This window comes from Mercenaria mercenaria, chromosome 12, assembly GCF_021730395.1.
Source record: "Mercenaria mercenaria strain notata chromosome 12, MADL_Memer_1, whole genome shotgun sequence".
NCBI lineage: Eukaryota > Metazoa > Mollusca > Bivalvia > Venerida > Veneridae > Mercenaria > Mercenaria mercenaria.
The window spans coordinates 4,124,114-4,268,292 of record NC_069372.1 but is presented as its reverse complement, the minus strand read 5'-3'; the positions used below and the strand labels follow the sequence as shown (position 1 = coordinate 4,268,292).

The window sequence follows — 144,179 nt, the reverse complement described above, 5'->3', positions numbered from 1 at the left end:
CGGGCGCGTTGCTCTTGTGTCAGTTTCACCATGATATGTGTTTTTCTAGTAGGACTTTCGTCAGTAATGCCAAAAGTGTTCATGAGCACTCGCATACTGCAGCCAAAACCAAAATTTTGACCCACTTACAATTAGAAAAATCTTAAAAATGTGAATGTTAAATAACAGTTCTTAACTTCATTATTTAAAAGTCCAACATCTCCTGGTTGTCTCTGAAAAATTTCTACCACAACATTGATAGCGTTTAAACAATATCGAATGTTGATACATATGTGCATTTATTCATGTTATGGAGGGTAGATTTTAGTGACAATCTATATTTTCGACATTAAAAAAATAAACTTTAACGCAGTTATTTATTCAAAAGAAACTCTTAATGCAACTTAATTGAAAAACACGTCGATACACAATCCAATCAATATGACATTTTATACCGTCAATACCGAGAGAAAATAAAGGATTATGACTGACAATTTAAAGCTGTATTTTCAAAACAAAAATTTTAATATTTACACTTGTTATTATTATTAAATTGAACATCGTATAGAAGAAAAATGGCACCCCTCTGTCAATTTAGAATGTCTTAAGCACCACACAAAAAGTTGCGGATGAAACGAAATGAAAACATAAGCCTAAAGAAATGTATTGTTTTTGAATTTATGTTAGGTGACAGGTTTCTAATACTTTAGCACTGCCAGTACTGTAATATGTCAACTTATTGTGTTGTTTTTTAATCAATGTTTTAAAACATTTGATAAAGTTCCAAAACCATGTTCCCATGGTAGAAAAAAACAACAACAATATATATACAATATCAGATCTTGTCGGGACCAATGCCCCATCATCTTATTAGATTGAAGATATCATTTCATGGCCTCTGTCCTATGCTGATGGGCTGACTGACCATTTGCGGGATGAAAGGACCATTTACACTTTCATTTGAGATACCAGCACTACCAAAGAACTGATGTACAAAAGGCATTTCAGAAGGCTGCTATGTTTGAAAAACAGACGTCAATTTACCATTAAGATATTGCGGATTAAGTAGACCTGTGGGCTAATGATCGGAGAGGGACAATTATAAATATTAAGTAACAAAACAGTGAACGTTTCCTCACAAAGTTTTAATCAATAGTTCTAAAAAAAACACGTGATTTATTTCACTCTAGGTTCTGTTAAATCAACATAATACAGGGTAATTATAAAAAGCAAAAAGACAGCTTTTATTCGAAGAACGCAACCACTCACAGCAAATGGAAATAAGTGTACTTGTATACAGGTGTCACCAATCTAATGGTATTAAATGAGTGGTGTAGCCACGAATAATGTACATCTTCATATCATTGTTTACATTTATAACTTGTAACATCAACAACAATTATTATAATACATTTTCAATATTCACAGTATAATTTTCGAAGAATAAACGGAAAATGTCATGATTTCCAAAATCAGTTGCTGTACGAGTCGTGCAAAATTCACAGCCCAATAATTTCAACCGGCTTTTTGCGTCTGATATCGTGAGTACCTTTCCTTTCTGTGCTTAATGCCGTATGTTGGTAAGCACACCGGGCAAAATGTACCTTTTACTGTTGTAGTTATGTAATTTATTATGCTAATTTTACATGGTAGAGAGGCAATTTTATTTTTCTATTCAGATGCAGATTTTCTTATCCAGTTACATGTATACCTAAGTCATTGCCCATGACACTAAACTGTTCCTGAAAAACAGTAAAACACACACCAGAAAATACACCGCAGTGAAAATTAAAGAAATATGTTTCACAATTAACATACACGTTACATTTCAGTGCCTCAAAATGTATATAACACCAGCTATTGCCTTTCTGTAGCAGAACTGTGATCAAATTTAAAAGATGTCACATTTCCCCATTCAGATATCGCTGTCAAAATATTTGTTTTATGGTCAATACAAACACTAACTATTTTGTCCTTAATGTCAAATGACACAAGCTCTTGATAATGTGTACCACCAGTTTTTATCTGAAGTATTTTCTTCCCACATGCAACGTAAACATTACTGTACATGTCTGCTGCAACACCCAACGGAGAGACAATGGCGATTCCGTGATTCCGAAACATCAAATTTCCACTTGCGTCAAAAGCCATAACCGAGTTGTTCCCGTGGTCGGAAACAACAAGAATGTTTTTATCTTTATTTGAGGTCAAGTATAAAGGCTCTTTGAACAAAGCCTTGCGCTCTGAGTCATATTGTAATCGGTGGGAAACATTTCCTTTAAAATCAACAAATTGTATTTGCCACTTTGAATTCCAGAACACATCTGAAGTTTGGACTGACAATGCCAAGCCATCGTTAAATTCCGTGATTCCAAAGCAACCACCTAAATCTGTTTTAAAAGCTTCGTGGAAATGTTCTTCGTATGAAGACAGTTTGTATACCATCTGTTTACATGGTAACGTAAGGTAGAGCTTCCGTTTGGTTTCGACAAAACATACATCTCCAGGAAAGACAGAAGATTCCTGATCACTATGTTGTCTATATCTAGTGATATATAATGACTTACCATGTAGATAACATAGTTTCCATTTAAATGTATTCTTGCAACATTTGCAGTATTTGTCTTGATAAAATAACTGAGACAGAAGCACGAGTTGTCCGTGATGCGCAACAGTACCGCATCGAATCTTTTGGTTAAATGCTTTGCTTGAATTTATATGCACTTTATCAGTTAGTACAGGCACAACAAAAGAATGGTAGAAAGGGTTTTCTTCTACCGCGAAATGTTTACAACAACCTAGGCATAATATCCTTTGACAAGTTTGACAGAATAACACTTTTCCAGTATCAGTTTTACATGTTTCGCATACTCGCACTTCGTCGGAAGAAACGTCTGGTGAGACTTGTGAGATAGGTCTATTTCTGGATACAGAAGCTGTAGATCCCATAGTATTTCTGCATGTCAGTTTGTGTAATACAAATTATTCACCATAGAACAGTTATATTTTCACTTTGATTCCATTTCGTACTTTTCGGGTTGCTTTTTACTCCGAAATGATCGAATTGTAAGCTTTTCCTTTCCTTGAATACAGAATACTTCGTTTTTTCCGTGTTTCATATGATAACTATCTATTTCTACTGAAGAAGCTGATTAAATCGAATCACGCTTTGACAAGACTGTACTGGATTTTGAATTTATAATAGTCGCAACTTGACCTTAGGCTGATAATTCATATCGATTGTTTCATTGTAGAAATATGGGGTGCTTAGGGTAGCCGTCAATCTTAAATTTATGAATGCAAAGAGCCGAAGCGTTTTACGTACACCCCTATTCAATAATAGGTTGTAACTAATTATGTATTATAATACAAAGGTCAACCATCGGGGTCAACTTGCGTCCTCTATACATGATCAAGAAATCTTTATTGACATTCAATACGTAAAGCTGACATAAATTTTGAAGAGAAAATCGATTTCGAATCTAATTCAAACCAATTAAACTCAAGTAGTATTGCAATGTTGAATTAACAATGGGAAATCCTCGCCATTACTCTGTATTTTTGCATTGATCTCCTTTGAAAAGTATTTCATTTCTTTTTTTTTTATATACATACATTCTAAAGTGTCGGGTGGTGCATGTTGAACGGGTTGTGTCTTTCTGAATACATCTTTTACAGCTCTGACAATAAAATACGCATTTATCAATGTTATACGACGTGTATTATTAAGAGGTACTGTTATGTCTGTCGTACATTTTCAAAAGAAAGAAACGAAGGCTTGACATAAGATATGTCTTCCATGATTCACTTCCTTGATATGTGCCTTATTTTTCGTTCTTTCGTTCGATTTTATGTCCTATATGGTAGTAAAAAGTCAGAGAGCTGACCTAAATGACAACTTTATCAGAAAATGTTTGTGCTTGTTTGTTTCCTTAAATTAGATTTAACAATATCAAAGTCTCTTTCTATCCATATAAAGGTGTAATAGTGAATTTTACTTACTTATATTACACGATTCAATATATGAATGAACGGTCTATATGGAACATCAGTTTTTGCTTGTCCTTCGAACGTCGGCAATAGTTTTGATTACTGACTGGAAAACCATGCAGAAAATGCATGATATAACTCCAGAGCTGTTTCAGGCTACATTTGTTTTTAACTGGAACAAATGGAATAAAGATATAAGTTATGTGTGTTTACATCAAATATTTTAGAAGACAAAATAAGGAAGATAAATATTTTTTATTCTGTTATTTACTCTCCAATGGAAAATGTGTAGAAAGAAGATTTTAACTGTCATTTTAAGGTAAAGCTCATACAGTAAAGTCAAATGTAAAAAAGAAAACGTTACTTTATGCCTGCTTCATATTCTATTGTCATGCGTCGAACATTACTGATCCATGATACCCTGATAAGTATGAGGTGTTACGAATAACTAGGAAAAAGAACCCTTCTATTTTCCGCAAAATCCAGTGGCAGTGACTTAAATTAAATAGCTCCGATGTCGCTAAAAACCGTTGGGTGACAAGATCTAAAGATCCGAACAGATTTGTCAATACCAACAATATCACATGCAAAGCAAATAACTCTCTCCGTTTCATGATGAGAAATGTTAAGACTAACAACAAGAAAATTAAAATGTGATTCCCACATGATGAGTACCATATACTGGCAATCCCTAGAGCAACAAGGTCACTAGACTTCTCTGAATCAAATATAACCTACTCCATCCTGATCACTATCACCTCACCTACCAGGAACATAAACTACTTCTTTCAACACTCGCCCACACACTACTACTCAAATTCTTTCTTTCCAAGAACAATTTGTCTGTGGAATACCCTCCCAAGCAATGTACAGAGCAGCCCCTGACAAATTGTCAATCTGCTAGGCGGCTGGCTACTGTTCAGCTTTATGTATTTCATTTGTTTTTAACCATATCATTGTAGTCATTTTACTCTTCAAACCATGTACTCCGTAAGAGATTTCTCACTATATCAAGTTTCAAATTTATTGAAATCAGAGGGACATATATACAAACAAACATTTATGGCAAAGACAGTAATAATTGTTCACCTAACTTGTACCCCTGCTATATAATCAGCCATTGTTTGTGCAGAATATTTCTGTAGAAGAAGAAATACTTTGTTAACTGCATTTTTAATTTCCTAATACTTTAGATTATAGCTTTTACTAGAACCAAAAGGCACCAGAACCTTAAAATCTCAAGCGAAAGTGGTAGTTTTTCTAGCTATTTATAGACGTTCGAATGGGATGTAAAAATACCTTTAGTTGTCAAAAACTAGGCTTGGTGCATTCAGTGAAAACTGTCAGTATGATATTCTTGCAAGCTCCAAAATAGGTAGTTATAGGTCTCAACCGGTTCACAGTGTTTCAATCTGAAACTAGGCTTAGGTGCCAAAGGTCAGTTAAAGCAGGAATAAACAGCCATCCATGTAGATTCAGCTCAGATTTGCAAAGGCGGTTGTGAGAGACATTTCCCACTTCCATTTCTTACATCTATCAATATATATATCGGTTTTATTATCATTATGTCAGAGGACCATATGTTAGACTGGTTGTAGCAAAATATATTATCCTCTTAATAAACATGTTATTATTATTATTGCCACATTATAGATCAAGCGCTTTGCCTTACCCTGGCATTTCTCAAATTTATATTTTTATGACATTTCTCGCACGGGTATCCACATTTTTTTTATTGAAATTGTGAGTTTAGCTTTGTCCTATCATACAATGTCATTAAATGTTTCGTATACGCATCCATATTGATTCTCCATTTTTCCACAACATTTGATATAAAGCTGGTCTTAATGTGTGTATATGTTTGACTGACAATTTAAGAGATAACAAAATTTATAGCAAGATTGAATAAAACACCGTACAAGAAACAAATATTTTTCATTATGTAAATTGTCACCTTAAATATCTTAGATCTAAAATTTCAGTGTCAGATTAAGTTCATTTACCTTCGGTTTCAATATTAAAACTTCCCGATAGTTTATTCTTCGAGTAGGTAGAAAGACATAACTTAGTGTATTTGTAATGATCTTCTGTGTACGTTTTCCTTATGTTTTTATACACTCAATGCCCTCTCAATATCTTTGTCATTATCTTTCATATTTGTAGACATTTATTTTGAAATTGCCTGCGTATTTGGAATATTATGGCGCATACGACATACAGATATTTAAAAAAAAAATCAAATGATGTTTTGATATAAATGTTTTATTTTACTAACTCATCCCAATTTAAAACAATTACAAAAACACACACATGTCTACAATTTACACACGAGGGAATTTTATTAAAAGGCAAGACAATTTTAAGAAAAACGAAATCTCCTCTATCCTGTCATATTATTTGGAATAAATCAAAGGCTGGTTTGATATTTGACCAGATATCAGTAAAAAGTCAATATCTATACCTCTGTTTCCTTATAAATGATATTTGCTAGTTTTTTAAAGTGTACAAACACTACTTTATGTGTATTTTATAACTATGTAAAATCGGTAGAGGCCGTAAAACAAGGTGAAAATGTGCATTGTGGACTATTTCAGGGACAATAACTCTAGAAATAAGGGATGGAGCTAGACGAAAAACAGGAGGTGCGCAAGTTCATATCATAATTAAGACTCGTGCAAGGTTTCATCAATTTACATAAAACACTTTTTGAGCTAGGCGCGTCAAAAGGAGAAAATGTGCATTTTTGACTATTTCAGGGGCCTTAACTCTGGAAATAGGGGCAGAGCCAGACGAAAAGTAGGAAGTGTGCATATTCATATCATGATAAAGACTCATGCAAGATTTTATCAATCTATATGAAATACTTTTTGACAAACTTCGGACGGACGGACGCTCGGATGGACGCACGGACAAGACCAAATATATATGCCCCCTCCACTCAGTTGTGGGGGCACAATAACGTCACACAAATGTTCTTTGGGAGACCCTTTATAAAATTCCTTCAAGCTCATCAAAAGCACACATGTACATACGTTTATTTAACTTTCTTGTGATTCTTGACATTGTCTCTAAGTATCATGTCGTCATTGATCCACAATACACCTCCCCATCCTCACACAATATCCACTCCTTTTTTAGAAACTTTTAAAATCCTCTTAATACAAGAAAACACTGACACTATGTTAAAATATCTTCACAGATACAAGCATTGCTTGACCATTCATTAAAACTGTGAAAGCAAGATCGGAAGCTCATGATATCCATCTAGGGCCATCAAATCCCTCCAGAAGCGAGATCCAATGATGAGCCTTAAGCGCCAGATAAGTTGTCTCTAGATATATGCAGACACGACTTAAATAGCTTGAGGCTCTACAATCGGTCTCTCTTCAGTACAAGACCCGTCTCTGAGAGTACTCGTGCATACGACTTCCGTTTGCGGAGCAGACGCGATATTTGGTAGGCCACCGCAGCCCGGTTCGTATATAAGGGTTTGTGATAGGAAATATTTTGATGGTATTACTACTAAGAGTTTGTAAAACTTGAATAAACGACCCAATATCATCGGAATAATGTCCAATGATTTCTTGCTTATCTCTATCGACTTCCGATGATGTAAGCATTACAAAGGATTATAATTCCAATATTTCTCAAGTGTATTTTTGAACTGAGATAAGGTATTATTACATCGATACCGTTAACAGTCTTAAAGGTGGCAAATCTGAGTTTGGAAAAGTATTAGATTTGTTGATGTTAAACATGTGATCGTTTACACTTTCTTTTGTTCCCTGAACACATGTTATACTTTCACTTGAGAATTTTTAAAATTCAGTCTTCCGATCCTGGCCGCAATTTTACGGTGACCGTAAAGTGACATGTGAAACTTTTTTTATTTCGTTTTTGCGAAGTAATATTTCGTAAAAACGAAATAAGATTTCGTGAAAACAAAATGTTATTCTTAAAAACGAATCTATTTCGAAATGTTATTTTTAAGAAACAAAATGTATTTCGTAAAAACGAAATGTTACGAAATCTTGTTTCCGTTTTACGAAATAACATTTAGGTTTTACGAAATAATATTTCGTTCTTACGAAATAACACTTTTTCTTTCGAAATATGTTTTCGTTTCTTCGAAAAAAAAAAAAACAATTCGATTTTATGATTTTTACGAAATACATTTCCTCTTTACTAAATAATAATTCGTTTTTACAGGCGCCGTACAATTTAGCATTAGTCATATTTGCCCAACAACTGTATTGTATTTATCAAATATTTGCATTTATAGTAAAATATATCTAGCCGGAATTCGTAAGACAGGCACGTTTTATAAATTATTTTTACCCTCATTTAACTATCTTGGTTGAGCAATAGGAATATACAAATTCTAGAGTTGCTTTAAAAATAACGGTTTGGTCGAAATTCATGACATATCCCGGTATTTATCAAACGGAAATATAGAAGTAGAATTTATATTGAGATACGATATAGAAATAATCAGCTTTTGAAATACTTCCATATTAATGGGAGGTACTTTATTAAATTTTCATATGAAATTAGATGCTACCAAAAAGGCCGAGTTCCCTTGAAAAATCACAAGTTCCCCATGATAAAAAATTAAAGAAGTGGTTTTACCACAATGGCAATAATTTTTATTACGGATTCGTTTCAGGACGTTTATGTTCTATTGACACAATTATTTCATTATGATATTCCTGAATGCAATATGTTTGCCATGAACCCTATACTTGTACTAATTAAATCTCGACATGTAAAATTTGACATTTTTCTAAACAAGAGGGCCAAGATGGCCCTAGGTAGCTCACCTAAAAAACACGCCACAACAGTGTAAACATGTTTGACCTAGTGATTTCATGACATGACACATTTCATGAAGATCAATTGAAAAATACAGCATACACAAGGTTTTTCTTTGATTTGATCTAGTGACCTACAATTTAAACCTAGATAACTCATATTCAAACTCAAGCTAGATTTTATCAAGGCAATCATTTTGACCAAATTTTATGAAGATCAATTGAACAGTACAGCTTCTATCGCATACACAATGTTTTTCTATGATTTCACCTAGTGACCTACTTTGTGACCCCATATAACCCAAATTCAAACTCGACCTAGATTTCACAAAGACAATCATTCTGACCAAATTTCATGTAGATCAATTGAAAAATACAGCCTTCATCGCATACACAAAGTTTTTATTTGATATGACCTAGTGACCTACTTTTTGACTCTAGATGACCCATATTCAAACTCGACCTAGAATTCACCAAGGCAAATACTATGACCAAAATTCATGAAGATCAATTGAAAAATACAGCTTCTATCGTATACACAAGCTAAATGTTGACAGACGTGAGACAGACAGACGACAGACGCCGGACATCGAGCGATCACAATAACTCACCTGAGCATGGTGAGCTAATAAAAAAGTACGGTATACTATACCAAGATGGGGAGAAAAACGTAAATGAATAACATACTGTACTGTACGGTGTTCCGTTTGGACAATCGTGACATTTTATTTAATACTAAACCGCGATGCACGATGGTACGATGACGAAAACGCGATGGCGCGACTGCACGATGATGAAACAAAGATGGTACGCTGGTGAAAACGCGATGTAATATCGCGTTTTCATCATCGTACCATCGCGTTTTCACCATCGTACCATCGTGCCATCGCGTTTTCATCATTGTAACATAGCGTTTTCAGCATGGTGCCATCGCGTTATCACTGTCGTAACATCGCGTTTTCACCATCGTACCATCGCGTTTTCACCATCGTACCATCGCGTTTACACCATCGTACCATCACCTTCCGGTTAGAAATACGTAGTTCCGTGCACTTGATTTTTTGTCAACAATAGATGAATGTATCTCAATGTATTTTTTTGAGAAGAAATTTACCATTTAGATTCTGCTGTTTTGCAAAATGTTTTACAACATGTTCAGTGCTCAGCTCATTAAAACTGTGTAAAATCTTCAAGGCCTCGTACTTTGTATTTCATGTATGCATGAAAGTAAATAAAAAGCTGGGTGTAATAGTCTCATGATATTATTCAAACTCAGCTTATTCTTGTTAGGATGTAGGAGGTACATAGTGCAATGTGAAAATGAGATTGTATAAAGGCTGTATTTACTGACACATATACTGTACCACTGATCATGACCACCGGAAGGCGATGGTACGATGGTGAAAACGCGATGACACGATGGTGAAAACGCGATGGTACGATAGTGATAATGCGATGGTGCGATGATGAAAACGCGATGGCGCGATGTCGAAAACACGATGGTACGATGATGAAAACGCGATGGTACGATGATACTATGGTGAAAACGCGATGGTACGATGGTGAAAATGCGATATTACATCGACATTTCACCATCGTACCATCGCATCATCGCGATTTCATCATCGTGCCATCTCGAATAAGTTTATTTGAAGAAATCTAAACTGGCAGCATAAACTGTTGCTTAAATTAGATGGACCACCTTTAAGTAAACAATTTAAATCTAAAAACTGACGTCTAAGTTGTGACCATTATCTATCCATAAATTGTCGTAGACGAAATATATGAAGTCAGCTGTCGATACCACCCAGGACGTTTTTTCTGTTTTGGAGCTTTTCTGTTCAGAAGTATTGTGTACGAGGCGAATTCAACTTGTGTACGCTTTTCCTGTTCAGCAACAAAATCCATTTTATTCAATATTAACATACAAGTGAATAGCAATTACAAGATAAAGGAAATAAATCGGATAGGCCACTGTAACTGTTATGATCTAAGTGATAGCTAGCATCACATTTACACAGATCTATATTTAAAAATATCTAAACAACATGGTGGGAAATTCAACGTCTTTAGTAGTCGATTCTGAAGAGGCATGCTCACAGCGCAACAAAGATATTCGTGGCGCGTCAATATGTAACGAGTTCGACGATATCGTCTGCTCTGATGGCTGCCCTCATCGGCCAAGGATCCGAAATCCTGTGTATGGATACAGCTCGAAACTGTTTCCGTTGAAAAAGTACAAGATGAACCGAAACAAGAATATAAGAGTGTTAGAGGCGGGTGCTTTACACATAATGGTAAGCTGATTTTGATGTGCTGTTATTACAAAAGAGATAAGAAATGTAAATGCTGTACCATCGCATCACATTGGAAACTTTGTTTCACTGATGGCAAAGAGAGTGTGATAAGTGAACGTTTACATGAGAAAAACACTGACAAACATCCAGGGCAAATGACGTCATCAACATTAAAACAAATGACATACATGACGTCGCCGTCGAAAAAGATGGTTTATAAATTCTCGTCTTTCGAAGTAATATCTGAAGCATTTGGAACACCTGGTAAATGTTATGGAATAGCTTGTTTTGACAACGGTCTTGCTATTTCAGCTGAGATTGACACATACTTTAAGATACCGAATTGGCAGATCCAGTTTTTGGAGTTTAATGGAAAACTGAAAAAGCGCGTGACATCAGAACAATTGTTTTCCAGTCCAAGATATTTATCTTCGAACTTATCAAGGGACACACTTTTTGTGTCGGACAGCGACAAGCATGCAATCATCGCTTTAGATGTGAAGGGAGAGGTATTATTTCAGTACACTGACAGCAAACTCAAAACACCTCGTGGAATCGCTGTTGATCCTGAAAACAATATTTACGTTGCAGATGGACACACTGTTGTTCAAATAGAAGCTGGCGGGAAGGATTCACATGTCATCTTGGATAAGGAAAAGAAATCGAACCCATTGGACGAGGTTGTAGACGTCGTTTTTGAACCAAAAAAGCAAGACACTGGTGGTAATTCAAAGAGGTGGCTTAGTTACAACGTTTTCTTTTCAGAAGTAACATTTCAATATATATTTCAGAAAACATTATAACTGTATGGTGGGGTATAGAATTGGCCGATGTACTGTTACAGTTATAGCAGTATACTGAATAACAGAACACATATCTTTGAAGACAGCTATCTCTGTGAACATTCGATATTCCGCCAATTGTGTTATTATGAGGATTTTGTTAAATATCTTATTTCACTTTTTATAAGAAATAACAAATTGTTTGATTTTAGGTGTTACACATCAACATTAGCTCCATTACTTTATTTCAGTATAGCATTTAAGAATGCAGAAATGAAATGTAGTCTATCGTTTCCAGGTAAGCCTATGCACTGGACAATAAAGAAATAAACTATAATGGCCGGCTACGGTTTCAAGGAGGCCTATGGAAACAGTATATTATAGTCAATTATACAGAATACAGTATAGTCAATTTCAATATTACTTTGATAAATGTTTTTTTAAGTGTCAATATTTAAACCTTCCCGATAAAGTCTTCATTTATAACATTCAATTTTTTTATCACCAGGTAGATAGAAAGACACCATTTAAAATATACTCTTATTGATCTTCCTTTTACTTTTGTATAGCGATATCATGCTTTTCTCATAATGATCTATGCATGAAAGAAATTGAAAATTGCCACACATGATCTTTGTTCACTGACAATTATGCTTTAATTAATCAAGTATTGTATTTGCAGTTGTAAACATCATTATTGTCAGATTAAAAATTCACAAAAAGTCAACTTCTTTGAATGATTAAAACTCGCAATTTTAGAAGTTGGAATTGTTCACTATAAATAATGATTTTATCGAAAAATTAACATTATAGAATCTATATATTACATTATGGAAACGAACGGAAACAAAAATACAACATCATTAAAGAAATAATATCGGTCAAAGTTAAGACACACAATGTCAAAAAGGCAATTGCAGTAAAATGTTAGTTTTCGCCATATTTTACTCTTTCTACGTTTTTTTTCACTGGTTTTACAAAGATGTGGTATATCTTATTAAATGTGTTGTTAACTTATTACCAGAATTCTGCTAGTTATACCAGTTATTTGTTCGGATATCATTAAGCTTTCATTGAACACATGAAAATGATAAAAAAAATCATCTGGTTCCAATGAACTGACGAAAAGTTGACTTTCTGTGAACTTTTGACATTGATGATAATCAAAGCTACAAAGTCATCATATCATTTGATTGAAATAATACTTTACCTGAATATTCTCATATAAATGGCGATTAAACAGAGTCATTTTAAATCATTTGATGCATATTAGTAAAAATAATCATGAAGATTTTAGAGATCTAATTAGAACTTTTGTTTTGTATATATATCTCGAAAATTAATAGAATTAAGGATGCAGTATACCTTGTCGCCATTATAGATTTAAACGCATTAACAGTAACAATTCACTGTAGGTTGTGTAATTAAATATTTCAGCCGCTTTTAGTTCATGTTTGTTTGTCTCTGTCCCTTCCAGTAATTTTTATACAGGTTTGAAGTACATGACACTCTAAGGTATCTTATATTGAAAGAAGAAACAAAAGAATGATATTTAACACTTTTCAGTTTATTTCGGTTTTACTCTTATTCATATAAGTCTACGTAGTTGATAGTTTTATTAGTATATGCATTAGATTTCTAATATAAGCTTAAACACATATGTCTCGGGACTTGTGTTTCCATGGTAACGCATTGTCTCTCATTTTAAGCAACTATAGATTATAGGCTTTTCGACGGCTTTAGTGCCATTTTTTTTGTGACCTACATGGAATATCAAGGTTCATTTACGAACAGGACATCAAACACTTAACAGGAAATATAACAAAACTGAATCCAAGTACGGGGAGACTTTTTATAGCCGCCACACGGCACTTAAAGATTGCTGTAAAGTCAGAAACAATGTGATAGCATTGCATAGGTGGTAGTTTTTTGTGTGTTACTAGCCGTATAGTGACCCCATTCCAAAATAGATTTTTAGCAAATTTACAGTAGGCGTAAAAATTGTTTATTTTCCGCAACATGCTAAAATAGAATAGGTAGGTCGGTATATTTTTTTAATTTTATTTTGTTAAGTGGGACTTTCCGGAAATTGTTTTTGTGTAAAACAAATATGAAAACAAAGTGGTATGATTTATTACACTGGCTATAGGTATACATTCTGTTCTATAAAGTACCGCCAATGACACATTTTCATTGAAGCAAATGATCATGTCTAAAGTTAAGGTAAATTTAAATGTGAAAAATGTGACTGATACAACATGCTGTCAGTTTGAGTAAGAATATCGTATCGAATACTTGGCAAATGCGGACACGAAACAAATAAGAACTCGTAACGTTATTGTCACTTCCATTTCATTGGAGAGGTCTATCAAGACCTCTCCATAGTGTTGGCTTTCAAACTAGGAGACCTCAGACTAATCTACTAATTTTACGGCGTTAGATTTCACTTTCTAGCGCCAATTACGGTGAGCCAGTCTAAAATCGTACAATGCGCTTGCGCACAAGTAAGTTTTAAAATCCTCTAGGACGAAATTTACTGTTCGTTTAAAATAAAGAAGTATGGTTTAATACTATTGTTATAAATGTTGGAAACGGTTCAGTTATTAACAAAACAAATAAAGAGATGTATATTAACTATTCTTTGTTCGCAGTATTCAAAGATATGCATATGAATTAAATCACGTTAAAATGTATTTCATTCAATTAAATGAACTTATTGTTTAACTGGCGGGTTCGTTTGCCCCATTCGGAAGATCTGCCGGAATAAGAAGAGTTCTTCTGAGCTTGTGTCTTCCACCCGATAGTCGGAGATGTTAATCACGTGATCAAAACAAGGTGGCAATTCGACATATATACCCTAAAAAACTGAGTTATAAACCAGAACAAATAAAATATTTGGAATTTCTTTTTCAAATAGATCATTAACAATAAAAATCTCTGAAAAAAAATACATTAAAAAAAAAGAACGATATATTTTTTCACTTCCGACAGACATCTGTTCGATTGGGATTTTCTTCTAAGCTTTTCTAAAGCTTCTCGGAAGCTATTCTCTTGGGCCCAAACGAACGGGGCAGTTGACAAACAAGCCTGTCAGGTGAGGTTCTCGCATAAATCGTAAGATGCAAATTTGGCAGCTTTCATCAGGGCCAAGTTCAGTGTACAATTATTGCAATGGTAGCTTTTGAACATTTTTAAATGAAATTCAGTATTAACTAGGAAGTGTTTGGGCCCCTAATAGGTCACATGCAGTGACCTGCAGCAGGGAAACTCGTCTATAGCACAACCTATCATATAACCAGAGACAATAATTAGATAACAATTGTTATATATATGTGTCTGATATAATTTAAAAGGAGCAACAGTGGACCTCTCCTACGTTTCTCTTTTAAAAGAAGCCAACTTGTTTCAGTCTGATATTACGTCTAACTCACTTACTTTGCTTTAGGGTAGGTAATATATTTATTTCGTGAACAAAATTCGTAATAAGGCAGTGGGGCTTTGAATGATTTTTCAGTAATTATAACAGTCAATCTAGTGGATGTTGGTATTCTAGTGAACAATAACTTTGATTACAAATTTGTGTCATTTGAAAAAGACAACTTGGAAACTTTATAGCGCTACATTGTAAATGATTTAGATTTTTCAATATTCTGTATTTATGGTCCTAATAGGGATGACTCAGACTTTTATACTCAGATAAAACAGAAAGTAACTCAAATTCAACATAGCTGCATAATGAGGGAAGATAAGATTTTAATCTTGTTTTAAATCCAGAAAAGATTGTTTTAATTATTTACATGTTAATATTCCCCAGACAAGACTTAAAATTTTTGAGATGTTATTTAAGTGTGATTTAATTGACTGTTGGTGAGATCAACATGTAGAATTACAGCAGTTCACGTGGTTTAAAAAATCCTGTTAAAAAGGCAAGGTTAGATTTCTTTCTAGTAAGCAATAACCTTTTAGTTGATATAGTAGATACAAATATTTATCCAGGATACAGGACAGATCACTCTTTGATTAGTATGTCAGTAGAACTGAACAAATTCGTAAAAGGTAAATCTTATTGGAAATTAAACAATTCTTTACTCAAGACTTTGGAATATATGACAGAAATTAAACATTGTATCAAACAAGTAAGGGTACAATATGCTAGAGAACATCAATTAAATAATGAACCATTGGAGACTGTTTCAGACTATGACATTCAATTAACAATAAACGATAATTTAATTTTTGAAACACTTCTTATGGAAATTCGAGGCAAGACCATAGCTTATAGCAGTCATAAAAAACAAGCGGATACTCGGGGAAAAAAGTTAATTACATAAATTGAAAATATGCAGATTTTGTCAGATTTAGATGAAGCTTTATTGGAGGGAAAAAAAAAGAAAATTACAAGAATTAAGAAAACGAAAACTAGAAGGGTCACTCATTCGTTCAAGAGCAAAGTGGAATTTAGAGGGTGAATAGCCTTCAAATTACTTTTGCAATCTTGAATATAGAAATTTTGTAAAAATTTTCAAAACATATGAGTTTCCTGTATTCTAGTTCAAGCGCACTCTAACAGGATCAAAATAATATCTTATTAGAGACTTGGAACAATTATGAAAACTTATATAGTTTAAAAAACACAAGAGATATATACTTAAATGAAGTGTTAAGTATTTCACAAGTAAAAACAGTTGTCTGAAATAGAAAACAAATCTTGAGGGTCACTTAACACAAGAGGAAAATTAATGCTTTAAAGCAATATTCATCTCCTGGTCTTTCTGGTTTTACAGCTGCATTCTATAAAGTCTTTTGGATTGATATAAGTATATGTTTAGTAAGGTCAATGATCTTCTCTTTTGAAAATGGAGAATTATCAATAACACAAAGCAAGGAGTAATTAGATGCATTCCAAAAGGTAATAAAGTTAACTTACTGCTGCAAAACTGGAGACCTATTTCATTGTTAAATGTCGGAAACAAAATTGCTTCAGCTGGTATAGCCAGTAGAATGAAAAAGGTTCTTGATACAGTGATAAGTGAAAACCAAAGTTGTTTTTGAAAGGGAGATTTATCGGTGATAATATAACACTAATCTATGATGTAATGGGGTTCACACAAGAACAAAATATCCCAGGGATGCTACTTTGTTTGATTTCGCAACAGTGTTTGATTCTGTATCATGGAAATTTATGTTTAATGTACTAAGACTTTTCAATTTTGGTGGTGATTTTCTAAAATGGATTCAAGATTTTTACAAAATATTCAGTCCTGTGTAATTGTAAATGGTCATCTATCTGAATGGTTCTGTATACATTGTAGCTGTCGCCAAGGCGATCCATTGTCTCCGTATCTTTCCATTCTCTGTGCTGAAATACTTTCTCTTTTGATAAAACAAAACAAAACAAAAAAGAACATAAAAGTTATTAAAATATTTAATCAGGTCTTTACTGTCACAATATGCTGATACACTACAGTTTTGCTAGATGGTTCAGCAAAGTCACCGAGAAATACTATAAACATGCTAAAGTTCTATGCAGAAAGTTCATGCCTCCATGTAAGTGTGGATAAAACTAAAGCAGTTTGGATTGGTACTTTAAGGAACATTAATCACTCTATTTGTCCAGATTTGTCTCTTCAGTGGAAAAGCGCCTTTAAGTTGTTTGGAGTAAATTTTACAATCGACTTAAAGGATATTGTACAACTGAATGTTGGCCCCAAAATTGAAGAAATTAAAACTCTCTTGACAATTTGGTGTAAAAGGATTTTAACTCCTATTGGAAAAAATGTTGTTTTAAAAAACACTAAAACACTACTAAAAATTAATCATCTTTTTGCTAGTCTCCCTACCCCTCACCTGATATAATCAAGGAAATACAGAATCTGTCTTTAAGTTTTTGTGGAATAATAGCCCAAATAAGGTTAAACGAGATACAGTAAAGCAAGACTTAAAGGGTGGAGGATTAAGAGTATTTGATGTTAAAAAATTTATATTGGCCATGAAATGTTCATGGTTAAGAAGGTATTTGACCAGTAACTCCTTTACTATGATCTAGTAAGTAGTATGTACTCATGGATTCACTCTATTGAAAAATATGGCGCACATGTTTTTACAAAAAAAAAGTTTCAAAAGTTAAAAGTCCATTTTAGAAAGATCAGGAATACACCAATTACTTTTTGTAAATACTCCAGTACATCGGGAAGATTTTCTTTCAGAACCATTTTTTATAGTTTTAAATTTCATATAGGCAGAAAGCCATTTTGTTTTAGAAATTTCATGTGTTAATGTGTTTTCTTAGTAAATGACTTTATGGGCAAAGACGGAAATCTGCTATCCTTTGATGTGTTTCTAGAAATATATGAAATAGAAGGAAATAATTTTTTGCTGTATAATAATCTTGTAGCTGCAATCCGAGCTTATTTACAAACATTACATGTTTCACATAAAGCAAAGAAGGAAAAGATCCCGTTACAACCTCTTTTGTCTAAAATTATTCTTAAACAAAAACAGGGATGTAGGTTTATGTACGATACACTTGTAACGAAACACAAACCAACATCTCAGCAAAATGGATAAATGAGATAAATCTTTGATTGGCAAAAGATGTACAGTTTTCGTTTTAAAGTTGCATCAGATCCAAAACTACTGTGGTTACAGTACAGAATCAATCTCAGAATCTTAGGAACTAACCATATTTGTTTCAAAATGGGTATTGTACATGATAACCAACGCTCGTTTTGTCATAGAGCTACAGAATTTTTTTTAAATCTTTCTTTTTTTTTGAGTGTCCATTTATAACCACATTCTGGTTAAATGTTAGACATTTGATTCAAAGTAAGTGTTCATGAATTACATTAGGTGCAAACTGGACAAATACCAATATTTTATTTAGAATTTAAGAATATTAAATATTTATTTAAAGTAAATAAATACAATGCAGTTAAAACCTTAAAGTTAAAAAAATTCGAAAAAAAGATAGATTTCTTCCCCTTGATAATTAGATTTTTTTGAAACAGAAACTATTGTTTTCCCTATTATACTAGATTTATATAAATGCTCTTTTTATGCTACCTTTTATACTTTATATATCATAATATTGAAGGTCAAAGCGCTTCTATATTATTTGCATCAAGTTTAAATAGGTTGAAGCCCACTTCCTCCAATAACAAAACAAAAAAAAAACAACCCCCCCCCCAAAAAAAAAAACCCCAAAAACAACAGCAACAAAAAACACAAAAAACAACAACAACAAAAACAACAACAACAACGAAACACCCGGTCACACACACGCGCTGAACCCCCTTGCCTTTCTATTTTCTTTCTCCGTTTATTTTATTTACATATATCCTATGTTTGATTTTTCTTGGAGTACATCTAAAATATTGTGTTCAATGTATTACACAGTAGCAACTGGCAACCTTGTCTTACAAACCAGATTCCGTTATTTTTTTTTCTCTAACTCGATATTAAGTTCTTTTGTCCCGATCAAGCTGTAGAAAATAAAAATCGGTGTACTTTATAATCTAATCACTGGCAAAATATATTTCTCAATACATAGTCTTAGAATGGATTTGTTAAATCAGACAAGGCACGACCAAACGGTTATTAAGAATAAGAAATATTACTATAAAGGATAATCAAAATTTAAAAGAATGAAAGTAACAAAATGTATTTTATATCAATTTTTTAGCATTTTATCTGCTTTTTTTTCAAAGAGAAACAACTCAGTCAGAAAGTAGGTATCATTAATAACAGTTTTTATCACCCTTCAATTATCTTGTTTTGTCTACAAGCAAGGAAGACCATAATATTTATAGGTTATTAGCTTTGTATCGGGAAATATGCACTCGTTCTTCAGCGGAAATATTGCGCGACTTTAGGAGCGCAATATTCTTCCGCTGAAGAACGAGTGCATATTTCCCGATGCAAAGATAATAACCTTTTTATTACATACGCATCTACACGTATGAATATTATGTAATATCATAAATATGTTCAATAGCCTGAATAGGATTGACAATACTGAACTAAATAAAAAAATAGAGCAACAACACTCACTGATTTACGTCACGCACCCGATATGAAATTCAGGCGTCAGTGTATGGAAAAATATTGACATTTCCGGTACCAGTGTAACTTAACGGGGAATAGAAACGAGTATGTAATAATAGATAGTACAGCTTTTGTTTACCTTTCAAATTTTTGCTGGCAATAGAATACACGATTATTGTCATTGTTATTTACTGACTTTGTCACCATGAATTATGTACAAATATCTGTATAGCACTTTACTGAACTATTCATGATATATTGTGTGAACCTGTAAAGTGAGGTCTCTTGAAATGAAATATAAATTACAAAATAAAATCGTAATTAAGCATGTTCTGTTTAAAATATTATACGCAAACAGCTATAAGATATATGCATGAACATATGGCATTTAGCACAGGGTAAAGTCGTGCTCGATTTGTCTACCCAAACTTATCCCGAATGTTAATGAAAGAACAAGCACCTGAAAATAAATATCTGTAGATCTATTGCCAACTTATTTTGTATTTAAATGTTGTCAGATAATCGCGCAATTCGATCGCTACTCTGATTTTCCTTGAACGATTTGCGCACATAAAATTGACAAATTTACAGTCGATAACTCACTTTTTATTTTAAAATTCTGGTTTTGAAATAGGATATCACAATTTGGGCTTCGTAGTCCAACCTGTTTATAACCAAATACCTATTCTGGAGACTATGTGTTTGATTAGAGCAGCGAGAACAAGTGAAGTACGATAAAAATTCTGCAGACCTACTGATACAACTATCGTTCAATGAAAAAAGTTTATTTCGTGCTATTCTTTCCATTCCAAAGGAAAATATAGCAAATAAGACGCAATTTTGTACATAATCTAACTTAAAATCATGTTTTCCTAACATAGAGTGCTGAAGACATGACTGGAATATGTACCCGGCGCATCTATTGCGGTACCTGAAATAGAAATGCGCATATACTTTTTTATGAAATAATCTTCGTTTACATGTTATATGCTACACGACTTTTGACTTACTTTGTCAGATTACGAAAGCGGCATGCATTCATACAAACCAAAGTGAAGGATGCAGAACGACAAAGTTTTTTACACGTCACAATGTGCGTTACTGGAGCTTGCCCATATAAATGTTATAATAGGGTTTTGTGGTATACATGTTATTGACATATTCAAAAATATGTTCTACACTGCAGAGAATGATGACATAAAAACGAGCGAGGTGAGTAATTTTGAGAGGACTGGAGGTGACATACATTCTGCCTGCAATTTTAAATATATTAAACCTTGCTGATCTTGACTTGAGTCTAGATGACTTTATGGTATGTTTTTATGCTCGTGTTAAGCAGCAAGTGTCTGATACACGGGTATGCATCAGGTTTTGATAGTCTCACATTGACACAACTAAATTGTTGACCGGTGGAACTCTTTCGGAAATTTACCCGTGGGTGCTGAGATAAAGGATAGAACCACAATTTACAAAGAAATATAATATAGAAACAAATAAACAATTAAATAAATATTTAAAAATTATCACCGTAGATAATACCAAAATCGTTTGAAAATAATATTCTGTTAGCTTGCCTTGATATCTCAAAACCAAATGTTAATCCCTTCAAATTTGTTTCCTCAAATGGATGCCAGATATTTGTAAATTTTCATTTCAGAAGACTCCTATGCTACTATGATTTGTGTTGGTTTTCAACTCTAACGACAATCATGGTTTAATTAAAGGCCATTCTCCAACTCCATTGCAGATGATAACCTCGGGACTAGGAAGCTACTTTTAGGTCCTTGTAAAGACAAACTTCGTGACATTTCCCCAGTCTGAAATTGTTATCAAAGTATTTGTATTGTAGTCGATGCAAACGCTCACAATTGTTTCTTCACTGGTAATAAATAATAATTCTTTAGAATCTTTGCCACCATTCTCGATTTGGATAACCTTTTTGCCACACGCGACATATACATTGTTGTAAATGTCCACTACGATACCTAACGGAAATTTCAGATTTACATCTGCGTATTCAAATATGAAGTCACCGTTTGCTTTGAATGCCAAAACAGAATTCTTTTCATGATCAGAGACAAATAGAACATCTTCTTGCTTGTTTGAAGTCAGAAAAAGTGGTTCCAAGAACAATGCATTTCCTTTTGAGTCATGATGCAAGCGGTATTTAATGTTTCCTTTAAAATCGGTCAGTTGTACTTGCCACTTCGACACAGCAAAATTTGTAGAAATTCTGATCGAAACTGCCAATCCTTTATTGAAGGACGTTATCCCAAAGCAGCTACCTAGTGGGGTAGAAAAAGCGTCACGAAAGGTTTCACCAGACGACATTTTGAAAACCTTCTGCTTACAGGGAAGTGTCAAATACAGCTTTCGTTTTATTTCGGCATAACATATGTCACCAGGATGTATAAAATCTTCATCCTTATGAGTTCTTTTAGTGAGATAAACCGGTTTTGCTTTGTCCAAATAACACAATATCCATTTGGATGTTTTTTCACAGCATGCGCAATATTTATCCTCATACATTAATTGACAGACAAGAGCTTGCCTTCTATTCCAAGCAAGTACACCGCACCTAACATTCTTGTAAACAGCTTTTGACGATATATTTGACATACCGAGAAAATCTGTTGCAACTAGTGACGGTATTTGTCCAAAGAATGGATTCTGTCTTCTTTTCTCGGCTTCAGCTAAATGCTTACAACATGTAGAGCATAAATATTTTTTACACTCGTTACAAAATGATACATCATTTGAGTCATTGTCACAATTTTCACACTTTTCAACGGCTTCTGATGCCAGTTGGTAATTCACGTCAGCATTATTGGACAAGGAAGCCGACGTCCCCATTATCTCTACCTTACTGTGCAGTTTCTTCTTTCTTTTAATTTATTTAGTTCCTTCAACATTAATTTCTAAGTATGAAGTAATGTCCATTCCTTTTTAGCTTTAATAAAAACTTCTTTTATCGTTTTTTATGTTTATTCTGTTTCAGTCATATAAATCACTCAAAGAAAGTTTTAGCCAAGGACGTTTTGATTTGACAATAAAATCTACCTGGTCATGCGAGTGAATATGTCAACTATGCTCTGTTAGTATTCAATCAAATGTTATGCTTTTTTAATACACACATTGTTTTAGTAGGTGTTTAACGATCAATACATTCAGTTAAACAAAGTAGAATACAAATGTTTACATTTTTAAATCGACAGTACAAACCGTTTCATTGGTTATGTGCTCATAAGAATTAAGTTAAGACTTAAAACTTATGGCAGTTTTACTTTTGAGGATTTTAAACTGTAAAATTGCTTTTCTTTCAAGGCTATAGATTATCTATAGCAGATATATTGTAAGATTTCCTCCCACAAAATGCCCGTTTTCAAGGGCAGATAACTCTTGAATACCGGTGACCTATGATTTTTATTGCATATTATTGTTTCTTAGATGATTCTTCTGCAATGTCCAAAGTTTGAAGAAATTTTGTTTTTCGGGGAATTTTCGCACATCTCATATACAGGGAATTCTAGCGTACGTATATTATGTTGTAGTTATAAATAATGAGAACACGCAAAAGATGCGGGCTATTCAAACTGAATTGTTCTTAATATTAAATGTTCACGTGTTACATACTTCGATGTATTAAAACTGATTTTTTTTTTGTAAAACAACGTAAAACAAACTTTTAATTTTGTAGATGAAAAATATTAACCGGTAACAAGATCGTTAAGGTTTCGAAGTAGACCTTGAGAAACAAAAATCAGACAACACCAAATCATAGAAAGAAAGAGTTGTTTGACACGAAAATTGAACAGCATGTAAAACATGTATATTACTAACGAACCAAGTGTTAGTATACTGATATAAACTTTGTTATTCGAGAAAATGACTGCCTATAGGGGCTCCAGACAGTCAAACGCCTTTAAAAACTCACCATTTTCAAAAAACTGTTACACATGTTCGTTGTGATGCATATGCAATAGGTGCGAGTGGTGAAATTTCACATACCAAGGTGGAAAATAGTTTTCAGCAATTGTGTATCTTTATTTCTTTACAAATGACATTCTTTTTCAAAGGTAGACAACTTTTTATCGACGATTACTTAAAATAATCGGAATATATCAAAGGCACGTATTACACTTTTCACTGCCCTAGAAAAGTCAGTGCATATTATTTCAAATGCGTATAGCTTTTTCATTTCTTCCCCGATTTTCACTAGCTTTTCGAGCTTGTATCAAAAACAAGTTTTACATGCATGAAGACATTAAACTTAAACTTAAATTGAAAATTATGTATCTATACATGGAAGCGTATCAGTAACTAAACTTTTTGGACCTTCCTCGTAACATTTGTTAAAGTTAACTGGAATACTTAGGTTAGTGAATTGATCCCTGCTGCTAATTTCAGCTTATTGTTAAAGCAAAAAATGAACAATGACCAAGATTAATTAGCCGATTCAGTCCTTGAGTGTAATTATCAGGTAGTTTCATTGCAAATTTACCAGCATTTTGATGGCGTTGATGGACCTGGCATCGTCGGCAGAACTATTAACGAGCAACAGGCCTCCGGACATATTGTTTCGAAGCGTCAACAGTTAGATTGTCAGGAGTGTTGTTCTTCTCACAACTGCAATACAGATTTATGCAAACATCTTAAACGTAAGACTCTAAAAACATGAGCTCATAGTTGCAAAGGAGAAGGTTCACATTTTTCTAAACTTGACAGAGAATCTAAAATTCTCTAAATGGAGTAAATTCTAAGATTTCTCTTATCCAGAAGTACTGTTATCAAAATGCATGCCATTTATTACAAATTATAATTTATCACTAATTTGAAAAAAAAATCCTAATTTGAATATTGCAGCTTTGGAATACTTATCCAATACTTACTCTTTTGCTATGACATTGATATGAATGGTATAGACAAGGTTGTCATTTCATCACTCTATGTACAATGATGTACATTACCCGCGCCAGACAGTAATCGAAGTAACATATATACATGAAAACAATAAAAGCTGACTTACAGTTACAGTTATAGGACAAGGGTAGAGAGGGAATTTCTCCTAGATTGCTAAGATGATGCATGTAATTAATATTAAGCCCCAAGTCAATAAAATGAACATTAACACTCAGCAGTGGGGCTATAAATTACAATAGTGGTCAATTCTGGACAATGTGTGAAATGATAGGAAGGAATGTGTAAAACAAAAAAATACACATGTATATGGCAACAGCACCACTCATTAAGTTCACAGTTTTGATGGCTTAGCTGTCTATTTCTAGTCTCAATGTTTCAATGTTGCATAATTTTATTAATGTATAAAATGCAGTGAGATACATTTTTCTATCAAAAATGTGTGTCTCATCTCAACTATGTTCACAATGTAACTATATATTACAAAAGCACTGATTTGTTTTTATTATTAATGAAAATCACACGGCTCTTTTTCAACAAGTTCAATGTCTGATTTCCAGAATTATTCCTTAAGTTAAAAATTACATGTTTGTGGAGGTAAATATTATTTACTACACTTAGCTGAGAGTTATTCCTTGCACTGAAAGCAGTCTTCTCATCTTTAGACGGACAACTGCTACACACTTGGTCATTGTATGGTCAACAGATTTTTATTTACCAAACTTCACATAAGAGCTATTTTTTGCACTGAAAAGTAGTCAAATTTTATCAGTCATCCATGAAAGTCATTGTGAGTTAAGGTATGTTTTTCTGCATTACTGGCATAGTCATTCTGGATTAATTCTGAATTAATGTCACTATCATTGTAGTTACTTGATTTAAAGGCATTCTGAATAAAGGTCACAGTTATTCTGACTTGTGATCGCAGTCATTTGACCTAAGGGCATAGGTATTCTGAACTTGATTCAAAGTCATTCTGAATAAAGGTCACAGTTATTCTGACTTGTGATTGCAGTCATTTTGACTTGAGGGCTTAGGCATTCTGAACTTGATTCAAAGACATTCTGAATAAAGGTCACAGTTATTCTGACTTGTCGTCGCAGTCATTTTGACCTAAGGGCATAGGCATTTTGAACTTAATTCAAAGACATTCTGAATAAAGGTCACAGTCATTCTGACTTGTCGTCGCAGTCATTTTGACCTAAGGGCATAGGCATTCTGAACTTGATTCAAAGACATTTTGAATAAAGGTCACAGTTATTCTGACTTGTCGTCGTAGTCATTTTGACCTTAGGGCATAGGCATTCTCAACTTGATTCAAAAACATTTTGAATAAAGGTCACAGTTACTCTGACTGTCGTCGCAGTCATTTTGACCTAAGGGCATAGGCATTCTGAACTTGATTCAAAGACATTCTGAATAAAGGTCACAGTCATTCTGACTTGTCGTCGCAGTCATTTTTACCTAAGGGCATAGGCATTCTGAACTTGATTCAAAAACATTCTGAATAAAGGTCACAGTTATTCTGACTTGTCGTCGCAGTCATTTTTACCTAAGGGCATAGGCATTCTGAACTTGATTCAAAGACATTCTGAATAAAGGTCACAGTCATTCTGACTTGTGGTCGCAGTCATTTTGACCTAAGGGCATAGGCATTCTGAACTTGATTCAAAGACATTCTGAATAAAGGTCACAGTCATTCTGACCTGTGGTCGCAGTCATTTTGACTTAAGGGCATAGGCATTCTGAACTTGATTCAAAGACATTCTGAATAAAGGTCACAGTTATTCTGACTTGTGGTCGCAGTCATTTTGACTTAAGGGCATAGGCATTCTGAACTTGATTCAAAGACATTCTGAATAAAGGTCACAGTCATTCTGACTTGTGGTCGCAGTCATTTTGACTTAAGGGCATAGGCATTCTGAACTTGATTCAAAGACATTCTGGATAAAGGTCACAGTGATTATGACTTTCGGTCGCTGTCATTTTGACTTAAGGGCATAGGCATTCTGAACTTGATTCAGAGATATTCTGAATAAAGGTCACAGTAATTCTGAATTGTGGTCGCTGTCATTTTGACTTAAGGGCATAGGCATTCTGAACTTGATTCAAAGACATTCTGAATAAAGGTCACAGTCATTCTGACTTGTGATCGCAGTCATTTTGACTTAAGGGCATAGACATTCTGAAATTATTAGTCCCAGTTATTCTGATTAAACGTCAGACAATCTGACTGAAGGTCTTTCAGGCATTCTGACTTAAGATCGTAATCATTGACTTAAGAGCATAGGTATTATGAATTATTGTCAGGCAGAGTCAATAAAAAGTAATATTCTATAAGTAAATTTGAAAGACCTTTAAATATTTACTTATTGTACATAATGTTAAAATATAAATTGAATATTAAAGTACTTATGGTATTTCTTCATTAAATGTACACACAGTTTTATAGAAAAAAACTGGAAATATATGTGTGCACTAAATAAACATTGGCATATTTAATTTTGGAAAGAGGCAGTGCAAAAATATATCAATATTATACACTGGCCATGCATTCCCTTTCCAGTGTTTTAGTCTGCAGCTTCGACGATTTAAACACCGGAAAGGTTACAAAATGCGCCAAAACGCATCATTTTGCATTTAGAAATTAACTAAGAATGCAAACATTTTTCAGGGGAGCATGCCTCCTAACCCATAGAACAATTGCTTACACTTTTATTTTGGCCCAGCTACACTGACACGGGTGTATTTTCTTTGAGCTACAGTAGTTGCCCCCCGACCTACACTTCATTAGGAAAAATGTTGAAGTCCTGATATACACCAAACCTCCACCACTTTGTAAGTATAATGTAAGAATTCTACAGGGAGCATGCTTCCAAACACTCCTAGTACAGTAGCTTACACTTCCATTTTGGCCTAGCTATGCCCCTGAATTATGAATTTCGCCAGAAAGCACCATATTTTGCATTTAGAATGTAAAAATCTTCCGGGGGAGCATGACTGCCCCTCCCCCACTTAACACCCTAAAACAGTGGCTTACACTTCCATTTTGGCCCTGCTACCCACTTGAAACTTGTGTACTTTCTATATAGTACAGTAGTTCACCCGGGCCTTCACGTCATGAAAAAGTTTAAAGGTCCATATATACACGAAAAACGCACCAATTTGTATCTTTAATGTGCAATTCTTCCTCATCCGGTCACCCCCCTAGGACGGTGGCCTACACTTCCATTTTGGCCTTGCTAAAATCCGGAATTATGAATTTTGCTAAAATACACCAATTTGCAGCTAATTTGTGCAATTCGTATGGGGGAGCATGCCCAAAAACCCCCAGGACAGTGGCATATTCTTCCACTTTAGCCTAGCAAAGCCCTTGAATTATAAATTTCGCTAAAACGCATCATGTTTTATCTGGAATGTATTTTTTTCTGGGGAAACATCCCCTCTATCACCTTTAGAACAGTGACTTTTACTTCCATAACGGTCCAGCTACGCCTTTGACACTGGTGTACATTCTAAATTGTACAATAGCTATCCCGGGTCAACACTTCATTTTGAAAAATGAAAAACATAAAAGTCCAGATATAAACCAAAAAGCACCATTTTGCGTCTATAATGTGAACATTTTCTGTGGAAGCATGCCATACCCTCCTTTGGCAGTGGCCTACAATTCCATTTTAGCCGAACTACACCCCTGAATTATAAATTTCAAGCTTTAGGTCTTGTGATTCAAAGTTGCATTCATATAATAGTATTATAAAACATTGCCATTTACAATGTAAATTATATTTTATCACACGCTACAATATAAAACGATTATAAATGTACATTGTTTATTCTTAATTTCGTTAAAAACAGTTTCAATACAAAATTTTTATAAAACACATCTCAAAATAAAACAACTGTTGAGTTATCACATTCATTCTTGTTTGTGAGACACAAAATTTAACATTGACTAAAGTTTTACAATCATTAAACATGTTCTAAAATTCTCAAACAACCATTAGAACAGATTCCAAGCTTATCAAATTGGTCATTGCCATTAATTCACATTATCTGATTCTTAATGGGACATCATGCTGACAAGACAACAAGCCTGAAAGTTCCAAATCAAAATTGATTCTACAGCTACCCCTTGTCCTATGTAAACACTTGACCATTTTCATTTGCAACGAAATAAAAATGCTAAAATTACAATATATTCAATACAAAGCAATCTTCTGAAAGCTGTCAACCACAGCAAGACCCATTTAAAAAAGAGATTTAAGTTTGACAGACCAACACTATGGAACATCTTCCAAACTTACAGCTAAAATGTGCGTATGGAAACATGTGTAAGAAGGTTGTTTACATTTCAGAAATTAAAAACATTCTTTTATCAAAATGCTACCAAAATGTATAGGTTCAGAATATCAATAAAATAAAAACAGGAACTTACTTACATAACACATGGAAAAGCCACAATAACTGGGAAAAATAACTGGTTTTTTTTTTTCGCCATTATCTGATTACCTATATGTTATTTTTATTCCTTAAAATGTTATCACGGTAATGTGTAAAGCGACAATGTAAACTTGAAATATATTCTTTTAACTTGTGCCGGCGCAATAAATATAGACAATGATTGGACAAAATGTACGAGCGGTGTTCCAAAAGTAATGTCATTTGTAACAATTCTTCTATACTGCAAATGTTCTAATCATTTTAACAAATCCACTTTTGGAAGAATTGTTCATACTCTTCTACGGGGAACACCTATCATCTACTGATTAACAGCAGATTCAAGCGCATTTCTCAATTTGTATCTCTTTCCAGACAAATGATATTTAAGTTTGGGAAACAGAAAAAAGCCGCAAGTGACGAGGTTCGGCGGAAACAGAGGGTGTGAAAAGACGGTAACCTTCTCTCACTCCAAAATTTTGGACAGAATGTGTGTCTTGTGAGTGGGTGTATAATCATGCAAAAGTCGAAGGTACTTAATTATGGCCTGTTTTGGGACAGTGACTTTTGTAGTAGTTCTTCAATTTTCTTAGAGCAACGTTTTTATAGAATTTTCCTGTGAACGTACTGCCGTTTGGCTTCGGATTTTGAATAATTAGACCCATATGAGTGAAAAAAATACATATAAATCCCTTTTCACCGTTCGTATTCGTTTGTTAGTACTTGAACGTCTCGCAATTTTGGTGGCCCAAATCCGGTTGGAACACTTCCGCTTTGGTTCAAAATAATAAACCTAGGTCTCATCACCAGTAACTTTATTGTCAAAAACCTTTCGGCTGTATTTTGGGTACATGTTCAAAAGTTGTTTTTGCCACTGTTACACAGGTCCTCTTTTGTTCATCTGTTAAAAAATGCGGTATCCATCTTGCAGTTATTTTTCTAAATTTTAGGTGTTTCTTCAAAATTCAACGAACTTGTGATAACGACAAGTTTGTCAAGGTCAATCGGACATACTGTGTTTTAGCAAATTACGTCTTTTTATTTTCGATGTTACCTTTCGACGTAGTTATTGCAGGACCTTTCAGTTGCTACTGTCCGTTTCTAAATTTAGCTCCTCACCTACAAATAGTCCCTCCCCATAAATGTCGCACATCAGACGTTGAATATCTACAGGCCTCAAGCCAAGTAGCGACCTACTTTTTATGTAGGCCCTAATTTCAAACACATTTTCAGCTCTTTTCCTAGTCATTTTGTGTAAAGTGCAATACAGTGTACCAAGGTCAGTGAACTTGAGAGCGAATTATTTTCCTATGTTACGATTCAGTGATCATTATATCGGCACAAATAACATTATTTTTGGAACACCTCTCGTATGGATTAGACATAAAATGCCAAAATGCAGGATTGAGAAAATTCCTTATATAGTGATATTCTACTAATTTATCACTCAATTTGGAAAATAAATTAGGCTAACTGAGTGTAATATGCTATATATTGCGTTTTTTTTTTAAATTGTTCTACACAAAAGGGAAATCACACTGCTTTTTGTCGCTCGAAAAAACATTCAAACAAGTTTCTGAAAACAATATTTATTTTACGTAAGATAGAAAAGTAATTCATCTGTGAGTGAAAATGTATCAGCGACTAATCATATCATGAGAAGTAAGATCAAGATAGAGTTGTAGAAGAAACAAAATATTTTATCCCGCCCAGAAATATACTCCATAGATCTAACAAGATTTGACTGAGCTGTCGATACCTGTAATTCAACTTGCGACCCTTATAACAATTGTAAGATAAAATTTCTTCCTTGCTTTTCTCCCAGGGCTATGAAAAGTAGTGTCCTTTTTAAAAAGTTTGAAGACGAATGCGAATAAAGACTCTGTCGTGACAATTTGTTTCTTGATCAGCTAAGTAGTATACGAAACTGGCAGCAAACCTGCATCCAAATCATTAAATACTTTTATTTTCATTTACAGGATTAAATAACTCACATTTGACACATTACCAAATGTTTGTTTCTTTAGTGAAGTATGATTTATATTTTTTTTGAATTTGATTTCAGGCATAATACTATTTTATCCTATATTTGTCTGATAATGCAAGAATACTTATAAGATTAGTCAACTTATTTCTAGCGACCCAGTGTATTGATGATGAAACTGTGGACTGTGCGAAACTGAACAGTTTGTTCCATATACGCACATCTGATAAACAACAAGCTGGCCTTGTTTGTCCCAAGTTCTGCAGCCTTTGCACTATGGGTGAGTTAATTTTTCAAATAGTTGTTATACTTTATGACAGAGCAATAAAACCTCAATTTGAGCATGAAACCTGACCCAAAATGTTATAAAACATGGCGTGGGTGGATGTAAAGTTTTTTTGTTTTTTTTTAGATTACCGGCGTTCATTGAAGAACCAGAAACCGCACATTGCGTCCAAGATGACAGCTCTTAACTAGACAAAGTAGATTTAACTAAAAGTGTTTGATATATTTATGAGGAAAGAAAACGTAATTGTACATGTATGAAATAATATCATGTCATAAGCTAACAGATTATTTTTCATCCTCTATCTTTCATTCAGGTACCGATCTTAATTAATGAAACAATTACTTGCAATATATGTATCTGTATAGCTAAGGGAAATAAATCAAATCGCCTTCAAGATAGGTTGATAGATAGATTGTCGATAGGTGGGAATTTGAAAATTAGGCTGCGTAACACAAATGAATATTGTAACGAAATCATATTAGTTAATGAACAAAAGACTTTAGTATCTGTACAGAAATTGAAAAAGAAGTATTAATAAATGTTAATTATGTGATTCAGTCAAGATAATGTTGATCAAATGGATCTTAAAATCATTGAATATATAATAAATGGGTGCTGAGTTTGTTTCCTCCAATATTGTCTATGGATGTTTGTTATCATATGTTACATCGGCCGATTTCGTTTTGTTTTGTCATCCCTGTCGGGGACTATTTCGATCGATTCTGTCTGTATCTTTCCATACCTCATGTTTTTATTTCGATGAAAATGAGATATGAAACCAAAATTTGTAGTCCTGTTTGGCGCCATATAACCTACACTGTGTTGGTGCGCCGTAAAACCCAAATAAATAAATAAATAAACTCTCTGTATCTGTTTTATTATTTTCAGTTGTGTATCAGTTTATTTAATAAGAAAAAATTTCAATTTCAATTTATGTTCGTTTCATAGTTGATGGTGACTGGACACAGTGGTCCTCCTTGTCAAGTTGTGATGTCACTTGCGGAAATGGTACCGAAACAAGGTCCCGATCCTGCTCAAATCCCGCACCTGCACATGGCGGCCGTGACTGCGTCGGCAGTAAAATGGAATCTAAAAGATGTCAAAAGGAGTTATGTCCAGGTTTGTAAGCAAAACATACTTTTGCTTATCTATTAGATGGTGTTATTGCAATCAGAAGAAACATATTATTATGGTATGAAACAATTTGAAAGTTCTGTGATCCTTCTGTAATCAACATTAATATTGAGACACGCAGAATTGGTACAATCATAATGAGAAACAGAGAAGGAAACATATATGTTTATGTGTAAATTTAATTAATTTTTGCTAATCTACAAGATTTTTTAAAAGTTCCATATTGGCTAAAAACTTTATTTAAAAACTCAGGTTGAAAAACTGTCCAAATAGATGTTATGCATAATCATATGGCTAGAAAAGCGCTAATTTTAATACTGTATGTGAACTGTTACAGTTGATAAAACATTTTACTATTTTTCTTCAGTATTGAAACCTTTGACAAATTTTACAACGTCAGGATACAAGAAATTAATATATTTTATGTTCATACTTGTAACAGAAAATGTGGCAGTCACATTTTAAACAATGGGGTTGGTAAATATCTTGAAACAACATCTCGCTCGATCCATACTTATCCCATTTGGCGTTTAATCTACATAGATACTAACAACTTTGATAATTTTGCTCATGCATATCCATATTAAACTTAAATGGTTCTGATTTCAGCGAATAGAAAAAGTGTGGAAACTCCACAGGGCGCTCAACACGACACAAACAAAATGCTGCAGGCTTGGTTTGATTGAGCCTGTTCAGGGACGGCAGTGGAAATGGATGCTACCGTCCACGCCTTCTAGCCCCGGTTTGAGAAGATATTCATGCAGACAAATGCATATACAGTGAAACATGAGTTAAAGACAACCTGCGAAAAGAGAACACCTGGCTGTTAAAGCCACTGCATCTTTCTGTTTTCAGCATTTTCAATATAGTCAAACCTGTTATTACAGACAAAACGCATGAAAAGATCACAGTTTGGCTCTCCCAGTGGTGGTCGTTCTAGACAGGTTTGCCTACATATTAACAAAAATGATATTTTCAGTTCACGGTGGTTGGAGTACTTGGTCAGAATGGGGTTCGTGCTCCGTTACATGCGATATTGGGTTGCAACGGCGGGACAGGTCATGCTCAAATCCATATCCTAGCCGGTCAGGTGACAATTGTTATGGTGAATCAAGAGATGACAGAATGTGTACGCTTAGTGCCTGTTTTGGTATGATCTCTAGCATGCTTAGAAATAGTACTTTCAATCAAATCTAGAATCAACGATTTAATCAAATCTTATTTATATGTACTCATAATTGTATTTTCTGTATTGAATTTATTAAACTATAGTTGAGTAACATTATATGATTCGAATTTTTGATCATACATGCATTTATCATTTTATTCATGACAATGTTACATCATAGATTAATTAAATTATCATTAAGAAGCAGCACATCGAATATGCAAGCACATGCTGAAATATGTCGAAGCATTTTGTTTTCTTGAAAACGTTTTAGAAAATGGCTAAATCCCTCATTTTACAGCATAGATGGAACTTATAAATGATAATAGGTAAGGGTAGATTTCTCCGGACACCAGACACCAGAGCTAAATATAAAACAAATTACCCTTGGATATGGCATGGCAAAAGTTGCAAAATTATATATGTATGTTATTATATATATATGGATAACAATAACAGGCGTACAATAATAATAAAATAAAGCATATAATTTAGCAACGTTTGACATGCTATACTTGGGTGACTGTCTACTAAATTGTGAAAGCCGTTTTGATTTGTAAAGAATCATTGGTGCTCGGTGGCTAGTTTTACTTATGGGGCTCAATGGGAAACTTTGAATGACTTCCCTGAATCTGCAAGTATGTTTTCAAAGTGTTGCAGGGATGGCTCTTCCAAATTAATTACATGTTGATACTGTGATATTCAGATGAGCGATCTAGGGCCATCATTGTTCTTTTTTGCAGATGGTGGTTGGGGCAGTTGGAGTAATTGGAGTTCTTGTAGCGAAACTTGCGGTGGAGGAACGCGTCTGAAAACCCGAACTTGCACAAACCCGAAACCTTCGTTGGAAGCAAAACAGTGCGAGGGACTTAACTTTCAAGTCAGTTTGTGTAACAAGCAAACATGTCCTGGTAAGTGTATTCTTTTTATCATTAATTCCTTTATAGTAGCTGTATCGAAACAAGATCACACTCATATTTCAAATAGTGATAAAGGAATAGGGTTAAGGCTGTATCAGTTGAAAACAACAATTTGACGTCGGCTTACCAAAATGTAATCTTGTTAAAGCTAATGCTTGTTCTTTCGTCAAGTCCGGGTCGAATTAAAGCAACCCGAGCTGGTGTTGCACTCTTTGCTACCAAGGGATCCTCTGTGTTGGATATCTATCATTGTTATTAGTAATACTTCACTTACCTTTCAGTAACTTTTTCGTGAAATATTTCATTGAATTGTTAAAGATGGTTAATATAAATCTATTCATCTTTAGTGAAAATGGTAATTTATTTCAGAAAACAAGATTTCTTTTACGGCATATGGGATATCTGGAACTGGATCTCCGACATTCAGATTCCCTCACACGTACCAGTACATCGACTGGAAAGTTTACATGTGCGGTGCCTGGAATTTATTACTTTTCGTAGAAATTTCAAAGAAACATTATGACAATTCTCCTGTAGATTATGTTTTGTGCTATATGTATTTTAAATTCAGTTCGTAAATTAGGCGTCATTACAGATCCTCACAGAGAACATGATGACTCTGGGGAAGACAAAAGCGGCTATTCAATAAGCTTGTCTGGAACATTTCGTTTGAGTACAGGGGACACTGTTTATATTGGGGGATGCGAAGGCTTAAATAGCGATAATATTTATACTGATAACCGATCTTCGTTTACAGGATTTATGGTGACTCCTGATAACTAGTAGAATATCAGACCCTGGCTCGTGCGTTATAGGGGTTTGCGCGGAAAACTGAAACTGTAAAATGTTTCTTTCTCCTAGATATCTTTCATTTAAATTATTGAACTGATAAATTTTGTGCAGTGCTGCTGATTTTTTAAAATTATTTCTATAGGCGAATAATTTTATCGTTAAGTTAACACAAAGTGTTGAAACTACAGATTTACATTTTACCACAAACGAATATAAGATTTATCGAAAAATACTTGCATTTTGTAACATAGTCACGTTTTATAGCCACTTCATTTGAAAAATATAAAATAGTACTAACTAATACATTCACAGACGCACAAATATTAAGTAAGGTTATGCAACTCTAAAAGACAAAATCTGAAAGTCAACATAGATTCCGTAAGTCCATTCAAGCCAAATATTCGACTGAAAAAAGAGACTTTACGTGCAAGGGACTGTAGTTTCCTGCACATGTGCAGTGCATTTGTAGTGTGAATCTGTATGTGTGCATGTGTGCATGTGTGCATGTGTCATTGTCTGAGATTTTGACTGTCGAATGTATCCCTAATAATGTTCATTGCTTTATGGTTTTATACATAACACACTTAAAGTACAAAAATGAATATTGCATATAAGACAGGGTAAAATGTCCTTATATGTTTTCCTAACAAGATGATGTATTAAATGCCTATAATCTCCTTTTCCTTTAAATTTCAAATAGAAAGTTAACAATTTTACCATTCTATATACCTATATCGGTATGGTATATCATATAATGTTATGAATTAGGTTGTTTCATAATGACTTTGTCTAATTTCCGAGGGACTGTTGTATACGTAAGTAAAATGCAAAATAATATAGCCAGTATAAAATCACCTAATTAATGACTTTTTTTAACAGTCGATATGCATATATTTCAATTAACAAAACTCTGTTATCTTTATTCGTCAGTGTGAACCAAAAAAGAGAACAGAAACAATTGTACACTTTTATAATTCATGAATTGTTTATAAGCATGAGAAGACAAACATGTTTGTTAATTTGTTTCTACCATTGCTGTAAGGGTAAAATACAATGCATTCGGGTACTCATTAATCTTTCCTATATCCATATATTCAATTTCTGCGAAGGCAAATGTCAGATCAGTCTGCCGTTAATTTTAAAGTATTGTGACAATCAAAAGTTAAACTATATGTTTTATCATGTATTGTAAAACACGGTGAATGATTTAATTCATACCTGTATCATCAAAAGGGTTATGCAAGTGCTAACAAATCTTAAAAACAAAATAATTGTGATGTGCTCTGTTTTCTGACAAGAACGGACTCTTATATTGACCGAGCGAAAGGTAGGTTTATATTTTGTTTACACTAGTATATGTAGCGAACACTACACAACACATTTCCTCTGGCATGGGACTCCGTGGCAGAGTGGTTAAGGTCATCAACTTCTGATCATTTGACCATCACCACCTCGCTTGGGATATAGAGTTCATTCATGCAAGGAAGCCATCTAGCCGACTTATGGAACGTCGGTGTTTCTACTAAGGTGTCTAATACAATGCCCGGGTGGCACCTAGGTTAGATTATGAAATGCTTAAACTGGAGGTCCTCAACAAAAACAGGTCGACCCTAGCTTTCTAAAATCCTTTGCCCCTGACCCCATCCGCGCTTGGTAGAAAATGGTACAAAACTTATGTAACCCGCACTCGTTAACGCCATCCCACGGCCTGTCATCCCAACCCCAGCTTCAGATGACCCCCTTCTTTTTTATTTGGTTGTGGTGAAAGGGTTTTTATGTTATGATTGTATTTGTAAATAAAACGTATACGTATTAAGATAAACTATCAGTATGAATGTTTTTATCTCTGTTACCTAATGTAGGAAAACAATTAAGGTCTATTATGGCTCCTTTGTTTTATGCACGTTTTATGTGACGTATGTGTGCGTATGTATGCAAGTTTTTTTTTTGTATAACCGTGTTCATGTTCAAAATGATGATTGCATATAGCCTGATTTTCAGATTACTAGTGTACATTGTGTAATGTATTCAAAGTCAATAAACCTCTTATCAATGCATTTAAATGTTTTTTTGTGTGTGTGTGTAATTTTGTTTCCGCCTGAGTAACTACAGCTTGTTTAAATGAGTCAACCGTGTTGTTGCACTTATAAAATAGACTGTCCCGGTTTATAGGTTGGTCAGGGCTACGGATATGTATTGTATTTTTCTATAAAATGCTTCTTCCTCCTTCGTTTGGATCCGTCCATGTTTACAAACACGTTGTTTATTTTATGGACTGTAGTAGCATTTATATGTCTAACTATACATGCAAATATACACTGTTACATTTTTGATTTAATGTTACCCTTGACAGAAAACTTGAAAAAATGACATGACCATTATATTACAAAATGCTCTCAAACACAAAGACTAGAAAGCAAAATGTAAATAACTGTATTCATAAATTTTGCTTAAAATAATTCCTTTGAATATAACCGTTTCAGGCAAAAACGGTACAAAATACTTGAGAAACATCGGTTTATGAAAGAGATTTATTTCTCTAAAAACTCATAATTTAGCATTTAAAAACCTAAATTTGTCAGGGGAGGACCCCCATTCTCCCATCTACAGGATGGGCTTTACTCTCCCATATTCCCCTACTCTGGTCTCTGAAAACCGGCGCTCCTACACCTACGTGTACCTACGTGTACATGTATAATACTGTGTATACATTACCGTATTAGGGGCGCAACCCCGCCTCCCACCCCACCCCCCCACCCCCACGACACACACAACGAATATAGACTTGACGTTTGAGAAGAAATTGTCTGCTCGCTTCGTTTTCACTAACTATTTATAATAATCTGAGGTTCTGTGTCAACTCAATGGTGTGATGACCTTTTAATGGAAATATATAAAAGAAGCCTGATTGTGATTACTTTAGTGTTTATTTGTATGGCATAATGATACATTTTCATAACTTAACGATGAAAATAAATACTGAGACAATTGACTGAATGTGACCATAATCACATATCCAGTACCCCGGTATCGTTAAATATGAAACATTAACCTGCAGTTTTCTACTTTAACAATTGGAGTTAAAACATAACTGCATATATTTACATTTGTCACATATATTTACAAATAGTTGGAAAAATTACGGTCAGTATCTAAATATTCTTGTCAAAGCTATTTTGACACCTGCCAAAGATATTTGCCACTTTTTACATTTTTGGAATTGACCACGGACAAAAAAGTACATGTAAAAGATACCAAAGTATACATTTAAATACACAATAATCTCTGTCACAAGTATTCCCTACTTCATCCAAACAATCCGGTACAAAATTCATGAAGACCGATGGTCTATGGATACGAAAATTCACTTGAGGGTAGCCATACACCTTTCATGAACCATGTTTGTTCTGTTTTAAAATCCTTACGACCTCGTGTTGTTTTTAAACAAGCCAACATTAATCAGCGTTTTATGACTAACATTTAGATCTAGACTAAAAGGCAAAGAAAGCAATTCGTTATCTAGTTATTGTTCTTTCTATCTTCAGAAATTTCTGTGCATGGGTTTAGTCATAAGTCCTATCATACTATGTAATTTTCTTCGGTAAATATAGACGCATTATAAAAAATAAATAAAGAAAACAAAACTTTATACATTTAACTTTCAGATCAAAATTTCAGACTAGGAGCGTTGATGAACATAAGCCCTCTTTTGTAAGGATTGCAATACAACGTAAAAATACATGTATCAACTGACATATTTGTTAGTTTCATTTAGTTAAACGCATTTGTTTTTGTTTCATTTAGCACTTAGCATGAAATAATGACGTGTTTAGAAAACCACAAATTCTTTTACTTTCAGGCTCGTTTTTCAGAAACTTTTCAAATGTTTTTGAACCTAAGTCGCAACACATGTAAAACACTTAAATAATTAAAAGATGTTTTGTTATAACGTTCAATCATGAACAGTAATGTTAAAGCACAAACAGTCACAAATACCTCATAAGGTTACTGTTAGTACTGAATAAATAAATATGACTGGCTTATGTTTATTCTTTCATTCCTAATTTACAACTGTCAGCACTTTTTTCTCGATTCTTTTTGCAACTTCTGCTTTCTTTATCGTTTTTAAAGTCCGCACGAGCGCATTGACTGACGTCACTTTGCTGAGTGATGTCCATTTGTCTAGAGAACGCAGCGCCATCTGTTCTGTAGGTGGATGAACGCCCTTAAAGTCCATATCCATCACTACAATATAAATAAAAAAAACAAGAATGATTAAAACTTGCACTTTGCTTATGACTTGATGTAATATACGCATCTTCTTTTGCCATTAAATGTAGTAGATCCTCATCTAGTGTATTAGATTTGGTTTAATATAAAAGCTGTATTTGTAGAAACAGCACTTTTAGTTATACAAATTCGTTTAAACATCCACTGTTTTAATCTAATAGGTGACATTGTTAATACACACTGATTGTTTCTTGTTTACACAGGCTCTCTATAGGAATTCAAATTTGGAAACACTTTGAAAAGCAATGCTTTTTTTATTCTAAATGATAATAAAAGCCTTTCCCCCTATTTCTTCAGGTCTTTTCCTGTTATTTAAAGTTAAGTGTTAACTGTAGTCAAATAAACATGGTCCATTACTGAACTGATCTATAGTTGAAAAGCGGCTGAAGTACACTACAGTTGTGAACACGTATTGATATGCTGTGTTCGCATCCGGTACTTTTTTTCGAAAATGCGTATAGAATGAATTAAAAAGTTAAAATATCTATCTTACGTTCTAGATCCTGGGAGCGTAGAAGCGGGTTTCTTGGTGGGTTGAATGGAAGTTTCTGGTACATTTTGTCCCAATCTTTGCCGACACCTTGAGCAGCGACATCTATCGCCTCTCGTAACGTGTCTGTTTGTAGAAAGTTCAACATGTAATGTAACTTGATTATTTCTTTTTTTAAACGCAGATCTAAGATATACTACGCTTAATTCTTTCACTAAAATATTTTGTCATTAGATATTAACTTTAAATGTAGAAAATATTGATCAAATGTATTTAATTTTGGTGAGTATAAACACTAACTTTGTATGTAGAATGCATTCACAACGGAAGTTCATTTATAGTTATTAATCTATTTTGTTCAAGCAACTGCAACATATTTTTACATTTGTTTATACATTTGCTATGTGTGTTCTTTTTTTCCAGTCTAACTACATGCACTAAATGTTTATTTTTGTTTACATAGATACTGTGTACTTAATGTTCATATTCTTTATTTGTGAAATTTGGACATACTATTACTTTAAAAGGCGGGTATTACAAATACTGTTAGGTATATAAATAAAATGTATGGACTGGTATAGACAGACTACCACAATGAAATATTTTACAAATATCAATTAAGAAAAATACAATGAATAGTGTTGAATCGTAGTCATGTTTTGGCTTTTAAGTCTTCTACCCATAAATCAACAATAAACTTGCTTCGAAGGAAATGACATATTTACAACACGGTTGCCAATTTAGGATGTTTGTTTTATACTTGTTGTATTGTGAACAGAATAGCAAAGTGGCGCTGATTGTATACTGATTTCATCAAATACTCGACTTTACTCTATGTAAGTCAATGTGGAATATGAAGAAAAGGCACGTTTTATTTTCTATGTGTTGTATCGCGTCAATTTTCTCGAGCAAAAAGCACATGCGTCTATTGTAAATGTATAAATTAAATGAAAATATATAGTTATAAGTAGATATAATTTTCATTTAAGATATATAGTAAACAAGCTATAAGATTTAACTGTATCAAACCAAATACAGAAAAGAAAAGAAATGTAAGGAATTTGGAAGTATTTAAATGTATAAAGGAAGATAAATAATATATGTTGATCAAAAGTGAATAGTAATTATGAAGGCGTGTGCAGGAATTGCCAATAGGGCCATATGGCAATATTTGCCACGTGCATTTTTAACGTATCTGTCAGGAAGTCTTTAAGATATGCTTAATAAATGATATAGCAAATATTTGTTCACATGCAACTTGAATTAAGACTGTGAATACGTTGCGTTTGGGTTTACCCGATGATAAAGAAAAAATATATGTACTTTACCGGCAGATAAAGACAGTGCAAAACCTTGCAAATATTTATTTAGTTCAAATAAAATGTTTTATTTTCTACATTCGTTTGTTACAGTTGAAGTGTCTCGAAAAATCAATCTCGAAATCTATTTATTACCCACTTAAGATAAAATTATTCTTTCTCAAATGTTTGTTGTCCAACGTTTTAAAACTAAGGTTTCTTATGACTAAATGCTTCGACTATTTTTATTAGTCTTCTTCAGGAAGTAAACAAATAATTTTCATACGCGAATGTTTTTTGTTGGTGACACTTCAACTGTAACAAACGAATGTAGAAAATAAAACATTTTATTTGAACTAAATAAATATTTGCAAGGTTTTGCATATCATATCATATTTGTTTACTTCCTGAAGAAGACTAATAAAAATAGTCGAAACGTTGAATGAAAATGGAGTTAGCTTTGTAATTCTCCTGTTCTCTGAATATATATTACATACAAGGCTTCAGCATCAACTAGATCCTCCAGTATGGAAAAACAAATTAAAGAAATAAGAAAGATGGCGGACTTCCAGACGAGAAAATCAACTCATATCCAATTCCTGGAAAACTGCATTACAGATAACACTATACCAAAGGGTTTAAGATTAAACCTTAAAGTGCATGTTGGTGACAACAGACTTCAACAAGGAGTTAATAGAATTATGACTAAATGCAGTTTACATAAATTAACAAAAAGCACATTCGTGCATGTACTCGAGTCTTATGGCTAAAACAGTCGACACGAAAAAAACCAAAAAACATTCGCGTATGAAAATTAGTGTTTTTTTTCCAGCTTCATGACTGAATACAGTTTACATGAAATAATAAAAACGCACATCATCCAAGTATGAAAAATGTTCTCCGGGTTAAATCCCTGTAAGATAAGAACGGGTTGTAGATAATTGTCTCCACATTCCCATTCTAAAGTAGATGTATTGGGTAAGAAGTCACAGCGTAGTCTCATTAATGGATATAACTTGTAAGACGTGTGTACAAAAAACAGGAGAAAGATAAATTGCAAAATGTTGTTCAATGCGATACAGACTATCATGTTAGGTCGGTCATGTAGACTTTACAACCTATCAGATGAGTCGGAATAAACAATCTGACAATTTCATAAGAATCATTTTACTGCAACAACTCTGCAAATGATTCTTGGATTCTTAGAGGTCAAAGTCAAAGAAGTGATAGGAATGAAAGATTTACTACATAGTAACACGCAAGGTTTGTTAAAAACATAGGTCTAAAATGACTACACAAAGACTACAAACACTACAAAAAGTAGATGAGCATGCATATATACAGGTGAAGAAAAATATGCAAATTGTGTATACTTGAAGAATTATTTCAAAACTACCTCCTGCTTCCCTTTAGAAATACTGACATTGTATTATCCAGTACGATTATATTATAGAGAAAACAATTATATATTTTCTCGATGCATGTTAAAGATAAATATACTCGACCCTTATAGTCATTAATGCATTCTGGCAAATGCATACTACGAGACAGTAAATGTATAAATTAACTGAAACCTTTTAGCTTCATTAGAAAAAAATATTCATATATGAAATATATTTTAAGAATTGTTCTGTATTCGTACTCTACTCTTGAATCGTTTACCCGCTAAGTTATATGTATACAGTGCCCCCTCTCTACAACAACTCCCTTTGGGAGACGGAAAACTTGGTTGTTGTTCGGAGGGAGTTGTTGTAGTGAGGTAAAATAAAGAACAATTAGCATATTTTGGGGTCAGTAGCAATTGTTGTTGCAAGGAGGGAATTGTTGTTCAGAGGGCCGCTGTAGAGAGGGAGCACTGTAGTTGAGGTACAAATATAAAGAAGGCATATACCAAGGATCCATAGTGCACCAGTTTCTATATTCAACAACATCAAATATTAAAATACTGAGGAATATAAGGAATTCGAAAGTAATAAAATGTATAAGGAAAGAGAATTTGTAAAAATGGTATTTTTCTTGCATGCCAGACAGTATTTTCCCGTGTTTTTTTGCCAGAAAAACTCATTTTAAACCTCTGGGTGTAAGATGACTCACGACTCACGTTCTGAAATTTATGAATTAATTCATACGCTACTACAATAAAACATTGCCTTAAAGAAAAAAATTTTTTATTATATTTCTTCTATTAATTGAACAATACGGTATGCAAGAAAAAGAATCTATCACTAGTTGAAGGTACGGATGGAAATATCTGGCTCTCTGGTAACTCTTTCGTAGTCACTCGACAGAGCCTCGTTACCGCCTAAATTCCGCACCTCCAACTTTTAATACGGGCGTTGTAGGCGTTTACAACAATGACTGTCGTATGCACCTTTATTGTATATGTGGGGAAGCCTAAAATATTCTCATGAAATGATAGAGCAAATCTTTGTTCCCTTGCAAGGTGGATTAAATCTGTGAATATATTGCGTTTGGTTTTATCTGATGACAAATTTATGTATACTTTACCGACAGATAAAGACAAAGTGTAAAACCTTTGCAAATATTTATTTAGTTCAAACAATACATTTTATTTCTACATTCCTTTGTAACAGTTAGGGTGTCACGAAAAAATCAATCCCAGGGTGTATTTGTAATCTACTTAGTCCCTTATTATATTTTCTCAAAACTTTGTTTTGTGTTGTTTCAAAACATGAATAACTTTTGACTGACTGACTGTATGTATAAAATCATTTACACGAAAGAACAAGATGTAAGAAATAAACAATAAACGGGGTAACTGAAAGGTGTCTCGAAATAAATTATTGAGAGGTCTATCAAGACCTCTCCATAGTGTTGGCTTTCAAACTAGGAGGATTGAGACTAATCTACTAGTTTTACGACGTTAGATTTCACTTTCTAGCACAAGTTACAGTGATCCAGTCTCAAATGGCCCAATGCGCTTCTGCACAAGTAAGTTTTGAAATCCTCTAAGACGAAAATAATTGTTCGTTTAAAATAAAGAAATATAGTGTAATACTATTGTTACAAATATTGGAAACGGTTCAGTTATTAATAAAAGAAATATATAGATATATATTTACTATTCTTTGTTCGCTGTATTCAAAGATATGCATATGAATTTAATCACGTTAAACCATGTTTTGTTCAATTAAATGAATTTAATTTTTGCCGAGGAACGGAAGATCTGCTGGAATAAGAACAGCTCTTCCGAGACGTTCGATTGTGTGACTCTGTTTTTAGAAGATCTGTGGCTTCCACCCGATAGTCGGAATAAAAAAAATACATTTAAAAAAAAGAATGATATATCTTTTCACTTCCGGCAGACGTCCGTTCGATTGGGATTTTCTTCCAAGCTTTTCTAAAGCTTCTCGGAAGCTATTCTCTTCGGCCTGAATGAACGGGGCAGTTGTCAGGTGAGGTTCTCGCAAAATGGTCGCATTGATTCTGAGGTCATTAGGTCATGGTCACAGTGATCTGGACCAGGAAAACAGTTTCCAGACTATAACCCAAGAAAGCTTGGGCCTAGGATCTCTAAACTTGATACAAAGGTTGGCCATCACCGACAGAATGATGATCCCTAATAGGTCACAGTGACCTGCAACATGGAAACTGTTTTTCGTCTATAACAAAACCTATCATATAACCAGTATCTGATATAACTTTAAAAGGAGCAACACTTGACCTCTCCTCTGTTTCTTTTTTAAAAGAAGCCTACTTGTAGTGTTCTTCAGCTTAATTATGCAGAGCGGTCTACTCCAAAGCAGCGCATGCGCATGACTAGCCATAATGCCAGTCGGTAATTTCCGTGCGATTACGCATTCTACGTATCCTTCTTTGGCATTTTCTGCGGTCCCAAGTACATGGAATTCCCTATTTGTCGGAAAATACTGAAATAACATACAAAGGATACGTAATCAGACGGAATTAACCGACTGTCATCAGGGGTCCATTATATCGAAATCCCAGTAAGATAAGAATGTGATTACTAATATACTCCCCACATTCCCAATATTGTAAAACGAACATATTGGCCTGAAATTCAGCCTACAAGCAATTCACCATAATGGAATAACTTGTAGAACAAACCTCTACTCAAAAAAGTAAAATAAATATGATAAAAGCTAAATTGCTAAAATGTATAAAACCATTAAGACCTGCAGCAAAATTAATCTTATGTTAGGACTTTCAAGTAGGCATTACAATTTCACTGTTAAGTTAAATACGGAGCATTATTCAAAATAATCTGACATTTTAACTGGACTATCTCTACAAATTGTTTCCGTTCATATCAACTTTTGTAGGTCAAAGTAAAAGAATTGATAGGAATGAAGGAAAATAAGCTGTACTAGAAGTAACATGCATGGTATGTTAAATATATAGAAGGTCTAAAACTGAAAACCCAGATAGTACATAAACTACGAAATTAATGAGCATGCATATGTACAGGTGAAGAAGGTTATGAATAGGTGATTACTTGAAAAACTACCTGTATATCAGAATAAGTTCATGCTTCCCTATAGGAATACTGCCATTACATATTTCTATAACATTGCATTCCATTACCTAATTCTGCTGTAGATTAGGTTATATTCTCTTTAGTTATATTTCGCGGTTTGATAGATAATTTACATATTCGCGTTGTCAGGAATTCGCGTGTCGTGGTTGGTTAAAGTACTTTTTTATCGCAATAGATGTAACTGCTATGCTCGCGAAATAAGTGAAAAATATAATTTTCGCGAATATTATCAAATCCACGCGTCATTAAATGAAGACAAGTTCTAACCCTCTTATGTCGCTAAATACATAAGAGCAATCATTGATACTACAAATATAACGAATTATGTAATGACAGTTGGCCACTTCAGAATAAATGTTTATCTACCTGGTGGCTCATGTAAACTCGTAACAAGGTCAATCCCTCCTGTTGACATAGAAATGCATAGACACATAGATTTCACAAATGCTATAAGTTTGGACAAGATTTTGAATTACTCTCTCTTCGTCAAAGCAATCTGTTTTTTTTTACTATTTTAATTTCATTTTATTACTAACAATGATATAACCATGACCATAAGGTTGTTTCATCAATGATATTAGCTGAAAACTCACAAAGAACATAAGACATGTGTCAGTAGCATCGTCAATGATGCACTGAAATGGATAAACTGATTAAGTATGAATTATAATGAAAGGTGTAAGTGTTATAAGACATCTTGTGTAAACCCATAATGACTATGAAAAATGTCAATGTTATAAGCGTATACACAATTGAAATGATTTAAAACATGTTCTGTCTACAGGTTAAACAATATAAAACATCCAGAGAAGAGAAAATTTACACTTCTGCTTTATCCGCCTTTTCCTTAGCACGGGTTTTCCTTGATTTCGTTTCAAATATAGTCCAAAACGATTCATACTATACACTAACCTTAGGCAATAAGAAAATTAAAACATTTAAAAATTTCTAGATTAGTTTTGATATTATTGAAAATATTTTTGTAGGTCTTTTCACTGTAATAAGCCGTTTTACACAACAAAATATTTAAAAAGTTCATTTCAGTTTCATTTGTGGACGGATTGTTATAAAGCTTCAGGGTACCAAAGCAATATTTCTATATTAAAAGTGTCTAAACTTCTGAAAAAGCACTTCCATTTTCAAGAAATTTACGAAGGGAATATGCACTTCTGGTCGTAACAATTGATATTTTGTTGAGTTTAGAGTCACACTCACACAATTTAGGTCTCTCCACATTTCCCAGCTTTTGATGGTAGAGGAACGCACCATGTGCCCACTCAGGTATTCTTTTGGATATGGGTGGGCACCTGGGCAGGTGGATGATTTTCTCACACAAGAAGAATTCTATACACCAAGCGAAGTTTAGAACCCACAACAACGAAGGCAAGGTGAATAAAAGAGATCTTTTAATGATGAATAACAAATACATCATAGGCAAAATTAATGTTATGGATCTGGTGGATCAAACAGAAAGCCTGTCCTTACCTCTATAGTCTATCTTTTCTCCAGGAGAATAGCCGTCAAAGAATATTTTCTTCACTGTCGCTGGATGATTCTTCACGTATATGATTCGTTTAAGCGCCTTTATCTTTCTGTCAACTGTCTTCAGTTCATCGTTTGTATCTCGAACGTGTTGCTTCTGATCGTGGAATTCCTCAATCTGTCGACGAGCTTTCTTTATGTTTGACTCGTACACACCCTTATAAAAATAAGAATACTGAGAAAAATGACGCGTTAAGGTTTTTTTTTTACTTTCCCCAACATCTCCCCCTTATGGATTCTCTTTGCTACGTATATCATTACCTGAGATACAACAAAGTATTTAAACATGCTTGCAAAACATCAGAACTTCAGCAAAGTTCCTTTACGTTTTGGTAATATACGGAAAAGTCAACAGGCTATTGTAAAGAATGGTAATATTTTACTTTCACGCAGTTAAACTGTTGATTTTATTTTAACCCTTACGATAATGGACACGTTTGAGTCTGCCTTTGCGACCAGTGTAGGTCATGATCAGCCTGCACATTCATGAAGACTGATCATGATATTCCGTCAATATCTTTTTGGTAAGCATCCCTTTTTTTACAGTAAATGGTACTGTCCAAATCGGAAGATGGACAAATTCATTATTGAAATTTAGCAGGATAAGGGTTAAACTGATTACGACACAAGGTCCCTACATTACTGTAACGCTGTCGTAATAGTTTACACTTTAACCCAAACACTGTTTAATAGTTTTTTTTTTTTTTTTTTTTTTTTTTTTTTTTTTACAACAAATGAGCCGTGCCATGGGAAAACCAACATAGTGGCTTTGCGACCAGCATGGATCCAGACCAGCCTGCGCATCCGCGCAGTCTGGTCAGGATCCATGCTGTTCGCTAACAGTTTCTCCAATTCCAATAGGCTTTAAAAGCGAACAGCATGGAGCCTGACCAGACTGCGCGGATGCGCAGACTGGTCTGGATCCATGCTGGTCGCAAACCCACTATGTTGGTTTTCTCATGGCACGACTCAAATTTACTTTTACGTTCTCTGGTTCATCTCTGGTTTATAACCTTAAGCTAGGTCATCAGCATAAATCAAGTTTTTATACTTATTTTATTGCAAAAGGACAATCATTTAATCATATATCATTATGTAGACGTACTCGGTATTCTTTTCACCCATTAAACGTTCACCTTTTGTCCGTTATCTTTAAAAGGCTTTTTGAGACTACCGTGTATAAGATATGAATCACTCTTTAGATGTTACATTATATCGTCTAGTTTAAAATCAGCAATATACATTTCACAAATAAGCGGAGCATTCTCTTGAATTTTCGTACCTATCCGATTTAAAGGCTCATAATGCCTTTGTTTAAAATGTTGCTGCCACATTTTTCATGATGAACATGAAATATATAGATTTCTTGTTTAATCCTATTTCCGATAATTGTTTTCTCTAACATTTGTTAAAGGTTTGAATATAGATGAACTCAGTAGAAACTTTTACTGAATCTGTTGTTTTTTATTACATCCCTATGTTGCTCATTAGTTCATGTGCAATATTAAAAGTAGCACCTTTCTAACCATGTAATTATGCATAATATGAGCCGCGACATGAGAAAACCAACATAGTGGCTTAGCGACCAGCATGGATCCAGACCAGCCTGCGCATCCACACAGTCTGGTCAGGATCCATGCTGTTCGCTTTCAAAGCCTATTGCAATATGAGAAACCGTTCGCGAACAGCATGGATCCTGACCAGACTGCGCGGATCCATGCTGGTCGCAAACCCATTATGTTGGTTTTGTCATGGCACGGCTCATTTGGATAGCTGTTTTATCAGTTTTTAACATAAAATTACTTTAAAGCCTTACGGAACTTTAAATATCATAGCACGCTACATGAATAGATACAAATGAACATGAACAGTTCTTCAGGGAGAGCACACATTTTACACCTTTACACATATGCCAAGCTTTACATACTTTTTTTATTACACTCATTTCTTTTTTATTTGACATAATTTGGATGCAAAATTCTACAACACTCTATGTATTGCATAATGTTATTGCCTGCGCTTTTTATGTATGTTAATGCACGCAAAAAATTGGTTTGAATATGCACACAATTTTTAAACAATTTCAGCATAATATTTTTTTATTAACTACCTTTATAACATACTGTGAATTTAATCATGTCATAATTTGATAAACCCCATGTTTGATATATAACCTCCGCTATCGTCATTCATCAATATCAAGTCAATAAAATGATATTCAATACGAATATTATTAATTTGAATTGATAACAAATCGGCAAGCGTTGTCAAACACGCAAAAGGTATATCATATTCAGTGTGGAAGAATGATTTAATCTATCATTTAAATGCATGTGAGCTCAGCATGGCCTGGTGCATAGACCGCTATTTGGATTCACACGGCTTTTGATATTTCTTTGATGTTGATACATTTAAAAGTTAGACACCGAAATATTGAGGTTTTAATGTTGGAAATTGTTCAATATACATAATGCAGCTTAATGCCTCTGATACGTTTTAAGTTGAAAATGCATTTGTTTTTCTAGAAGTACAGCTTATTGGTATATCATATGACAAAATTTAATGTTTTAGTGAAAACCTAGAAGTTATATTCACATACATTGATCCTACTTATAAATCTGAAAATTTATAAACATTATGAGATAACAATTTGCGGACATTTAACTTTGCTTGTAAACAATAAAATCAAATTGGACTGGAGGGTTTGTGATAAAATATGTATTTGTTCTCTTAATATTCATCAGCGCTACATACATTTGATAAAATATGCTCACCTTTAGTTTATGATATTCTTTCTGTAGGTTATATCTCGTTTCCCTCATGTCGCGTTTTCCCCGCTTCATCTGATTCAACGTTTTCTCTATCATATTCACCTCGTGTTGCAATCTTGCTGTCTTGTCTTTCATACCGTCCGATGGTTCCCTGACCAAAGTATGCAGAGGACGTGAATGTAGTTTTGCCATTGCCTCTTCAAGCTCTAGGTTCTTCTCGTGCAGAATATTTCCGGTCATTTCAATCTTATCAACAAAGGAGAACTCTCTCTTGCGACAGAACTGTCGGTTGAAGACGGTTCCTCTTACCTTTTCGTCAAGTTTCTTGTTTCTGAAGCTTGTTTGTAGTTCCTTTGCTTTGGTCTCTTGAATTTTAAAACTGTTCTTTCTATACGCTTCAGTGATCACGCCTTTCTGCCGTTGCAAATATCCAATTTCAATTCTTATTTTTGTAACATAGCCTTCGTCAGCTGTAACCCAGCTTCTGAATGGATCACTCACGCAGAGAAAGGAATCAAGAATAATATGCATTGACCGTAGCACATGCGCATAGGAGGATACATATTCTGAGAATGAAATATCAAGGAGTTCAGTTATATTACTCATGGCCTTTTCGGCATCACTTAAACAACTACGAATTTCTTCTTGCCATTCATTGATACTGTTTTCGTATTCCCGTACACATTCAACATCGAGGTATTCTAACTCAGCGAAGAAACTATGGCAATATTTGGCCATGTAATGTTTCCAGGCGTCCTCTGTCCTTTTGTAGTTCAGATCGTAAAGGTCTTCAAAGGCTCTGCCTCTGTCACAAACTTTTTGAAGTTGAGAAATAGTTGCAACTCTACTTCCTAGATATCCACGATCGTCTTTCAGCTTAACGAGCTCTTTTTCAAACTCTTTGTAATCTCTGAATTGTTTGTTGGTTTTGTTCTTTACCAGATTGACATATTCCACCCAATCTTCTGTATTTTCATCGGTGACATCTAGCAACCATTTTTCTCGAAAAAATTCCGAATCTTTTTCCATACGAAATATAAGTTTCATGGCTTTTCGCCTCTCCCCCTCCAAGGATATGGGGACCCTCGGTGCCTCCCCGGCTCTTGGACTGCTTTTTTCACTTAACATAACTGCTGATGCTAGGGTCAGTTCAGATACATGTCGTTAATTCCTTTAGTACTTCACTTTAGCTCTCTAACATGCCATATGTATCATTTTAAAATTCTCTGAAATAGAATTGTTTCCTGTTATTGAATAAAAATCGTAGCTATTTACCCAGACTGAATATTGAATTGAAATGACACTTACTGTTGTTCCTTTAATGAGTTTCAAATAATCTTAGATAATCAAACAGAAAATATTATTCCCTAATACTTACACACATTTCGATAGTTTGAACATTTCTAATTCCATAAACAAATACTAGCAGATTTAAACCGCTTTTTAAAATCTTTAACAAACGCAACCTACGTTGCTATTTATGTTAAATCTAAAATGGAGCATAATTGGTTGAAAATGTTTTAAAGCAGTGTAAATCATACAAGTTTAACAAATATTCAGAAGTTGTTAAGTAGCTACCTATAGATATCACATTTTATTATCAAACTTTGTTAACGCTCAATAGTTGATAAACAAAGAATTCTTTGGACAGGTACCTAAAATGGTATCAAATAAATATTTGTGAACAAGTAGATATAACTGTTGACAAAGATAAAGCGGAATATCCTAATATTGTCTGTGGTAGTTTCGTAAATTAACAAAAAATCTCTGAGATCTTTCAGCGATCATTAGGTGAACATTATTAAAGGAAGAAATACTAGTGTTGTATATATTATTTTTATAAAAAGTCGCAAGCAATATACCTGCATTTTAGTTATGGCATACTAAAATAGATATTTTTACAAGAGCAAAATAAAGAAAGTCTTATTTGTAATCAAAAAACAACAACAACAAAATTCACAACAAAAATATGTTGCGTTAAAATATTGTACCATTATATTCCCTGATCTTGTATAATATTTTCCTGTACTTAGATCCCGACTGCACATTATCGCATTACACCATTTGTGGTTTTTTTTTCCGGAAAGCGAAAACGAGTGTGATTCTACTATAACAAGCGTAGAGTTTTTGTCAACTAAACACTCATATAGTTATATTTTATCTGACCAAAAAAGTAGTAACTCGGAAGTATGTCCTTAAACTTTTTATAAAAAAATAAATAAAATAAACGGTAGACATCTAAATTATTGTTTAGCAAATCAGTGGAAACTGTCTTCGTATTATTCTCAAACAACACTATGATCTTTCATATTTTGTAATGCCTGTTTGTAAAGTCAATGTTAACATTATTTGCACAGGTCATCGATTGGTAAATCATGGGACATTTAACCCATTACATCAAAAATTAAACCGTTAATCATTAGCAATTATAACATTTTCCACTTACTGCGTTACTGTATCCGATATCCAAACACGCATAAATAAACGATTTGTAAATCTACGTAGATTTTTGAATACCGCGGCTGTTTGCTTGTACAACTATTTGCGGAAGGATTTGTGAACAATAGGGGTCTGTTATGAAAGTCCTCAATTGAACTGTACGACAAAAGTTGGGCATTAGAGAAGAGATACATAGATATTAATAAAGATTTGCGTTATTATAAAACTGAATGTTGCAATTTTCAAAACAATATAGGCATTGTCTTGTTTTCTGTCTGTTTTAGAGGCTTTTATATTGTAAAGAGAACCTATGCTACTTTCAGCAGAATCATTGAGTCTTCTAGGGACTGTGAGCAATTCATCACTTTTCCTCATACGCCGAGAGTGGACTTGTTAACTAGGTATCGGGGTTATTGCTATTATTATTTGTAAAGCATTTCATATTTGGTTTTAGCTTCTCAATGTTCAATGTCTGCAGAATGGGTTGCATTTCGATAATTGAAGAGAACATTAAGAAAAAATGTAATCTTCACGATCGCTGTTGTCGGTTTATATCTCACAAATGGTACATAGCTGTGAGAAAAGAAGACACTTTGTCACCATGAATTGATGTAAATAATAGGTATGGCTCGTGTAGCAATAAAATGTGTACAGGGGTATATCGTCTTTAAGTTTGCATTATATTTTTACATGAGTAATTTTTGTTTTACGTTCATGCCTTCCTTTGTTACCCTTGTGCATATCAGGGATTCACTTTTATTTCTTTTATTTACTACTATCCTGTGACTTTGAAATATAGCGCGGGGGCGGGTGGGGGATGCGACTGTCAGTTTCAAGGCGGTGCCTTACTATTTTCCTCTATTTGAGCCGCACCATGAGAAAACCAAAATAGTGCATTTGCGACCAGCATGGATCTAGACCAGGCTGCGCATCCGCACAGTCTGGTAAGGATCCATACTGTTGCTAACGGTTTCTCTAACTGCAATAGGGTTTGAAAGCGAACAGTATGGATCCTGACCAGACTGTGCGGATGCGCAGGCTGGTTTGGATCCATGCTGGTCGCAAATGCACTATGTTGGTGGCTCATAAATAATAATTTTATGTTTTGTTTTGTTTTGTCCTGTCTAATTTTGTTACTTTGTACAATGTGTTCTTGTGTTAACGTATCGTACATACCAATTACACATCAATTTCACATCCATTCACATATTGCTATATTGTTGGGGGTTTCTGTTCCGGAGAGGGCGAGTTCCTGCAACATGGCTGTTTCTATTAGATCTCTGTCCAAATTATTACGATTTTCATGTGATGCTTTAACATCTATCAATGGATTTACAATGCAGAGATAACGCACGTTTTTTTCGTATTACAACATCTGCATTCTGATTTTGTTATAACACGAAATGAGCATGCGCTAACGCTATTCTAGCATAAAACACGTTAAAACTGATAAACGAATATATTATCACCCTACGTCATTCAATTTCCATGAATTACGCGTGAATGTCTGCGTTGTTTTTTCACTTTGACTTCATTTCCTTTGATCTTTCCCTTTTGGGTCGTAATACATTGACGCTTACCACGGAACGCGCATTATAAAGGTGTTTAAACAGCAAATGAGTGCGAGAATCGTTCTGTTAACACAAATTTCTTTCCTCTGTTGAAACACCCCGAAAAGTGACAAGAACAGTGCTCAGTTTTATGCTAGAATGTTCACATTAAATGCATTCATAACCTAGAATATTTAAAAAATATTTTATCATTTAATAAGATATGGGCAGGAGTTCGGATGCGTAATTATCAAATGACAATTTTGAAAATCTGCTGTGGATTTTAAATCGAATGTGGTTTGGTGAAAAAGAATCGAATGTTACTACTATAGAATGACGTCAGTGATATGGTGAACACAATTGCAGATATCTTTAAACTGTGTTTTGTGCAAATGTTCTGCTCAATAAGGCTAGAGGGCGTTGAAGGCAGCATACATTTCCACTACCGTCCATAAAGGAGCAATCAAACCGAGCCTGCAATACTTTCACTTTTATCATGTTCGGTAACGTGTGGAGTTTCCACTTCTCTAGTTTAATATTCATGTTTTATCAAGTGAAAACTATTTTCATTTCGATTTTTTCCCTCTTCATAATGCTTAACAACACATTCAATTCCATTTTAATTGTTTTGATATCAATAAAATTAATCTAATGGGACTAAATATATGTTTCATGGAAAATCAAATTAAAGCAAATAAAGTTTTCCAATAGGAATAGTTACAAAATACGTTTTACTTATTTCACAATAACTACCATGAATCTTTTTCCAATGATCAGCAACAATTAATGAGATAAACCTCTAAGGACCCTTCCTGATCACCATATTTATATTTATCTCGCCTCCTACAAGATTCTTGCATTTCTATTGGTCAACAGACGTCACGTGGAGACAGGATATATTCCATATCCTGCCATAGTACATTACAGATATGAAATTTGATTAAAAACAAAATGGCTGCCGCACCGCTATCGTAATTAAAACAAGTCAGATTATAAGCCCAGGCTATAGATATCATTTCCGAGATAAAAAAAAAATTAGTGTTGTCTTGCCGCTCTTATTTTTCCTATCTAACTTAGGTTCGTGAAGTGAGTAGAAATTATATATAGAAGAACAGTAACTATGTATGGCACGGCCGCGATTGACCTTGACCGTTGACAAGTTGATGTTGTTTTAGTAAAATCATCGGAAAGCAAAGGAATTAACGCATTTGTAAGACAGCAGTTTGTTGTAGGATTATTTAATCTATCTGCAAGATAAAGGAATTAACAGGAAACGGACTAAAGCGGAAGTTTTAAAAGACATTTCTGCCATCGTCTAATCTGATGATTTTTCGAAAGGATGGAACGTAAAAGTTTTTCAAAACCAGTTCATAACCTGTATAAATGAGCTTCTGTGTTTTGTGATTCTGTCAAAATATAGCTCATTTTTCATTTTATGGCTGGTATTAATCAACTATAATCAAAGCATGAAAACCAGGGAAGATTTCAGGATTCCAGTCTGCACTGTAACTGTAAGTAGCTTTATTATAATATAAAATCTGTGTCAATCAGTACAGTGAGGTTGTAAAAGGTAGTCGGCAAGATAAAATCTTTACACTGCTTGTTGATGACAGGATACGGGATATACGCTGTCTCGAAAATCCATATCAGGCTCGAGCTACGCTCTCGCCTGATATGGATTTCCTCAACAGCGTATATCCCGTATCCTGTCACCAACAAGCAGTGTAACTAATAATATCTGTAATAGAAAACTGTGACAAAGATAAAAGAAGGATGCTTGGTGTTACGATCAGTCAAAGAAATGTAGGAATATCGAGAATGTTGCAATTATTTATGCTGATTATAATTCCGGATCACATATCTAGTTCCATAGAAGGTATGAACTTAAGTTATACATATGTTAAATTACTACGATGATCCGCATAACAATTAGTACCTTTTATATATGTTTTGTACTTATACAACAACAAACGTGTAGGGCAGCCACGACTATAACTGCAAGACCTGGTGTTTACGAGTGTAACATATTTTTACAAACATAATGTCTTTCCAATGGTGTTATCCAAATTTTACCGATTTTGTAGTTCCGCGTACCAGTGAAAAGTGTATTTGATATTCTCCACCGTGAAATTGTTAGCGATAGTCTAAAACATGTAAATAATTTTCTCAAATATTCATTACGGATGTAGAGCTGAAAGAAAATGTTACCATAAATATACAGGAGACACTAACGCATTTTATAGCACAAATCATGTTTCCAATAGGCTATATTTAATAAAAATATATCAACAATGAAATATAATCTTTTTCCCCCATCATTAACCGTTATAATCCGCAGGATGGGAGATAAAAACATTATTACACTGGCCAATCCTGCATTTTTTTCTTTTAAATTTCTCATTTGTCATTGCAATGTGACGACTTGCTTTGAAGGTTATTGCTCATTAAATGCTTCCATCTGAATAAAATGGTACACTAAAGAAATATTTTACTTGTAAGCCAGGGAATCATTTTACGAAAATTCAAAAGTCTTGTCATAAGTTCACCCCTAATTCTGATCTTAAGGCACACTTAGGAATGTCATAACCTAATTGTACAAGGCTTACTTACGTATGTTCTAAATAGTAGACAGAAGTTAGGACTTGGTCCTTTCAATCGCAATATAATGCCCTATATACTGACCTATTTATTTTGAATGTTCAATGATTAAATATGTCTTCCGAACACGAAATCTTCCTCATGATATTAACTTATTTATTTTCAAACAAATTATGATGTAATCTTTCAACATAACACTGGAATAGCCATTAAGAGCACGACCGAAATGCAGCTTTTTATGTTTTATAGTGAATCTGTGTCATTTACAAAAGGAAAAACCGTATTTACTAATGGAATCCGTAATATTGTTTTTTCGTGAATTAATTCATACTGATCTTAATTTGATATTTAACGTTTTTCTATAGGTCTAGGAACTTTTTGAAATTTGAAGGTATTTTTATATCATCATTAATATGTAATTATTTTCATGGGAAAAACCCGAAATATATATTTGTTTTTCAAAAAGTTTACAAATTTTCACAGGAAAGTGTTGCTTTTATGCACGCTAAGATAACCTGAATGCATTTAAGAATCTGGGAACAGTTGGATTCATTTACATTTACTTTTAAGTTGTAGCACAGAAAGACTGGATGTTTTCTATACGAAGTTCTACAAAAAATAGTTCTTTAAAACATCCGAATATCATCAGAATTAAACTAGTTCCTATTATCAACATTTATGTTTCAGAAAAAAAAAAGGAACCAACACAACCCTTTTGTGGTGAAATAAAACATATAAAACTTGGACTACGAAATTAAAAAAAAAAAAATCTTACGTACTTGAAGGGATTCAAATCTTTTTCGCAGTTCATAGGTAACCTTCATTTATTGATAAGATGTTCACTGGAGTTTCAAATCTCTGTTAAGACAGGGGTGGTCGTCATATTTAGTTTCATTTTAAGACATAGTCGGACTATATCTAAAGACAGCACCTGTCTTAAGTTTGGACCTAGTTGAAACAGGTTTCGTGAAGGTACCAAAAAATTCAACAAAATGTTTTACGTTTTGTAGAAATTCTGAAATAAGATACAACCTCCTCTCCATCCTAGCAACGACATTATGTGGTTTACCAAAATAGTGTAACTAATGTTAATTCTAGCATAAAACTTATGTTCTTGTCAATTTTCAGGGGTTTTTTAACAAGAGAGAAAACGTGTGTTAACAGAGATTCTCGCGCTCACGTACTGTTAAAACACCTTTTTATATATGCGCTTTCCGTTGCAAAGCGTAAATGCATCACGGCCCCAAAACGGATAATTCAAAAGGAAATGACTTCAACGTGAAAAAACAACGCAGACGTTCCCGCGCGTTTCATGGAAATTCAATGACGTTGCGGGATAATTTATTCGTTTATTAGTTTTTACGCGTTTTATGCTAGAATAGCGTTAACGCATGTTCATTTTGTGTTGTATTATCTCCGGAATCCCTCGGAAAACGTTTGTTGTTTCGGAATCGGCTAGGGCTTTCACATATATGCCAAATTTTGACCGGAATTTCTAGGTAAAATGTTTCGTAGCATAAAATTATATAGAACTGCATGTGAAAATGCTTTAATATTGGTGATGAGAATACGCAATTGCACGGATATCAGACAAAAGGCTCCAACGTCTCCGTCGGAAAAATAAATGGTCTCTGTATTATAAACAGAGAAGAACACAATAAACTTGTTTAGAAATTGCATGCTGACTTTCGATATTTTATGATTTATTTTTGCATTTCTACATAAAATATGGAAGAATTTGTAGACTAACATTACCTAACATCACTTCCTTCGGACAGAATTCGGTAACGCAGCTACCAGTTCAATTTGTGCATGTTTTTATTTTGGTTTTGTTTCGTTTCAACGTCGATTTCGTTTTCGGCGTGTATGTGAAAACTCCCTTTTGCTGTAAGGTGTTCTAATCATTTCAGTTTGGTTTCCTGTCAGTTTCGGTGTATAATTATGTGAAATGTCCTTAATAAATAAATCCCGAAAACATAGAGAAAATTGAATCTGATGAGGGATTATTTCCCCAAAAATATGAACTCGCCCCTTCGCTGATTACAAACTGTTAAAAGGCACGGGCCCATCAATCTCATTTTGAAATGTCTTTACAACTTTTTTTTCTTCTCTTAGTTCTTCAGAAAAGTCAGTTTCCAAATGGACCATATGCTTTGCCCATGTCTAAAGATGGATGCCCAGAAGGTCCTTCTAGAGGTTGGAAAACAGGTTATATCAACATTACAACCGTTTTACCATTTGACAAACCACAATCGTTTATGGAAAAGTGTCGTCAACCGGTCGATGAACGTCGATACTCCCATAGCAACACAGCAATTATCGGTCCATTTGATCGCTATACGCTTCAGATGAACTTCTGCTCACCCATTAAACGATAATAAAAGTTTATGGACTCCAGGGTCCTACGGGCTGTTTGGATGAGACAAAGGATGTCCTAAGGGTAAAGCAATTATTTTAATTCTTTGCGCTCATTCTGAAAATTTTACCTCGATTTATTCAGATCATATGAAAGGTATAATTCAAAACAATATATATTCAAAACTATAGACTATAAGGAATTTCATCAAAATAGATACATTTGCTAACGGGCGTTATAGAAAGTAAGTGACTACAATGAAACAGAATTTTACTCTGTACAGGCGGAATTCAAGTCAAATCATTTTATGGTAAATGTGCTTAATAGAAAACAGTACTGGCTACCTTTTATCGTTAAAGGGTGAAGCCTTTTATCTGCTTTTTTTCTAACAGAGGAGAAAAATAATGTCAAGCTTAGACGATGGTATTAAAGGTTCGAAGCCCTAGACGATGCTTTACACATTTAAGGGTTTATTGATCTCAAGCTCAAGCGTCAAGCGTTTAATAGCTTCAAGCTTAGATCGTCATGTCAATGCAATAACTCAATAAGTGTATATATATTATATAAGCACTTATTGAGTTATTGCGCTGACATGACGAGATGATGCTTTATATACTTTAAATTGTTGAATGATTTAAAGATTAGGCAATGCTTTACACATTTCAGGGTTTAATTGTTTTAAACATAGATTATGCATTATACATTTTATGGTTTAATGGTTTTAAACTTAGATTATGCATTATACATTTTATGGTTTAATGGTTTTAAACTTAGATTATGCATTATACATTTTATGGTTTAATGGTTTTAAACTTAAACAATGCGTTAAACATTTTAGGGTTAATGGTTTTAAACTTAGATTATGCATTATACATTTTATGGTTTAATGGTTTTAAACTTAAACAATGCGTTAAACATTTTAGGGTTAATGGTTTCGAGCTAAGATGGTACTTTATACATTTTAGGGTTTACTTTGCATGAGATGTTAGTTTGCCTGCCACCATTACTACATTATAATATAGATGGTTATATTCCATATACTAAAGTGGTTGAAAGTCATGGATATGCAGGTATGAGTAGTTATTTGAAAGACTATATTTCATTAAATAAAAATCACAAAAAGAACACTACTATACAACTAAATATAAATATTTACTGTCGCTCTTGGATGATATCAAAGATTTCCTGTTAAAAGTATAACTTCCTTAGTCCTTTCTTACACCGATTTTATTTGTAATCAGGTTTTACATTGTCTATGTATGGTTATCTTCTATGGACTTTGGGACAGATTTTAAATTGCACGCATACATATGGTCCTGCTGGTGATTGGACGGTGTATGTTTTATACAATGTACTGAAAATATTTATACTAACAGCACATTGGTCGCTTTTCTGGCATCGCATGCTACAACTAAACGAATGTGGTTTGTCCTTCCTTTTATACGCTGAATAACTAGGGTGGGTTATAATGCATATGCGGAAAATACAATAAATCTTCTAGCTCGGGTAACAGGATCTGTTAGGGTTATACACTATCCTTTAGGGCGTGTAGCAGGGTCATCGCGGGTTATAAATCGAATTCTCTAGCGTGGCGTACAGGGCCATTGTGGATTATAAACAGACAGTGCGGGATATACGATGGTGTTGATTATACAGGGGCGCGGATTGTACGACGTATGGGTTATACGACTGTACTGATTAAACGACGGTGTAGATCATAAGACGGTGCAGATTATAGGCGGTAAGGACTACACGACGTAACAGGTTATACGACGGTATGGGTTATACAACGGTACGGATTAAACGACGATGCGGGTTATACAGCGATGCAGGTTATACGACGGTGCGGGTTATACGACAGTGTGGATTGTACAACGATGCAGGATATACGACGGTGTGGGCTATACAACGGTGCGGATTATACGTCGATGCAGATTGTACGACGATGCGGATTATAAGACATTGCGGGCTAGGGATATCATAGCACTACAAATTAAGATAGTTTCCACATATAGAACTATTGAAATTAATTTTATGCTCGTTGTGTTTTTTTCCTGCAATTTCAAACTGAATGAAAGCAACATTCCTTTGTTTCAGAACTTCATTTTATTTACTGTAGATGTATCCAGTCACTGAGCAATGTGACTACTCATCCATTTAACAGTTTTAATCCATTCTTAGCGATCAAGGTAAGTCAGACAAAACATCATTCTGTTATTTTGAGAAATGCAAGTTCCCAAAGTGCATTGTTAAACTGAGACACATTGAAATTATATCAGTTAAGTTGGTCTGCAGTTCGCAGTTCGCAGTTCGCGTTTCGAATTGCGAACTGCAAACTGGTCTGCAGTTCGCGATTCGAATTGCAAACTGTAAACTAGTCTGCACTTTACGATTCAAATGTCAACGTGCAGTCTGATCTACACTGTCCTGCGCATTGCAGACAAGAATGCATTTCACGGTTGGTCTGCAGTTCGCGTTTCGAATTGCGAACTGCAAACTGGTCTGCAGTTCGCGATTCGTGTTGCGAACTGCAAACTAGTCTGCAGTTTACGATTCAAATTTCAACGTGCATCTAAAACTGTCAGCGCATTGCAGACAAGATATGCACAATGGTCTGCAGTCGCGTTTTCGAACTCAACTGCAAACTGGCCAGCATGTTCGCGATTCGTGTTGCGATACTTCACACTAATCTTGCAATTTAACGATATAACCAATTTCAAAGTCAGTCAGATCAGCACTATCAGCGCATTGTGGACGAGATGCATTTTATAAAATCTTGCAGTTCTCATTTCGCGTTTCCAACCAACTGTCCGCGGTTCGCGTTCCAAATTGCAAACTGTTCTTGTCTGCTAAATACATAAAAATTCAAGTGCAGTCAACAGCACTTACCTTGCGCATTGCCAACAATCATGCATTTCCAGAATTCTATCATTCTAGTTTGTTTCCAATTTGTGAACTGCATACCTCTCTGTATTCGCAGTTCGCGTTTTTCCCGAATTGGAACCTGGTCTTACATTCACAGTCGCAAGTTCGCGATTTGAATAACTGCAAACAATGGTCTGCAGTTCGGATTCGTACTTCGAACTGTAAACTGACACAATTAACGACTCAAATTGAAAGTGCAGTCTGATCAGTCAATGCGACAAGAATGCTTTTCATAATAATCTGTAGTTCGCATTTCGGTTTCCAGCTGCGAACTGCAACATGTTCCACATTGCGTTCAAAATTGCAAACTGCAATCTAAGTGATATCAAAAATTTCAATATGAAATCATCGAACTAATTGCGCAATTGGCAGACAAAATACTTTGAAACATTTGCATAGTTACTGCCAGTTTGGTATTCAATTAAGAACCAAACTGGTCTGGAGTTCGCACTTCGCGTTTCAGAATTTGATCTGAAACGCAACAGTTGCCTACGCTGAATTCGAATCGTACTGACTGAAACTGCCGCATTCGGATTCGATAATGTAAACTGTAAACCAATGGCTAATTTATGAAATCAAATTTCATAAGAGCATCCTGATCAGCACTGTCCACGCATTGCGGCAAGAAATGCATTTCATAATTAGTCCTGCATTACGCATTTCGCGTTTCCAATAACGAACTGCAAACTGTCCGATTTTTCGTTCCGAATTGCAAACTGCAATCTTGTCGCTGATTACAATAAAAATTTCAAAGTGAGCGTTTGATCACACTTATTTGCGCATTTCACAGTTGGTCTATATTCGCATTTGTGTTTCGAATTGCAAACTTCAAACTGGTCTGCAGTTCGCAATTGTTTTTGACGTTAAATTGCGAACTGCAAACTGTCTGATTCGCAGTTCGCAGTTCGCGATTCGAATGCGAACTTGCAAATCTGGTCTGCGCTTTCAAGATTCAAATAAAATGTATTTGAACGTATTTATCTTATTAATAATGTCATATTTGCTAAATAAAATTTTAAGTCGTGCCATGAAAAAATCAACATATGGTTTCGACCAGCATGGATCCAACCAGCTAAAAAAATACCGCTCGTTTGTCAATCAAATGCTGTCCGTAAATTTTCTTAATTGCAGTAGCTTAAAAGTGAACAGCATGGTCTGCATTCAGCAGGTCGCAGTGCGATCGAATTGCACTAGACAAACTCACATATTTGGTACATCAGTTCGCGATTCCGAATTGGAACATACTTGTCGCAGTTCCAGACAAGTTGCTCACTGCCTACTTCTCGAATTAGCTGGACACTGCCCTCAAAACTTGAGGTCACCCTTTGCGAGTTCGCCGAATTCGAGAATTTTACCTGAACCAAGAAATTACTGGTTTCAGTTCAAAGATTCCCTTCAAATGAACAAAGAAATTTTGTCGGTTACCATTTTCATTATATTAAATTAAAAGTAAATATATTCGTGTTTCTAGTTTAAATTTTGAGCCGTGCCATGAATAATATCACCATATGGAAGATTTTCGATCTCAATAATCCAGACCACTTGCGCATCCGCGCAATCAGGCTGACCTGCTGGTCGCTAATGGATTCTCTAATGCAGTAGGCTTTATAGCGAACTGCATGGATCCTGCCAGAATGTTGCGGATGATGCAGCCTGGTCTGGATTGCCAATTCTGGTTCGCACCACCCACTAGGTTGGTCTTTCTCATGCCTCTAATAATGTTTTCTGCGCTTCGTCCCTCTCATAGAACTGCAATTGTGCCTGCAAGTCTGCGCTCCTATTTTTCGATTCAAACTACAACTGCAAACTGGCTGCAAGTTCTAGTTCCAGTTGCAATTACGTATTCATAATCGAATGACGAATGCAACTAGTCTGCAGTTCAGTTTCGCAGTTCGCATTCTTAGTTCATAATTCGAATTGGAAACTGCAAACTGTCTGCAGTTCAATATTTTATAAATGAAAGTATTTGGACATTACTCTTAGGCCTAGAATTTCGTACTTATAAGTTTTTGCTTAAAAGGGGTTATGTCCCTCAGCTGCAGTACTTTATCCAATCGAAATTGTAAACTGTAGCTGTCTGGACTAATGCGACTGTACCGTGTCTTCTCTAAAAGAAGGCTCTAAAGTGTCATTGCTATGCACAAGGATATCAAAGCACCACCTGTCTTTCCACAAAGAAGTAACACCACCACTGGTTCTTATTTGAGAAAGTCAGCAGTTTTTTCACACTCGGTTTTATTTACAAAATGAGTTTTAAACAGACTCAACGTATCAAACAATTAGTATAAATAATCACTTTTTAAATAAATTTTCCGTTCAAACTTAATTAATTTTTATTCTTAAGTCCAAAAGTTCTATAACAAATAGTCAATTTAAAACCCACAGTTATTTTTAACCCGCTTTAAACCGAGCCCAAAAAAATCGAATTAACCGAGCTGATCTGAACCGATCCACTGCCAATATACCATTTTCGTAAAACATTTCTAACTTCCTGATTCTTAACTCAGTCCTCTCTTTTCTTGACTCAGTCCTCCTCTCCCTATTCTCCTCTCTTCTCTTAATTCTCTGAGTATTTACCTGATTTTTACGAACTACAACGCAATAACATGTTACAAGTATTTCAAAATATTCAAAAGCAATTTCAAACATGTCAAATCAAAACGTCCATTATGTACTCATATAATAGTAAACAACAGATGTGGAATCAATCACCAATGTGTATTTTCGTAAAAAATGACTGTTACTGAAACAAACAAAATAATTAGGGTCAAATCTAATAGATAAAACATTCAACGGTGATTCATTTTGTATAAATTGTAAACAACAACAATATGCTGAACAGGTAAACAAAGTAATTAACATTTCTGGCCAATTAATGAAAATTCCATCGAAAACAAAAATAAAGTAATTAAGGCTGACCAAATCAATTTCTTTGAGAATTTCGCAATATCTGATTGGTAATAATAGTAAACAAAGTCATTTAGGCCAAAACGTAATGGATAAAACACTCCGATGTTACGAAATTTTGCTTGAGTAGTAAATACCAACAATGACCTACGCATGTAAACAGAATGCGTATCATTTGTAAGAATTATCAGGATTATCTACCAAAATCAATAACAGATAAAATAAACACAATGATTAATTAACTGAAAACTGACCTGCGAGCTATCATTGTGTTACATCACTATCCTAATCAAGATAGCACGTCAATAAGAATAAAAACACACGTCTATAAGGGAACACTTCTAGAAGATAAAAAAACACATCTACAAAAAGAAACACGTCTCTAGAATATTTCTTTCAAGATATGAACACAATCCAGCATATTCTTCCCAAGAATTAATCATAGAATATTTCATATTAGTTTCGGATGACGTTTGTACTTCCTGTGATGATTTGCTATTATTGTTTACGCTGGTACAATGTTATCTATCCGTGTTGTATTCATATAAGCTTTCATATGATTTACTTCAACTTTTTTTTTTGACGGCTTTAAACATGTTTTACCATACATCATCTGCTGCTAAAAGTTGCATCGCCTTTTATTTGTTAGGACTGTCCAGAATTTCTGCAAACCACTGGTAACTGTTCGGAATATTATCGTTAACTAAATTCAAATTTCTTATATGCCCTGCCTTGAAAAATTTAGCTCAAGAAATCATCTTCAGAATCTAAACATAGTTACTCATCTTTTTATTTTTCCCTAAAAAAATAAGGTTTTGTCAACTTAAAACCGTCCCGTTTTAAAATTGCCTCATATCTTAAATGTACATCATATTTATTATTCTTGTACATCCATCCCTAATAATTCAGGCAAAGTAGCAACTAAATCCCTCTGACTCAAGAACAAAATCCTCTACATTTATTTTTTTTACAACAATCGCATTACTGGCGACTAATTCCCAATAGTTGAGCATTGCACTTGCTCCGAAGACGTTACACACGTCATATTCCCTATAAATTCTATACTGCACGTTATCCACGCTTTAAGACTTCTTACATCTTAAATATGATATATATGCGTTACTCACGCTCTAAGACATTATTTCCGTCTCATATATATCTACAGTATATTAATGCCCTATGCCATGTATGATCCACGTTTTAAGACTCACCCACATCTTAACTATGAATTATACAACATTCTTTGAGCTAAGAGTATACATCTACATTCCTGCCTGAATTAGAAAATAGGCTGCACAATGATAATTTCACAATGATAATTTCATCTATCAACATTTCTTTATTTAATCGGTTATTCGAATTTGTATAAAAAGGATGAGCTGATTTTCAATTTCTAGTATTTCCGAAATAAAAAACAACACAAAAAACAAACAAAAAAACTTTGTGATCTGTTTCCATGTAAATAAGAGTTTATCGTCAATAATCTCTGCTTCCTTCTATAACTTTTAAAAACAAAACGAAATCTTTAACATTCCGAGCCATCCTATTTGATTCAACTTGCATATGTCAAAGACACTAGATATATTTTATTAATTATACTTTCGTGTCTTTACTTTATTTTGAAGAGAAAATTAATTCTACCTTATTTCACAAGAAAAGAATTTTAATTACTTTTACGTAAACTTAACTTACAACAATTACGAGAATTTCTGCGATTCCGAACAGCTACCGTTATGGTTAAGAGGATAAATTGGAACAGTCACTAACCTCATTTTATTTCTGGATTTCTGCAACTTCTTTCCTTCCTTAGATATTAATTTACATGAATTCCTGGAATCTATATATCTCCCGTCCTCCTTAGAAACATTTACTCGAGTTCCTGCAGTCGCTATTTTCTGTAGCACGGCCCTGTTGCACGTCTTTAAAACGACTTGTTTTCTCTGCGCGATTCGGTGTCCAGCTCCGACAGTAGTTCCGTATTTGTCATAATAGTTCTTTTCCATTTTTCTTATCAGTTTTTTTTTTATTATTAGCATGCTGCGCTTCCGAACGTTTAATTCATTGTTGATGTTACAATATTTCGCCATGTAATGAATACCAGATTCGTTTTCCTCAGGTCTTTCGTTGTTTTATCCGTCATTGATGTACTAATAATTTTTCAAGTAAAACAGTTAAATTTTCATTCTATATTTTTTGTATGAATTTCTGTTCTGTAGTTGATGCTTCAATATTTCCAAATGTAGTTTTCAAGCTGTATTCTTTTAAGTACTTCCGTTGTGATATCCGCGACAAATTTTTTGTTCGTTCAAAAATGTTCTGTTGAAATCCTGGTCACATGTGCACCAGAAACGATCCATGTAACACCACCACTGGTTGCATAGATTGAGAAAGTCAGCAGTTTTTTCACACTCGGTTTTATTTACAAGGTTATACAGACGTCAACTATACTAACAGTCAATTCAGGTATAAATACATCAGCTTTTTAAATAGTATTTTCCCGTGTCAAACTTTTAATTAATTTTTTATTCTTAAGTCCAAAAGTTCTATAACATAATAGTCAATTCTAAAACTTCCACAGTTATTTTTAACCCGCTCTTAAAACCGAGCCCAAAAAAATCGAACTTAACCGAGCTGATCTGAACCGATCCGAACTGCCAATTATCCGATCCCATTTTTGTAAAACATTTCTAACTTCCTGATTCTTAACTCAGTCCTCTCTTTTCTTGACTCAGTCCTCCTCTCCCTATTCTCCTCTCTTCTCTTAATTCTCTGAGTATTTATACCTGTTTTTACGAACTACAACGCAATAACATGTTTACAAGTATTTCAAAATATTCAAAGCAATTTCAAAACATGTCAATCAAAACGTCCATTATGTACTCATATAATAGTAAACAACAGATGTGGAATCAATCACCAATGTGTATTTTCGTAAATAAATGACTGTTACTGAAACAAACAAAATAATTAGGGTCAAATCTAATAGATAAAACATTCAACGGTGATTCATTTTGTATAAATTGTAAACAACAACAATATGCTGAACAGGTAAACAAAGTAATTAACATTTCTGGCCAATTAATGAAAATTCCATCGAAAACAAAAATAAAGTAGTTAAGGCTGACCAAATCAATTTCTTTGAGAATTTCGCAATATCTGATTGGTAATAATAGTAAACAAAGTCATTTAGGCCAAAACGTAATGGATAAAACACTCCGATGTTACGAAATTTTGCTTGAGTAGTAAATACCAACAATGACCTACGCATGTAAACAGAATGCGTATCATTTGTAAGAATTATCAGGATTATCTACCAAAATCAATAACAGATAAAATAAACACAATGATTAATTAACTGAAAACTGACCTGCGAGCTATCATTGTGTTACAAAGAGTCTGTATCTATTTACACGATTTCTCTCCATCTGCTCTGAGGGATCTCGCTCTTCATCTGGTGAGATCGATCGGTGTCAGATTACTTTCGCGACCAGAGTGGCTGCGTTTGTGCTATGTAAAACGCCTTTAAACGGGCTTATCATGAAAAGGACTATATATAAACATGGTATAATAATAATGATTTCAAATTACTCTAATCAGAGTCATATACATTATATGTTTTGTCCTTTCGGAATAGGGTCAGTAAATTGGTAAAAAAAATGTTCGTGGTATATTCGAAATCAGTCCATAATAAATGGTACCTAATTTACCCATTTTATTTGGGCACATTCGTGTAGAACGAGTGCTTTAATAAATTACACTTTTGCACTACAGGAATACATTCTACATGGAATGAGACAGTTTACATTTTCATACACCCCACATGGCAAGTTTTGCAGATCGAAACTGGAAGTTAATGTTTATTGTGCGGACTAGAGCAAATATGCGCTATTTTAAGGGTAGCAGACCACAACTGGCAGGCATTTTAATAGGAATATCCAACCCCCATTTTCTTGTTATTATCATTTGTAGCAGAGCTTTTCTGAAAAGTAGTTGTAGGAAAAATTGATGTTCTCTAAAGATACGTATGGACGGCCTGAAGTTAGCGGTTTTTAATACAACACAAAAAAGGATTAATCACTGGACTTTAAACATTCTCTGTCATAATGTACTAGTATATGCGGTTTACAATTAAAATTGTGAATAATGCATTGAACTTTGATTAGCGATCATTTGAAACTGGTAAAAAATGACATTAAAACAAATAAAGGAGACAACTAAATTATTTGACATTTATTGTTTAATGTCCATATATTTTTTAAGAAAATTGCGAGACATATATTCAATCACTTTAGCCCCATTGGATCATTTAAACACTTTGATTGGTTACATTTTGCACAGACAAACAACACAACTCTCTTCTTACGCCCATTTTGTGTGTGGACTACTTTCGTTAATATTCGTTACTATTTATCAAATTGTTCTGTTTCAGAAAGTTAGAAATAGGTAAAGTTCATGGCAAAATAAGCCCGTCTCAGGTGCAGTTCATCGCAAAATTAGCCTCTCTCTCTGACTGGACAATCAATACAGGCTTCGACGCAGATATGTCAAGCTTGCATTGACCTGTAGGTTACAATCTGAATATTTTATATGTCAGAAATAATCCAAAGTCAGGTGAGCTATAGTCAGACGTGAGATGAGCATTCTTGAGTGGGCTGACAGTGACTTGAACATTCCGGCTAGTTACTTCAATATCCGGGCAAATTCCGTCAAATGAAACAGTTCTTTGATTAATCTTACAATTAATCTTTCGTTGATTTTATTTACAAAGGGCAATATAATTTTTGTTTAAAATTGAAATGATATACACACATGTACTGTAATAGAAATCACACAATGTAAAGCTGAATTATTTTACAGGAACAACGCACTACTGCAAAAGCTGCACAAGATTTTTTTATTTTATTTGTTATATGTCAGTTCATGTGTTTTATGACCTTTTAATAAGTCCTAAATACAATAGAAATGTATTTGAGTTAAAAACATTCCATAAGAAAAAAATGTTATAACATCATGACAGTAAACGAGTTGGGCTTTAAGCCATTCAAGAGTTACATTAGGCCATACTTGGCTGTAGACGATCCTTATAATGGGTGTAAATGTCTTAACATTGAAACATGTCACAATATACATCAACTGATAAAATAAAGATAAAATAATACAAAGTTTTCACACACAAAAAAAAATCACGCGCTCTGTAAAGAAATAAAAACTACAATATTAAAGATATTACAAAATATTCCTTGCCACACCGACTGGTGAATTAATTGAAGTAATCATAAGAATTCTAAATGATTTTAATTCAGTTTTCTATGAATTTTACTGTATTGCTCGTAAGAGTACATTAACTACTCTGAGCGTAGAAGGAATTTGGCAGTAAAAGGTACTAAGAGAACACCAGTGAATTTCTTTCTCTCATTCTAGCTCTCCTTTATACTCATAAAACAAACCAAGAAGATTGGTGAAGTAGTCCAAAATGTAGTTCCATGCTATGGATGAAGTCTGGTATAATGAGTGGCATGAGGAGGTGACAGTTAAAGTTTTGGCTTATGTTTATTGCTTATTGTATGAGAATAGATCTAGATCATTTCCATTGTAAATTTCCTGGAATAAGTTTTATTCTTTGCGAAAAATGTCTACCTACGCGTAATTGCTAAACGGCTGTTTTCATGGGGGCATTTTTAGAGGGTGATGTTTCTCAGAACAGATTATTTTTCTTATATACAACATAAAACATGTCAATATTTTTCTATTTTTGATAAGAAGACATGTTATACTAAATGACCATATATGGTTTTCATATCATTGAAATGCTCTAAAGTGCTGAAAATGAGGTCTGAATGTTTTGTTATTAATATGAAATAAATAAGGAATTGAATTGGTAGAATGTAACCTACATAACACTGTATGGGCAAGGATGAAGTGCCTCGGACACCTCCGTTAATATTCGTAATAACACGTTAATTGCCGAGGATATCCAATTCAATTAAACAGCAGACGATACCGCCAGGGAAAAGTATTAGTTTCCCCGCTATGCGCGGCGCAAGTCACTATTAAGTTTAAAGAACATGAAATGTTACATTCCGTGACAAACATGCTATAACTTCTACATGTTTTCATTGTTTATATTTAAGCTTATCTATATTCGTCACCGGTAATTGATATGGGCGGCTCCTCCATAAAAATGTTACTAAATTCATTGGAAAAAATCCTGCAAGATAGAGAAGCTCCATTTCAAGATTTTTCATTTCTTCTTTACTTTTCCAGTTTGCAGATCGCATTTGAAAACGTGAACTGAGAACTGCAAACTGCAGACCAACTGTGAAATGCATTCTTGTCTACATTTTGCTGGACAGTGCTGATCAGACTGCACTTTGAAATTTGAATCGTAAACTGCAGCACAGTGTACAGTTCTCAATACGAATCTCGAACTGCAGCCCAGTTTTCAGTTCGAATTTGAATAGCGAACTGCAGACCATTTTGCAGTTCGCAATTCGAATCGCGAACTGCGAACGGCGAACTGCAGGCCAGTTTGCAGTTTGCAATTCGAAAGGCGAACTGCGAACTGCGGACCAGTTTGCAGTTCACAATTCGAAACGCAAACTGCGAACTGTAGACCAACTGTGAAATGCATTCTTGTCTGCAGTTCTAATGGAGAGGGAGGAAGTGCAGTCTTTTCACATTTATGTTTAGCAAACACTTGCCTATTACTTTAAAGTATAAGAGTAACCTTCAAACTTCATTTTCATTTTGAATCTTGAACTGCAGACCAGTTTGCAGTTCGCAATTCGAATCGTGAACTGCGAACTGCAGACCAGTTTGCAGTTCGCAATTCGAATTATGAACTACGAATTACTGCGAACTGCGAACTGAGAATTGCAGACCAGTTTGCAGTTCGTAGTTCGAATCGAAAACTAGGAGCCGCAGACTTGCCGGCACTTTGCAGTTCTACTGAAGAGGGAGGAAGTGCAGACCATTAACATTAATGAGCCGTGCCATGAGAAAATCAACATAGTGGGTTTGCGACCAGCATGGATCCAGACCAGCGTGCGCATCCGCACAGTCTGGTCAGGATCCATGCTGTTCACTTTTAAAGCCTACTGCAATTAGAGAAACCATTAGCGAACAGCATGGATCCTGACCAGACTGAGCGGATGCGCAAGCTGGTCTGGATCCATGCTGGTCGCAAACCCACTATGTTGATTTTCTCATGGCACGGCTCAAAATTTTATATTTAGCAAATACTGACCTATTACTTAAAAGTATAAGAGAAACGTTCAAATATATTTTAATTTTGAATCTTGAACCGCAGACCAGTTTGCAGTTCGCAATTCGAATCACGAACTGCGAACTGCGAACTGCAGACCAGTTTGCAGTTCGCAATTCGAAACGCGGACTGCAGACCAGTTTGCAGTTCGCAATTTGAAACACAAACTGAGAACTATAGACCAACTGTGAAATGCATTCTTGTCTGCAATGCGCAAGAAAGTGCTGATCAGACTGCACTTTGAAATTTTTATTGTAATCAAGACAAGATTGCAGTTTGCAATTTGGAACGCGAACTGCGGACCAGTTTGCAGTTCGCAGTTGGAAACGCGAAATGCGAACTGTAGACTAATTATGAAAAGCATTCTTGTCCGCAATGCGCTGGACAGTGCTGATCAGAATGCACTTTGAAATTTGAATCGTAAATTGTAGCCCAGTTTACAGTTTGCAATACGAATCCCGAACTGCAGACCAGTTTGCAGTTCGAATTCGAATCGCGAACTGCAGACCAGTTTGCAGTTCGCAATTCGAATCGCGAACTGCGAACTGCGAACTGCAGACCAGTTTGCAGTTCGCAATTCGAAAAACCAAAGAGCTATAAAATAAACAGATCGGCAACTTGAAAGGCATATAGAGCAAATCTCGCCAACATCCCGTGACAACTGAATGAGATCTCGTTGTAAGCGTCTGTTGATCATGATTGATCAAGTCAGCAAACGCTTTGAAATAAGGTTACTTTCGGATCATTTATTTATCATGATAATGGTGCATTTCTAATGTTATTAGTATTTTCTACACGGGGAAGGAATAAATTTATGATTGAAAGTCTGAGAAATCAACAGTTTTCGTTTGAAAAAGGACTCAAATTGGTTTATTACGTGCCGGGCGTACCACCAGTTTTATACTTCAGTAAGCGTCTGTTGATTTGATCATGACTGATCAAGTCGGCAAACGCTTTGAAATAAGACAACACGCTAACAGGCATACAGACACTAAATAGCCTGAGCACCTATGAAAAAATGGTAGTCGCATAATGGCGGATTCAAATAGTTCTCAGTTTTTTTTGCTGTAAGAAGGATTTTCCTTGAAATCATTGCTATATATTGGTTGAAATCATATTGCATGCCTATACTTGACATACTGGTAGCATTTGCATGTTGAAAAAAGACTCCAAACTGATTTAACATGTGAAATTTATTCATACACCCCTACCCTAAATTGTGATTGTCATTTCAGTGTAAAAATTACGGTGTGTCCGTTTGACCAGAAATATTTTTCTTGCATCAAACATGACCCCTACTTTTCTTTGGATATTTTTACAGTATTAATGTTGATCTACAAGAAAATGTAAGCTAAAGAAATTTAAAATGGGTCTAGGTGTGTATTGCAGCATTGTGAAAACTTGTCATTTTATATAGAATATATAGTGGTGGCTATTTAGTGTGTTATAACCTAACACGAGATGACGCGGGATTATCCCAAGTTGCCATACTGTGTATTTTATAGTTCTTTGGAAAAACAAACGGCGAACTATAGACCAACTGTGAAATGCGCAAGAAAGTGCTGCTCAGACTGCACTTTGAAATTTTTATTGTAATCAGCCGACAAGATTGCAGTTTGCAATTCGGAACGCGAAATGCGGACCAGTTTGCAGTTCGCAGTTGGAAACGCAAAATGCGAAGTGCAGACTAATCAGAAATGCATTCTTGTCCGCAATGCGCTGGACAGTCAAGTCAAGTCAAGTCAAGTCAAGTCAAGTCAAGTCAAAAGTTTATGAAATGTAACAAAGGCCTCCGGCCCAAAATACACTACATAATATATAGTAAGTAAATATATAAACAATTGTGATCCCACAAAATGTATACATATACAATCGGATAAGTTAAAATACATATTCATAGGTTCAGCACACAGTCGACTAGTAAACATAGGCTGCTGAATATCATATTTAACAGGTCAAACATTATTTAAGAGTTTCTCAAGATACAATGCTGTTAGATATAATACCTTTTCATTATCAGAGCTAAGTATGTTATAAAAACTTTGTATACTGATTACGGATCTCACTAAATTTCTCACATTGAAAAAAAGTATGATATTCACATTCAACAATACTAGTGTTGCTTCTATTATAACAAAATTGGCAGATACGAAGATACGAGATTCAAAAGGTGTATTGTTGTGCCTACCAGTTTCAATATGCAGCTTATGGCTTGAACAACGAAATTTTGACATTGCTAGTCTGTATTTAAATGGCAAATTTATTGTAAGTTAACGTTCTGTATTTAATAAAGTTTTAAAATGTTTATAATGGTGACATCTACTTGATTCTTCGACAGACTCTTTCCAGTTTTGTTTATAACTATCTATGAGTCTTTGACGAAAAATACTATCGAAGTAGTCAATATTTCCAACATCATGTGAAACCCAAACATAACCAAACCATACAAAAATAACAAGTGTTTGACCTGAGTAGCCCAGGTGATTCTACCTACGTTATCTAATGATTTTAGCATAATATAACACCGTTTAGGGTAACTTAGGGTAAGCATTCTTGTCCGCAATGCGCTGGACAGTGCCGATCAGACTGCACTTTGAAATTTGAATCGTAAATTGTAGCCCAGTTTACAGTTTGCAATACGAATCCCGAATTGCAGACCAGTTTGCAGTTCGAATTCAAATCGCGAACTGCAGACCAGTTTGCAGTTCGCAATTCGAATCGCGAACTGCGAACTGCAGACCAGTTTGCAGTTCGCAATTCGAAACGCGAACTGCGAACTGCAGACCAGTTTGCAGTTCACAATTGGAAACACAACCTGCGAACTATAGACCAACTGTGAAATGCATTCTTGTCTGCAATGCGCAAGAAAGTGCTGATCAGACTGCACTTTGAAATTTTTATTGTAATCAGCAGACAAGATTGCAGTTTGCAATTCGGAACGCGAACTGCGGACCAGTTTGCAGTTCGCAGTTGGAAACGCGAAATGCAAACTGCAGACTAATTATGAAATGCATTCTTGTCCGCAATGCGCTGGACAGTGCTGATCAGACTGCACTTTGAAATTTGAATTGTAAATTGCAGCCCAGTTTACAGTTCGCAATATGAATCTCAAACTGCAGACCAGTTTGCAGTTCGAATTCGAATCGCGAATTGCAGACCAGTTTGCAGTTCGCAGTTCGAAACGCGAACTGCAGACCAACTGTGAAATGCATTCTTGTCTGCAATGCGCAGGACAGTGTTGATCAGACTGCACGTTGGCATTTGAATCGTAAAGCGCAGACCAGTTTGCAATTCGAATCGCGAACTGCAGACCAGTTTGCAGTTCGAATTTAAATCGCGAACTGCAGACAAGTTTGCAGTTCGCAATTCGAAACGCGAACTGCAGACCAACTGTGAAATGCATTCTTGTCTGCAATGCGCAGGACAGTGTTGATCAGACTGCACGTTGACATTTGAATCGTAAAGCGCAGACCAGTATTCAGTTTGCAATTCGAATCGCGAACTGCAGACCATTTTGCAGTTCGCAATTCTAAACGCGAACTGCTAACTTAAGACCAAATGTGAAACGATTCTTGTCTACAATTTGCCGGGCAGTGCTGATCAGACTGCACATTTTGAAATTTGAATCGTAAACTGCAGACTAGTTTGCAGTTCGCAACACGAATCGCGAATTGCAGACCAGTTTGCAGTTCGCAGTTCGAAACGCGAACTGCAGACCAACTGTGAAATGCATTCTTGTCTGCAATGCGCAGGACAGTGTTGATCAGACTGCACGTTGGCATTTGAATCGTAAAGCGCAGACCAGTTTGCAATTCGAATCGCGAACTGCAGACCAGTTTGCAGTTCGAATTTAAATCGCGAACTGCAGACAAGTTTGCAGTTCGCAATTCGAAACGCGAACTGCAGACCAACTGTGAAATGCATTCTTGTCTGCAATGCGCAGGACAGTGTTGATCAGACTGCACGTTGACATTTGAATCGTAAAGCGCAGACCAGTATTCAGTTTGCAATTCGAATCGCGAACTGCAGACCATTTTGCAGTTCGCAATTCTAAACGCGAACTGCTAACTTAAGACCAAATGTGAAACGATTCTTGTCTACAATTTGCCGGGCAGTGCTGATCAGACTGCACATTTTGAAATTTGAATCGTAAACTGCAGACTAGTTTGCAGTTCGCAACACGAATCGCGAATTGCAGACCAGTTTGCAGTTCGCAGTTCGAAACGCGAACTGCAGACCAACTGTGAAATGCATTCTTGTCTGCAATGCGCAGGACAGTGTTGATCAGACTGCACGTTGGCATTTGAATCGTAAAGCGCAGACCAGTTTGCAATTCGAATCGCGAACTGCAGACCAGTTTGCAGTTCGAATTTAAATCGCGAACTGCAGACAAGTTTGCAGTTCGCAATTCGAAACGCGAACTGCAGACCAACTGTGAAATGCATTCTTGTCTGCAATGCGCAGGACAGTGTTGATCAGGCTGCACGTTGACATTTGAATCGTAAAGCGCAGACCAGTATTCAGTTTGCAATTCGAATCGCGAACTGCAGGCCATTTTGCAGTTCGCAATTCTAAACGCGAACTGCTAACTTAAGACCAAATGTGAAACGATTCTTGTCTACAATTTGCCGGGCAGTGCTGATCAGACTGCACATTTTGAAATTTGAATCGTAAACTGCAGACTAGTTTGCAGTTCGCAACACGAATCGCAAACTGCAGACCAGTTTGCAGTTTGCAGTTCGAAACGAGAACTGCAGACCAACTGTGAAATGCATTCTTGTCTGCAATGTGCAGGACATTGTTGATCAGACTGCACGTTGACCTTTGAATCGTAAAGTGCAGACCAGTTTACAGATCGCAATTCGAATCGCGAACTGCAGACCAGTTTGCAGTTCGCAATTCGAATCGCGAACTGCGAACTGCGAACTGCAGACCAGTTTGCAGTTCGCAATTCGAAACGCGAACTGCGAACTGCGAACTGCAGACCAACTTAACTAAAATATTGAAATTACGTTACATATTAATATCATAATTTGTAGAAACATGTATAAAACACATCTAAATTTTAAGCATTTAATAAGGTGCATAAACTTCTATTTAGGGTAGTAATAATATTTGCAAAACATTATCAATACAACTGTAACGCAGACATAATAAACCCGAAAACTGATATCATCATTAACATTTTACCTCAATAAAAAGTTAATTGAAAGTAAAATGTTTAGAGGCATTGAGCACTGTATGTGCAACAGGTGCTTCACATGGCAAATCCAGCAAACTACACGTTATCACAATACTGGAATGTAAGTGTAAGTAATGATGGTGCCCGCCCGCTAAGCTCAATAGGGAGAAGGTAGATCTCTTGATCGAAGGGCCAAGAGTTCGATCCCCAGGCGCGTGTTCTCCATGACGATCTGATAAAAGACTTTGTGTTTGATATCATTCATCCTCCGACTCTGACTCATACGAATTTACGAATTTCATCTTCATCATTTGTTTTATTAATTATCGTTTCAATATTTGATATCAAACAATACAAAGACACTAAGATACAAATAATATTCTAAAACAGCCCGATCGATTTGTAAGCCACTGAGTTAAACAAAGAAGACTGAAGCTTTGACGTTATTATGTAACATAATCACATCATGTAATTTACAGTTATATATTACATAATAGCCTCAAACGACATTGCGGCGCCACACAAGACAGGCAAATATCGGTTAATGTCGTCAAACATGTACATAATAATTCTCTATATCGTTTTAGAATCAAATAATATATCTCAAACAGTTATGTTCTCTTGAATAACTTCATTGTCGTTCAGATGCATGTTATTATATCTCTCGGGCAGCACCTTCGTGATATAAAATCTCCTTTGAACTCCAATGATCTAATTTAACAACAAATGACTTGTCTGAGATATATATTTTGTAAGCAACATATATATGGAAGAGATAATTTTTCTGTCATGCTTCTCACGTGTTCTTCAAGGTCTGTTTGATTTTTTTTTCACGTCCATTGACGATTTCATGTGTATGATTATGGCTAATACAGAATACAAGTTCAGTGAAAGACGCATTTAACAGAAATTATGTCGGTATTGCATCGTGGCAATGTACACATACAATTCTAAAAAGAGGATGAATTAGATAATACAGAAATATTATCGAGAGCGCTAAAATAACTTGTCAGATATGTTTACCTAGGTCGATTTGATATTTGTCAAACCCATTGATGGTGTTGTGATTACAAACTGGTTTGAAGTTACCGATAGTGTTGAGAACAACACATTTGAAAAGGTTGTCAAAAAGATGGGCTGCTACTCGTTTGGTGTAGAGTATGCTAGTGATCTAGATTATTTTGGACGTTATAGTAAAAAGATAACTATGAAAATTAAAATAACTATTACAGAGTAAATGCCTCTTCAACAAATATAATAAATAGTGTCTTAATAGATCAAAATAGCTTTAAGATACTGAATTTCTTTGAATTATGTCTTGTTTTTTATTTGCATTTACTAACACGTGAAAGTTAAAATCAGTTTAACATTAATATGGAGGTGCTTCCTAAATATATACCAGTCTCTTGTTTTAAAGTTCATGTTGGTACATGTGTTCAAAAAGCCTTATGAAATGTTTTGAAAATATATTTCAGACATAAATGTGTCTTCTAGTAAACTGTTAAAGGAACTTTAAAAACTAAATAGTATTTGTGCAAGGCTATTATTCCTTTTCAGCATTTCGTGTATGATGAATCCAGGCAATTTGGAGAACCACAATCATTTCATTTTAGTGATCAAATTTTAGCACGATATCTTCGTATTTACCCCTCAGCGTTTCTAAGCACGGAAATGCTGTGCTTGAAATTTGAAATACTTGGCTGCAGACATACAGGTGAGGAATAATGTGGTCACTGTAATTGAGTACTGTCAAACCTGTATATGATGACCTTACATTGGCTGTTTGAAATAAATAGAATTGTTCTTGTACAGAATGAAGCTTTGGGACCATATGTTAAATCTACCATACGTATGTGTTAACTGACAATAGATTCGAAACGTTTTCGTGTTTCACTAGTTTAAGTATTCTATATTGTGTATAAATACAGTTTGATAGATATCTTACACTTCGTACAAACTACCACAGGCTAGGAAAACGTACCTTATATACTCCCAACTTTCGATATTGTATTTTAGATATGTAAATTAAATACAGTATTTTGAACGTGTTGCGTTTCTGTATGTCTGCTTTTTTGAATTGGCTAATTCAAAAGATTTTGGGAGTGTCATAAAAAGTTAGCACAACAGTTTGTATTAGGGGTTAATTTGTATAAACGTAACCACTATTAATCACTATGTTAATTGAGAAATTCTATATCCTAACAGCGATTTGTAGTTGAACAAATTCATTGTAGTTCTGGTATACTGGATTATATCATAAGGGCGCAGCTGGAGTGATATAATAATACGCATCTAAACGACGTTTTGATAATGACATGTAACGATCAGGCTGTAACCTACATAAACTGAATTTTGTTTCAGAAAATGACGATGTTGACGTTGCACCAACACTTCGATTAGCAGCGAACTGGCGTATGGTGTTCAATGCGTCAATTACGAATATGGTTGTACCTGGTGAACTTACAAGTTTCAATTACCCGACGTCATATACTTATAATTCAATACATCAATGGAAGATTCAGCTTCCTGGAAATTATACAGTATGACAATTCGTAGACATTTCACTTCGCGAGTTTGAGGTCAGTAGCATAAACATAGTCGACCCGTAATGACACTCGACAGTTTAAGCGTGATTTCTTGATGTAGTTCGGCATTTTTCGGCCGAAAATGTAGCTCAACTCGCACATGGCTTTAAAACACACACACACAAAAATAAAATACGGATACTGCCGAAATCTAATAGGAAAACACGTAATTTGTCGATTGACAATACGGGACAATAACTATAGATATTTGCATTAAAAGATCAGATAAAAATGCGAAATTGGATTTTCTACTTGTTTGTTTTATCATCTTTGGTTTTAGCAGTTCTACTCAAAATATTAAAGTCATGTATTATACTAAAATGATTGTTTTATATATTGGCACCATCTCATTAACGTGTTTGTTTGTGTTTAGTGTTACTTTTTCACCTGTACTGGAAAGGTCGACAACCCGTCCTTCATACCTTGATAGAAAGGGTTCAAGGGGTATTCCTCCTACATTAAAATGCTTAGCCACATCATAGGATATCTTTTGTTTCTTTTAATTACAAGGATAGAGAGCAGAAAATATTCCAGAACGATTATGCGTGCAAAGATGTTATCATGGTGTCACTGTTTGCCGATGATATAATGGAAGTTCTTCTTCGTGCACTCACTGACGACTGGTTTAGTAGTTATCGTCTAGAGAGCAGGCACAATGGTGGAATGCCTTACTTTTATGTGACAGATCAAGTGGCATATTTGGCATTCATGGCATGTCCAAGGGGAAACTTACTAAAGCCCGGTCGAGGTTTCAGAGTCCATATTTCAGAAACAGGTAAAATGTTTTTATCTGTCTAGTAGACCTTTGTTAATTACATATATATTGTAATTTCTTGTTTACACACAAACGTGCGTTTCAAAAGAGATTTACTATTCAAAGACTAAGTTATTGAGACTGCCGAAATCGATAATGTATGGTGCCAAAACATTATGAATACTATTCATATGCAATTCATATTTCAGTTTGTTTTTGTTTGATATAGTCTGATTAAAACCGTCTTGACTTGATAATTTGTTTCGGGTATAATTTTCCCAAATGCCATGACCCATATCCTACAATTACACTACCGAAGTAGTGCCTGAGTAATGATAGCAACACTAAGTGAAATAGTTCAATAGCGTATGACAAGATCATCTGTATATGCCTGTAAAACTCATGAAAACGACGTCTACACAATTGAGGGACGATTTTATTATCAAATTCAATAATAAATGTATATTTGTGCGAAAGGCAATAAAAATTATCGTTTATCAAATAACAGCCACCAGGATATATTTGTAAAACCAGGATTTTGGCAAGCTTAATTACCTTTTCTAAATGACTTAGAATCATCTATCTTAGTTTGGATGGTAGTTCAGGGGTCAAGGACAAATAAATGGTACAATTTACTGTTTATTATTTATATTTTAAAAATATTTATGTACGAAAAAGAATCAATTAAAAGTTGTCCAATCAGATGTTCTCAAACTCGGACTGGATATACGCCGTCAAATTGAACATTTGAAAATCCAACATGACAATTGTCCCATATTTTTGCGAACTGGATTTTTTCGGGGCGGACATGATGTAATAAATGGTACAATTTACTGTTTATTATTCATATTTTAGAAGTATTATGTACGAAAAAAATCAATTAAAAATTGTCCAGTCAGACGTTCTCAAACTTCGTTTGAATAATCGCCGTCAAATCGAACATTTGGAAATCCAGTCGGACAATTCACGTCCCATATTTTTGCGAACTGGATTTTTTCGGGGCGGACATGATGAAATTTCAGAAGTTGTGTAAAAATGCTAGGATAATGTTAAAATGGAAAGAACATTAACATCATGAAACAGCCGTCTTCTAAAAATCCGATTAGAATTTTTGTCCACTTTTCTGGTTTAATAGCCGCCCTTTGATTTTTTCCAGTCGAACATTTCTCCTATATTTAAAACGGGAAAATTCAGATTGTATTTTTTTGTTTTGTTTCTAATTTGTACATAAACTTAACTGTTGTCGAGAACATTTGTTATGCTTTAAGTGAATATGCAATGTATCTCACTGGGAAGTGCAACAACTTAAAATACTTTCACGTGCACATTGCGCGAGTAACAATTAGACAATTGCCTCGTTGTGAGGTGAGGTATATTTCATATTCACGAAAATACAGACTTTTTTATTTTAGGCTTATTTACGTTGAAATACTCATTTTTCAACACATTTTAATCTCTGTGCGGGAACTAGAAGCGCGTATATGTAAATGACGCCAGATATCTTTTAACATTACAAAGTCACAAGCGCCATTTCATTTTATTGTTAGCAGCATTCCGTTTTAAAATTCTCGTTCAGTATCCTTATCTGAAACGAAAATTATACTATAAAGAATTATGCGCGACTAAAATTTTATCCCGTTTTACGCGAAAAGTTAGAACTTAATAATACACATTGCGCAAGAAGATCGACAAAGCTGTATGTCACTCAAAGTGTGACTAATACGGATAATATCTGAATCCATGAAGAATCCTATAAAGGTGTTATTGGAATGAAAGTTGTTACTCATCCAACCACGTGACTTAAGTAGGTCACTAAAAGTGAATCACGCTCTTATCACGCAAGTGTTCCATTAAACTTTCCAGCCGTTGTAATTATAACGCGGCTAAATTGGATGTTCATTAGATAGTGTACAAAGGATAGCCTGCAAAATTATTTCCTTTGTCCATCGACTTAATCTGCGACAAAACTATCCTTTGTTTAATAAGATGCGATCGAATCATTTTTCAGCACTTGCCCCTCACTTGTTTGAGGTTAAAACCTCGATTGTAATATAGAATTCTTTCATGTGAAGAACCATCCAGTTGGAATACATAAGATCGATGGCTTAACCGGTGCCCGTTTGCGTCCTTTTTCCCAGCAAAATGCAAGACAAAGCATCAATTGATAACAATTATTTTAGAAAAGTCATAGTAGCTCTTGTGTATCATTGTGCATTTTATTTTTATCACAATATTCTTTACACGTGTGTAGTAATTAATTTCCATAGGAATGAAGGTCAACGCTGAGCATAACATCAGGTTCTTCGCCAGCGAAAATTACAAAATGAAGTTTATTGTTTTAGAAATTCCTTCAGAATATCAAACTACATTATTATCATCCTATTATTTAACCTATATAATGTCGTTTGTATCTTACCATGTTCATGTGATCATGTCTTACAATATCGTTAGAAAAATGTGAAAATATTATTGCAACAAGAATGCTAGGGTTGGTTTAAACTTTCCAAATTGACCGAAGGATGAAGTGATAAATAGACTGCCGTTTAAAAGCTGGTAGCAATATTATGTCTAAAGTGTTTAAATTAAATTAGTGTTGTTTTTAAATCAGTATATAGTTATAAAAATTGTTTTGATTCATTGTAAACTATATACTTAAGAAAATGTTAAGTTTTATTTACTTGCTACAGATTACCCATATTGTCATGGAAGTTTATGGTTAACACACTGTAAACCACAATCAATTGGTGTAATTACGAACAGTTTCGCGGGCTGGCTCGAGTCTCCTTCAGTAGAGTAGATCAGTACTGATGGTCTATACGTCAAACTGTCGACAGCCTTGTTATGACATTAAAACTTGAAGACTTTGATATCAGCTGTAACTCAGGTAAGGATAAACAAGTTAAGCTTTTTGTAAAAGCTAGTTAGTGATCCGTTTATTATTCTTATGCAAAAGTATTGAGAAAGAAATCAATATACATTTTAAAAAATCTTCCAAAGCTCCCCGCAAATACTCCTGACTTTGAGAAATTCATAATTTTATTATGTGTACAAAATATGTTGTCAATTACAAATTCAATTTTCATTAGTTTAAACTTATGTTACAATATCAAATCACTATGTTTTCCACCTCTACATTTTTAATAGGTCACAAAACTACACATTACTGTTTTATTTAGCAAATATCACATGGTCTTTATCCGAATTCTAAAACAAAAGTTCTTTCGTATGTAAATTCCTGACTGTTACATGCATTTTTGTAACTTATTAAAATATAGTTACAGTGAATAGTATTACACAGTTTTGGTCAAATTCAAATACTTCGGTAACAGATATTTTTGTTAACATTTAAAATAAAAAAATAAAAATAAAAACACTGATTGTTTATACGATAACAACACACTGTACTTGCCTACTGTATATGTAGTATTGTTCAATTATTGTGCGTCTTATTCGACCTGGCGGGGCGGAGTTAATCTCTGACTTATGCAAATAATGATAATGTCAAAAAAAAAAAAAAAAAACGAGCAAAATAGGTAGAGCAATATAATTGTTTAATTCCGTAACCAATGTTTAAAATTCAACGCTACATTGGTTATAATGTAAGGTAGATGGTCACTGAATTAGAGAACAGATTGCCGAACATGCTGCATATCCTGCACAACAATGCATTGGACCGTCGCGAAACCCCATCCCGCCAGGTCGATTAAAACGCACAATACAGCTGCTCAGGTTATGTTTGGGAATGTAACTAACATATGGTATTTGAGTAAGATACATGTACATATCGTATAACATTTAGACATCTCCGAATTATTTAGTGATTTAGTAAATTCAATGCATATTTCAGCTATTTTTCTGCATTAATGGTAAAACAATTGCTTTTCGGTATTGTAAAATACTTAAATGAACGCGTCAGCAATTGGAAATGGTTCTCATTATTTACCGTGTAGAAAATGCAAATGTTATTTCAGGTTAAGATTATAAGTTGTATTTCATCAAGATGATCGATTAAAGAAGAAATGACTTACATGTATACTAAAAGCATAGTATTTATGCGCATTTAAAACTGTATAAAGGTAAAACATTTGAATTATGACTGGCTATTATAGCTAAATGTGCAATTATAATTCTAATATTTAAGTAGCCATTGTGTATGATCAAACCTATATATGTGGATAAAACTCGCTTCTTTACCTAACTCTTACGGCTACGCACTTACTTCCGCTATATGTTTCGAATAAACAAGGTAAGTTGGATTTGTCATGGCCTCATTTATCATCCATTTATGCTTAAATGTACCTTTATTTTATAACTGAAATGATCCTACGGAACATCTTAATGTTGTTTAAATGTAACAGGCAGAGTATTTTTCTAAGTTTTGTTTTAAATGTGGCAAATACACAACACTAACTGGATCAAGCGTTTTCATGATTGCTATTCTTCGTCCCGTTTGACGTCAATAATGTAATCAAGTATTCACCGGCACCACATTGTAAGACAACCTATGTATTGTCCATTGCTTAGTTATTCTTTTTGTTTATAACATCAACCGCATTCTCCAAACGGATATATATTCTTTTCCGCCGTTTCAAATTAAAGCGTTGGAGTATCCTCTTCACTGTCTGCAAAGACGTTACAATGCCATGCCGGTGTAATGAAGTATTTCGACCTCCATAGAATAACGACCCCCCGGTCATTATTCTATAGAAAATGTGACTCCTTTCCTGTAAAATATTGACCCCCCTTATAAAAAACTGACTCCCTTTGAAAACTCTATAGAATAACGACCCCCGGTCATTATTCTATAGAAAAACTGACCCCTCCAAGTAAAATACTGACTCTCTAAAGATGACTCCCTTCGAATCTCATAGAATAACGACCCCGGTAATTATTCTATAGAAAAAGTGACTGCTTCTATGTAAAATACTCACTGTCGAAATTACTACATTCGAACTCTCATACAATATCGATTCCCGGACATTATTCTATTTAAAAAAGTTACTCTTTCCGTGTAAAACACCGGCTCCTAAAAAGACTTTCGACGATAATATCTATTAAAAAGTGATCCCCACCAAACCTAACGGACAATTTTACTAGATCTACAACTCTAATACTCTCCATTGCCAATAGTTAACATTTTGTTTGTACTACTACTACTGGTGCCGCTACTTCTATTGCTGTCACTACATGTACTTCTTCTTCTTCTACTACTACTACTAGACATTTACGAATTAAGTCTACGTGGACTGTGAACACCTAAGACGATCGATTTTTCAAGGGGACCGTCTCAACATGATAATTTTAATTTGTGTGTGGTAGGAAAACATTCCAGTAATGATGGTAAGGTCTGGCTTATTATGTCACCTCACAGGATAAGATTTGGATTTGTCTGTCCGTCTGTCTGTTCGCCAGAGAGATGTTTTGTTATGCATATCGCAAAAAGTATTTGATCTAGCGTCATAACGATTTCCCGAAAGGTTCTTCAATATTATAAGTTGCGCATTTGCGACAAAGTTGAAAAGATGAGCTTATCTGTTCGCAATGTATCCGTATTCCATCGTTGTCGTCGACCGAAATGAAAATAAATCTTAACTGGGTTAGCTGGGATCAAAATGTAGATCAGCATGTAAAACATTGTGAAAACTGTAGAAAACGTAATATCCTGCATCTCCATTCCTTTGTTGTTATTATCCGCCCGAAGGAACGTATTTTGGTGTTCGTCTGACCGTCTGTCTGTGTGTCCGTCTTAGGGGTCAAAGGTCATATAACTTTGTTTCGAGTGCGACGAGTAACTCTTAAACTTTTTGAAGGATTAAAAAAAAAAACTTGGCACAAATGTTCACCACATTGAGACGGCGTGCAGAGCACATAGCTCGCTTGAAGGTAAAGATCACACTTAGAGGTTAAAGGTCACATGACTTTGTTTTGTGTTTATGTTGCTTTGCATTGCGGGGCTCTTGTTTTTATTTTGGCAGATTTGTTTTTGTTCACTTATAATATTTTTTATTGAATTACTTCCCTTTTATGTTACTAGAAATAAGTTATTTTGTACATTTTTTATTATTAGTCGTAGGTAAAAACCGAGACCACTTTTCTTTGGTACAACATGGATGGTGCCTGCAAAGTAAAGGTGTATTTTGACACATCTGTACCTGTTAATGATTTTAGTGGACTAAGAGTTTTTCGGGGATTTTTTTCTCTTTGTTGTCATTTTCCTTAGGACTTCAACAGTAACGTTCTTTAAATTTTGCTCCCATCCTCTGATATTTGACTTTATCAAAATCTTTGGGGGCCTCTGTGACCTAGTGGTTAAGATTGCTGACTTCAAATCACTTGCCCCTCATCGATGTGAGTTCGAGCCTCACTCGGGGCGTTGAATTCTTCATGTGAGGAAGCCAGCCAGCTGGCTTACGGAAGGTCTGTGGTTCTACCGAGGTGCCCGTTCGTGATGAAATAATGCACGGAGGGGCACCTGGGGTCTTCCTCCACCATTAAAGCTGGAAAGTCGCCATATGACCTAGCATGTGTCGGTGCGACTTTAAATTAAAAAAAAATATCAAAAACTTTTACTAAAAATTCTAAGTTAAAAAGGGACGTAGACTTCGATAGTAAATAACTATTCTAAGTTTAAAGTCAATAGTTTTGATAGTAACAGAGACATTTGACTTTATCAAAAACTTTAACCAAAAATTCTAATTTAAAAAGGGGCATTTTCTGTCAAAATTCAAATCAGAGTTATAGGGATTGTTTCTCCCGGTGTAGACTTTGATAGTAAATAAGTATTTTAAGTTTCAGGTCAACAGCTTTGGTAGTAACAGATATATTTGACTTTATCAAGAACTTTAACCAAAAATTCTAAGTTAAAAAGGGGCATAATTCTGTCAAAATTCAAATCAGCGTTATAGGGATTATTTCTCCTGGTGTGGACGTTTATAGTTAATAAGTATTTTAAGTTTCAAGTCAATAGCTTTGATAGTAACAGAGATGTTTGACTTTATCAAAAATTTTAACCAAAAATTCTAAGCTAAAAAGGGGCATAATTCTATCAAAATTCAAATCAGAGTAACGCAGATTGTTTTTCCTGGTGTGGATTTCGATAGTAAATGATTATTTTAAGTTTCAAGTCAATAGCTTTGATAGTAACAGAGATATTTGACTTTATCAAAACCTTTAACCATAAATTCTAAGTTAAAAGGGGCATAATTCTATCAAAACTCAATCAGAGTTATGGGGATTATTTTTCCTGGTGTAGACGTCGATAGTAAATAACTATTATAAGTTTCAAGTCAATAGCTTTGATAGTAACAGAGATATTTGACTTTATCAAAAACTATAACCAAAAATGCTAAATTAGAAAGGGGCATAATTTTGTCAAAATTCAATCAGAGTTATGGGGATTGTTCTTCCTTGTGTAGACTTTGATAGTAAATAAGTATTTTAAGTTTCAAGTCAATAGCTTTGACAGTAACAGAGATATTTGACATTATTAAAAATTTTAACCAACGGAGATGCCGACGCCGACGCCGGAGCGAATGCAATAGCTCTACTTTTTCTTTGAAAAGTCGCGCTTAAAACAGGCACATCCAAATATTATATCACCTACCGCATAGTGATGATATAATAACTCAAACCCTATTGCCGTTATAAACTCTTTTTCATATCGCGCATAATATAAATAAACAATTTGAGACGGTCCCCTTGAAAAATTTATCGCCTTAGGTGTCCGCATTCCACGTAGACTTAATCCGTAAATGTCTACTACTACTACTACTACTACTTCTACTACTACTACTACAACTGCTACTACTGATACTACTATACCTGCTTCCACTAATACGTCTTGTACATCTATCTCTTCTTCTCCTGCTGCTGTTGTTGCTGTCACTTATTCCTCTGCTGCTGCTGCTGCTGCAGCTACTGCAACTGCCACTACCACTGCCACTACTACTACTACTACTACTTTTTATTGTTGCCGCTACCGTACTTTACTGCCACTGCTAAGTATTGCAACTTCTTTTAATACTAAGTTCTATGCTAGCAGTTTCTTGTCCAGTTTTCTTCTAAAGAATTACTTCATACCGAAGTTTGCAGGGATTATTGACACTGGTGTGTTTTGTGAACGTATTGTGAATTGTTATTTTCCTGAAAAAAAATGTATACACCAAGATACAGCGTCTAGAAATAGAATCTTTTTTCCCGTTTCGGAATGCTTTGATTTCTGTGTCAAGTGATGGTATCTGGGGCTAATGGTCAAACGGAAGGACGGACGGACGGACAAGGGCAAATCTATATGCCCCCTCCCCCGAGTGGGGGCATAAAATGCAGCAATTAGGCCTTAGATACATGAGTTATCACTAAATTTGACCAAATGACCGGGGGTCGTTTTTTTATGGGAGTCAATATTCTTCGTGAGGTTCAGTTTACTTCACGTGGGGGAGTCATAGTACTATGATCTGGAGGTCATAATACTATGACCGGGGGGGGGTCACTTTTTCTATAGAATAATGACCGGGGGGTCATTATTCTATGGGGGTCGAAATACTTCATTACACCTGATCAATAAAAGTGCAACAATTTCATACATCTTAAAACCTTTCTTAAAGTACTCGACTATGAGAGTAGTCTTGTCTGTTATAGATGGTGATGGAAGGTATTTGGGAACAATAAGTTAGAAAATCTCGAGAAGTATTTAAAAGCAGACACAGAACACCATCCACGTTTCGATCTTCATATTCAGGTTTCCATCTTTATCTTCATATTCTTCTGCCCTCCCGCTTAGGTCAATAGGGAGAGCGTTGGTCTACGGATCGCGGGATCGTGAGTTTGATCCTCGGGAGGGGCGTATGCTCTCCGTGACGATTTGATAAAAGACATTGTCAGTCTGAAATCATTCGTCCTCTACCTCTGATTCATGTAGGGAAGTTGGATGTTACTTGCGGAGAACAGGTTTGTACTGGTACAGAATCCAGGAACACTGTTTAGGTTAACTGCCTGCCGTTACATGACTGAAATACTGTTAAAAAACGGCGTTAAACCCAAAACAAACAAACAAATCATATTCTTCTGACAAGTTGCTGTGCCTAAAAGACATGTTTACCAATGATATTAATCGCTACACGAGTTTTGTAGTCTGCTATTTTTTTGCTTGGTTGCATTCTTTTTCTAATATATTTGATTAATTATCAAAACAGCAATCTTTAAATGCCATGTAGCGGATGTAAAAAGTCTCGCCGTACTTGGATTCAGTGTTGTTATATTTTTTTATATTTTCTGCTCCTTTGGGATCATGAAGTCCATTCGATATCGTTGTAATAGAGTTCCGCTTAAGCCGGTCTTGAGGGCGTGAGAGGTGTTGCACTTTCCATTACCTCTCGTGAACAGACTCAATCAAACCGAGTCTGCTGTTATTTTGTTTGGTTGCATTCTGTGCTTCCAAAGGATCTTCTCATAGATTTTATACATACAATTTTGTAAAATATAACATTTACATGATATTAGATTTAACCTGTATTAGACTTTGAACTGTATAAACAGAGTGTGGTCTAAACTCACGTTAATACAACAAGCACTGTGCACACTGCTACATTAATTTAAAAATATATAGACATTAAACACAAATTGTCTTGGTCTTATATATGTCCCTGTCAATATGTAACAAGATACTTGTATTTCTCTTTTGTTTCGTGCAAATCGTATGTAATTATCAAAAGAATACAGTTATCTTGCGGCGCGTCTTTAATTTCCTTGTGTACTAAATATATGACTTGGTCTCCTTTAAAATCCATTATCAAGGCTAGGTCACACGGTGGCGAAACGTGCACCGGATAAAGTCCAATACGTGATAAACAGACACGCTTTGGATAGATTTTAATCATTGTTTTATAACGGTATATTTATCTAAAAAAAGAACAGAAGGATTGCATATAACTTCATCATATGCAATAGTGCGACAGTACGACCGATATCAAATTGTGTCTGTTCTGCAATATAGTGGGCTTTATTACCGCTGAAAGCTGCATGCTCGCTCAGAAATAATCAGTCAGGTGGTACTTTTTAACATCAGACATAACATAGAAAAAAAAAGAAAACTGTAGAAAATAAATCCATCCTACTCTTCAAGGGATAAATGTATGTAATTAGCGGGATATTGAGTTGCAAGAAGTATAACGTTGTTTATACCCATATAGACGCAAAAATGCATTTATTTCTTAATTAAATTTCTCGTTAAGTGAGCTAAGCAGGCGGGCTTATACTTAATTTTGAAATAGGAATTACAAAATGTATGTTTGCTACACGAAAACGTTGTTCAGTAAAACATACATGTATGTTTGGAGTTTACGTATGTGGCATCAGGTGCAGCTGTACTACATGTGTAGTAAAAATGTAGCCGAGGTCGCTTTGTGTAATTAACGTATAAGTGTTTCAATTTATATTAGACAAAATGAAATGTCAGAGAGAAAAAAAAACTTTTATTACAAAATCAGCACATATCACACATATCTACAAAATCAACTTCTTTGAAATGATCCTTAATATTTATTTTTTATTTCATATTCCTTCACTGCATTTTTGCAGTAAGTTATAGAAGTTTAAAGTATTTACAAAGAATCAGAAGGATGTGCGTGTCAAATGTAATGTCCGAGGTTCAAGTCAGTGAGAATGCTCGGAATAATGAGAAGAAGGCATTTATTGTTGACCAAAGGCAGCACAGCTTCAATCATTATTGTCCTATTTCTATATTTAATATTTCTTCATGAAAACTGTTTCCGGTATATTTCAGTAAGCATGTTAAGTGGTACATCTTGATTAGTTTAAAGCTTACAAGACCTGTTTTTATTTCAACAATATTTTGTAGAGTGCACGTGGAATCGTTCGATTCAGATTTTTCATTTCTCATAAATAACGGCTGCAAATTTATATTGAAATTTATATTTAATTTATTTTCATTTTTTGTATAAGTGACTTCATTGTTTATCATGTGCTTGTATCTAATGTTGTTTATTAAACAGAAATAAATACCGGTTCTGCTAATGAGTCAATAAAGACATTGTTAAAACATCAAGAAATTTGGTATTTACTACTGCTACTACTACTACTATTCCTATTACTACTATTAATAAATGCAATAATAAAAGAAACACTACAAAATTAGGAGATGATCATCTCGGATATCAAGTAAAATATTCAACTGTAGGTATCTCACTGGTATCATAGGTCAAATGCATCATTCAGTTACTAATTAAAACAATAGTATTATGTACGGATATAAACGTTCATACAGCAAGGAGTAAAGAATGACGGCAACTCTTGATCGTTTTTATCGCTTTTTGAGCTATATCCAGTGTACATTTCCCCACCAAGTATCTACGCTTTGGAAGTTATACCCGGTGTACGCTAGTCCACCGTGTATCTAAGGTCTTATCTGTGAAGTGAGAGTCAAGTGTGACTTTTTATAGTTTTACTAAGGTCAGTAATTTAACAGTACAGAGACAAATATGAAACGGTTAATGCTTGTAATTTTAAAGATATTGCATTTATATGTGTGGCAATCAAGAGCTGGTAAGTTGTAATAATTTTGTTACTATTTTAGAAGACGTACGCATCGCTTTACTATACCACACGCTAAAGGACTTGTGTGACCGAGGTCGGAGATCGGAGTAACAGTAGGGGTTTTCTCAAGAGATATTTTTATATTATTCAAACAGTAAAAAGGACATTTCATTGACTATTTTTGTGTTTTGATATCTTACAAAAAGGACTGCTCGGTCTGTCCGGTTCTGCTGTTGGTAGTGATGGAGATGTGGGCGTCTTGAGTACTTAAGGTCACATGTACTCTAGTAAAATTCTCGTTTGAAATTGATAGAGCTCTCCAGGGCATTTATTATAATAAGTGAAAGATATTTGTAAATATATGTTTACGACTATATTGAATAGAATACCGGCCGGCGAATGCAAACGTTCATACATTACATGTAAAATGAAAAATGGGCTACCATCCTTATGCCCTCGGGGCTCCGTTTATTTAAACCGTAAGTCAAAATTAAATTATTTATATTTGTCATGTTTTCAAGCTTTTAAAGTGATTGATTTTGTTGAACTCAAGACGTGCATTTATTTATGACAACGTTTATATAAATAACTTTTATGTGTTTACTTAAATCGATGACTTGGTAAATATTTATAAAACAAATACTCTTCCTGTGTACAAGCGGGATATAGTCTGAGTCACATAAATACAAGAAAAAATGAAAGTGTATAGAGGTTGCATTTCATCAATATCTAGGGTAACCACTAATTCAAGCAAAGATTCACCGTTTACTTAAAAAATCTGGACACAGTTGTAGAAATAAACTGCCTAACACCTTTCGGCATTATATTCCGTATCATTTTCTGAAGCAGACGATATTTTTCTGTCAAAAGTGGAGACAACGAATTAGAATTACATTAAACAACTTAACCAAATATTTGGACGCGTACGCGGACGCAGACGCCGAAGAGCAAGCAACTGCATTAGCTCTACATGTTCTTCGAATTGGTAAAGTTGAGAAGTATTTAATATCACTAATAACACATATTCAGCATGAATGTCTAAAATTAAAAATCGAAAATGCATTTGTGATATAACAAATTAAAATTAGAACTATTCATTCTGACAAGATACTGTCAAAGCTTTATTCAGCCTAACGACCAGGAGTATAGGCCTCATGACGGACAGAGCTCTCCTGCAGATCGGCCACGTAACGGATAGAGCCGTCCTGCAGATCGACCTCGTGACGGATAGAGCCGTCTTGAAGATTGGTCACCTGATTTATACAGCCGATCTGCAGATCGGCCACGTGACGGATAGAGCCGTCCTGCAGATCGGTCACTTGATTGATACAGCCGACCTGCAGATCGGCCATATGACGGATAGAGCCGTCCTGCAGATCAGCCACGTGATTGATAGAGCCATCCTGCAGATCGGCTACATGACGGATAGAGTCGTCCTACAGATTGGCCACGTGACGAATACTGCCGTTCTACAGTTCGGCCACGTGACAGATAGAGACGTCCAACAGATCGGCCACGTGACGGATAGAGCTGTCCTGCAGATCGGCAACGTGACAGATAGAGACGTCCTTAAGATTTGCCACGCGACGGATAGAGCCGTCCTTCAGATCGGCCACGTGTCGGATAGAGCCATCCTACAGTTCGGCCACGTGACGGAAAGAGCTGTCCTGCAGATCGGCTACGTGACGGATAGAGCTGTCCTACAGATCGGCCACGTGACGGATAGAGCTGTCCTGCAGATCGGCCACGTGACAGATAGAGCCGTCCTTAAGATCGGCCACGTGTCGGATAGAGCCATCCTACAGATCGGCCACGTGACGGATAGAGCTGTCCTGCAATTCGGCCACGTGACGGATAGAGCTGTCCTGCAGATCGGCCAGGTGACAGATAGAGCCGTCCTAGAGATCAGCCACGTGACGGATAGAGCCGTCCTTCAGATCGGCCACGTGTCGGATAGAGCCATCCTACAGATCGGCCACGTGACGGATAGAGCTGTCCTGCAGATCGGCCACGTGACGGATAGAGCCGTCCTTCAGATCGGTCAGGTGTCGGGTAGAGCCATCCTACAGATCGGCCACGTGACGGATAGAGCTGTCCTGCAATTCGGCCACGTGACGGATAGAGCAGTCCTACAGATCGGCCACGTGACGGATAGAGCTGTCCTGCAGATCGGCCAGGTGACAGATAGAGCCGTCCTTGAGATCAGCCACGTGACGGATAGAGCCGTCCTTCAAATCGGCCACGTGTCGGACAGAGCCATCCTACAGATCGGCCACGTGACGGATAGAGCTGTCTTGCAGATCGGCCAGGTGACGGTTAGAGCTGTTCTGCCGATCGGCCACATGGCGGATAGAGCCATCCTGCAGATCGGCCGCGTGACGGATAGAGCTATCTCTTGACAAATAGAGCTGTCTTGCAGATCGGTCACGTGAAAGATAAGTCGTCCTGCAGATCTGCAGATCGGTATCAATAATATATGTCCTAAATAATGAACGAAAGAAACAAATACTACCACCTGTTTAGTTAATACTGTCTTATTTTGTCGGGATCATGGATTATTTGAACCACTATCGTGTTTGCACCTTGTACTGGTATTTTGTGGCCATGACCACGCGGGGCCCACTACCTCCGGACATCGTGACCCCACTCCGGATGTTCATGTGTAGTGAGCGGAAGCAATGAATTTTCAAATTGTACACTACATACTGTCTGCACAACATGCCTGTGTTCCTTCGTATTTCAGTTGCTTGAAAAGAAAAGAAGAGGTGGTTAGGTCAAATACCAACCATATTAAAATACTCTTACCAAACCAAACCAAACTTACTGAACTTTTCTTGATATTGTCGAGCAATTACTTATGCAATATCATTTATGCAGGTTACGTGCAATTTCTTAATGACAATGATTTAGCGAATGTATCCTAAAACTTAATTTATGTTGTAGAATAGTACTAGAAGCGCTTGGTTTTTTGTGGTTTTCATTATCACACGTCTCCCGTTATGATTGTATCACAGTATTAGCTTTTGCGTATAAATTTATATAGGACACATATGTACCACTGAAATCTATGATCTTTAAAGATAATTAATTGTAGCTCTATCCCTGGCGTCATACTATGGAGACCATATGGTGCTTCAGAAAGCCCAAAAATCAAGCCAGATTCGGGGATATGCAGACAACCCACAATTATTTAAAAATTAAATTGATGTTGTTTGTTTGCTTGTTTGTTTTGGGTTTAACGCCATTTTTCAACAGTATTTCAGTCATGTAACGGCGGGCAGTTAACCTAACCAGTTTTCCTGGATTCTGTACCAGTACAAACCTGTTCTCCGCAAGTAACTGCCAACTTCCCCACATGAATCAGAGGTGGAGGACTAATGATTTCAGACACAATGTCGTTTATCAAATAGTCACGGAGAACATACGCCCCGCCCGAGGATCGAACTCACGACCCCGCGATCCGTAGACCAACGCTCTTACCTACTGAGCTAAGCGGGCGGGCTAAATTGATGTTGTAGAATAATACTAGAAGCCCTTGGTTTTTTGAGGTTTTCATTATCACACGTCTCCCGTTACGATTTATCACAGTATTAGCTTTTGCATGCAAATTTGTTAAGAACACATATTTACAACTTAAATTATAATTGATTGTAGAACTATCCCTGGCGTCATACTATGGAGACCATATGGTGCTTCAGAAAGCTCCAAAATCAAGCCAGATTTGGGGATATGCAGACAAAGTTGGTGACACGGTAACAGTGCACCTAGGAAGTCATACACCAGCGGTCAGTACAACAGTCTATATGGATAAAGCCATTGGCCGGCCAGTTTGGATAGTAATGCTTCCTCCACAGAATGGTAAAACTAATTTTTCCAAAAACAAACGTGAACAGAGCGCATACTTTATACAGATATTGTAAAACAATGATATACTTTATATTTCAAAATAACTTTTTTTTAAATGTAGACTACGTTTTGAATGTATTTAACGTCAATAAAGATGCAGTTTTTTTATTTTCCGGTTTCGATTGATATTTGTGTTTGTTAGATTCAGAATAAACACGACACAATTTTTAGGTCCAATGACAAATTTTCCAGCTTTTAATGACTGAGGAGGATCCAAGGTGCCCCCCCCCCCCCCCCAGGCATCGTTCTAGGCATGGACTGGCCCCTGGGTAGGACCACTTGGCTTCTTCACATTGAATAGGCTATTTTTACTGTTTTAAGGTATATAATAATCAAATCATTATATAAAACAAAATGCAATGCCGTGCTTATAATCACTGAATGCACGTCATTGTCTTATCGTCCATGTTTTTACTTAAAACTCGATATTTATCTGAATGCACTAATACACATAGATACGCACGCACGCACGCATTCACACACATACACGTGCACACACAAACACATTAGTTGTTACGAAGATGAATGATGCCACTGAAACTTTTACTTTAAATTCTCTGCTTTATTTCAGCCGCAGGACCCGAAAATATAACAATATCATCAAGCGAGGGAAGATTGACTATTACGGATGTGATGTTTGGTGATGTGTGGTTGTGTTCCGGACAAAGTAATATGCAGTTTACACTCAGCATGGTATGCTAAGATTCTAGAGTGAAAGGGACTGACCTCCAGATCGCACGGCAAGAAATAAATAAAATGTTTAGATATAAGGAAATTATTGCTTTATTTGATCAGAAGGCTTTAAGTTACTGACTGATTATAAGTTATAGAAACACGTGTAAGTTTGATGTTTTTACTACTTTTTTCATTTCAAAATTGAAAAGCATTTGTCACGGTATACAATAGGTAAACTGTCATAATTATAAAACATTAAATAAACGGCCGTTAAATACGAATTCCTCTGTTATGTAATGCCATTTTTGTTGCGGAGCCAATCCGGGTTCGATTCCCGACTCTTTTTATTTAGCATTTTTAAAAAAAGTTTGAAAACAAAAGAAAAAACGAATTTATTTCTTATGTTCATAATATGACCAAAGTTACATTTTAAAAGATAATCATTTCAGCTTAAAACTGGAGTCCTGTCTCTTTAATACTTTAACATACTTACATTTATCATTTGAAGTCTAAACAAAACATAAGAACAATCATACTTAAAATCATACTTTAACAAATCATTCGCTTTAGAGAGATGATTTAGTTTCTAATATTTTGAACAGTAGATTGAACGTTACAAAATACTTATTTCACTTACTTCCAAAGTTTTAACTTGAATTTGAAATTAACTTTGAAAATAGATCTTGATAAAATGTATTTTTAGAATATATAGGCTCTTTAATACTCCCACTAGAACTATGTTTATTTCTTCAATAAAAGCCAATTTATATCTTCATTAAGGTATTCAATGCCAGTCAAGAGATTGCTGATGCCGTTAACTATCCTGATATACGGCTCTTCACTGCAGCTCAAAAATGGTCGAATAAAACTGAGTACGAATTGCTGCAAGTTGAACAATACTGGAGCCGACCAAATAAAGGTAATTCAAAATGTGACACCCATATAATCCGAGAGATCTACGCAAAATCAATATTTTTACAGATAAAGCAGATGCATGTGTTTTCTTTTTGTATCTTTTTTAAATTTGCCATTCGTAGGTGTACCGATTTAGGTGACATTCTTTATCGAAATAATCACACTGGCCATAGCTTTCGCAGAAGCGGTGGTTCCAACGCCGCGGCGTGGAGGATTAATCGCAGAAGCGGTGGAGAAATATGGCCGACTGACTACATTTATGCTGTCATCAGTACTTTTTCTAATGAGTTTTTCACGTTTGACTGAAAACAACCAATGAGACAGGAGCCCACATGTGTACTCTTCTAGCCACAAACACTTGTTCAGTGCAATTCTTTTTGCGAAAGCTATGGCCAGTGTGATAATAACAATACGGATAATTAACTTCTTGTAAACATGCACACATAACTGATGGTGTCTCTTGGTATATATGTAATATAAAACGATATCAATGATTATCACACTGAATGATATTTTTTGGCACATTTAGTTCTAAATTCTATATATAAAAAAACAGTGTTCTTCTTGAATTGTATATCCCTTTCTTCTGCACTGAATTGTCCAGACTTATTCAGACTCGTGAAGCCTCTTGATAATTAACAGATTCCGTTGGTCACTCTGACTGGAGTTATTTTTCTGCTGTTTGCTGGTTATTTGGAAAATACCTGTACCAAAAATTAAAGTACCCCATCGGACTGATTTCTACAGACTGGGGTGGTACTCCGGTCGAAGCTTGGTCTTCCCGTGATGCAATGGACACGTGCAATGGCTTATTAGGGTATGATCCTCCACATGTGCATGCGGCTCCTCAGAATACACCAACACAGTTATGGAACTCAATGATTCATCCGTTCCTAAATCTAACCATCTATGGCGCAATATGGTATCAAGGTAACGTTCTTATTTTTGTTTACTGGACGAACTACTTTTGTGTAAATTTAGCGATTTGTCTCATAGATAACACTTACTTTTGAATATTTCTATTCGCTATGTATTCTTATAGAAGAAAATAACGTTTATTTTCGCTTAAAACAACACCTAGTTTAGTGCAATAATATGAAGGACGATCTTTTCCGATGGATAAACATGCGATCCTACATCGTTCACGAAAACAAATCATTAACAAATTGACGTCGTTCAAAAATTTGGCAATCAACATTTCCAAAAGTTTAATTAATTATAGCTTAAATTCGTTTCTTTTTTCTTCAAAATATCAAACTTGAATTGACACTATAATACAGTTATTTCATGAATTAATGGATATTTTTTACACATATCAGGTGAGGCAAATGCAGGTGCTCCTGACTCATATAAATGCCGATTTCCCGCCATGATAGACGACTGGAGACAAAAATTCCACGAAGGTTCACGTGGGCAAACTGACGACATGTTTCCATTTGGATTTGTTCAGGTAATTTACCTCTTAAACCTGTGTTAAGCAGCCAGCCAAGGGAGCAGCATACTCTGGCTGCTAAAGACAGGCGGCTGCTTAAGAGAGGTTGAAATTAGAACAGAAAGTCGATTTTGAAGGTAAGATGACTGGCTGCTTAAGGCAAGTGGCTGTTTAATAGAGGTGACCGATCAGGCAGGTTCAACTGCAAATCAAAATTAACGAATTGTTTTCATTATTTAAATATGTGTCAAGTTTAATACATATAATAATTATTTGCTTTTAGATTTGTGTCAATCTTTAAATTCTAAACTATAATTACATCAGGTATTTGAAACAAAATGTAAGTTACATAAGACATCTTCCCTGTCATTGCAATTAGTATACACAATTCAGTTTATTTATATTTCCATACATCTCACATGAAACATAATACAAGCGTTCATAAATAAAATAACAAGAGGGTCATGATGACCCTGGATCGCTCATCTGAGTAATATGAGCTACATGTTTCAAATGTCAAACTAATAAAATATTAAGAAAGTCAGTAGGTCACATTCATGGTCAATTAATTAAATTTTCCGATTTGTGTGCAAAACTGTGTATGTCATCAAAATTTCAAGGCTGTATCTTAAAAAACAAGAAAGTAGGTCAGTAGGTCAAGGTCACTGTCAAGTGACATCATATTACTTGGGGTCATCAGGTAATTATAAGATAAGATAAGATAAGATAAGATAATCTTTTATTATAGTGACATGTGTATAGTATTGATATATACATATAAAGCAATATAAATTGTAAACACCCGGCCCAACGGGCCTATATGTCACCTATAAGAACTATTTAACAATATTTCACGGATGCACACACAAAAAGTATAAATAATGAACATGGATATTTCAAAGTTAAAGTGATCAAATAATTGTTAGTGAGCTATTGTACGTCATTTATATATATTTGATATAATAATGTAGAGATGTCAGTCAAAGAAAGCATAGTATAAATGTTATTGTCTGTATGTCTTTACAAAGTCAGATGATTTACACAAAAATTTATAAGTATTTAGATCTAGTAACATGATATCATGCTATTTCATCTTCTTAATATATGAAATAATAAACGTGGGAACATAACAAGAATATGTAAATGCATTTCATAATTTTGTTATCTGAAGTGTTTTAAAACAGGTTCTTTCTACAATATTACAGAATAAGTCTTATGTATAAATCATGCTACTTATATAGCACGCTTTTTCTTATCATGAAAGCTTTAACAACAAATTTTGCGCTTTTCCTTGGGTAGTTGTTTATCAAATATTTGAACTTATCATCATGGTTAATATATTCTACACTTGTTATAATGTCTTTTAACAAAACGCTTCTGGTAGCATCATATAACGGACATACTAGAAAGAAGTGTCTCTCATCTTCGATTTCACCACTATTACATATAACACATAGTCTTTCATTTGCGGGTTCTCCAACATATCGGCCAGTCTCTACTCTTAGTGGAAGAATTCCACACCTGAATTGGGCAAACATGGATCTCTCATGTCTTTTTAAGTCTAATGACAGATAATTTTCACATCTAAATTCAGTTTTAAATGTTATATATGTTCTTAATTTCGACACGTTTTGACAATCTTGTGCCCAAATGGAGGAAAAGTACTCGTTCATTTTATCACGCGCTATATTCATATTTACCGCTGTCTGATTATTATAATGAGACATTAAATTGACATTGGATAATATCGTTTTTATTTCCGAACACCAGGTATTTGTATTGACTGATCTATAATCCGCCATGAATACACGCTTGGTTAGCCGTGAATTGTCAAGTTTAACTAAACGATTCCAGTACCGTATCATTATTAACCACCGTCTGTACCTGCTTGGTAGCCACCCAGTCTCACCAATAAGTGCTAAAGTTGGTGTAAATCTGTGAACACCCAGAAAATACCGCATTGCACGATTATGAATAGTGTCGGCTGATTGGTATTGTTTAAATCCCCAAATTGAAGCACAGTAGTCTGAAACTGATGTTACACATGAGAAGTAGAGTTTCTGATAAGTATTAAAACCACACTGTTTCAGATTATGGATTTTTGATATCATGCCCCCAAGAGCTCGACCTGCACTTTTTGACAGCAGCTCACAGTTATATCTAAAATCTTGCTTTTCGTGCATCAGTACACCTAAGTATTTATATCTGTCGACTATTTCTAAGGTGTTAATCCCTAAAGTAAATTCGAAATCACATCTAGCGGAGCGGCCTTTTCTGAAATGTACAACTTTTGATTTATCAGTGTTCACTAGGACATGCCATCTTTTGCACCAAGAATGCATTTTAGTTAACATCCGTTGTAGATCTTGTTCTGATTTTGCAATAAAAACGATATCGTCTGCATATAGAAGCATGGATACCGATGTATTACCGACATTGATTCCAAAGTCAAGGTCACTTATTTCTTTCACAAGGTCATTCACGAAAATTGAAAATATTGTCGGGGACAAGTTATCTCCCTGTTTTACGCCCGTTTTACACTGGAACCACTCAGTAAGTTTTCCATTTATTCTTATACAAGATATAGATTTGCTGTAGATGTTTTTAATAGACTGGTATACTTTTCCATCAATTCCATTTAGGAGGAGTTTGTAGAGCATCATATCTCTGTCGATGAAATCGAAACATTTACGTAGATCAATGAAGGCTGTAAATACAAAGTTATTGTTCCTGATTATACTGTCAAGCGTGAAAACATGGTCCTCACAGGATCTGTCTGACCTGAAGCCATTTTGTTCATCAGCTAAAAGCTCATTGTCGTTCAAATACTTTGTAATTCTTTTATTAAGAAATGAACTATACAGTTTGCTTAAGCACGATAATAAACTTATTCCCCTGTAATTTAGGGGTAATCTGGAGTCACTGTTAGGGTCTTTCAAGATGGGGCAAATGACTGATTTTCTCCACAGCGAAGGGATAATTCCAGTATCGAAGATTAACTGAAATAACTGTTGAAGGACACTTATAACTATTGGGAATTTCAGAACAGCATAAGGTATCGCATCTATTCCGCAGGCAGATTTTGATTTTGCGCTCATAACAATAGTTGATATCTCACTGAGCGTAATATTCTGGTTTAACTGAGCATTTGCTGTATACAAAGGGTCTAACATGTTTAGTTCCAGTAACTGTTTATGTGTTTTGCTTCGATCGAAAAATTCCTCATCGAAGTTACTGTTTTCCTCGTGATTATACAACTTTTCAAAGTCATTTTTCCACCGCTCAAAAACCAATGCTTCGTCTGATACAGTATGTCCGTGTTCATTTACGATTTGTATAGGTATTGATTTATTTTGCCGTGGGCCCAGCCATCGTATCTTGTCCCAGAAGTCTCGCGGATTAGTAGAAGACATATCCTCAATGTCCATTGCCACTGCTGTTCTGTACTGGCGTTCCGTCGTGTGTAATGTTTTATCAAACAAGTTTCTAGCGGCAATGTATTGCTCACGCAATGTAGTTTTTATGTGTCTATTGCCTTTGCACCGTAAAAATGAATTCTCTTTTGCTCTCATATCATTCCACAGGTTAGCCAGGTTTTCGTCCCAGTAGGGTTTACTGTGTTTGTATTTCTTTCTTGTTCTCGTCGAAGAATTATATTTTGGAATATAATTATTCATTTCTGTGATAATACAATCGCACAGGTTTTCATTAATAGTATCGATGTCTAACTGTGTTTCCCTACTTATTTCTATACTTGAGATGATATTTGTAAGAGCTACTCTCGTTAATTCACTGCTCATGAAGTCTTGCGGTATTCTATTCAAATTGTATCTAGGTGGTTTAATCTCTTGATCGCTGTTGCCGCTACAATGGTTTTCTTGGGCGTACCTTGTCAATTTAAATTCCGTTATAATTGCACAATGGTCTGGCGGCCTTGATCTTATCCCTAGTAATCCGTGTAGGTCATTATCAGATATAATAGACTGCATAGTCTGTACCTTGAAAGTAGTACAACACTGAAATATATCGTGGGGGACGCATATGTAATCGACTACGGAAGTACCTTTACGTGAAACAGAAGTAAAATTATCGTCTGTAGCGTTAAATCTTCCATTAAGCACACAGAATTTTGCATCACTAGGAAATTCTACGAATGTGTGGCCATGTTGATTTACAGATTTGTCCAATACTTGTCTCTCTGGTATAGAATCAATTTCACTGACAAAATCCGACAAAGATCCAATTCGTGAATTAAAATCACCAGTCACGAATATTGCGTCACTATCGCTGTTTAAGTAAATTTGGGATAACAAATAACAAAGAATTATAATTAAACAGGAAATAGGATCATATGATTTTTAAGTATTTTTCCTAAATTACTCACATAACAACTAAGTGACCCCAGGGCGGGACCTCTTTTAACCCCAGGGGCAAAGTTTGAACAATTTTGGTAGAGGACTACTAGACAATGCATCATACCAAATATCAAAAGCCTAGGTCATATGGTTTCAGACAAGAAGATTTTTAAAGCTTTTTTCCTATATAAGTCTATATTAAACTTGGGACCCCCAGGGCAGGGCCTCTTTTCACCCAAGGGGTACAATTTGAACAATTTTGGTTGAGGGCCATAAGACAATGCTACAAAACAAATATCAATGGTCTAAGTGTTTTGGTTTTAGACAAGAAGATTTTTAAACTTTTTTTTTCCTATATAAGTCTATGTTAAACTTGGGACACCCGGGGCACAGCCATATTAGACCCTAGGGGGATAATTTAGATAATCTTGGTAGAGAACCACTTGATGATGCTACATACCGAATATCAAAGCCCTAGGCCATGTGGTTTTGTACAAGAAGATTTTCAAACTTTTCCCTATATAAGTCTATATAAACCATGTGACCTCCAGGGCGGGGCCATATTTGACCCTAGGGGGATAATTTGAACAATCTTGGTAGAAGACTACTAGATGATGCTACACACAAGATATCAAAGCCCTAGGCCCTGTGGTTTTGGACAAGAAGATTTTTAAAGTTTTTTCCTTTCGGTTGCCATGGCAACCAGAGTACTGCATGGAATTCAATTCTTTGAAAATTTTTGAAAGGGGGCCACCAAAGGATCATTCCTGTGAAGTTTGGTGTAATTCTGCCCAGTGGTTTTCAAGAAGAAGATTTTTTTAGAAATTGTTGACGGACTACGCACGACGCACGAGAGATCCATGCTGTTCGCTAATGGTTTCTATGTTGGTTTACTCATGGCGCGGCTCATTTGTTATAAGTAATATTAGTAACAATTCTCATATCGGTTCAAATCTGTTAAAGGATGGTTTTATATTTATTTTCCCCTTTTCGTGTTATTTAGAAATGCGGCAAAATTCTTCGATTATTTTTAATTATTTTCTCATGAGTCTTGGACAGCATGAAATATCAAATTATCAAACTTGTTACTATTGTATATTTAATATATCCATGTACATTTATAATTAGTTAGCGCCTTGGCGAAATGATTCCACTATTGAGAAAGGGTTTCCGGATATCCGGTGGCACCAAACTGCAGATTTTGGATATGTGCCAAACTACCGGATGCCAAAAACTTTCATGGCGGTAGCCGTTGACCTGCCAGATTTCACATCGCCATACAATAGGTATGCTGCTTCGATAACATGTCAATCACTGATGTAAAGTTCGAATCGTATGCTTTGTACACAGTGATTGTTTACACTTTTAGAACGAAATCGGCCACAGATACATGCTATGTATATATGTGCTAATATAGCCATTATTTATAGGACTTTTAAAAATCTGTTCTTAAACTAACATTCTTTCTAGTTTACACATCTCATAGGCTGTTTTATAAACTAAGGTATAATTATATTAATAAGGAAAAGCTACGTTGCAAGAACACGGCCTTACCAAACCACAAGCCAAGAGCAGTGTATGTACGTATGTCTGTGTAAATGATTAACATATACACAAATACATAGACAGTATTTAGATAAACGACAATTTCAAGTTGCAGTCTAAGGTAGCATTGACGGAATTCGTTTTGCACCATAATACTTCAGATTAGCCGACGGTTCTTAGACGAATCCGTATGAAAAAGAACGCTCTATTTCTGGTCAAATATATTTTTCACACCGAATGTTAAATGTTTGAATACCATTCTCAAGTTTCACATATAATATGCTTAATTAATTACCATGCATTAAAAATTAAGTACATGAACTGTTATCATCTCTGATCTCTTCCCTGTAATTTCTTTTTCTTTTTTTTTTTTGTTTCAGCATCCACCCACGTGATAAGCAAGATGTTGCATCTCGCCTTGTTCTCTCCGCCCTACCAGTTGCTTACAACATCAAGTCGATGGGGAAATACCAGGGTCCAAGGATATCGGCTTACTTTATAGACATAGGTTATCATACCTTGACTCTGGCATTAGACAATGGGACTACACCTATAACAGTCAGGTCCAAAAACGGTTTTGAGGTATATAATTGCGTATTGATATATACTTAATTTGCTTTGCACTACCGACTTAAAAGGTCTTTTGTGAGGATTCTTTTTCGAAATTCAAGAGAGACAATAACAGTAAAATATATGACGGGAATGCGACTTTTATTATTTGCTTTCTTGATTTTAGGCCATGTTGAGTCAATTCAACGCATTTCTTATAAAGTTGGTGCTATGATATGAAACTTAGCAAAGAGCTCTACTGCCTATAAAGATCACTGCTGATCTAGATAAATGTAAGAAATCATGAATAAGGACCAATGCTTTTTCAATTAAACAATTTGAAGGAATGCACTCATTAACTTCTTCTGAGCTGCTTTCTTGTTTTACTCATGTTATAAAACAATTGACCAAATAACCATTTTCACCATTTTAGGTATGTTGCTCAAGAAATAACCAGTCAAGATGTGATGGCACGGATTCAAAGTGGATTGATGCGCCAATAATAGCTTCCGGTACCAATAATGTTACGGTGTCATCTTGCAATGGCGAGTGGACAATGGGAATTCGATACCTTTGGAGGGAATCACCCTGTACAACCGTTAAAATGTGTCCAGTGTATACTGTGGAAAATGAACTTCCTATGGCACCGTTTATAACGGTCGGCTTGATAGGCGATAAGACTAATACTTATTATTGACTAATGTCAAACGAAAAATTGTCTTCAATTGAATAAAAACCTAATATGTATAGATAGAATTTTATTTCTTGCCATCGTCTCTGTCCATCATGTTTTCTATTTTATTTGAGTGTTCTTGTACTAACTGCCAATTAATCTTCCAGTTGAATGGTTTAATTGAAAGGTAAATGCCTGTATGTAATGCTTAATGATTATAAAGCTCATGAATTTGTCAACAACATGTTATTGTATACTATGCAGAGAGTATGTTGAAATCATAGAGGACATATATTAGTATTCTCATTAATGTCTTAAGCTTTAGTTTACTTTATAAGTAAACAACCGGAAGTGGTCGTTTATAGCATGGAACCGGTTTGCAAGTAGACGACGTCATATATTCTAAATGACTAGGACAGAGACCACCAATTCAAAAAAGTACAGGAAACTTACTGGGAATGAGGTAAGTGTATACCTTGGAATAAGGTAACGTCTGTGCGTTCTGATTGGTCAGTCATGTAAACAAACCCAGGAAGTGATTATTTTTTCAAAATTGATATTTTTTCACTGCATTTACAGTATTTTATTATACATTTTGACAAAATTTGCTACATTACATGTGTACTGAAAAGAAGTTTTATCAAACGAATTTCTCCCGCCATGTCAATGATGTAAACAGGGGGTCATCTCATTCACACGAAAATTTCTTGAATAAAGTATCACTATTCATATGTTTTTCGTCTGATATTTTGGTAGAACTAAGATAGTTCTTGAAAAACTTGTAATTAGATATACATGTTTCGATGTATGGAAGGCCGTACACGCCATAATGTTACAATGTAAGTCTATGGGAAAACAATTGGTGGTCTCTAACCACTAACAATGCTTTAATAATCATCACAACGATATTATGTTGACGTCACGTCAACGCGATATTTAGCGCCATGTACGCATCAAGAAAAAGCGCTTTCAAATTTCATGAAATATTTTACTTAATAACATGTTTCAAACGAAATGTCACATTGCACAAATGTGTTGAGTAATTTACACACATACTGAGTTAGGTATTCGCTTTGCTGAACAATTCGCAATAATTTTCGCCCGAACTGAACTCTGCCGCAAGACGTATTACCATTTCCGGTCCTGGCGTGTATAAACAAAGACCTACTATTGGCGCCATGCTTGCGAGAAGAAACAGTTCCATCATATTTGATATAATTTTTTCAATAATAACATATTAGAATCGAAATGATTTATAATAGCAAAACAGTGTTTTATCACTATTTATACACTCGGGCGGTTATACGTCGCCCATCGTGTATAAATAGTGATAAAACACTGTTTTGCTATAAATTATTTCTTAAATCTACGTCATCATTATTATTATCAATGAAGACAAAAATTTTGCACGCCATTATTGCTGCTTTCTACTTATACTTTTTAAACGGTGATATAGTCACGTCAGTTCATGATCTGCGTTTCACATTTCGTGCTGTGCATTTACAATATCGAGCAGTAGTTAAATCAGTTTGTAATGTGCATTTCAAATTTCGTGAGGTGCATTTCACATTTTGTGCAGTAGATAAGTCAGTTTGTGATGTGCATTTACAATGTCGTGCAGTAGTTGAGTCATTTCGTGATGTGTATTTTGTATTTTGTGATGTCAATTTGACATTTCGTGATCACACTATGTACCCGGATAATCCTAACTCTGTTCAGCGACCCTAACTCAGTGCCAACATGGCTGACAGAAAGACGATGTATGTAGTTAATTTCCTTGTCTTTTTTCATGTTTTTATGTTAGTATGCAATGTTAGCGTAAACTTTTGATAGTCATAATATCCTGTATTGATAACATGTTTTGTGTACTAAATATTTCAATCTAAAGTCACATTATGTGGCTGGAATTCATTAAAATGTACTCAAAGAAGTCTTCAAAATGAACATGTTTTATGTTTCTAACTGGTTTAAAGTACCAGAAATTGCAGTAAGACCTCACTTATCAACTGTATTAGTTCCATAAACATCTCTTTGACAATGTTTAACAGTATCAAAGTTTGAAATTGATTTTTATAGCTTAAAAATTGTATTGATTATCAGGTGAGTTTAAATTTGCGAATAATTCCTAACTGGTATAGGAAACAGTGCTGGATAAATACGATCTTAGAATTGATAAACACCTAACCAAACGAAAACATAGCTGTTCGTCTGTGCTTTATTTATGGACTGTAGATCTTTGACCTACCCACCCCTGCAGGGATGTGGGATTCATATGTCCAACTTATCCGACTTGTGATTTTTTGCCAGCGGACAAGTGCATTTTTCATTCTGTGTGTTCGCGGATAAGCATACTTTTTCAGGTATAAAATGAGAAAACAAAAAATATCATTTAGATTGTGTGTTGCTTCAAGTGTATGGAGGTGATAAAGATAATGGGTTCTTTGACTAGGTCTCGCGCACACTGTAACTCGGTGACTATGATAAAATATCAGAGAAGATTTAGATACAAGAAGATTTATTTAACGTCGGATAAGTATAAACATATAACACTAGCTTAAAGTTATTTTCCGACAAACACATGTAAATAAGCTCAACATAAGTAAAACAGCTGTAATGAAATGCATATATGTTATAGCACATTAAAGCAAATGAAGCATCTGGCTCTAAGTAGATAAGAAATAGATCACAAATTATCACATACATGTTACAGCGCATTAAAACAAAAAAGCACATAGGTACTAGCAAAGAAAAGGAAAAAGTAATTTACCACATACAGATTTAAGCACATTTAAAGCAACGTAAAAAAAGATTAGCTGACACTACACAAAAATAAGAAGAGTCACATTTTACAACATGCATTTTAAAAAAACAACATAAAAGAAGAAATCATATACATGCTAAAGCAAACATAAGAACTACTTAAAGCAGCTGAAGAAAAACACTTGCATCATCAGCATATAGCATTCTGTAACTAAAACTAAAAAAGGAAAATAAGGGTTACACACACAAATCCAAAAGGACATTTAAAGACATCAGAAACGTAAACAACTTAAAAAAGTATTATGACAAGTTTGTAAGTAGAATTCCAACTGCTGAGACAATAAGTCACTGTCAAAGGAAATATTGGAGCCAGTAGTCAGCCAAATTAAAATCATAAGCACACAGAGATCGCAAGTATGACTAAAACAAGTCGGAACGTTTTAAGAGTCTTTCTCTGAATTCATCTGGCTTTGCACCATTGCGTGGGCAGTGTTTCGGGCATGACATCAAAAGGTCCCGAACCCTGCTTACTCGATTTCAGACTTTTATAAACGTTAAAAGGCAAATATTTCAACAGCTTATTTTTTTACCACAGTTACTGTGATATGCTTTTCTTTCATTGTCCTAAATAAAGAACTCGATCTCCAGTCTATTTGCAGTTTCATGAAGGTTAAATATTACAAATCAGAGCAAGTGAAATTTGACTATGGACAAGTGGATTTTTAAGTGTCCGTTGACAAGTGAAAAATGTAAGGATACCCACACCCCTGCCCTGTCAGTCCATGCATCACCCCCCGCCCCCACACACCCCAACCCCACCCCCCACCCCCCCACACACACACCATCACCACCACACACACACACACACTTTTCTTCCCTATTTACCGTCTGAAAAATATCATATTTAATAATTAATCATAAACCTAATCCCATTTAAACAATATCAAAAATATTCCTTTAGCACTTCTATAAAAATCTCTTACACTATACGATATACAAGATTTGAAACAAACACAATTCTTCTGAAACAGTGTGTGTGTGAGAGAGAGAGAGAGAGAGAGAGATCTGGAACAACTGATACGGAACAACTGAAACGGGGACTGGAATGCGGCATTTATCTTATCTTATGGTGTCGGCCCGGTACAATTTCTCCTTCTTTGCTGTATAGTAAAACAAGCACTTTTGGACATGGATTGTGAATTTTACAACAAAATTGCAGCATTGACAGCTCTGTATTTCTGAAGAGTAATACTATCCCAGTCAATATATCACAGAAAAACACCACCATCAACAATGAACTTTTTTGCTACACATCAAAGTATCTGGTCCATGTTTAAATTTCCCACTGACATCTGTCATGGCCACCAGTCTGGTGTAGTTTTTTAATCCTTCCGCACAGAAATGTAATCCTGAAAAACACACATAAAACAACTGTTAAATACATCAGAAATGACAAAAAATGTACACAGTATCAATAAATACATTTGGAATATAACATGTCAAAGTAGGGATAGCGTTAAATTGGGAACTTCAAAATTTCAAAGAACTACTTTCTAGGATACAACGACCCGGAAGTACTTCTATACCGGGGTGACATTTTATGCTGTCGTCCAATCGAATCATATGCCGTAGGTTATTCTGCTATTACTCACACACTTACGCATTACAGTTTAACTCGTCCTTTCAGTGAAAATCTGGGAAAGCATTTGTTGATTTTTTTGTTGAAAACAAAAGTTCTGCCATGAAACTATTGCCTGCATGTGTTTTTAAATGGAAAAAATCTACATTAATGTTACTTTTCGCCCTGTGAAAATGGCTAAATCTAGGCTTGTCTTACCCAGAGAGAAAGATGTCGTTTTTTTACATGATATTTGCTTTGTTGATTCAGAGTATTTAGAACAATAAAATTAGGGCATATTTTAATGAAAATAGCAAGTCGAAACTGTAAACTGTTGCCTGAAAATATTTGTTTATGATATTGCTTTGTTCTTCACCATTTAAATGCGTGTTAAACCTAGATGATTTTCTGCAGTTTTATCTAAAAGTTCGGAACACTAAATGTAACCTCGTTGTCGGCCTTGTTCTAAAATTCCATTGTTATTTTGATTTAAATACATTGTATTTTTCACACATCAGTTTTAAGATTAAATTAATTCAACTAATTTTTGGAGTTTAAACAACAATTTCGTTTGAAACATTTTCTGCGTTCAAGAAGAATGTTTGTTTCTGTATGTAGAAATCTGACATTATAAACACTAATTATAATTATGGCTCTTCAAGATTAAGAAAAGTGTCAGCTTTCTGTTTTTTTTTCCATTTTATTTATTCAAATCCAACAAAAATCGGTCCTTTGATAAATGTTTGAAGTTACGTGGTAAAATATTTCTTCGGGGGTGCGAGATCGAGTTAATTCATAATAATTAAGCATTTCACCACATGCAGTCGTATGCTGTTTTTCCTTCAGAATCCCTTTAGATCAATCTCTGATCATCTAATTATCGCCACTTAACATGTGACTGGTAAACCCTTTGAATAAAAGTGTTATAGCTCCATGATTAACATGGGGTAATATGCTAATTACACGCTAATCGACAGTGGCGAAAACAAAATATCGATCGCTACCGACTGGTCGATATTTACAGGTATGGACGACAGCATAATACAGATAAATGTATGGTTAGGGATAGAGTGCGAAATGGACTTTACGTCTTCGAAATGGACTTTTATTTTCTTAATTGTGACTTTAATTTAAAAGTTATCTGTATTTTCATCAATAGATATAATAGATAAGAGGTAAAACTAAATGTTGGTCACTTTTGATAAAATATTTTTCTAATTTATAACCAAAATATTACAATTTATTAAGACCGCGTCCTCCGAAATGGACATTTTCGCGCCAAGTTTCTACGAAATGGACTTTTATTTTTCTTAATTGTGGCTTTAATTACGATGATATTTGTATTTTCATCAATACATATGATAGATTAGAGGTAATACTAAATGTTGGTCACTTTTGATAATATATTTTTCTAATTTATAACCAAAATATTACAATTTATTAAGACCGCGTCCTCCGAAATGGACATTTTCGTGCCAAACTTCTATGAAATGGACTTTTATTTTCTTCATTGCGGCTTTGATTTCGATGATTTTTGTAATTTCATAAATAGATATGAGAGATTAGAAGTAATACTTAATGTTGGTTACTTTTGAATTTTTTTTTTAATTTATAACCAAAATATTACAATTTATTAAAACTATCTAAGCTGTCTAATATTTCTTATCTAAATATGTTCCGTATAAAATACGGATATTTGAAATTAAAACCACAAGAACACTATAATTCCTACAAAATTTTGTAAAAATAAATGTCCATTTCGTATGGCGTGGCCTTAATTCGTTGAAATATGTGGACTTTACCATATGAGATGATAATCTGTTTTTAATTACGGTAAAACCGATATAATTGAAATTAAAACCAAACTTTACATATAAAATATAGTATTGATACAAATTGCGTGAATAAAAAATAATGAACATATAGGTTTATTTCTTATGTCTTACATCTATTTAAGAAATCACCAATATCATTGCAATTAAAGAAACAATTAAAAACATATAATCCATTTCGTAGAAGTTTGGCAAGAAAACGTCAATTTCGCGAGGCGTGGTCGCAATAAATTGTAATATTCCATTTATAAATTAGATCGACATGTTATTAGAAGAGTCAAACATGTAGGTTAAACTCCCATCTATCAAATCTGTCAAAGAAAATACCAATATAATCGACATTAAAGTAACAATAAAGAAAATAAAAGTCCATTTCGTACAAGTTTGGCACGAAAATATCCATTTCGTAAGACGCGGTCTTACAAAACTGTAAAATTTCAGTTATAAATAAGATAAATATATCATTTAAAATAACCAACATGAAGGTTTATCTATAATTTAATATATATTTTCAAGATATTACATATATCTTTGAAATCAATGCCGCAATTAAAAAATAAAAGTCCATTTTGTATAAGTTTTTGCAATTAAAATGTCCATTTCGTAGGGCGCGGTCTTGATAAATCGTAAAATTTCTTTTATAAACCTGACAAATATATTATAAAAGATGAACAGCATGTAGGTTTAACTCTTATCTATCATATTCACTTAAGAAAATACAGATATCATTGAAATTAAAGCCGTCATTCAAATAATAAAAGTCCATTTCGTAGACGTAAAGTCCATTTCGCACTCTATCCCTACCGTAAATGTATTGATATATACGGAGTGTCCCCGTATTAAATTAGACCTTCCTGCTGATACGGAACAACTGATACGTATTAGACCTTCCTGGAGAGAGCGAGGGAGAGAGGTTTGGGGGTTACAGAACTTCGAACATCGGTGGTATTAAATAATTTCTTATATAATAATATAATAATTTTGACTTTTATACTGAGTTATTTTTGAGAGTTTATCCAGACTTTTGCAAACATTGCTATTTGCATAATATTAAAATTATGAAAAAAAAATATTTGACTGTAGTGGGCATAATATAACATCTTGTAAAATTAATGACAAAGTTTGAAGACAATACCGCTTATAAAGTAATGTTTACAATAATCAGACCATGTACATGTCAACTCATTCATTTCCATAAAATACTAGTCAGTTAGGTGTTTATCCGTCACGCAATTTCGTGTAAGTTAGGTTTTTATCCATTCCTCATGTAAACTGAGTTCGGTTTTTATCAACTCAAAGTTAGGTTTTTATCCCTTTTCTCACTGTCAGTACATTTGAACATGTATTGTGTCAACATGTAGTTGGTTAACAACATAGTGTAAACAGGCCTATAAAGCAGTATATTTTTGCTTTCAAGCAACAAAATAGTCGAGGCATCAAAAGCATATAAGTATTTTTAAAGACTTTTTGTAAAAGTTTTCATTGAAAAAATTGCCTTGTTCGTCGTTTTTCCACCTGAAAACACAAGAGTTTATATATTTAACATGATACATTTTGAAATAAATATACACTTGATCAATGGAGATAAATATAACAACAGAAACATTCCTTTATACATCGTAATTACACAGAAAACAAAGTTGTATCGGCTTTACATCCGCCATGTTGGCACTGAGTTAGGGTCGCTGAACAGAGTTAAGATTATCCGGGTACATAGCGTGGTGATGAGCATTTACTATGTCGTGCAGTAAGTAAGTGACTTCATGATGTTCATTGTACATTTCGTGCAGTAGATAGTCAGTTTATGATGTGCATTTCACAAAGTGTGGTGTGCAGTGGTTACGTCAGTTTGTAATGTACATTTACAATATTGTACGGTAGTAACGCCAGTTCGGCATTTGCATGCAGTTCCCTTTTCATGATGTAAGTATACACTATTTCTTTTAATGAAATTTGCATTATTTCTTTTAATGATTTAAATTTTGCAACTTGTTTTATCAAATAAATATGTCGATAGGAGAATTGTACTAATAGTAATAATCATCATAATCGAAGTAATTCAGTAGTATAGGGGCCACTTTGCTTGTAAACAATCGGGCGCCATCTTGGATGACCTAGTTACTATAATTAGTAACTCATTTGCATATAAGAATTCGTAATAAGTGCGCGTGTGCGGCGGCCATTTTGAATTCTAATGACGTATTTATGAAAATGCTTAGGAATGTCTTGTATACTTATCTAGGGCGTGTTCGCGCACATCGAGGGTCAACCCTACAGGTCACAATAGCCTAAATAGTTTTCCCTATATATTTTATATAAAACTGACTTTTTTTCAAAGAGCTAGCAAACATAGCTAGACCCATTTCAGAGAACAAATCCTTTCCGCATTTTAAAGAGTTATGATAAAACTGATATAAAATGAATAGAAAAGTAGGGGTCATGTATCTTCTAATAGAGATGCCTCTGGTCACATTACTGTAAACTGACATCAAAATCACACTTCTGTGACCCGGAAGTACTACTCATACTAAAATTGAGCTTGACTTCACCGAATACGACCTGCTCTCCCACGTTTCCTACCAAAATGTCAACAATACATCCACAGTGAAATTTAAACAAAAACTAGCCTCAATTTAGACCTCTGTTAAGCGAAAAATTAGTATTCAAATACTTGACAGCCATTACGCGACTCGACCAGATGGCTCACACGCTGGTTCCTTTTAGTTTAGTTAGGCCGGGAGATAACACGAAAACAAAGCTATACGCATGCGTTATAAAGAACCTCTAGTATAAAAATCATTCGAAAGAAAATGTATAATATAATTACGTACTGCTGACCAGTCATTAAAACTATACGAGAATACCTATTTATAAAATGAAATTAAAAGACAAACTATTACGCACTCAACGGATGTAAACCCGTCGATATCCCACGCTAAAATGAACCAACACTTTTAGAATACAGAATAATACCGTCGTTTCTAAACATAAAATAGCCAATCAGAAGGCAGGAAAACGAACCAATGTAACATCTCCAATAAAGTCGTTTTGACCAATGAAAACGTCGAAATTTTAACCAATCGACGCTCAATATTATTGACGGATGACATCGCGAATTCAGAAAGCGAATCGTATATAAGAGAGTGCACAGCCGTCATCCATTGGAATTCATACGGGTGACATGGAAAACTTTACCGTTAGCACTTTCACCGGCGCAGACGAATTTTGCGGGGATACAGGATTTCTCTTCTGCAAATGACAACGGTAAGTCTGAATACTGATCAGAGAATAAACTATTTTGACAGGCTTAAACCCGTTCTATAACGTACAAATACGATGATTTTACATAGCCCGATTTATGAGCGCATTAATATAATGATTAAAATTTCTTTAATAAACCCGATACGAAATACAATAGAAATAATTAACTAAATTATTCATACAACCTACCAGTCCGGATAAATTCGCCTAATGAATCAATGGTTGAATAGAAATATCATTCACTACCAACAGCCAATCGGAATGCATTATTTTGACAAGCGGTAACGTTTTTCCAATACAGGTTGAGACACGTATCGCTTTACGTCTACTCCACGCTACACATATATTGATTTTAAAGAGCGTCGTTAACGCTTTATACATAATTATAGAAATGATTATAGCAAAATGTCATGAATTTACCAGATACGAAAATGAAACAGAAATACCTAATTTAATCGTTCATACAACTTACCTGTCCGGATAAATTCGCCTAATGAATCAAATCTTTAGATGGTTGAATAGAAATATCGTTTCACTACCAACAGCCAATCGGAATGCAGTGTTTTGACAAGCGGTAACGTTTTCCCAATACACCTGACAGGTTAAGACACGTATCGCTTTACGTCTACTCAACGCTAGTGTACATATTTATCGATTTTAAAGAGCGCCGTTAACGCTTTATACATAGAAATGATTATAGCAAAATGTCTTTAATAAACCCGATACGAAAAATGAAATAGAAATACCTAATTTAATCGTTCATACAGCATAAACCGTGATATGCGCTGTACCTGAGATCCTTTAACCGAATGATATTTACCTGTAGAACTCCAGTATATAACACTTCGTTAACTACAACCAATCAGGAAGCAGAATTTTGACAAGCGATAACACGGATCGACTTTGTTTTCCAATACTGAGATAAAACCGCAGGGAAAGTTTAATATTTGTCCTTTAAATAAGAATTATTGAAAATAAGTGCCTCTTATCTGGTTTTTACCGGTTTAATCCAGTATTACTATTTTAATTGACCAATCAGAATTGAGATAAATGACGTTCTTACTAAAAATACAAGCCTCCTTTTGAAATCGAGGCTTTGTTGCGAGTATATAAAAGCGCTCTCATCAGACAAAATCATTCAGATGTCAAATCAAGGAAAATAGCTCGGGAGTATTCGAGAATATGATGAATTCCTTCGCTGCGGACCTAAAGGAAGTGTGTCCAGTACATCACAAAGTATGGCTTTACGATGTGCATTACAGTAAAGTACATTTTGGGTTTTCGGAAGACATTTGGGTAGAATTATTGACAAGCTATATAAGAAACAGGACGAATTTGAATGTAGACTTCTCCATCATCCACACTGGTGATCCGTATACGGACATGGAGATTAATTTGCCTGACGAACATTATTTGGTAGACATAGAGTGTGCTTTACGCGACTTTCTGGAAGCGAAGGGGTGTCTTTATGTTAAGTACAAGGACATAACAAAAACGAGAATAAAGTTCGATATGAATTACTCTACATGGGTATATATGCTCCGACAATACATGAGCAAATATCATCCGAAAATAGAACTCAAGTGGTGCGAACATAGCTTGCAACCAAATTCCTATTGCCCCTGTAACATCAGTACGGAACCCGAAGGACCCGGAAATATCTATATAGATGTACTAACTATGTTCTGTGATCATCATGCAAACAGAAATTGGTAGAAAAGAGCATTTTAAAGCGTTGAACTTGTTGCTGAATTGTATTGATCAATTACATGAAATTTGTATGAAAGACAGGCTAAAGAGGCAGTTTTAAATAGTGTAAATGATGGATGTGTTACCATCGGATCTCTCTAGAAAACTATTTTCTGGCTGTGTAGAAAGACCGTATATATCGTTATGTTACATGTTGGACTATGAGCCGTATAGAATGCCTCTTAGTAAAATAACAACACAAAAATTTTCCAGCCTATGCATAAAACAGTGGTTAAAGCAAAAGAGCATATCTTTTAAAGACACTTTGATCGACATGATTCGTTTTCATCAGATGAATTTCAATATTGGGGTGAAAGTGACTGGATGACTTATATTCCTGAGAATGAGGAAATAGCGCTTCATGTCAACGATGTGATACGAGGGGATGGCCAAGAATTTCAATACGATTGGTTTCCAGTCCGAGAGAAGAATAATAAACATGATTTTATTTTACTGTAGATATCATTGATGCAGTTCTTTATTTAGAATTGCGAGAGACGCTTATTAAAAAAGCATAATATCGATTTGTGAAACGATGTTGAATAAATAAAATACAATAAACAAATACATGTATGTCGTTTTATTTGTGTACACCTACCACGCTTAATCTTTTCCGTCAACTCAAATTCGAACGTATAGGTTATGAATAACAAAAACATATTGTTCTTTCAATCTTTTATTGTAAAAGCTTGTAACACATATACAGACTACATGTATCAACTAAAATAAGACACAATAAATTCATCATTCGACTTCTTGCGATACGCATCAAACGGTTTTAATATGTCCTTCATTTTTCGTCCGGAACATCGGTTCATAATGTAATATACGCAATACAGCCCGCATATGTTTGAATCCGTATCCTGTATTTGACTGAAGTTCATCCAATAACGCTTCTTTAACGCTTGCTCAAAATGAACTTTGTAGTGCTCCGGTCTATTACCTAGTGAATCGAAAAATTCGTCGGGCCCTCTTTTTGGAAAATAAAAGACCACCCAATGTTTTCCTGATCCTTGGCTCGTGTCTGTATTCGAAATGACGTATTGTCCTCTACGTATCTGAAGTTGGTCCGCGGCGCCATATTGTCACGGGTACTCTTTTAACATTTCCTCGAGTTCGTAGTTATTCATTTTAAATGTATAGGTGTTCCAATCTATAGTATCTTGGGTCATGCTTTCGCGATATTTCTTACGTCTTGGGCGGTCTAAATCACGACTCAAAGGTGTGTCCATTTTATCCCTATGTCGCTTCAGATCACTATGCTTTCGTGACTGTCTTATTTCCGACCCTAGCAATATCAACCGCTTGGGCTACGGGTGTCACAAGTTTTACTACGGGGAGATCTTCCCCTTTTTGTTCTTGTTTCATTGCTTCCTTTCTCGTTCCTCTTTTAATTCGGCCATTTTTCTTCGATAGCACCGCTTCCTACAAAGTAACGGCCCATATGATCAGGCCGTACGTATCCGTCCCTCAGGTCTTTGAAATGCTGTATCCATTTTTCCGGGTCCGGTTTATCCGGGACCCATTTTTCTTGTTTATAATTGTATACCTCTATGGAGCCCATTTTGACACGGTGAAAGTTAAAGCACGCCAATCCTTCTTACAACTTTCATTCATCATCGTCATCCGATTCTTGATCGTCATCACTTTCTTTATTATCCTCCGTTGAATATTCTTTTTTGCTTTCATGATCGGGCCACAACTCATCAAATAGGTCTTTTCTAAGCGCAATGGCTTGTCGAATCGATTCTTTGACAGTCATCCCATGCTGACTTTTAAGTTTCTTAGCCGACTGTAGAATCTGCTGCTGAGTAGGATCGTTTTGTAGCTCATAAAAGTCGATTAGAAATCGGGCATAATTTTGTCTCAGTCTCTTTCTTAGTTCAGGCAGCACGTCATTAGCGGTGCGACGGTAAGCTTCTTCAAGAGAGAGCCCTTGTTCCCTATAATTGTTTACTTTAGCTCTGAATTGTTCTTTAATAGATTGTCTGAGAGGATCCTGAAAACGCTTATTCCATATCTCACGGCGTGATCGCTCTTCTATAATATCAACTTTTCTACGTTTACCGGGAGGTCCCTTGATCAAAGATCGTTTCTTTTCAAAGCTTGTGTCATTATTTCTATTTTCTGTTTCATCATCACTATCATCATCATCATCATCATGGTCATCATAATCCTCTTCCTCATCTTCATCCTTGTCATCATTTTTGTCAGATAAGTATCCTTCTCCATTGAAATAGTCTTCTTGTTTATATTCATCATCCGTTCGTTTTCTCTTTTTTGGATTGTTCGCCTGGAAAATGTCATCGCGTAAACGGTGTTGTTCTGGGGTACTCGATTTTAAGTCTATTACCAAATAACCGTGCGGTCTTGATGTCGCTCGTTCAAACCGTTTCATAAAGATGTTACTAGACGAAGGGTAAATTCTTCTCGCCAATGTAGCTACTTGTTGTCTGTCAATAGGATTATTAAATAGCACCAGATACTGCGTATTCAAAGCGATATCTCTACAAGCTTTACCTTGAGGGAACAAATTTTGGGTGAGATATACGACAGATATGTTCCTGTGGTGACTGCCCTTGGTAAAGAGATCAGCAATTCTTTGATCGCATTTAGCTTCAGTCATCAAGTCGTCAAAGACCAGCAGGTTCCTTTGATTAACATTTATATATTGGGAACCGTTTAGGTAGTCTGGAATACCGTGTACAAATTCGACCCCGGGGATTTCACGCCGAAGTTCATCATACAATGGTTGCCATTGTCCAAAACACCATATGATACGCTGAGGCTGAGGTCTTACAAGATTTGATGATAACAGTTTTTCCTTGTCCATTCAGTTTTTTCCACTACCACTAGGTCCCGAAACCACCATAAAAATGGATGTTGAAATGTCATCTCTCTTGAAGTGTTTCAATATTTGTAATGATGATGAATAATTCCCAGTGTGGTCGTCACTCCAATGCTTATTACGTTGATGTCTCAGCATGGCGTCGCGCCTAGAGAATGACAGGTGACATAGAGGGCACTTATTCATTTGTGAAGCAGATGTAAAAATATTTTTCATACAACAAGACACTGCTTTGTGTTCTTACAAATTTTAAATGCCATTCTTACGCTTTTAAGACATATTTTGCTGTCAGAATTATTGCCAGTAATTGGGTAGGGGGTGGTGGTGTGGTGGTGGTGTGGTGGTGGTTTGTGTGGTTTGGTGGTGGTGGTGGTGGGGGGTGGTGGGTGGAGGGTGGTGGGGGGTGGTGGTGGTGGTGTGGTGGTGGTGGTGGTGGTGGTGGGGGGAGTGTGGTGGTGAGTGGTGGTGTTTGGGGTTGGAGGTGGTGGTTGGTGGTGGGTGTGTGGTGGTGGAGGTGGTGGTGGTGTGGTGTGGTGGTGTGGTGGAAGTGGTGGGGGTGGGGGTGGTGGTGGTGGAAGTGGTGTGGTGGTGGGTGTGGTAGTGGTGGTGGTGGTGGTGGTGTTGTTGTGGGTGGTGGTGGTGGTGGGAGGTGGTGGTGGAAGTGGTGGTGGGTGTTGGATGTGTGGTGTGGTGGTGGGTGGATGGGGTGGTGGTGGAGGTGGTGGTGGGTGGGTTGGTGGTGGTGGGGTGGTGTGTGGTGGTGGAAGTGGTGGTGGTTGGGGTGGTGGTGTAATGATTGTTGTTATTTTTATAGTATTTTTAGTGTTTGGGGTCAATATTCTGAATGTTTTGTGCTTCAGTTATGACTGCGTCGATTTTAGGAAGACGTTGTATGATCGATTTCCACTGCTTAAGTTAAAGTTGTATTCCGATGATACTTGCGGTGTGATTTATGAAACGTCTCAAATCCGCCAGGATTTCACTATCTCTGTTGCAGACAGTAATTTAAACGTTTTGCTGTATCTCGAACTGTTTCATATAGTGGCAGGCAGTCTGGTTTTAATTCACTTTAATTTCATAGTCTACGTATGAAGTTGAATTCGTAGCCGCAAAGGCTAAAGCGAAAGACAAGGAGAATATAACGATAAGTATAATCGTTCATATGATGATTGCTTTTTATCGTTTGATGATGGCATTTGACTGGCGAGAGTTTTCCATACTGTAAGCTTTGACTAACTAAAGCGTGTTCTAATATACACGTTTCGAAGGGCTTCGTTTTCAAAGCAAGACTTATGTAAAAAGGGAGTGATTTCATTGTGGTATGAATTCTAAAGTAAGAATGATTTATCTGACTCGAGCGCGTTCTTCGCGATGTCATTCGTCAATAATATTGAGCGTCGATTGGTTAAAATTTCGACGTTTTCATTGGTCAAAACGACTTTATTGGAGATGTTACATTGGTTCGTTTTCCTGCCTTCTGATTGGCTATTTTATGTTTAGAAACGACGGTATTATTCTGTATTCGAAAAGTGTTGGTTCATTTTAGCGTGGGATATCGACGGGTTTACATCCGTTGAGTGCGTAATAGTTTGTCTTTTAATTTCATTTTATAAATAGGTATTCTCGTATAGTTTTAATGACTGGTCAGCAGTACGTAATTATATTATACATTTTCTTTCGAATGATTTTTATACTAGAGGTTCTTTATAACGCATGCGTATAGCTTTGTTATCGTGTTATCTCCCGGCCTAACTAAACTAAAAGGAACCAGCGTGTGAGCCATCTGGTCGAGTCGCGTAATGGCTGTCAAGTATTTGAATACTAATTTTTCGCTTAACAGAGGTCTAAATTGAGGCCAGTTTTTGTTTAAATTTCACTGTGGATGTATTGTTGACATTTTGGTAGGAAACGTGGGAGAGCAGGTCGTATTCGGTGAAGTCAAGCTCAATTTTAGTATGAGTAGTACTTCCGGGTCACAGAAGTGTGATTTTGATGTCAGTTTACAGTAATGTGACCAGAGGCATCTCTATTAGAAGATACATGACCCCTACTTTTCTCTTCCTTTTATATCAGTTTTATCATAACTCTTTAAAATGCGGAAAGGATTTGTTCTCTGAAATGGGTCTAGCTATGTTTGCTAGCTCTTTGAAAAAAAGTCAGTTTTATATAGAATATATAGGGAAAACTATTTAGGCTATTGTGACCTGTAGGGCTGACCCTCGATGTGCGCGAACACGCCCTAGATAAGTATACAAGACATTCCTAAGCATTTTCATAAATACGTCATTAGAATTCAAAATGGCCGCCGCACACGCGCACTTATTACGAATTCTTATATGCAAATGAGTTACTAATTATAGTAACTAGGTCATCCAAGATGGCGCCCGATTGTTTACAAGCAAAGTGGCCCCTATACTACTTAATTCTAATATCTATCGGACTGGGTTCGTGCATTTCTTTGTTTGAACAGGACGAAATGTGAAATGCACATCAACAACTGACTTATCTACTACACGAAATTGGAAATGCACATCACGAAAAGTGAAATGCACAACACAAACTGACTCGGCTGCGTGATATGGGAAAGCCACATCACGAAATGTGAAATATAACTAACTGACTTATCTATAGACTATAGCACAACATTGTAAATAGACATCATAAAAGTTAATGTGGAACACACATCATGAAATGACATGACTATATCACCGTTTACAAGGTATAAGTAGAAGGCAGCTACGGAGTGCCATAAGAAATCATGTATCCTATACGTACACTTTACAAAAGAAAAGCGTACTGAAAATGTTCTGATTGGTACAATGTAATAAGTTGATACACTGACGAGATATAAAACGCAACAAACATACACTTGAATATATTTTGTACTACAAAAAGCATCACCTTGAAATTTTCAACAGACACATCTCGATACTCTATACCGTTTGTTTTAAAATTGCATCAGCACAACAGACCGCAAAATTAACAAAGTGGGTCTGGAGTATCGAGATGTGTATGTGTTAAACATATCAAGGTGATTTTTTTGTTGTACAAAATATATTCAAGCATATGCTTGTTGCGTTTTTATATCTCGTCAGTGTGCATAATAGTTCATTATGAATAAAAACCTTCAAAATAAGTGGATTCATGAAAAGTGTGTGTATTTAAAAGTCATTGTTAAACTATTATTAACACAACCAGTTCCATACATAGAGGTCTATCGGCATCATAACTTTGTAAAACTGAACATTTGTTTTACGCCTGTATCTATTGCTGAAGTTTTCGTATATTTTACTGTTCATTGGTTAAGCTTTTTCTCAAGAAAAACTTATTCCGTCTGATGGCCGCATAACTAATTCCGGTCGAATGTTTGTCTCGTGATCTGGGTATTTCACAATCTCAAACCTACAACAAGAATAGAAAGAAAGAAAATTTTAGTAAGGACAAAAATAATTTAAAACAGTTCCGATTATGGCATTTTCTGCTGTGCACTAAGTTTGTCTTCATCAGATACACCTCACTACTGCCTCTTTTCCATGCAAATCAAATCATATTGCACACTTGAACAAACTGTGTGTTTCTGTTATCATTTCTTTATTATGAAAATCTATTGTCAACTTGTGAACAGAAATAAAGTTTTGTGTGAACAGAAATATCCTTTGCCGTTTCTGTTCTCCTCCCGTAAAACTTGAAGTAATACATTTTACAATAAAATCAACGGTTCAGATATTTGACAGTATGTTTTGTAAATACTCAATATCCTAAAACTGAGTATACATAAGCTTTAACGCATGTTTCTAAATGAACTTACCTTTCTACTAACCTTGCAATCGTTAGTTTCGCCTCATTCGTGGAGCGATACAATTTCTAAAAATGTGAGAGAGGTAAACAAATCAAGATGAATCATGGTGGCGTAGCAACACATACGAGTGCACTCTTTCTCTTTATAAAATTTACAGATGTCATTACATAATGATGGAAGCGCATGTAGAAACCAACATCCTGCAACTACAAGTTGGGAGTGTCAACTAATCACCAAATCCCTCTCAACATCTTATTTTAAATGTACCACTTGCGGAGAACTTTTGATGTCTGGTTTCAAAGCCGGCAGCTAATACTTGTTTAAATCTTAAGATAGTGGACCTGTCATGATGTTCGGCATTTTCCTTGCTATTACGTAATCTTCGTATCCTACTTCATTCCGTCCACCGTTAAAATAGTTCAGACAAACACATGGATTTCCGTACCAGCCGGAAAATGCGGAAATCACTTACGGAGAATGTGGAAATCACATACGGAGAATACCGAAATCACATACGGAGAATGCCGAAATCATATACGGAAAAGCCGGAGAATGCCGAAATCATATACGGCGAATACCGGAGAATGCCGAAATCACATGCGGAAAATGCCGGAGAATGCCGAAATCAAATACGGAGAATGCCGAAATCACATACGGACAATGTTGAAATCATATACGGAGAATGCCGGAGATTGCCGAAATCACATACGGAGAATGCCAAAATCACATACGGAGAATACGTAATCGAACGGAAATCGCCGATTGCCATTACGGGTCCATTGCCTTAATGAAATATACATGTTCACTTATTCCAGCTGGCGGGAAAAGTGCCCGGATGACAAAAATTTGATATCTGTTTTCAAATCAATTTTATGCTCTTACATGTGAGGTGACAGTGAGTATTACCCACTTTAACACAGAAAAGGGTCATAAATAAATTTGAAGACATATACCAAATATCTGTGAAACCTTCCGTCAGGCAGACCAGCAGTAAAACTTTTGGGTGCATTAGGTCACACCTATCTGTAAGCTTGGTCCAAAAATGATGACTGAACAGATATTTGATTTCCTTTTACTTACTTCAAGAAAAACAAAGTTAACATTACAAACCTAGAGCCTTCAGAGCAGGGTAGAAATCCGTAGATTTCATTGTCATCTGTTCACAGCATTAGACCTTCTGAAACAATATTACTTTTTTTACGTAAACTAATTATCTGTAATATGTCATAATTATTTTTGTTTACCTAAAGCATTGTTTTAATATCCTATAAAAACACTACTTTAAGGAAATTTGGGTTTCCATTCCCGAGTGGTAAAGATCGCTAACTTAGAACAACTAGTCCCTAGCCGTATGGATTCGCACCTCGTTAGGCAAGTAAAATTCTTCATTAGTTTATACATAATTTATTTTAGGTCGATTGTGAAGGAAGTTCTACAACTTATATTAATCACTCCCGACACCTCATTCCTGATGGAATCCATCGCCACGAGGGTATGAGAGAAGAGGCCAGTTTCTGCCCTTTTTAATGCTGAGCGCCAAGCAAGGGAGCCACTTGTACCATTTTTCACGTCTTTGGTATGACGCGGCCGGGGATCAAACCCACGACCTCCCGCACTCGAAGCGGACGCTCTACCACTAGGCTATCGAGGCGGTAAAATTCTTCATTAAGCTGACTTGTATGAAATACTGTATGAATGGGCACCTCGGGGTCTTCCACCACTAACAAAACTCGAAAGTCGCTATGCTATAACTATGCCCACAGTCGACGAAATGTTAAACTCAACATAAATGATTAAGCCATTAGATAGCCGCTGTATGATAATTTTAGCAACAGATTGTTTAAATACCACCTATATTGATTTCACACTACTTAATGACTGTTGTACCATATATCTTATGATCCGTCATTTAGCAACAGCTTATTTAAATACCACCTATATTGATTTCACACTACTTAATGTCTGTTGTACCATATATCTTACGATCCGTCATTTAGCAACAGATTGTTTAAATACCACCTATATTGATTTCACACTACTTAATGTCTGTTGTACCATATATCTTATGATCCGTCAGTTCATATGATCATTTTAGTATAATATGAATATACTGAAACCATATCATAAATCGTCTACAACAGAGCGAGTTTCAGCTTCGTAAAGAAATTCTACAATGCCGGAAAATTCTCAAGCAAAATACAAGATTTGATTCAAGTCACTTAGTAAATCATTACTTCTTTCATATCATTTTGATAAATATAAGATTTTAACAATAACAATTTAATTCAAACGAGACAATGCTCACTCACATTATGGTCTGACCATACATGTTTATTGTGATGTATTAGATAGGACTGAATATACATTTATGATGCAGCCACTTTATTGGTGTTTATCGAGCATTTTTGTTTTTTATATAACAAGCCTTCTGTTGTCTTTGCGTATAATAGTGTTTCACCTGGCGGGGATAACTTTTATGTACACTGTCCTGTGACTTTTGAACATGATGGGGGTAAGAGTGAGGTTAGGTGCACCATAAACCGGTTTAAGCTCACCAGTGCTGGTTTTGCCACAGACCGTTCCAAGGCTGCGCCCCACTGTGTTCCTTTATTCGTTTGTTTTGTCCTTGTGTGTTTGCTTTGTGTGTGTGTGTGTGTGTGTGTGTGTGTGTGTGTGCGCGTGTGTTACATTGCTGATATGAATTACTGGAGAATTACTTTTATCTACACTGTCCCATGTCTTTTGAACATAGTGGGGGTAAGAGTGGGGTTGGGTGAGCACCATAAACCGGTTTAAGCTCCCCAGTGGCGTTTTTGCCACTGACCGTTCCAAGGCGTTGCCCAAAGGTGTTCCTTTGTTTGTTCGTTTTGTCCGCGTGTGTTGGCTTTGTGTGTGTGTGTGTGTGTGTGTGTGTGTGTGTGTGTGTGTGTGTTTGTGGTTTGCACGTCTGCGTGCTGTTGGTTTCGTTTTGGGGAGGCTGCGTTTTTGGTACGTGGCATTCCCTGTTAGACATTTTGATATTTGTCTTTATTTTTTTTTTTCTTTTCTCTTTTTTTACTTTTATTTTGATAACTGTAAGTAGCCTTACATTATCATACTATGTTCTGCAAAAACCTTTATATTTTGTATGTCATGCTTTTTTCTTAGTGCTGAAAATAAAATTACGTGTTTGTTTCATGCATTTACTTCTGTTATAATGTCGTTTAAACTTTACCCTGCTAAATTTCTAAAATGGACTGGTCTTTATTCACTTTGGGCAATACCATTTATAATTCGAGGGGGTGTTCACTGAATTCACTGACTGAATAGCAAACAGTGCCGGCCATATTCAGCCTGCAAATCTTGGTCTGCACTGGACGCAAGAACAGAATCACTTGCCGCCAATAGGTCAAAGGTTAAAATCAATGGCATTCATATAGCATTTCAAAACTGAATAAACTTTGGCGGGATCTTTATATAGTGTAGCTCAGACAACAAGCCCGGGCGTTCTAGACTCTCAAGGCGCAGCGATTAAATGTGATACAATGTGTATGTAAAAAAAGCAGAATAAGCTACTGTATTATATTTTATAGGTAAAGTTTAAGACATCAATTTCATTCCTTTATACTCCTTCGATTTACCTTATCACACACCTGCACAGCCTGCACTGTTCACTAGTTCACAGTCAGTAAATGAAAACCCCTTCTAGCAATAAATGGTATTACTCAAACTGAATGTTGGAACAGTCGATTTTAGACATTTAGCATGGTTAAGTGTTTCGTATTCATATAATATTAGTCATCATCGTAAATGATCAGTAATGTGATAATTCAAAATAATGAGACAAAGGAACATTGTTCAAGTTGCAACTTTGCGTAAAATTTTGTAACGTAAACAGAACTTCTCTGTTTTCAATATCTGTTATTCTGTTGATATCAGTTGATATTTACATGGATAGCTTATCTGACGCACGCATTTCAGAGATTATTTAGTCTCTATGTTTGAAATCATATATTCTTGATTAGATAAACAGTCTTTCTTTTCAGATAACAATCATAATTAGATGACAGATACGTTTATGAAAAAAAAAAATATTGAAACCTATTTTGCGTAACACATGTATTCTATCGCAGTTACGACTTGTGGATGTTCGGTGTAAGAGGGGATTTTGTTACCAAGCCTTCAAAATAATAATCATGCAAACAGAGAATTCCGTCTTTAAACATGAAGAAAATATATTCAATTGCTGCAAAGTTTCAGCAGTTTCAATAGGTATGTGCTAATACCTTAAATGTTATGTACTTGTTGTATTTAATGTTATATACATCTTTTGTAAAATAACTTTTGTTGACAAAGTTGAATTGTGTTGAAATATACTTATATATTAGATATTAAATAAAAAATTGTACTTGCAAACGGAGCTAAGATAAACCCGGATATGTGAAATACAGTTTCAGATCTTCTTGGTGTAACTATGAGACATGTAGCAAAAATAGAGTATACATGAATTTACACTAGTGATTGGTTGCTATGCTAATCCGCGGAAGTTTTGATTTTAACGCGCATGCGCTCTTTACGTGTGGCAAAAAGAACTCTGAACGATAAGAAAACCTACATAAAACTGTCATTATATTACGAATTGTTTTGACATTATAAAGATACTTTCAGTCAAGTAATTAATTATACAGTATACTTTAATTAAAGACATGCATGTTAATTAATCATACCTTACCTGAAAAGTCTGTTTTATTCTTATTTTCTTCAGAAAAGAACAAGCATTTTCAGTCTATTCCACACATCGTACAAATTTAAAACTTGTTCCTTACATTCAAACATTTCATATTTTTTATTATATCTATTTTCCCCACTTCGTTGTATCAATTTTCCCCACATCTTCAAATAGTTTTAAATATATTTTTCTCCGCGTTGAATGACATCTACGTACTTAGGGGTCGCGACTCCAGGTCACTGAAGTTGTTGTTTTAAGTGATATACCGGAAATCATTGCGTAACTATTATGCAAATGACATGATAAAACATTGGCCACCTGGGTAATCAAGACCGTACTTTAATTTCAAGAGTGTCCCCTAATTAGAGCGGATCATAAAAGTTACTGAAGCAAATAAGATGGCTTTAATATATCACGCAGAGCTGTTTTGTGAATCCAAAAATAAACATTTCATGTGATATGTAGTATTTCAAAATCTATAAGAATACACTTTGGAACATTAATGGACATAGACTTTTAAAACGATGAAAGTGTAGTTACAAAAAAAGAATCGAAATTTGTAAGATATGAATCAAATCAAGGAATATAACTACACTGTGAAGGAAAATATCTAATATGAATCTCTATTTTTTTTTCTCATGTCGAAATTGTATCGTGCACTGAAGTCTTTATCAGTGATTTAAAAGAATTATGATAAACTTGAATTCCGCAAAGAATAGAATTATACATAAAGAATGTAAGTGTAGAAACACCCCTCCCCCCCCCCCCCCCCCCCCCCCCCCCCATTCCCACCACCAACTCTCTCTCTATTAAATCTGATCGCTGCATTCACCATTCGAACCACTTTTTTTGATAATGTAAAAAAAAAAACTTTCAAATTCGAAGAAACAATAGAAATAAAAAATGATAAATTTAAGATGATTATTATTATTATTTTTGAATACTAAATGAATTGACCCCACTTGAGTATAATTAGATACAAAACCAAAAGCTGAACTTTGTTAATTGAACATTTCATTTTCAACTTCGACTAAGCTAACTGCGACACGTGGTAAGTTATGTGAGATCACGTTAGGAAATAAAACAAAATCTTTGTTATTACTTTATTGATTCATAAAAAATATCATTATTTCATTTTTCTTAACCTAAATTTGTCGAGATCAAAATTGCCGAATAAATAGTCCATTAATCCAAAATCATCAATGATAATGCGCATAAGTTAAAGCTGTGGGTTTACAAAGATCTACACCTATTTCCCTTTGTCTTTCGGTGGATATTTACTATAAAATAAACTCATTATTGATCGAAATGATTAAAAACAATATAACTCTAAGGTAATTTATATTGTGCAGTGATGTCTTTTTGCCCTACGTAGAGTGTGCATGCGCGAAAATTGTTTCCCGTTGCCAAGGAAATGGCTCTCTGTAAAAAGGTCTATTGCCTTATTGATTTGTATTGTACAAAAATAAATCTTAGTATCCGAATGCATAATTTTTATGAAATAAATTTATTGAAACGTATTTGGCGTAACACATGTATTCTATCGTAGTAAAGACTTGTGGATGTTGGGTGTAAGGGGTGATTCTGTTACCAAGACTTCATAATAATAATTATGCAAACAGGGAATTCAGTCTTTTAACACGAGAGCTGAGATAAACCCGGATATGTGACATACAGTTTCAGAGCATTTTGGTGTAACTATGATACAAGTAGTAAAAATAAAATATTGCCTTTGTAATTTGTATTGTACAAGAATAAATCTTAGTATCCGAATGCATGTTTCCGAGGTCATTCTCATTTTTTTTATTTTCCAAAAATTAACTTTGCTGTATCTTACATCATTAGTAAATATTCATACATTATAAAAATTGGAAATAATGCAGTATTTTTATTAACAATACGTTACTGTTACTGGTAATTATTTTAAGAAAATTACTTATATAGCAAAACCGTGTTTTATCACTATTTATACAAGAACAGCGGTTATACGTCGGGCGTAATAATTTCACAAGGGCGCAAACGGTTGATATAAATCCTCCAGGACCGCAAGTGGTAATACGTCTTGCGGAAGCGTTCAATTTGGATGAAAACGATGGCAAATTATTCTGCAAAGCGAATAACCTACGCAATGTTTATGTAGATTAATCAAGACAGTTGTGCAATGTGACATTTAGTGTTAAACATGCTATCAAACAATTTTTTTATCAAATTTGAAAGCGCTATTTCTTGCATACATTGTGCTAAATACTACGTCGACATGACGTAAATATAATTAAATAATATTATTTGTCTTGGAAGACACTGCATTTCCAGAGTGCGAGTATATCAGAATTAAACCAACTACGACTACAGACAAGAGATAACGGGATCATATTATCAAAGATTCAAACCGGGGGTCGTGGGTTCGAGCCCCACTTGGGGAACGACCATGCTTTGTAATATCACACCAGTACTGTTTTTTTTAGGAAGCGGACTGAGAGTGGTTCAAATAAACTTGAAGCATCCATCACAATCGAGCTAAAATAAATTAGTATAAACTTATTACAAGGCCGGTGGTAACCTTGTGTAAAATGTAAGATTTGCATAGTCGAAATATGTAGAAAAGTTTATAGTCTGCTAATATTGTATTGCTAGTAATTCTTTAAATTTCGTCCAAGACCAAATTGTACTATATTTTGTTGGCATTTTTTTTCAGCCCGTTATACATCCACCAACATTAAATTTACGCACGTGTCGAGTGTACAATTAAGAAATGAAATGACTTTTTTTTCGGTGTTCATGCGATTTAACATGAATCGCGCTTTGCCGATCCTATTCTGTTGACACCGAAAACATATTTCGCATTTGATTACTTTACGAGATTAAGCAATAAATTTTCTCTTTAGTTAGTTTGGCATGTGTTATCTGTTGATAAAATTACAACTGTAGGTATTTTAGGGTTTTTCCTAGCTTCAGTTTCGGTTTTCCATAGGGTTTCCGGACTCTCTTGGTTGCAGAGGTTATGGATTATACTTTATTTGTCGTATCTGCAGTATGGATTATGTGCAATACAGTTGTATAGTTTCGACATATTAAAAGAGAACTGTTATAATTAAGTAACGTAAACAGAATTGATAGAAAAAATAAATGGGGAACAATAGTACCACATATGCCACAGTGGAACTAGTCAGATCAGAAGATGCAGTAACTTTTCGAGAGGGGTTAGACGGACCAGAAGAGGCTGTAACACAACGAGAGGAGGAACATGATCCAGAAGAGAGAGTTACTATAATGGAAGAATCAGAAAGTATCAGCAACAACAAACAAGTAATCGAAAGACATACTGTAAGTTGTTGTCTTTTCGAAATTTCTAATTTTTGCAGTATATCAAATTATATACAATATCAATGAAACTAAATGAGTCTGCTCATCAAATGATTAATGTATATGTTTTCATGTGAACCTAAAATATCCACCACAATGGCTTATGGCAAGTATTCTCCGTCATTTTCTAGTGGCACTATATTTTGTGATCATGATTTGAACATTTTATGCGTGCAATCAGCCAGTTGACATTTGTTACTTTATTTCAAAATGGAGACAACTCCACTAAAACTTTATTGTAGGCTTTAGTGACTCTTTACATAGTAGCTTATGGAAAGCATGTACTTTGTACCTCTAGGTATGAAAAACATGCATAATTACATCAATAGTCAGCAGTTTGAAAAGAAAAATATGTATATCATGGATAGGATTATGATTGACAGTGTTCACTCAACAATTTCACTCTCTATAATGAGATTGTTTCCCTAATGCCTCGGCCACAAAACCGTACTATGTCCGTACGGTTTTAAAAAATCGAACGAGTCCACCAATTTTAGAATCCTTACAGTCTCTGTACAATAGTAGTGTCTGGTCACAGTATCTTTAGAGGATGCAGTCGTTGGATATCCGTACAGACAAGTCGTGCGGAGCTCGCAAAGAGCCCGGCCCTACCTCGTACGGTGTTCGTGGGTTCATACGACACTTCCAGAGTCCTCTAGTAACTAAAAAAATCCGTATGGACCCCGTACGAGTTTGTCAAAATTCGACTAAAAACCTACTCGTACGGAGCTCGTAGCGTTCTTGTGACCTGGGTCTTATGTAAAGAGGGCTTAAGGTAAGTGTCTACAATGCTGACAGTACGTTTTTCAGACCACCGTTACCTTGTGCGTCCAATATTGGAGGATTATGTGTCACTGACATATTTTTCTAAGTCATACATTTGAAATTTATCAAAGATCCTTTTCGAGAACAGAAAAAGAGCAGGTAGTGCATGTATATTTATTTGTATGCAAATACTTACTTACATACTATCATATTTGAAGAAATAACAAAATGAACAAAACAGATGTATATGCTACTAAAATAAAAACCGTTTTTGGTCTTTCTATCAAATCTTTTAGTGTTATTTGCCTCCTCGTTGATGTATGTCGTTTCCTTAGATAAGATCACCGGCTAGCTCAATAGGAACAGTGCAGATCTACGGATCGCGGGGTCGAGAATTTGATCTCCGGTCAAGGCGTATGTTCACCGCGCCGATAAAAGACATTGTGTCTGGAATCATTCGTCCTCCACCTGATTCATACATGTGGGGGATTTTGCAGTAACTTGCGGAGAACAGGTTGTTTGTTACTGGTACAGAATCCACTTTTTAACTGCCCGCTATAACATAACTAAAATACTGTTGAAAAATGATGTTAAGCCCAAAACAAACAAAGAAACAAACACAAGAACATTGTTTAACCGTTTCAGTAATAATGCTTTTAATGCATAAATAACATTTGCAGTAAACTGGGTCTCAATCGAGTGTTCTATATTAAGATTTTAGCTTGATAACTTGTCAATATTACTTCAAACGGGTGTAGTATAAGAAAAAATAAAAAATGAAGTGCGTCTGAAAATATTATGATTTATTTCACAAGTAGAAAAGATAAAACGTTACCGAGTGTGTTTTCTTTAAATCTGTGCATACACAAGTACAAATAAATTACAAGTAACGTGAATATTTGACGATTTGACATGAGCTTAGAAAGAAGTTGTATGTGAACAATCTCATTTAACCTTTTTCCAGTTTAAAACAAATCGTGCTACAAAATGGGTAAATGAAACTTGTAGTGAAATGGGACACGTATGAGTTTAAATTATTTTTAAAAGAATAGCCTTAAGATCATTCAGTTTAGATCATTGCTCAAAATAATGATGTACTTTTTATCAGTGTTAATTAGGTTGCTGGCTAAACAATTTTGGTCTGATAACAGCCTCCTTGAAACTCTACCGTATAGACGTAAATGTAAATTTTAAAATACAATTATCGAAATTTATATAGATTAAAAAATGTGAGATATATAGTATAATACAAATTTAATAATTTTACATAATACTTTGATTTAATTTATGTATTCATTTTAACGCTCTAAGGTATTTAACGCAAATACAGAAAACAACAACAAAAATACATAATCACCTCATTTGGCGAATTCGGAAACATTATTTAACGTTTTGTAACGTTTTATGCTTATACAGTACTTTACTAACAAAATGTGTAATGACACGGTACCAGTAACGTAATAATACGCTGTACTGGTCAGAATGAATAAAAAATGTAATATGTATTTGCTGGAAATTTCTAACAGGCTCTGAGGACGAAAATTGTTAACCGTGCCGTTCAAAAATCGGCCCGTGAATGGGTGTGATTTTGTTCAATCCACTAACATTGATTGGACGTGAAATGCAAGGAAACTTTCTCTGGCAAAGTTAAAAGAACATTAAATCGTACTTTTTTCTCGTAGCTACGTCGCTCTTTAAAATATTGTACATGATGTTTAGTTGGTGAAAGACATTTCGATATTTAACTGAAACCGTGTTTTACGTCGAATGATATCATGACTAGACGGTAAAATCGAGAAATTGAAGTATTTCCTGTATTTCTCTTTAGCATTATCATTTCCCATATATTCAAAAGCCAAATTTTAATGCATGAATGATCATTTATATTTAAACGTTTTGAACTTTTATTCACGTAAATTGGGTTATCAAAAGTGTTGAAATTTTGAACCATCTTTTAAAAAAGTACAATACACTCCTTAATATCAATGCTGTTTGATCGCTAATTTTCCAACTCGTAGCGTTATGGGTTAAGTTGTTAAATGTTTTAATTTTAGAGAAACATAAATTATTCATTACTTTATGACTAGTTGTTAAATGCTTGAAGAATAGACAAAACTGTTGAAAACACAAGCTACATGAATATCTAAGGCAGTTTATAAAGGTGGTGAATAATGGATTTCTCTTTGATAGAAATGCATTTATGCTTTATCTTTCAGGAGCAAAAAAGTACAGGAGCAAACATAAAAGGCTGTGACATTCGTAATGTATTGGTAAGTGTATTTCATATATGTTTAAAGTTTTACAACCAGTACACTTGATTAGTTTTTAGTTCATCTGAATTTTTGAAGAAAAAAAATGATGAGTTATTATCATTACTTGATCGGAGTTGGTGTTGGCGTTGCCTTGTTAAGTTTTATGTTCAGGTCAGCTTTCCTCCTAAACCATCAAAGCTATTGCTTTAAAATTTACAACACATTTTCACAATCAAATACCAACTCTGTACAGCAAGAAAAATAACTCCATCCTGCTTTTTGCAAGACCTATGGCCCATTTTGGACTGACAGAATATCAGATTTCTTGGTTAAGTTTTATGATTAGGTCAACGTTTTTCCTAAACTATCAATTCAATTGCTTTAAAACTTGCAACACCTGTTCACCACCAATAGCTGACTTTCCTGTTTCATATCCTCTTTTATACAGCAAAGTCATAAAACTATCATGACAACAATCCTTGCAGGCGCAAATATGAAAGGTTCGACAATCTATTTTAACTTAATTTTTGCATAAACCAAATCTGTCCCCATTAGAATATGTTCGACAGTTCACTGAAAAGAGCACAAACATATTATATTTTAGATATTGGCTTTAGCCGTTGTTTTTCTAGTGGCAGCGTCAGCAATCATCACATATTTGGCAAAGCGAAATCCCGAATCAAAAGAAAGTTCACCGGCAGCACAATCGTGGAAGTTTAGTAATGACGTCATAGGTAAATAACGCTATTTTTAGGAAAAAATATTTCTTTGAGTAATGTTAACAAAAGCATATATATTTCAATGTTACATAATGTTTGTGTCTTACGATATTTTACTCTGTAATTTCAATGCTGAAATTGTATGCTAGCTTGAGATACATTGTAAGCATTAAATTTAGATTAATCAATGTATAAAATATTACACAGTAATGAGGAAAGAATGTAGCATTAATTTGTTAACAACTCACTGCTTCCTTGATACTTTTACTCAGATTTACGTATAAGTGCAGAGAATAGTTCGTGTGAAGGACCTTCATGCATCATCTGTAAAACAGACGTTATGCCTCATTTTGAAGGTAGGTTAATCACCGTGTTATCAGTTTAATAGGTATTCTTATTTTGAATAATTAAAACATCAATAATCCTTTCCTGACTATAAATACAGCCAACACATGGATTTTGTGACCCCCAAAGGTGGAACATTCCAGAAACGTTTGATTGGCTAATTGTTAACATACCTCACGTCGTTCTGTAAAAATGTACCTTTTCCCAGAAGCTGCTTATCGAAATACAGTGAGAAAAATAAATGTCTCTTCAAATATATTCTAAAATAATTTGCGCTCCACAGAAGTATCAAAAGCTTTCAAACGCAATTCTAGAAATTAAACATAATTATTAACCCTTATTGAATTGATCATGGTGGACACGATTGATTCGTACCTTTGCGACCAGTGTAGATCATGATCAACCTGCACATCCGTGCAACCAGATCAAAAACTGCACTGTTCTCAATTCAGTTAGCATCTTTTTGGTAAGCACCACTTTTAACAATTAATGGTACTATCAAACCTGAAAGGTGGACAAGATCATTACAGAAATTTAACAGAGTAAGGGCTAATGAAGGTTTTCATAGACTTGTACCGATGCATTTAAACATAAAACAGGTGCATGTATCTTACATAATTAATATATTCATTCTGTTCATTAGTCAAAGTTTACATTATATCATTGCAGCGTTTCATTGTGCTGAATCTGATCCAAATGTAAAGAATGGCTGTAAGTACATTTTCAACAACAAAAAAAGATATATTAACTGTGTTCTTCTTAAACGTACTTTCACTGGGATTAACGTTCTTATCACGATGAATTAAATGAACACGTACGTGTCCAAAATTAGAAATTCAGTCAAATCAAGCACCTCAACAGGTTATCCATATTTGTTTTTACTTTGGTAAATTTTTAAACTAATAATTATAACAGATGGATGTTTCTTGATGTGTAATTTGCATAAGGACTCCCTATGGGGAAGAAAACGTCTTACTATGGTCGGATAAAACTTCATGCCATGTTGACAATGTGTCAGTCTGTAGTAATGTGTAAACTAGTATACTTAGTCTAACAAAGATGGATAAGAGACTTGAAAAAAATATATATGAGAAATATAATCACAGTCATGCGTTTTCATAGCTTTCATTGTCTTCAGCTTGTTTCTTGTGCGGAGGAAAGTGCATGCCACTTCAGAGCTTACTGGACAAGGTGAAACAAAATGCGACACGTGTGTGCAAGAAACCAAGAATTGAATTAACTTGTAAGTCAGTGCAAGCAAAACTGTTCTTTATATTTTCACTCTTTGTCGCCATTAGCATTTTAAAGTATCAATTAACTAACAAACTGTATGAATTTACATTCAAGAAACAACAAGCATACAACATTACACAAAAGAGGAAGCATTTAACATTAGTAATTCACCTGCTCTAAGTAAAATTCAAGGTTAAATAAGTATTGGCTTTTAGGCGGAATGCGCCTAATTTGAAGTTATTGAGTTTCGTTCCGAAATTTTGATCATTACAAAATTCAGCATATTTCTCATAGACTGCGTATTTACTTTTTTATATTTTTCTAACTTTTTCGTTCTGCAAACTTTCAAAAACGACCATTGACGTCCATTTTTGATAAACCGCGATTTCTCGTTCATCAGACGATTTTTTAACTCGTTCTGTTCATTCTAAAAAAATTGATTTGTTTGCTACACATCATATTTTCAGACTGCGCGGATGCGCAGGCTGGTCTGGGTCCATGCTGGTTAGCAAATGCACTACGTTGGTTTTCTCGTGGTGCGGCACACATCTGTTTTAACTAAGCATGTCAGTAAAATGTGAGAAATGATGTTGATTAAAATTATTTTAACTTTTCATCAATATATTTACCCCTTTGCTATTGTAGATGTTGCATTATACTTTAAGTTAGTAGTTACCACTAACAGTTAACACCAGAAGAGTTATTTTACTCTTCATATAATACAACTTAATTACATCTGCCGTTGTACCGTAGGTTGTATACTCGCAATCATGGGTAAGTTCGCACACTATTGCGGAAAAGAAGGACAGTATCTCTGCTACAACGAGACAGTACACGACTATCATAACCAGTCAGTACACGAACCTTTATGTTGGTGCCCGTCTGGAAATGTGTCAGAACACTGTAATAAACCATATACTGAAGCGGTAAGGATCATTTTGAAATAAGAAACGCTGTATGTTATATCCTGTGAGTTGCTGCGTAACCATATCGTCGCTTATAAGCAGCAGTAATGTCTTTGGTCAATATAATGACGGTAAGGTCACAAAATATTGAAAAGAATAATTGATTGCCCCTTGAGAGGGTGCGGCATGTAGTAAATTGACCGTTCTTCCCCATGATTATCTGATGAATACTTTGGCGGAGAATCCTCATAATTAATAAGCAGCTTGGGATGACCAGCAGATGACCCATATTAATTTTAAGGGCAAAATCCATTTCCGATGGATAGCTTAAGAACGCCTTTACATACAGTCATCAACTTCATAGGAGAATTGACTATTGTTTTGGGCTTCATTAGGTCGAAGCTGATATTGGTACTGAAAATGGTTTCCGCTCTTAATCTAAAGAAGGGTTGCCTACACTCATCACACTACTCAGGATAATGTATGATCAGTAGTAGGCGTGCCAGCAGGTCAAAAGTCAAGGCCACATTCATCCCGGGACTGAACATTGAACTGGTCACCGGGGTGGGAGGGGGCTGCGGGGCGAAAATTGAATTACAAATGCCTCTTGACATTGAAATAAAATGTAAATAATTTGAGAAACAATGTATATCTGAAACAATTTTTAATTAATGTGAACATACCGAGCACTTTATAGTTCCACCAGTGCATAGTTTATAACAGACTGGTTGTGTTTAATTTATTCAAACTTTCTTCTTCCTAAGAATCATTTGGATTCTAATATTTCTTGTATTTAATAGTTGATTAGTTTTAAGATGAAAGTTCTGTTTCTTTGTCCCTGTAAAGTCACTGTTAAAGAAACATAATCATTGTATAAGAATCGAATTCACTTTGAATGCTCATTGTACGCAACTTAAATGAAACTAAACAAATAGGGTAAATAACAACCAAATCTATACCGTAACAAATTAGTTCAAATTATTATTTATTAGTTATCAGAAGAAGGAGAACTACATGTATGTAGCAACAAAAATGTGTATTTTAACTTCATTTCTTGTCACAGGCTGATTGCAGATGTTTTAAATCCACGCGGAAGTTTTGTGGTCAAGAGCAAATTACACAGTGTGACAATGTAAAAGCAAATTGGTCGACATGCCATATGAATAGAACAGAATTAAACGAACAATACAACTGTCTTTGTAATAAATCAACAGGTACCTGCTCTTCTTAATACATTACCTATTTTTGATTTGTATTCAGTGTCTGCATAAAGCTTCGCACTGTAGTAGACTGTTCGGTGAAATGACTAAATAAAATAATTGCTCGTCGGAAGATAGAAAAGCTCTAGAGTCCATGTAAACTTTGTTGGTCAGCCAATGTCAAGGCATGAAAAAAATGTTCAACAACATGGGCAAAATCAATCGTATTAACAAAGTCCTGCGGGATCCGATATTTTGTATTCAAATTCATTAATTGCAGTAAACTCCTCTGTAAGGAAGTGCCGCTTCGATGGCATGGATTTTTATACATAATTATATCAAATAATCACCTTTTCATCTAGTAGAATAACAGCAATTTTTAAATTTGGTAGATTATTCTCCTGACCAAATATTTGTTGTTACACTTCAATCAGTTTTATTCTCTTGAAAGAATAAGTTGATATGGACTAACGCCTCTTTCTATAGATATGATTAATATGTTGCATGCTATTTTACATGTTTTTTACAAGAACAGCATCTTAACATTTTAGGAACAGAAGACCATTCTACACAGTGTACATGATCTGATTCTGATTCTGATAGTAAGCATGATTTGTAGTTATAATTCGCTTCATCTTTTATCTGCTTTCTTTCATCATAATTTTTCATTTTAGTGACCTTTATCATTTTGTTCATTTTCCATGGTAATAACTAACATGCCATCGGAAACTTATTTGCAACTTAGAACGAATGACATTTTCATTATTAGAATATTTTCCTCATGCATTATATAATACAATGATATGGTAAGTTGTAAACTTTTTATTTCTACTAAGAAGTTCAAATTCATTAAGATAGAATCGTTCCTAAGTACAATCTATTTAATTTAAACGTTTCTATCTTAATCAGGTTACAGTGGTTCCTAAGTACTATTTATTACATTTAATCCTTACTAAATAAATAACGTTACAACGGTTCCTAAGTACTTACCAAATAAATCACATATAATGGTTCCTAAGTATTTTTTTATTTTTTATTTAAACGTTACCCAATAAATCACGTTATAATGGTTCCGAAGTACAGTTTATTCAATTTAAACGTAACGATTTCTTAAAATAGGTGTTATACTGATTAAATCAATTATGCTGCGGAGAACATAAATATATACGACAAATGAGCAGAACACATTAGCATGGAGTTTTGTTTCTTAGCTGTTTTTGAAGATGCGAAATCTAGAAAAAAAAAAACATGACTCAGCTGTAAAATGAACTCGGATTTTCTTAGCAATAAAAAAGATCCCGATATGTTGATCTGTACACCACGGAAGAATTCGTACGAAATAAAAAGCCCTATAAAGCTCTGTTGAACCGTAATTTTCACACATACGAATTCGTCACATGTGTCAAAAATTCATTCGAATTCCTCACACATTGTGTGACAAATACGTACGAATATGTGAAAAATTAGTTCTATACCTATACACCCTCAAAGCAGAAACGCATACTCACAAGTCAAAAAAGTAGAAAAAAAAACGTGTAAAAGTATTGTTCATACAAAAATTTCACAATTCTAAACAGCCGTTTATGCCAATTGGACAGATCAGGCGGCATATTTGTTTTGCTGTGCTTGATAGAGCCTCAGTTTTCACAGGATGACAAAATATAATGAGTAAATGACCCATCTTTGGATCAAAGGTCAAGGTCGGAGGGCGTAAAATGTTATATTCTTCAGCACTCAATATCCTGATAATTCTTTGACACTGATAGTTCTGTCCGTCGTATTTCGTGTCCGGTCAATTACTTCATGATCTTGTTATGATAGCTCAGTGGTAGAGCGCACGACTTGGTATCTAAGGGTCCCGGGTTCGAGCCTCACCAGGGGCTGGTGACTTCACACATTGAGGCTAAGTATTGGTCTTTCTCAGAAAAGGAAGCCCCTGTGTATCAGTGCTATACATCCGACACGTTAAGGAACCAAGAGAGTCTTTTCGAAGGAAAGCTAGGGCCAGGTGCCCGGATTCCCTTGTATCTTCACTCTGTGTTAAATTGCTCTCCCTTGAGCCAACCCTGTGAGGTAAGTCATCTACCCTTAACTCGAAAAGACCACTCGGGGTGGCTAAAAAGATTACGAAGCCTTGCGAGTAAATGGCGACGGGTTCCCGAACATCCCGAATGGCTGCCGATGGTTTGCGGAAGATCCCGAAGCCGTCCTGAATAAAACATCCTAAGTTTGCGAATTCCGCCTTCGGAGGCCTAGTGGACGGCAATTCTAACATAAAAACGTGTCGTGCCTAAGATCCAGGTCCGTAATCAACGGAAAAGGTTAGAGTGCACTTTTGAACTTTAATATTTACTATGTAAGTATAGTGACTGGTCTATGACTTTGTTATTCATGATGGGATTTTAAAATGACTTAAGCATAAATATTCATCAAAACATCCCGATGTGTCTTATTCAGAAATTGTACATATACCTTAAAGGTCACGGTCACAGTGTACATTTAGACATTTTCTTAAATGTAAAATATATTGATGATATCGTTGTGTTTACTCATTATAACAGGCTTATATGTTTACCTTATCAGAACAACACGCAGAACTCATGTTCAGGAACGCTGATTCAAGGTCATGGTCACAATTCAGTGTCATAGGTTTTCGTGCCTTCTCCACGAGTCCCAAACCCGTTGAAGGATTTTCTCCAAACTTGGGTCAAATACTCAAATTATCAAGACGACATGCTCCATGTTCTAGGCTCACTGATACAAGGTGAAAGCAACCATTGAAGGAAGCATTGGAATTTCGTTTCCGTTCCTTATGTCCTTGCCTATTTTTCATGAAACCTGGCTCAAATTATCACCTCATTATGACAACATGCAGATGCTCGAAAATTTCAAAATACCTGCTTGTGACATATTCGTACGTATTTGTCACGCAATGTATAAGGAATTCGAACGAAATTTTCAAATGTGTGACGAGTCCGTTTGGGTTAAATTTACGGCTCAGCAAAGCTCTATAATTAAGGTAGTTTACATGCAGTACCTCGTGACAAACGCTTTTCAAATTTGAATGGAAAAATAAGAAGTAAGACCAGCTTATTCTTATGTGTTTCTATAACATACAATTTGTCAGAAACTAAGTTTCTTCTTGGGAAATATAGCAATAACTGCCCGATATTTCAACATTTTATGTTTTCTTTGTTGTCGTACGATCTATAGGTCAGTCCATTTAAGAAATATTTGTTCATTTTAGGTACGAAAGATCTTGGTTGAAGGAAAACAACTAAAAACCTTTGTAAACAAAATGTATATAAATGGGACGTAGCAACTACGTATATCAATTATCAGTAAAAATTGTCAACATATGATACGGAGGAAGAAAATGGTCAACATATGCTACGGAGGATGTAAATCTGGTTTGACGGACAAAAGCAGCTGACAATGACACAATTTTTGACAATTTGAATTTACATTCCGACTAAAGTCTACAGTAATATAATTGCTTCTATCTGCCAACAGATTTTACGAGTCGTTTTCAACGGAAAACTTGGAGGACGAGGGTAAAGTACCGTAAAGATTGATTCGTTTAAGACTACCAATGGTTGTGATAATTGCCATTGGTTACGGTACCCTCTTTAATGTACTTCGGCGTGTGGTGATGACTGGATTTAAGAATTCTGCAAGACAATGCATTACATTTATATTCACATTAGAAATACTATCATAATGACAAAGAGGAATTGCGGTGGATGGAAAATGATGTAATAATACTTCATGTACATAATACGATAACTAGCATAAATTATTATAGAAATGCTTAAAATTGTGCGTACGGCCAATATTATTTCAAACGAAACAATATACTGCCAGTAGCTTCTTGATATTGATATACAAACGCTTTATATAAATGATTTTTGTTCTGAGTGTCAATTCATTTAGATATCATGAAAACTTATGACTACTGTTACAAACGGAGTAAGAAAAAAAGAAAAAAAAAGTTTTGTTTGGTCACAATTAAGCCGAGTTGTATTGCTATTTGGATGTTGACAAGAAGTTTGTTTAAGTATAAAACCAGTCGAATTATTTGTATAAACAGAAAAGAGGATTTTCAAATGAAAAGCACGTATCTCTTTATAGGCTAAACCGAGTGAGCAACCTTTTTTTTAGATTTTGTTTCATTTATTGTGACTTGACACACTGAATTTTCAAGAAG

At 35.0% G+C, this 144,179-nt stretch overlaps 4 protein-coding genes and 1 long non-coding RNA gene across 7 annotated transcripts in view; 4 read left to right on the top strand and 1 right to left on the bottom strand.

Moving 5' to 3' along the window:
• Positions 1–33,642: 33,642 nt before the first annotated feature.
• On the top strand, positions 33,643–35,694 carry LOC123535202 (ectin-like). The gene is made up of 3 exons (XM_045317764.2): positions 33,643–33,816; positions 34,578–34,745; positions 35,124–35,694. The coding sequence occupies exons 1-3, from the start codon at positions 33,792–33,794 to the stop codon at positions 35,330–35,332; spliced, it is 402 nt and encodes a 133-aa protein (XP_045173699.2). The 5' UTR covers positions 33,643–33,791; the 3' UTR covers positions 35,333–35,694.
• A 2,760-nt stretch (positions 35,695–38,454) lies between these two features.
• Positions 38,455–52,008, bottom strand: LOC123534144 (uncharacterized). Of its 2 annotated transcripts, XM_053519008.1 has the most exons (6): positions 51,835–52,008; positions 50,460–51,682; positions 47,629–47,842; positions 46,510–46,548; positions 40,330–40,452; positions 38,455–39,791 (listed from the first exon to the last, which is right to left on the bottom strand). In XM_053519008.1, the coding sequence occupies exons 2-6, from the start codon at positions 51,582–51,584 to the stop codon at positions 39,607–39,609; spliced, it is 1,686 nt and encodes a 561-aa protein (XP_053374983.1). In that variant the 5' UTR covers positions 51,585–51,682; positions 51,835–52,008; the 3' UTR covers positions 38,455–39,606. The 2 variants fall into 2 exon arrangements, with proteins under 2 accessions (XP_053374983.1, XP_053374984.1); XM_053519009.1 differs by lacking the exon at positions 46,510–46,548 and having other exon boundaries at positions 51,835–52,006.
• A 7,395-nt stretch (positions 52,009–59,403) lies between these two features.
• LOC123534998 (uncharacterized) lies at positions 59,404–84,210 on the top strand. The gene is made up of 7 exons (XR_008366361.1): positions 59,404–59,483; positions 60,365–60,469; positions 61,497–61,588; positions 79,235–79,391; positions 80,039–80,256; positions 80,773–81,037; positions 83,704–84,210. It is a non-coding gene; the product is annotated as an uncharacterized LOC123534998 (long non-coding RNA).
• Positions 84,211–92,374: 8,164 nt separating this feature from the next.
• Positions 92,375–106,692, top strand: LOC123534007 (sialate O-acetylesterase-like). Of its 2 annotated transcripts, none has more exons than XM_045316031.2 (9): positions 92,375–92,482; positions 96,221–96,424; positions 97,044–97,165; positions 97,928–98,066; positions 98,705–98,992; positions 99,382–99,512; positions 104,978–105,135; positions 105,775–105,976; positions 106,377–106,692. In XM_045316031.2, exons 2-9 carry the CDS (start codon positions 96,253–96,255, stop codon positions 106,638–106,640), a joined length of 1,476 nt encoding a protein of 491 aa, XP_045171966.1. In that variant the 5' UTR covers positions 92,375–92,482; positions 96,221–96,252; the 3' UTR covers positions 106,641–106,692. The 2 variants fall into 2 exon arrangements, with proteins under 2 accessions (XP_045171966.1, XP_045171965.1); XM_045316030.2 differs by having other exon boundaries at positions 92,420–92,575.
• Positions 106,693–132,107: 25,415 nt separating this feature from the next.
• The window catches only part of LOC123534882 (uncharacterized), a 14,766-nt gene continuing 2,694 nt past the window's right edge, over positions 132,108–144,179 (top strand). Inside the window, exons 1-10 of the mRNA XM_053519007.1 lie at positions 132,108–132,515; positions 135,536–135,589; positions 136,176–136,305; positions 136,563–136,646; positions 137,305–137,346; positions 137,774–137,878; positions 138,622–138,794; positions 139,837–139,987; positions 140,524–140,574; positions 143,220–144,179. The exon at positions 143,220–144,179 is cut by the window's right edge and continues 2,694 nt beyond it. Of these exons, the coding sequence (XP_053374982.1) occupies positions 132,318–132,515; positions 135,536–135,589; positions 136,176–136,305; positions 136,563–136,646; positions 137,305–137,346; positions 137,774–137,878; positions 138,622–138,794; positions 139,837–139,987; positions 140,524–140,555 (969 nt within the window). The 5' untranslated portion in view covers positions 132,108–132,317 and the 3' untranslated portion in view covers positions 140,556–140,574; positions 143,220–144,179. The remainder of the gene's footprint in view (positions 132,516–135,535; positions 135,590–136,175; positions 136,306–136,562; positions 136,647–137,304; positions 137,347–137,773; positions 137,879–138,621; positions 138,795–139,836; positions 139,988–140,523; positions 140,575–143,219) is intronic.

Bases quoted from the DNA above. Each gene is read 5' to 3' on its own strand.
- LOC123534007 (XM_045316030.2), top strand. From the start codon at position 92,512: ATGAAACGGTTAATGCTTGTAATTTTAAAGATATTGCATTTATATGTG. The intron at 97,166-97,927 runs GTATGCTAAGAT...ATCTTCATTAAG, and splicing joins TGCAGTTTACACTCAGCATG to GTATTCAATGCCAGTCAAGA. The intron at 98,993-99,381 runs GTAACGTTCTTA...TACACATATCAG, and splicing joins TGGCGCAATATGGTATCAAG to GTGAGGCAAATGCAGGTGCT.
- LOC123535202 (XM_045317764.2), top strand. From the start codon at position 33,792: ATGTGTACGCTTAGTGCCTGTTTTG. The intron at 33,817-34,577 runs GTATGATCTCTA...TCTTTTTTGCAG, and splicing joins TACGCTTAGTGCCTGTTTTG to ATGGTGGTTGGGGCAGTTGG. The intron at 34,746-35,123 runs GTAAGTGTATTC...AATTTATTTCAG, and splicing joins TAACAAGCAAACATGTCCTG to AAAACAAGATTTCTTTTACG.
- LOC123534144 (XM_053519008.1), bottom strand. From the start codon at position 51,584: ATGTTAAGTGAAAAAAGCAGTCCAAGAGCCGGGGAGGCACCGAGGGTC. The intron at 47,843-50,459 runs GTGAGCATATTT...TATTTTTATAAG, and splicing joins AAGAATATCATAAACTAAAG to GGTGTGTACGAGTCAAACAT. The intron at 46,549-47,628 runs GTAAGGACAGGC...CTATGTCAACAG, and splicing joins AGAAAAGATAGACTATAGAG to GAGGGATTGACCTTGTTACG.